At 47.5% G+C, this 104,469-nt stretch overlaps 4 protein-coding genes across 11 annotated transcripts in view; 2 read left to right on the forward strand and 2 right to left on the reverse strand.

The window, feature by feature from the left end:
- Positions 1 to 11,639: 11,639 nt before the first annotated feature.
- On the reverse strand, positions 11,640 to 21,830 carry MFAP3 (microfibril associated protein 3). 4 transcript variants are annotated; one of them, XR_013922836.1, is made up of 4 exons: positions 21,778 to 21,830; positions 17,016 to 17,477; positions 12,799 to 15,664; positions 12,347 to 12,359 (listed from the first exon to the last, which is right to left on the reverse strand). XR_013922836.1 is itself a non-coding variant. In XM_080353545.1 (3 exons), the coding sequence occupies exons 2-3, from the start codon at positions 17,293 to 17,295 to the stop codon at positions 14,919 to 14,921; spliced, it is 1,026 nt and encodes a 341-aa protein (XP_080209671.1). In that variant the 5' UTR covers positions 17,296 to 17,477; positions 21,778 to 21,830; the 3' UTR covers positions 11,640 to 14,918. The 4 variants fall into 4 exon arrangements, 3 of the variants coding, with proteins under 3 accessions (XP_080209671.1, XP_080209673.1, XP_080209672.1); XM_080353545.1 differs by having other exon boundaries at positions 11,640 to 15,664; XM_080353547.1 differs by lacking the exon at positions 21,778 to 21,830 and adding an exon at positions 21,012 to 21,646 and having other exon boundaries at positions 11,640 to 15,664.
- Positions 21,831 to 21,904: 74 nt separating this feature from the next.
- On the forward strand, positions 21,905 to 33,258 carry FAM114A2 (family with sequence similarity 114 member A2). 2 transcript variants are annotated; one of them, XM_080353118.1, is made up of 14 exons: positions 21,905 to 21,964; positions 23,117 to 23,328; positions 23,802 to 23,901; positions 24,367 to 24,462; positions 24,748 to 24,860; positions 25,814 to 25,948; positions 26,114 to 26,272; positions 27,759 to 27,882; positions 28,831 to 28,910; positions 29,610 to 29,738; positions 29,940 to 30,079; positions 30,838 to 30,910; positions 31,502 to 31,555; positions 32,270 to 33,258. In XM_080353118.1, exons 2-14 carry the CDS (start codon positions 23,119 to 23,121, stop codon positions 32,369 to 32,371), a joined length of 1,515 nt encoding a protein of 504 aa, XP_080209244.1. In that variant the 5' UTR covers positions 21,905 to 21,964; positions 23,117 to 23,118; the 3' UTR covers positions 32,372 to 33,258. The 2 variants fall into 2 exon arrangements, with proteins under 2 accessions (XP_080209244.1, XP_080209245.1); XM_080353119.1 differs by lacking the exon at positions 21,905 to 21,964 and adding an exon at positions 22,545 to 22,659.
- A 16,084-nt stretch (positions 33,259 to 49,342) lies between these two features.
- Positions 49,343 to 61,715, forward strand: LOC308045759 (LON peptidase N-terminal domain and RING finger protein 1-like; the record flags this gene model as incomplete). Its single annotated transcript, XM_080353251.1, has 12 exons — positions 49,343 to 49,733; positions 52,800 to 52,918; positions 53,546 to 53,668; positions 54,428 to 54,556; positions 55,282 to 55,411; positions 56,170 to 56,263; positions 57,910 to 58,024; positions 58,652 to 58,773; positions 59,172 to 59,330; positions 60,046 to 60,208; positions 60,300 to 60,446; positions 61,518 to 61,715. 12 exons carry the CDS (start codon positions 49,343 to 49,345, stop codon positions 61,713 to 61,715), a joined length of 1,890 nt encoding a protein of 629 aa, XP_080209377.1.
- A 33,593-nt stretch (positions 61,716 to 95,308) lies between these two features.
- Positions 95,309 to 104,469, reverse strand: part of GRIA1 (glutamate ionotropic receptor AMPA type subunit 1) — a gene marked incomplete at both ends in the record, with an annotated part of 120,991 nt that continues 111,830 nt past the window's right edge. For all 4 annotated transcript variants that reach the window (XM_080353600.1, XM_080353599.1, XM_080353597.1 and 1 more), the window contains 2 exons: positions 95,309 to 95,497; positions 97,628 to 97,762. In XM_080353600.1, the coding sequence (XP_080209726.1) occupies positions 95,309 to 95,497; positions 97,628 to 97,762 (324 nt within the window). The remainder of the gene's footprint in view (positions 95,498 to 97,627; positions 97,763 to 104,469) is intronic.

Here is a 104,469-nt window from a genome sequence, read left to right on the forward strand (position 1 = left end):
GCTCAGCTCACTTCAGTGCTATGGGCACGTTTGTTTAAATGTTTTGTTGTTTGTTTTTTTCCTGGTCTAAAGCTGATAAACAGCAATTGCGGCTCATCCTAGTGGCTTGTTTTTGGCTGCTCTGGGATGTGCCATTTCCAGGGCCCCAGGCGGAGCAGAGGGCTGAGGACAGACTCTGGCAATGCAGCTGGGGACAGTTTTATTTCCTTTTGAGCAATTCAGACTTCAGAGATTCTGTTCCCACTATGGCACTTTGCAATGATGAGCAGTAAACTCTTTGCCTCTGAGTTCATGTTTCACATCCTCATACGTGACTTAGATCCCAGCACCACGGACCGAGCCTTTGAAAGCACACAAACCTCCTCCTGCAGCATGCCCTTCAGCCAGAGACTTATTACTAGAAGATACTGAGAATGCCAAAACTTTGCAAGGCTTCGGAAAGTGATTAGACAAATTCTAGGAAGAAAAAAAAATCCATCAAGAGCTATTAAATACCAAGACAAGCTCTGGGACCCGTATGGGTAGACGCCAGGGAAGCGTCCCTCAAATCTGCCTGATGCCTCCTGCTCTCTCTATTACACCTGCTCTTGGCCAGGACCATCACTAGGATGCTGGGCTGAAGGGAACCTTGGTCTGACACAGACATGATGATCTTAGGCTCCATCTCCTCTATTTACAGGGCATTATTGCAGGGTCTCCATGCTGTGCAGGGCTCTCTTTGCCATTAACCTCTGGAGGTTTTTTTAAAATCAAGAGCTGATATCTGTCAGCATTGGAGCAGGATGGCAGGAGTATCTGGAGCACTGCAAAGAAGCATTTGGGATGAGGATCCATCATGGAGTCAAACAGGGGAAAGAAGGAGGTGGCTATTCAGACAAAAACTTGTTGAAAAGAGGAGCAAAGAGAGGCTGGAAGATATTTGTCTTGGTTTTCACAGCTGAGGCTGTTGTGCAAAAGTGACAAAGCCTGACAGGCCACGGGATACAGCCGGGGAGGGCTGTGCCATTGGGCTGGGGCTGCTTCAGAGTTTGATTCACCATCTCCTCCTTGCCCAGCTGGGAGATGCTGCTGGGTTTGGGCTGCCTGCCCCTGCCCGCCTCCCGGGAAGGGACATGTGGATGGGGAGAGGTGAGCACTCGGCTCCTGCCTCCTTGGGTGGTTTGGAGTTTTGATTTCAGTGTAGAGCTGCGTGTTAGGGCAGTATTTTATGCTTCCTGGTGTCAGCTGATAAACCTTTGATTTTCACTTCTGGGAATAATAGCATGGTAATGAATTATATTCACAAGAATAACTGTAATAGTCATAAAACTGCAAATAGAAGAAAACTGTAAATCAGTCACCCCCTTGTAATGTGCTTACTTCATGTGAATCACCCTCCCTGGGCAGATTATCAATTTTATTTGGCTTTTCCATCCTAAACTTTTATTAAGTGGGGTGCCTCATGCGTAAAGGTACTGAGCACAAGCCATATGTTCCAGGGATTTATCTGTTTATTTTGCCTGCCTTCCCCGCCTCTCCCCTCCTGCTCGCAGCTCTCCGGACCTGCAGATGGCTGACGTCGGACCATAAAAGGCACAAGTCCCCATTGTCACTTTACATTTATTATGCAAAAAAATAAGCTGCCGGATGATGCAGAGGCCTTCCTCTGTGCTGTGCAGAATTACCCAGACCCTGCGGCACGTTTAGACTTCCATGTAATTAAAATAGAAAGCCATTAGCATAGCTCCAGGGTAATCAGGGGGCCAGATCCTGGACCGCAGCGTGCCCTGGGCTGCAACACCAAGCTGTTGCTGCTCCCAGTTGACTGAACAATGCTCGCCAAGAGCCTTGAGGGTAAAGTGGGGCAGCCCGCAGGCACAGGGGTGTGAGGGCAGCCGGGGCAGCACTAGGGAAAGGACGGTGACAATTTACTTCTGCACTGCTGAGACCAAGCACAGATGGAGAACGTGGTTTTGAAGGCAGAGCTGAGGTGCCAGGTGCTGGGAAGTGTCTCTGTCACAGCGCTCACTGTGCTGTCACTGGGTCACGGAAGAAAGCACCCGCAGAGAAGGTCCTCTTAGCCCAAGCATCTTGCTAGATACAGCATGGTAACTTTTAGCAAAGCCCCTGTCTTTTCTCTTTTTGTTGGAGAATCATATTTAAAAAATCCCTTTTTGCTTGCCCTTTTCCATGTTTCCTTTCAGAAATCCACTGGTTGCAGTTGTGTTCCAGGGGTGCAAAGCTCATGTGAGAACAACGTTGAATCAAAGCTGATGTGAAAGGTGTCAGAGCAGCCAGATGAGCTCAGGGAAAGGTGCAAATTACACTCAGCAAAATGAAGCTGTTGGGTTCCATGACCTTTCCAAAGGCGAGCCGCAAACTGGAGTTTGCTTCAGCTGGATGGGAACTTGCCAGGGCCTGCATGGTATTTCATGGCTTTTAGAAACACCAGCTGCAATTTTCCATCATAACACAGCAAGGAAAAAGGGAAAAACCACAGACCATGTGATTTACGAGATGCTTCTCTTGGATATTTCCATCTGTGATCTGAAATTATCAAGTAATGTAGGAACCCCAAAGAGTTGCTCCAGCTGCTCCCACTGAGTGTGCTTTCACCATGACTTTTCATGCAAGTCCAGCTTCTCCTTCCCTGAGTCCAGCAGACTCCAGGGCTGGATCTGGTCACGGCTGCCTCCAGCAGGTTGGTTTTGTGGCTCGTGATGGACAATGCATTTTGGCCAGTTAATGACGGCTAATGGAGCTAAGCCCATCTGCACCTATTAGGGACTCTTGGCCAGTCTCCTTACAGCTTAGCAGGACCTGAAACACATCTGTTGAGTGAAGGATGTGCTGGAGATGAACCTTTTCTGCTTTTCAAGTAGCTCCTGGCGAGCTTCAGGCTGTTTCCTGAGTGACAGGGTCTTGGCAAGTGTTTCACGCGTGTGTGTGTTAGTGCAGATGCCATCCCCGAACGTATGTCCTCCCCACTGACCTTTAGAATCATAAAATAATTTCAGCTAGAAGAGATCCTCAGGATCATCGAGTCCAACCATAACCTAACCAAACACTAAACCATGTCCATAAGCACCTTGTCTAAACGCCTTTTAAACTCCTCCAGTGACTCCACCACTGCCCTGGGCAGCCTGTTCCAATGCCTGACAACCCCTTCCAGGAAGAATTTTTTCCTAGTATCCAATCTAAACCTCCCCTGACACAACTACTTACCTTACAAGTCCCCCCTGGCATTGCATATGTGAACATCACCCAGGTTTTCATTAGCACAGACTGCAGGATGAACAAAGAGGGCTCAGGGGATTTTGTTCATCTCTCCCATTCCTCCTTGTGTTGCTGGTGCTGAGGGCCTGGGCTTGGGCCAGTCTTGTAATGGGATTTCCCCAGTCTCCCTGGAGAAGATTGCCTTTGAGCCTCAAGATGTCTCAGCTCAGCAACACTTCAAAGACTGCTTCTGCATTCACCTGGGCTTTTCCAGATCTCCCGTTTGGTCCCAGCGAAGGAAAACCAGAGCCCACCAGCAGTGTGGCAATGGGAAGGCTCCAGCCCTGAGTGCAGCTCAAACTGGGACTGGCTTCAGCAGAGCTGAAAAATTTGGATTGCAGAGGTGACTGAGCTGGGGTGTGGGCGGAGGACCCGCACAGAGTGCAGTTATTGCTGTGACTCATGCAGGTGCTTCGCACAGCACCCAACACACAGTCTTATCCCACGCCTGTGCCATGGAAGAGGCTTGTTGGAGGAATAAACAACCACTGGAGCAGGGAGAACAGAGCCATGAGTATGGTGCACAAAGTGCTGGAGACACTGCAGCATCTGCTGGAGGTTTGGCCCAAGAGATGTTCCCCAGGGAGGGTCTTGCTTGCAGCCATCTCTATTTCCAGAGGCCCCAGAGGCTGGGGGAGCGCGGAGCAATGAGCAAAGTAGTAGAAAAGCCCTTGTGAGATCTCTGCAGAGTGTGTGACCTGCCCTCAATCCTCCAGGGAGAGCTATGGGAGTGGGATGCCCCTTGTGCTGTGTGGCAGTGCTGCAAGCAGGAGTAGAGCCGTATTTAGGAGGGGAAAGGGGGAACCACGTAGGAATTGTATTTTAAAGGCAAGTCCGGAGTTCAAAAGTAGCTGCAATTTTGAACAGAAATCTGCTCTTTGCAGCCAATTAGCAAGGCTGCAGAAGCAGCAGGAGTGTCTTGTGTTTTGACAGCGTCAAAAAGGCATGGAAACTAAACAGTGTGGATTGAACACACTATCCATGCAAGCTGTCGCTCCAACATCAGCTACCCAGCAATGACCGATCTGCTGGCAGCCCCAGCAGCACAGCAGGTCTTGGGGACCAGTGGGGTCCCAACCTGGCTGCCAGAGCCAGCATCCCTGCCTGGCCCTGCCTGCTGGCATCATGCCGACAGGAGAAACCCACACATTTTTGGTTAAGTCCAGCCAGAGTGATTTTGTACAGAAGGATCTGTGTTTACACCACACGATCTCCTATTTTTCATCTTGGGTTGAAGGTTTTCTTAGGTTGGAAGTTGGTTTGGGCTGGTGTGGCCAGCTTAGCAGGGATGCTCTGGCTGCCTGGTTCTGCTCCTTTGAACAGATGAGTTTGCAACTGTTTCATTCTCCCAGAAAAGTGAATTGATGTGTCTGGCTCCAAATCCATTTAGCAGACTTGGTCTTTGGAGAGTCAGGCAAACCTGGCACAGCACCCAGGGTACAGCTGAGGCAGGGCAGGAGGTGAGAGAGACCCTTCCCAAGGTGGGGGAACCCTCCCACACGAGGATGAGATTCCCTGTGCGCAGGACGGTGGTTGCTCCCTTGTCCTGAGGATGCAAGAAACTGGTTCTCAGGTGATTTCTCTCTTGACTAACAAACACTGAAAGACTCCATGTCTGGTGTCTGGGGCTCACACACAGACACGGAGTCCCTCTGGGACCTGCTCATATCAAGAGCCTCTTGGTGCAATTCCCTCATGGTTTCCTGTTGCAAAGAGGCTGATTTGATAGTACAGTGCAAGAGTGTCCACTGCGACGGGACTCCAGGGAACCCTTGTCCCAGTTAAGGTAAGACAAGGGTCTCCAGACGCTTGTCACATGTGGTATGGACAGAGGCAAGCAAGATCTGACCCCTCTTCTTTTTGGCAGTTGAGAAGAGTGGAGACTGTCCCTGGGTCACCTCCAGACCTTCTTGCCCCACTGATGAAACTTGTGTCCCCCTTCTGGGACACTTCCCAGACAGCAGTGAGTGACCAAGGCAGTGGCTTTGGGAATGGCGCTGAAAAGGCACCTCTGATCACTGTCAGAGCTGGGCTTGAGCTCTGCGGTCCCCACACCAGCCTGTGCCCAGCTGACACAGCCCTTGCTCCATCACGTCTCCACTCCCCGCTCCGTGATCAAATTAATGAGGAGCAGCAGCATCGGCAGATCACAAAGGCACAACGAGGAGGTGGCGGGGGAAGGTGGCAGTGGAGGGATGCTCTTGGTGAGTCACTGCCCCGCTCCCCGCTCCAGGAGAGGGTTTTCTGTTTTGGAGGTGAACGCTGGAAAGCAGCTCCCTCCTTTCCTCCCTCCTCCCCTTTCCTCCCTCTCCTCCTAAAGCCAAAAAAAAAGCTGTGACAGCTTGATTTAGGGCTGGATAATGAGGCAAATGTGAGGAGGATGGGTACAGTGGGAGCTTGTGCTTGCCAAATCGTTCGGCTTAATTGATCAAATATTTTTATGTGTCGTTTATTCCTTTAAGGCGACCGTGAGCCTCCTCTCCTTCTGCACTGAAATGAAAAGAGCAATGCTGGAAATCACCCAGGCTGAGCCCTGGTGTGACAGAGGGGGGTGGGTGCCTGCCGAGCGCCTCCTTGGCCACTGAGGACTTGCCTGGCTGCCTGCACTGCCCATGCTGCCTGCACTGCCCACGCTGCCTGCATTGCCCACACTGCCTGCACTGCCCACACTGCCTGCGCCAAGCCAAGGGTGGGTGAGCAGATTTGGCCCCTCCAGGGCCCCCCAGGGCATGCACTAGGCAGGAGCAGGACTGCACGCAGCATCCAGCTGGCAGGGCTTGTCCTGGAAGCCTGTCTGGAGCATGGGGGCAGCTGTGTGTGCCCATCCCTGGGCTATGTCCCCAAGCACCAGGGCAGCCTGCCACACGAGGACTGTCCCCCCTGTCAGTGGTGCAGAGGGAAACACTCAGTGACCCAAGACGGACACATAAGTAATTGCTAGGAAATGTTTCCCCCATGCAATTAGGTCGCTTTAGTCACTAGATCCCTCAGCCAGAGCTGGATCTGTTAATCTACAAAGAAAGAAGGACAAACCAAATGCTTTCTTTGTCAGCTTTTATCTCCCGCCCTGCTGCTGCAGTTTGCTGGTACCAGGGAATCACAACTAAACCGTGAAGCTTCAGAAGGCGGCTGGAAATCCTGGAGACATCTGAAATGAAATGCAGGGAAGAAGACAACCAGTGGAGGTGAATCAGCAGCTGGGGCTGAGTCTCCCAGCTCAAACTCACTGGAGAAAGACAACTGGCCTGTGTTCCTTGCTGCCAGTCCAGGAGGACTCTGTGGTTGAGGCATGTCAGGAAGAATTGCTGCTCTTTATGGTCACTAATGGTATTTGCAGCCCTGCATTTAAAGATGATGATAGAGGTAATCAAACTGTCAGGAACAAAGACAGATGGGGAGCTCACTGGAGCCGGCAAGGGATCCCCTGCTTTCAGTTAGCAGCTGTAATTTATATTCATTTGCACCTACGGGCTCAGAGCAAGGAGCAGGGCAGCAGTGCTTTACAGAAACACTGCAGGGAGGAGTACAACAGACACTGAATTTATCTGCCATTGAGCTTCTAGACCTGTTTATGCCTTCTTTAGACATCACCATGAAGTATCGCAGGGGTTATAAACTTTTCCCAGGAAATATTTTGATGAGCAGAAGTCCCTGATGGGAAAACAACCAGTCACTTAATTTCCCACAGCCGGATGCGTCGTGACAACCGGTGACTCCCCCTTTCCCTTCTTTCTCCTCCCACACAAGGTTTTGACAGGGTCCTGACAGCAGGCACCACAGTCCTTATGATCTATCCGAGCTGTGCAGCATATGGTTCTGTCACAAGTACAGGCTGCAACAGCAGTGGCGGGGATGAAAGATGGAGAGGGAGGGACAAGGGCTCCCCAGCTGCGCAGCCATTGACCTTGACCAGTGAGGTCCACAGCTCAGGTCGCTGATGGCTGCGGATCCCTGGCTGTAGATTGGAGACCTCTCTTGCTATTCTCCAAGCTCTTGCTGTGACATGGTTCTGTCATTCCTCCTTTCTTCTGTCTTCAGATGTTGTCTCTTTTCTCATCTTACCTTTGTACAGTGTCACGTTGACAGCAGGGACAGCTGGCAACCTTAGTTCTTTGTCACACAGAATCATTCAACACAGTGCTGTGTCTGTGCTGATACTGTATCCGTGCAACCTGTGCCTCGAGGATGGTGTTTGCTTTATTTCTGTGGATTAGAAACAAATAAAACAAAAACAAAACAAGACATTAAGAAAACAGCCTTACTGAGAAGAGTTCTAGCAGTTAATTAGCTTCAACATTGAAAGGGCCACTGCCCAGCAGCTAAAAATCATCATGTTTGAATGGTGAATTAAATCAGCCAAGCAATAAATCTGAGCAACAAACCAGTCCCTTTAGCTCAGAGGAGTTATCTTTCCTCAAAACACTGATAAATGGCTTTTTCTGAGAGCGCACAAGGTCATCAAATTAATAAAGCATTTCAAATAATGTATGGAAGTGAAGTGACACCCTGCTGCAAGAGATTTGCTGTTAAAGCCAACTCTCTATAACAGAGTGTGATGCATATAGGATTTCCAAAGTAAACCCATCCTCTAATTTAGGACAGTTGTCCAAATTCCTTCGTGTCTGTTCTGGTCCATTGTCCTTCTCCCTAGTCATTATTTAGGAGAGTTAAGCTCAAGCAAAACTCACAAAAGGGAAAAAAAAAAAAGAAAAACAAGAATTTGGGATTCTCCCATTGACCAGGCAAGATACTCAGATTATTTACCATGAAGGGAAGTGAAGACACCAAGGAGGGAAATTAAGTGAAATGCTGAAAAGCTCTTGAGATAATTGTGGGACATGCATGCAGCGGCTGCTTTGCATCCCGTACCGCATATATGTATGAAGCTGTTGCAAGAACTCTACACCCACAATACTGGATTTACTCATTTGACATGCTGTCTGCCAGCACTGATGTCAGGGACATTTGCATGACCCAGCACACTTACACAGCAAGAATGTCCAAAGCCCAAGAAACAACACTCAGACATCCAGGCAGGTAAAAAACAAAAGGAATTTGACTTTCAGTTAAATTCCGCAGGCCTAGCCTGAGCACAGAATGACCTCTTCAGACACACTAGGCACATAAAGCCAAGTATGGCTCTACCCAACTCCTGTCCTGCATGTTTGGGGTGGCCCTGACTTGGCCTGAGATGTAGCAGCAGTAGGCACAGATGGGATGAGATGGGCGATGAATTTAGAGATGCTTGGGAGCAGATATCAGGGAAAGCTTTCCAGTAGCTGGGGTAGTTTAGAAGGGAACAGATTGCCTGGGAGATGTGACATCTCTGCCAGCAGCTGTTTCTAAGATGGGACGTCCATCTGTGGCTGAGGGCAGCTCCTGGGTGGCCTCTCATGCTCCCTTCTAACCCAGGGCTCTTCTCAGTGCTCCAATCTTTAGAGGAAGAGAAAGTATCATGGGACATAGCTTTCACTTTCGTCTCCTGCAGCCAGCCCGTAACAGAGGCAGAGAGAAGGAAAGGCAATGGGAACTCCAGCAGCTATCTCTAACTTCTTTACTGGAAGTTTGTGTGACGGCTGCTTCTCCCTTAAATTTAAGGCTGAATACATCTCCGCACTTTCCACTGAAATGGCTTTCTGCAAGCTTGTATTACACTTGGAATAATTTAATATGAAATATATATTTAATAATATGATAGCACCAAGGGGCACTGAATCGGACAAAAGTAAGAAAAGCAGAGCTAGCAATAGCCTCTGCAATATTGTATCTACTGGGTACCCTTCTGCATGAAATCCTCGTCCAGACTTCATTTGTCTTTGATTTACTTAAAGTCTAAACCTCTTGAGACAGTCTCCGGTACGTTTATACACCCCGGTGTGCTGCCCTGCAAGCGCTATCACAACACAACACTCGTCATTCCAGCGGCGCTGCCTTGGGCACACGCCTGTGCCCTGGATGGTGGGTCTCCAAGGGGACGTGCTCTTCCAGCGTCTGACAATGTCCGCAGAACAAACGCGGCATCGCACACGCAATGGCAGCTCCAGCCTCTTTGCGGACTCATCGACATGCAGCAGGAACCCTGGGTACCATATGGAGCGTGGAGGCAGATGGGTGGACATATGTGTGATCTGTGTGCATCTCTGCTGACGGAAACGTCCCAGCTCAGGCATTAACACTCCAGTATATGGTTTGCATTTGGGGCGCGAGAGAATTTTTCTCCCATAAAATAAATAAAATACGTTCTGAGCATCTTGGGATGAAGCCATTCTAATCCTTTTACTCTTTCCAAAAGAAAATTATTCCATATTCAGGGCACTGTGCAAACAATTAATTAGCCTAATGAAAATGAAAGGCTTAATTGCTCAGTATTATTACAATCATTGGCAACCAGGCGTGACCAAAGAATAGGCACTGTCTTACCAGGGATAAAGTGCAGCTTTCCAGCTTTTGGGGCTTTTTTGATATTTGGACATCTATCAAAATGATTTTTTAAAAAATCTTTTTGCTGTGTTGGTGTAATTGTCCCTTCCACATGCAAAAAAGCTGGCAGTATTTGGAAACAGCTGAATGAGCTGCTATATAGTAAAGAAATGGAGAGGAGACTCAGCTGGTGTGGAATGACCTGGTTGTATGGGAGTCACTAAAGCTGTAACTTGCCTGAGTTGAATGACATGGTGGTGTCCCCAGCAGGAGACTTGACTCACGTGATGAGAGTGATACAACATTAAGAAAAATTGTAGTTTTTTAAGGAGTACACCTAAAATTAAAGTACAATGACCTTAGCGTAGCTCCCTTTTCAATGATCTGTTGGTATCCAAATGGAAAAATACTTTAAATTCATGCAGATTAATTCATTAATTGTGGATAGGATCATGAATGGTCAGGTTACAGGAGCTTTGAGAAACTTAGCATTCATGCATATCTCGTAACATGGAGATAGAAAGCAGATGCTGACCAAACATCGACCCAGCCTGAGGAGTATGTGTCAAAGAATTCTTCCTTTAAGCTACTGATTCTCATGGAAAAATCCTCAAAATTCAGCTTTGATTCTATTATCTGCTTTGTGCTGAGACTGGGCAACCAGAGACTATTCCTTCAAAGCAATGCAGGTGAAGTCTGCTCTCATTCACACTTGCACAGCACCACTGGCCATATTATATAGTGTTTCTCAGCAAGCTGATTTTTGGTGTTGGAGGGGTGGGGACTGCAGTTTAAACTCAATTGGGGGGCACTTGTACTGTGAGCTGCAGGACATGCCCATAGGGAAGACATCCATATCGTGCAGCATCATGCACTCACATGGGAAATGTTGCTTCCCAGTGTAACCAGTGGTGGGGGGCACTTGGGGGCCACTTGTACTCTGAGCTGCAGGACATGTCCATAGGGAAGACATCCATATCGTGCAGCATCACGCACTCACATGGGAAATGTTGCTTCCCAGTGTAACCAGTGGTGGTAAGTGCGTGCTCTGCTTAGGGAGGGGCTTGGGATCATCCCCAAGCGGAGTTTAATGCTCTGAATTGATTGCAAAGGGAGCAGGACCCCAAGCCTGGTCACCGAAATGAGGTGGGCTGGCCCCTCCCTCCCACTCTCAGTATCCTTAGCACAGCACCCCAGGGGATGCTATTCCCTCTTGGTGTAATTTAACAAACCACTGGCTAGCAAAGAGGAAGGGTTAAGTCAGACCTACATCTCCAGCCTTGGGAATGCAGAGCACGAGCATCCCACATGCTGCCCTCGGCACAGGAGTGGAAATTCCTTTATGCCACCTCAGCAACTCACTGCAAAAACAGCGGCACAGGCTTGGTCACTGGAAGGCTTCAGATACTGCACGTTTGTGCTGTGTTGCCTTTTAGGAGATAAGTTGTGTCCGAGTATACTGGGTTTTGAAGAGGATTAAAGAAAAAACCCAAAAGGTGATTACAATATAGAACAGTACAATCCCGTGAAAAAGGTATGAACAGAAAATGCAGGTTTGTGAGTGAAGGTCACTGCACTTCACAATCACCCTTTGGCTTGCACAAGTGAAATCAAGAACGCACGGGCCCTCCCGAAACCATTTCAAGTCTGTAACCAGTTGTTAAGACAGCTGGTAACAATTATTACAGATGGTGCTGAGGACTTTGAGATATAAAAAAATGACAGACCCAAAGATGTCATGGAAGGAAGGGTCTGTCACATGGCAGAACACCCCAACAACCTCGGTCAGGCTGGTAACAACATTCTGCTGAGTTGAATAGAGCTGCTGTTGAACTCCTGGTACACAGCTACTCATCACCCCTTAGGGACATAAAAGAAAACTCGAACAAACTGAGGGTTTTGTTTTTAATTTATTTTGCAAATCTACCAGTTCATTTTATGAAAGTATGAAATCCTATGTGGTTACATTAAACAGTTACATTACAATCCAGGTAATACAAATAACCACTACAAAGTTAGTTTTAGGTACTCTTGGATAACAAGGAGGTTTTGCATTATTTAAAACAAAAATAAGTCAAAAAGAAGAGATAAAACAGCCTGTGATTGTCAAAGAATGTAGCTTAAAGCAAGGAAACCACTGTAGACTCTCCTTGTCCTACAAAAAGTTAAGAGAGAAACACTGACTTTTACATAATCTTTCAATGTTAACGTTCAATTAGATGCATCAAGCAAATGTAAGTGCACACATCTGCTCCGGATAATAAGAACAGTTCACAAGTTGTTTGGAAACCAGCGTCAGGTTTCATTCTCTGGAAATTACATTTACTGCATAACATCACCACCATCCTTGCTTTCAGATGGATACAAATCCTGTAATATTGTTTGTAAAATACACTGGAGCTTCAAATCTGCTCTAATTAAATTCAGTGGGAGTAGGATCAGTTCCTATGTGTAGTAGGTACTCGCCATTTACTGAAATCCTTACAAAACAGCCTTCTCCTCAGGAATGAAATTAATTTAGCGAACAAAATCCTGTAATAATTCAGGGAAACTGAGCTTTGCTATACAGCAATTGACACCGCAACTGTGTTTCCAAGGACCTTTACGCATGGTCATTGTTTCCTCTCCACTGGCAATAGGACACACAGACACCAAGTAACTGTTCTTTGTGAGAACCTGGAGCTCTGTAAAGAAAGTAAAGTCAAAGAACAGATTGAGCTAATCTAGAAACTGCTCTCTTGACACCCATCTGACACACCTCTGGTGTCATTCTGCTGCCTGTAAGCTGCTACTTCTGATGAGACATCTGTCAATCTCGACTGCACAACTGCTTCTTAGGAAGCAATTAAACGGAGCTTTGATTTTGTAGCTGCATCTCCATGTTGTGCATGTAGTTCAGGGCAAAATGTCTAAGCTGCTACTACCATATATAATGCAACAGATCCACAGAAGCAGGGAGAGCTGTTTATGGGGAAAAAAGGCAGGTGCGGTTACAATCCTGATGGCCTGTGGCACAAAGGAGATTAAACCAGATCATTCTCTCTTTCAGCCTTCACCTCTTTCAACTAGGAAAACCAATATGGTGCAAACCCCCAAATCTCCATTTGTGCATGTGTCACAGACCTGAAGAGCTCACTGTAGTACAGAATTGAAGCCAGCAGCATCTCAGCAGGGCTTCTAAGAGAACTAGGCGTTTATCCGCAAGAGTATCTTTAAACACTGATCACCTCAAAAAACATAAAGAAACCAGACAGGTTACACAAAATGACACAAACTTTTCACCTGGACATAAAGCACCATCAAACATAGAAGTAAAAAAGAAGTTACTGTTGAGGGTCGTAGCTACTGTCTGTTCCTACACCAGGCTTTACTCCCTGAAGCAGATACAGTTTGCTACAGGCTTGGAAATGGTACCAAGCTGATGGGAAAGCAACAGTACCCAAAGCTGGGCCTGTTCTTCCTGACCAACACCACCCTTACCCTTAATTTGGCTGCATTTACTGGTGTATGACTGCAGAACTTTCCCCAGAATGCAGTTTAAAATGGTAATAGATGCTTCAGTTTCCCATTCTCAGACATGATACGATAAATATAATTTGGTCAGACCCTTTTTTACAAGCACACATTACAACAGACGGCCCACCCTGTTATTACCACTGTGCCTGCTTGTTTTCCATCTCTACTCATGTAAATGTAATGTCAAATCCTCTTAAGAATCCTGAGAAGCCGTCCAGAATCACTTGTTCAACTGACATTTCTGTAATAATAAGGAAAGAAAAAAGAGTTGTGGGAAATTAAATGGTGCTCCTGTTGCCAAGTTGTTAAAATTATATGGCAATATGCTTCCAGTAGTTGTAAGAAATTAATTTGTGAAGTGCTTACAAGCCTTACATCTACTAAATCTCAACAGGATGTAAAATGCTATTTAAGTGATACAACTTACATATGTTAAGGAGAAAAAAATATCAGCACCGAAGAGCGAAAAAAGAAACTAGATTCCCATCTGCACTGATTCCTCATGGCTGGATCTCCACGGCTGAGGGAGCCATGGGGAGATCCTCAGTGAGGTACCTACGTCCTGTACGTATGTCGGCACCTGTGCCGCTCCCTCCGCCACCGCTCCTCAGGAGAGATGGGGCAGGTTCAGCGGGTTCCTCTGCTCCTGCACACAGCGCTGGCAAACAGCTCAGCCAGCCCCTCCGCAACCCGCGCTCTCCTCACTGTGTTCTGAAAACGCCAGCCAGAGCAAAAGGAGTGTCACTGCTCTTCACCTCCTTTGTTATAACGCTGTTCCCAAAGAAGCGCCTGAGACACCCGATCTGCAGGTGAAATAATTTTTCAGTTATGCCACTATGTGATTACTGTCATTTTTTTCCTCACAACAATGTTAAATACAATATAAAACTTTGGATTTTCTATAGTGAATGAAATCAGCAAAGTCAAAAAGACAGACAGTGCCGGCAGTGCTGTTACTGCTCCATTCTGTAAGACAGCACCAGGGTAAGGCGCTTTGGCAATCAGCACCAAGTTCAAGCAACAAGCTTTGTCACAACTCTCTGCACACTTGGAGTACACACAAGTTTTCTGCAGATGCAGAGAAAACTGAGACTACCTGGTTGTTCTCTAAGCTGCTTTAAAACTACTACAAGTCATTTAATCCAGCAGCAGATCCTGGCACTATTCTTTTCCTCAGTACAGTACATTTTGATAGCAACATTGAAGCACATGACACAAAACAGATTTATTTGTTCAAGCTCACCATGGTTCCGATGGGCTACACGCACCAAGAGGCAATTCAAAAAGAGCACACCACTCAATTCATCAGGACAACAACACTGATTCAAAGGAATTCCAGCTCCACTTTGTGAAGGAAGAAAAGAGTTCACAAAGAAAAAGATCTTATTGCAAGTGGTACTGCTTGGCTTGGCCACTTCTAACACAGGTCAGAAGTATCAGAAGCTACCAAGGAGCCAAGAACAAAGAATTCCTGTTTCGTAAATATTTTAAGTATAGCAAGCCTGCTTTAAAAAGAAAAGCCACTGCACAATATTCCAAATGGTCTTCTCTAACAGACTGAACATCGTTAGATCAACACTGACAGAAAACATTTCAGTAACAGTTCTGGCACTTGGCAATTTAGAAAACTCTTGTGCATATGGGACTGAGGCAGGTTGTTTGCAGACCCTTTTCTCGCAGTATCCCAAGGTCACCTGTGCTTCCTTCACAACAGTGAACTGCCGGACTCAGCAGGCGCCTTCCTCAGAAGGTGCAAACTGGCAGCTGTCATGAGAAACAGTGTCAATGCTCTGCACTTCGGACTGCGGGTGAATGGACACCTGAACGGCGATCTCTTGACCTTGTTCATTCACGGACCCATCGTCTGAATCCCCGGCTGGTGAAATGCTGCGCTTGATCTCTGGGTTGACGGGGTATATCGCAGCTTGGGTACCACAGGCTTGGGGCTGTTTTTCCTCCACACCAACATCATCGGGATCATCAACGCGCACAGCCTCAAAGATCTCCTCCATGAAGGCCCTGCAGTTCAGGATCAGAGGCGGAAGGGGAATGCTCCTGGCGAGCTCTTCTATGTAGCGAGCGAACTCCATGGTTTTAAACTGAGTGACTTTGGCCAACTCGAGTGTTTTGGCAGATGTAATAATGGGGATCCGCTTGGCTATCTCAAAAGCCTTCTGAAGCTTCTCAGCCCCTTCCGTCCTGAAGAACTCATTGATGGCCTTCTCGGTTTTGCGGAGGTGACTGCTCATCATGCACAGGCGGGTTATGTTTAAAATGAGGGTGATAGCAAAGGCAATGAGGCACACGATCATGTAGTAGATACTCATGTCTCCCGAGGTGAAGATAACCCTAAGGGTGACTGTGTAATAAAAGGTGTCATTACGACCAACAGCTGCACACGTGTATCGCCCTCGGTCAGCAAACTTGACCTTTGTAATGTTAAGGGAATTATCAGCAATCCTCCACCGGCCACCTGCAGATTCAAAAGAAATAAAGTGAGCTAATGAAACAAAAATTACACATGCTGTTTGCTCCATCAACAGGAGACAGAGCGTGGAAGTAAGCAGTCCATGTTTAGCATCATACAAATAGTGCAGCAAGCATTGAAATTTCCTTTTTGGGCGTGTGAGACAGAAAGCCATAACACAGTCACCAGTTCTACTGCTTTATGGTAACTTATTCAGCTTGTTTGCTACTCTGGTTTCTCTCATCTGCAGTTTCTTATGTGCTTTTGGACTGCTAGCTCCTTCTGACAGCAAACCCAGTTCTTAACTAGTGCTTCTCACCTGCTGTGTAACGCTACATTGAAAGACTGTCCTCTATAAAGTCTGATTTTCCACACATTCGCAGTCAAAAGCCAAGTGACCCATGAAAAAGATCAGAGTCTGTAAATGGCTCCGCTGGCAAAAGAACCCAGGATTTTCTTAAGACAGTTTTCTGCTGAGCATGCAGTGCTGATACACAAAATCCATGTATAAAGAAATCAATAAAAGAAATGAGCTTTATACAGTATTTCCTATGCATTTATAAATTAGGGGGAAAACTGTTTTCATAACTCATTTTTCTAATTACTCTACTTTGAACTAATCTCCAAATGGCATTATAACTACTAAGAGGTTACTGAATACTTAAGGCAGAAAGATAGCCTCCGAGGAGATCCTATCAATTAGCTCAATGACCTTCATTAATACTAATAGGGTAGAGAAAACCACATGCATCTCTAAAATACATTATTTTTTGAAAATTAAAAACTACAGGGACAGAACTATAAGAGCCAATGGCTAGGAAAATATATTCTCACTGTATAAAAGGGTTAAGTAGCATGTATTTCACCACTGGCCATTACAAATTGCATTAGTTTCCACAGTCTCACTGGTGCGTAAACCAGAAAACAAATTTAATAAGTTACCTCATGCTTTAAAAAATCCTGTAACAAAATTAAAGCACTGACTACCAGCTGGAAAAAGTCACAAGTTGTGGAGAATTGTCTTTAAGTCATGTGTTTGGAAAAATATAATATAACCCAGAGCAATAACAAATAAAAATATCAGTTGCTATCTCATAGGATGCAGATTCATTTCTTCTGTATTGAATACTGTGATGCCTCTTGAATGGAATGATTCTGCAGGGCACCACAATGGGATGGATGGGCCAGGACAGAAGAATTCAGGTATAATTCACATGGGCTTTGTCTTGCTCTCTCCTTGTCTCCCAACTGTGACAATAGGAGGATAGGAAGAGAAAATGATAATAAAGTTCCAGAGGTTTTCAGACACTGTGTAAAAGGGGAATACCGAAGGACAAAAAACAGCAGGAAAGCTCACCTTCATCTTTCTGTTCAAGTAGGTGTCCTCTGGAGTTGTACCAGAGAATATATTCATGCTGGCTGATGTTCAGTTTACATTCAATTAAAATACTGGTCCCCTCTTTGGCTATGAGATCATGGTGTGCTGGAGAACTCAGTAAAGCCGGAGACACTGTATGAAGCGATGCATTGAAAGACTCAAAAGCAACTGTCCTGTTAGAAGCTACATTTTCCAACGTAAATCCAATTGAAAGATCAGCACTAACAGTCAAAATTAACAGGCAGTAGCTGAGCTTCATGGAAAGCTAGAGAAAATTCTTCTTTCATTTAATTTGGAGAAATGAGGTCATATGATATTAAGCTGTCTGCATTGCTCTGAGATAGTAGAAGAGGCTCTTGATTTGCTCAGTGATAGAAAACGTCTTGGATCCAAATGCACTTTCAAGACCATCAATATTAGAAGCGGAAACTGGAAATCCAACTGAAAGAAAAAAAAATTAAGTTTATTAATGCTAGTGAGCTTACGGTGTATTCGAGTTTCATTTCCAGTAAACAGATTTTGATTAGTGTAACATAAACTGTCAGCCGAGAGGTTCCAAATCAGAGCTTTGCTCAGAACACGGTTATGAAATGAGGGTAAGAAGGTATTAGCACAACCTTCAGTCCTCTAGATGTTCATCTTCCCATCCAAATACGTAATCCCAGGAACAATAATCATTAAGGGGAAAAGGGTTTTAAAAAAAAGAACAAATTGTTCAGACTACTCGAAACGCATAACTATCATTAGGGTCACAAAGTGGATTCTGCATTTGTTAACAGGGAAAAAGTGGTTTCTTAACAGAGGAAGAAAAGCAAGAAAGAGGAAATAATTTCTGCCTCCCTCTCCACCAGTATCAAAGTGCTCTTACGCCCTGGCTTTCTAAAGCCAGTCTTTCATTTAGCATCTAGAGAAAAAACAAAGCACAAACACATCTCCTTTTTAGCATTTATACATCTACTTACTTGATTTTAGAGTCACAGTCAGTGTTCTATGTCTAAACACTAAACAAGATTCTTATAATTCTCAGTAGTGGGACAAGTCTCCTGGCAGTTATCTACAGCCAGAGAGAGGAAGTCAGGACATGTATTTCTGAATATCAGGACACAGATGTCTAAACATCCTTCCTTTTTAGCAATCTCTCTTGCTGCTGCTGTATTTTCTAACTCTGCCTCTTTTTGTCTTGTTTGTTTTACGAGAAGCTCCTGCTGAAAATCTTTTACTTTATGGTGCTACATCTCAGTGGTTGTATCTTGTTTATTGTCTTCTCTACCCAAATGCCGCCCCATTTTTCACAGTAATTGGAAAAAAATGTTTTGTCTAGGGATAGAACTCACACTCTTCAAATAACGTTTGCAAAAGATATTTTAAGACAATAGGATTTTCCATTTTTAAAAGCCAAAATAAAACCAACTTGTAACAAAAATGAGATGACGTCGATAAGAGAAAATCTGTAATTGATTTTCCTGGAAGCTAGATTCAAGGAAATTTCTAATCAAATATGCATTCCCTGAAGTTCTGCTTCCCTCTAGACTGCTCCAGAGCCCTAAAAAACATATTACAAAGTATAGAAGCCACAAGCTACAATCCTATCTTAAAGAATATCACTCCATCCTGTTGACTGTGACTTCAAATTTACCATCTTATCTTCTGCCAATAACAAATGCTAGTAGAGTTGAATTTCATAAATATCACAATACAAAGGAATATATTTTCCTAATAAATAATGCAGATCCTTCTCATCCTTTCAGAATCTCTAGTTAACACTGCCTAAAGCAGACAGAAGTCTTATCACTTACAAAAAATAATTTACTATAAATAAATACAAGTGATTTGTACTAATTATCTTTTCAGCTGAGAAAAAATAAGTGTGTTCAGAATGGGAAAACTTGCTGATAACACACTACCGAGACCAGGTATTTTTTCAGTTAAAGATAATTTGCCAAAGATCAAACCAGATTTCAGACTTGACGTCAATGAGAAACATGTACCTGCCCCATTTCTGTTGCAGCTTTCCCGCACCTAAACAGTTACCAAAGCACCAAGGCCTCTTTCATTCCAGTTTTTCACCAGTTACACATTATGGAAAGCGCTACCGAGTCCTGCGGTGTCCGGAGATGAGCATCCCAGCCACATCGACTGTACGGGGCTGAGAAAACCCCAGGACTGATCAACAACTGATCTGTTTGACGAGTGGCTTTAGCCTCCCTCCTTTAGACCCTGAGCATTTTCTGAGGGTTTCAGAGCCTCCAGAAGGCTGCTGACAACTGACCTGCTTATTCTGGTAACCCTGTGCAGATCTCTTGCAGGCAGGCTGCAGGTTTTTAATGGTTTGTGGACCACTGAGAGTGGCGATAGCCAGGGTTGCCATTTGAGTGTCTGTCACGGCTTGTGTGAGCAAGCGGGGTGCTGTGGTCACAGATCTTCAACATGCATCACTCGACCACTTGGCTACTGTCTCTTAGGAATCCTGCTGCGCCTCACGGCTGCATCGGGACATCACTTCGCAGTGTTTGATGCTGTTACAGCTGATGAGAGCTCGGCAATGAAGCAAACCCTCATCTTCAGGATCGAATCAAACGCATAAAATAACCTCCAGTCTTCCAAAACAATAACCTCCCCATTAATAATGTTTCAGATTTATCAGAGAGTAATTCCAGTACCTCTGGTACTTTGCCTGTGTTATTATCATTTTAAATTATTAAATTTATATTATTAAATTTCCAAGTGTCTGTGACACTCCTGCTAAAATGACATTAGGAACCTCAGTCAATGATTTAACGCAAAAAATACTCAGCAACATTTTCCCTCATAAGAATAATTATCTTGAGTAATTGTATATGTTCTCCACCATATTTGCACTGAGCTTGCATAATGTATAAAACATTGGTGATGGGTCATTGAATTTTACTACTAAACTCTTCGAGGTCTGATTTATTAGAAATTGTTTGTCACATTTCACTTTTGGAAAAGCCATTATTGCTAAGCAGACAATGATCTCTCATTGCCAAGTGCAGGGAAAAATAAAATGATTTGTGAAATCCATATTCTTCAGCCATCATGCTTATGCAAAACAGCTGCTGGAGCTGATAAAGGATCCAAAAAGGATAAAGTGAGAGCAGTGCCAACATCACAATTCTTCCCAAGAGCATTAAGCTCAAGCAAGATGAAATGTGCAGAATAGAAACTGGCTATTTTACAACTGAACCTGAAGTTGAGCTCAACATATTTAACCTTTATTAAACGGTAAGTTGTAACAACAAATAGTGATGGAAACATAAAAATCCATGATGCATACACTTGTATGAGTCATCTTTGGCTCTTATCCTGAAAAAACGCCTGTCTGTTGAACTGAGAGCACTCTAAGTAGTCCCACTGAGGTCAATGGAAGTACTGATAGTGCTTAAAATTACACACATTTATAAGGCACAGCAAAATTGTGGCCCAAGAGGTTGCAAGTTATACGGCTTTACATTCTCTGCTCATAACATCATTTCATAGCTGGAGAAAAGTGAAGCAATAAACCGAGACACACCTGACAGACCACAGACTGACTGACTCCCACTTCTGGCACGTGATGTAGGAATGTATTTTAGCATTTACAACAAGCTAATGGGTAACAATGCACACTAAATATATCTGAATGCATCACTTTTGCACAGAGCACACCTTCCTACTCACAGCGTGGTTTCTTACAGAAAACAGGCTGCTGTGCCCATCCCGCGAGGCCCCTCTGACCCTTTCACAGAATCACAGAATGGTTGGGGTTGGAAGGGACCTCTGGAGATCATCCAGTCCAACCCACCTGCTAAAGCAGGTTCACCAGAGCAGATCACACAGGAAGGTGGCCAGGTGGGTTTGAATGTCTCTAGAGAAGGAGAATCCACAACCTGTTCTAGGGCTCCGGCACCTTCAAAGAAAAGAAGTTTCTCATTATATTCAGACGGAACCTCCCATGCTTCAGTCTGTGCCCATTACCTCTCATCCTATTCTTGGGCCCCACTGGAAGGAGTCCAGTCCATTCCTTTTCAAATCTGGGAGCGGCACATGGCAGAGCCCTGAAGACATTAACTGCCGGGAAGTTTGTGAAAATAGATGGAGCGGTCTGACAGATCATCACGGGTGTGCCCACAGGCCACAGGGAGGGTTCACCCTGTGCTGGGACCAGCGAAGGCTCCAGGGGCAACCCACAGCCCCAGAAGACAATATGAAGAGCAAATTGACAGGAGACCTGAGCAGATCTCACCACGTGTGGCTGACGTGGGGCTAACGTGACGTGGGGGTTTGCCCTGTGCGTGGGGGTTCGCGTTCCGCGTGGTCCCTTGGCTGACACGTGTCACGGGGCCGCCCACAAAGGGCACGGGATGGGGCGCCCACCAAACCCAGCCTCTTGCCCTCTGTCAGCTCCCGCCGCTCGGGCACAGCCCCCGCTGCACAGAACCCGCCCCGAGCGGCCCCGGCCCCACTCGCGCCCGCCCGTGGGGTGGCCCCGCTGCAGCTGCGGGCAGCACCGCGAACACCCCCCACGCTGCGGCCGAGGGAACTCCGACGTGACGTCACGCGGCATGACGTCACAGGGACCTGACGTCACGCCACTACAGCGCGCCATCACCCCCGGCAGCATTCCTTGTGCCCAAAAGCGAGGTACGGGACAGGGCCTGCGCGCCGCTGCGCCATTCCCCCCGACTCCGACGTGGCCAGGTCCAACCCGGCGCCGCCCCCGCGGTGTCCGTGCCGCTCTCACCGGGAGCGCCACCGCGCCGCTCCGCCGCCGCCAGCCCCGCCGCCCGGATGCGCTTCTCCGCGCGCTCTTCCGGGCCGAGACGCGCTTCCGGGGCCAGCCGGCGGGTGCCGCTCTGCGCCGCGTCTCTATGGTCACGGTCCGCCCGGTGTGGGGAGCGCGGAGCTGGCGGGGCGGCCCAGCCCGGCGGGTGAGGCGGAGGCGGCACCTCGAAGGGACCTCTGTGGGACGGAGGGTCCCACGGGGAGGGGGCTCTAGGGGGGCCCCCCGTGGGGCAGGCGGTACCGCGGGGTGGCTTTGGGCACCTGGAGGTGCTTCGATGGGGCAGAAATGCCGTGGGGCGGCTTTGGGGGGCCTGGGGGTGCCCTGTGGGTCAGGCAGCCCCATCGGGGGGTTATGGGACCCTGGGGGCGGCCCCAGGGCTGGGGGTGCCCCAGGGGGACGGGCCCGCTAGGGGGAATGACAGGGCCGGCCGGGCCCGGGGGTGCGGGGCTGATGGGGGTGGTCCCCAGCCCCTCACCCGGAGCTGCCCCCCTATAGCGCTGTTCTCCTGCCTTCAAAGCTGCCAGCATCCCACGGCCGGGGGAGCTGCCCTGGTGGTGCGGCTTCACACCAGGCGACGCCGGGGATGGAGGTCCCGGCCCAGCCGTGCCCCGCAGGTCCGTGCCCCGCAGGTCTGTGCCCCGCAGCTGGTGAAGTGCCGCCTGCAGGGCAGCGAAGCCTCTGTCCCGGTGCGCAGGCCGCAGCGTGGCAGCCCCGTTCGTGGGCACCGTCATCCCAACGCGCCATGTCAGGGCCGGGAGCTGCGGCAGCTGGAGTGTATTTCACCTCCAGGATGGTGGTAACGCCCTGGTGAAGCTCAGCCCTAAATACAGAAGGCAACAGGTTGCTGACTCCTTACCTGCTCAGCTTTGCTCAGCTATTCCCATAGCTTTTGCTCAGCTATTCCCATTTGTATCCAACCAGCCATCCCAAGCTATTTAATTTGGCTTTTCTTTTTAGTGAAGCAAGTAATGGATTGAATTATCTGAGGACCTTTTGTACTTTTTGTTTGCTCTTTGGAGTGAGCAACCTGTTTCTTTCCCGTGGAGAGGGTGTGTCAGATAAAGCCACATGTTTCTCTGGGACTTTAAACTTCCAAATGTGACATTTCTTCCAGTCAAGTGCAACTTGGTGTATACACTTGCTTAAAAATATAATCTGTTAATGTGGGTAGGTGCGGCAACATGAAAGGATTTCTGTCTTAGTTGTGTTTAATTATTTAAAACACAAATGTGATGCTTTTGAAACTAATGTCAAAATGTACAATTTTATCTGCTTTGCTTTCTGTGAATGTTTGTAGTCATGTCTGAGAAAGACAGCAGTGAAAATCTGAAAGAAGAAACCTCTTACGAAGATGGAAGTGAACAGAAAGCGGAGGAAGCTGCCTGCACTGAGAGTAATGAAGAGAGAGAGCAAGAGCTTGAGCCTATGCCTATGACTCGGAAAAGACCTGAGCCCAAACCCTCAAGCCAGTGTTCTGCCACAGAAAAGCCACCAGCTGAAACCCTCAAGGTATGTTCCTGTGCTGGCTCCAAATAACGTGATGTCACATTTCATGGCTTTGAGCACAGAATTCTGAGCACAAGCCCCGCTCCTTTACTGAAAATTCATGTTGCTGTTTATCTGAAAAGAAAATGCTGTACAAAAGTTACACATCACAGGCTGTTTGTGTTCCTCTTCTCACCATAATACTTGCATCAGTGTTGTGATTTGACAGGCCAACTCCAGTTTATATACTGAGCATTATGTCGTGGTGAGCAATATCCCTTTGGCCAGTGTGGCCCAGCTGTGCCCCCTCCCAGCTCCTGCACTGGGTAGAGCATGGGAAGCCAAAAAGTCCTTGACTAGCTAGCAACAACCAAAACATCAGTGTATTATCAACATTCTTCTCATACTTAATCCAAAACACAGTTACTAGAAAGAAAATTGACTGTATCCCAGCTAAAACTGGGAAAATCACTCTCTTTTGCTTTCCTTCATTACAGGTCTCAGATGCTCCTGCTCCAGTTCATACAGGCTGGGGCTACTGGGGAAGCTGGGGGAAATCTCTTCTGTCAACTGCGTCTGCTACTGTAGCTACTGTAGGTAAGGCTCTTTCTGGTATTTTATATATATTCCAACCATGCTTCATGCCTCAAGCAAGTGCTTTTGAGCTTTTTTCTGGAGAAGGGGATTTCTGTTATAGCAGCAATTATTGGAAAAATATCAAGAGAATTGTTCATGTAATAGGGAAAACTTGTACCAAAATGTACAGTGATATTAAGGAGATCTGCGCAGCCAAATTGCTTTCAAGTTTTTAAGATGTTTGCATGATTTTAGCCAGTATTTTTAACTGGTATTCAGCTGGTAATTACAACTTGATTAAAAAGCTGAGATAAAACGTGGGTTCATTACATTGCAAGCTGTGTAGCAGTAGGTTTTAGTGCAGGGTAAACTGTCTTGAGCAGGAGGAATCCAGAATAATAAAAAACCAATATGCGGCCCTAATCCTGATTTTGTTCCGATTTCTGTTGTATCTCATGGTTAAAGTAATACTGCTGTCTTCTCTAGGTCAAGGTATTTCAAATGTCATAGAAAAAGCAGAAACAACCCTTGGGATCCCCAGTCCTAGTGAAATCTCTTCAGAGACTAGAGATGCTACAAGAGGTCAGTTTTTACTGCATAAGAACAACATTGAAACATTTCTCATAATATAATCAACCCCAAAATAACATCACCTCAGTCGGCATCTTGCATATTGAGGTAGATATGTCTGTGCTAAAATAATACTCTATTACTTATTTCTGGTAGCTCTGAAAAGTAGGTAGGAAAATAATCCCGATTCCAGCCCTGCTCCTGGCTGACACTTGATGTTTGTTGATTTTCTCCACTGCAGCTGACAGGATCTTTTTCTGGGGAGTGAGGGAGTTAATTTTCTGCCTTCTGATGCAGGAAGCGAGAATCCTGGTGCTGGGAACACTGAGCCGGTTGATGATGTCAGTTCCTTTCCCATTGCTGGGGCTCTTGGAGTTCTGTCAACCATCTCCACTGCTGTCCAAAGCACAGTGAGTGAGTTGGGAATGCAGGAAAAAATATGAGTTTAAGAGAGCATTGAGGTTTTTGCCTTTCATCTGAAACATTTTCAAAGGAAACTTGTAATTTTGATTTTTGTGGGATGAATGGTGAGAAATTGCTTCAACCTTGAGACGGCCTGTATTCTGTGCCTTGCTTCTTGCTGGCACCGAATGTGTAAATTGTCTCGAATTTTGATAGTTTTGTATTGAGTGTTGATACATAATCAAAAAAAGATGAAGGCAGACTGTGTGGTGCGTGCATTCCTGTGTCACCTCTATATTCTATTATCTCTGCTCCCTTTAGAGTATTCAGGTAAATACAGGGTCAAACTCATTCCTGGAATATTTCCACTGATTTCCACAGAACTGTCTAGAGATGAAATCCATATTCCTCTTCAAAATTTTCTGTGAAATGAGCCCAAATTGCTTGGAAATCAGCTTGCTCCTGTGACTATGAGAAATGCACTTCAAGGGAACCCATTACCCTTAGAAACTGTGCTCTTGTGATCTGCTGTCTTGTCGATTTGCCCGTGAATCTGAAAGAGCTGCAAATAGAAAGCTTGCGCCTGCTTTTAAGGCTTAAACAAGAGTTAGCAACCAAAACCCACAGGTCTAGTGTTCTCTGATTGGAAGGATGAGAACTATATACTTCAGTCTGCTGAGAACCAGCTTGTTCACAAAACAGAAATGTATTTCCCAGCAGATTGCTCCAGCTGTCTGAGTGCTATGTTAAGCTGTTGGATGATAGTGTGCTGTGGCTCTTTCCATGTCCTTCTGCTCTCTGTGGTGATTAGGCTGGATTTTTAGGGTGACAAGAAACCAGTTTGGCCTTTATATGAGTGTCTGGCATAACACTGCTGATATAAATCCCCCAATTAATTTCTTTCAATTGTATAGTCATCTGTGAGTTTTATGTGCTGTCTGTGTCCAAATCTGATTCCTAGGGAAAAAGTGTTATTAGTGGAGGTCTGGATGCCTTGGAATTCATTGGGAAAAAGACAATGGATGTAATAGCTGAGGGAGACCCTGGATTCAAAAAAACAAAGGGCCTTATGAACAGGACCTCTACATTATCTCAGGTATGGCAGTTCCATATCAGCTCCTCATTGGTTTCTCTCATTTCTTTTCCCTTCTTTTACAGTCCTGTCATTAAGCAACCATTTTTACTATTGAACCAAAAGCCTTCTCCTCGCATATTCTGTATCTGCTGGTACTGACCTGAGTCCTCTGCTTTTCCTTTTCAGGTCTTACGAGAGGCAAAGGAGAAAGAAGAGCAGCAGACAGCTACTGAGGTTACCATGGCTACAGAGAAGAAAGCCCATTATGGGTTACTGTTTGATGAGTTTCAGGGTCTTTCGCATCTGGAGGCCTTAGAGATGCTTTCCAGAGAGAGTGAATCAAAGGTAATGGCCTTGAGCAATTCGCCTGCTATTTTGAGTTCAGCTGAACAGGGGAAAAATATTAGAAATATATTTATATGTAAAATCAAGTGCTCAGAACTTGCTATAAAACCATTGATTACACAACTTCACTTTAACCCCTGCATTATGATCTGATGTTTACCTTGGATGAGGGGATCAGGTGCACCCACAGTAAATTTGCAGATGACGTCAAGTTGGGTGGGAGTGCTGAGCTGCTGGAGGGTGGGAGGGCCATACAGAGGGATCTGGACCAGCTGGATTGTTTGGCTTAGGCCAGTTGTATGAGGTTTAACAAGGCCAAGTGCCGGGTCATGCACTTGGGTCACAACAACCCCAGGCAGCACTGACTGGCTTGGGGAAGAGTGACTGGAAAGCTGCTCGGTGGAAAAGGATCTGGGGGTGTTGGTGACAGTGGCTGAATATGAGCCAGCAGTGTGCCCAGGTGGCCAAAAGCATCCTGGCTGGTATCAGGATTAGGGCGGTGATTGTCCCACTGTATTTAGCCCTGGTGAGGCCCCACCTCAAATCCTGTGTTCAATTTTGGGCCCCTCACTACACAGAAGACCTTGAGGTGCTGTAGCAAGTTCAGGGGAGGGCGACAAAACTGGTGAGGGGCCTGGAGAACAAGTGTGATTGGGGACGGCTGAGGGACCTGGGGCGGTTCAGCCTGCAGAAAAGGAGGCTGAAGGGAGACCTTCTCACTACCTGCAACTGCCTGAAAGGAGGTTGTAGCATGAAGGGTGTTGGTCTCTTCTCCCAATTAGAAGAGACAGGTCAAGAGGAAGTGGCCTCAAATTGTGCCACGGGAAGTTTAGGTTGAATACCGGGAACAATTTCTTCATGGAAAGGGTTGTCAGGGATCGGAACAGGCTGCCCAGGGCAGTGGTTGAATCACCACCCCCAGAAGGGTTTAACAGATGTGTAGATGTGGCGCTGAGGAACACGGTTTAGAGGTAGACTTAGCAGTGTTAGCTTGATGGTTGGACTTGGTGATCTTAAAGGTCTTTTCCAACCTAAACAGTTCTATGATTATGTCCTGCCCTCAGCTCCTAGAGCCATTCTCTTTGCCCAGTTAGCCTCAGTTCTTGCATGTCTTCAACAACTTTTCACAAATTACTCTCTCCTCCTGCCCACTTGTTTGCTGCCTTGGTCTGGAGGAGAGTTTTGTAAGCACAGCAGAGAGTCTTGAGGCAGGGAGGAGGGCAGACCAGCGTGAAATTCCAGAAGTCTTTCACATTTTTTTTATGAAAGAAACTTTAATAACTCTTTAAGAATCCATTATTACCTAATGGGCTTCACAAATAGGTCTTTTCCCCTTTCCTTCTTCCTGTAGGAAAATACCACTTTCTTATGAACATCAGTCTGTAATGTTTTTACATGTGATGTAAAACAGTGCTGCATCTGCCATCCTATTTCTTTTTCTTGTTGGATTTATGATTCTGTCTTTGTCTGTGCTACCTCCAACCAGGTGAAATCGGTTCTAAATGCCCTCCATGGAGAAGAATTGGACACACTGAAGGAGGAAATGGAACAGCTCAAAGAAGCATTTTCCTTACCTGAATTCTTTGAAGAAGAAGAGGAAGAAAAGATGGGTAAGAGAGTCCCAGGTCCTGGCTGGAGAAGCTGGTTCTCAAAGAAATTCTCACTGTAGAGCCAACCAGCCCTTATTACTAGCAATGGGCACAATGCCAAAATTAAGTTATTCTTTAGCTGGATACTTAATCCTAAAGCTCTCTGTGGCCAGGAGCATGACAAGTAGCAATACCCTTTATCTCTGAAAAGCTGCTGTGCATTAATTCTGTAGCAGGAACGATTTCTTGCCAGAGCAGGATTAGAGTTGCTTGACTCCTGGGCAGTTCACACAGCTGACCTTGAGCCAAGATGCAAATTCAAAGAGATGCTGCGTTTCCTTGACCATGAGGGAAAAACCAAATAGAGTTGTCCAATCTGTGGGAAAGCAAAAAGCCTTTTTATTTATTTATTTTTTAAACCAGAGTTAGCAACACAGACCAAAAGACTTAGAGGTGCCTCCATATACCAGACCCATCTGATTCTTGAGGATTACACATATTTAAATGTAAATTTATTGCATTGCTTTTGCCTAAATGGCTCATCAGGAAGGGCTTACACACCTGCATGTGCTATCATTTAACATTTAATGTATCTTTTTGCACATGATGGATCTCCCAGCCTTCCCCCCACTGTGACCAACTGTCTTGCCGTATATATTAGGAGAACCACAGGCTTTAAGTGTTATTTCAGGTGGTGTGCAAGTTCGTGCATTTTTAAATGCTGCCTGTAAGAGAAAACCAAAAGGAATTATTTTAGCTACAAAAGTAAGATTGAGAAAGCAAAAGCCAACGTGGCACTGGTGTATCCACATTTTCTGAACTTACCATATACATTATATTTTAAAAGACCAGGTTTGATGCGCTCTTGCCTGAGGTGATGGTTCAAAAAGAAATAAAGGAAACAGTTGACAGACTTGTGCAGAACTGATTGTGCATTGAAGTGCTGCTTATTCCTTTCCTGTCCTTTAGGAGATGAGGAGTTCACAAAAGAAGTAACAGAATTGTTTTCAGAATTACGTATCTCCTCAAAGCCGGACAAACTGATCATGGTGAGTTATTTCCCGTCTTCTAAAAGCTGGAGAGATTCCTCACAGGAACTGCTGCTCAGTCCTGCTTTGCTTGTGAGAATATCAAAGGCATGAAAACAAGCTGTGCTTTAGATCCTTTGACAATGGTAGGGAAAAGCGATGGGCCTTTTCTTTTGACTTTATGGAGCAGAATCTTGTTCTGTAATGTCTTTGGCTCCACATCAGCAGACACCAGTGTGTCTTTGCCCTGTCACTGGGCAGTAGTGAGTGGTGGCAAAGATAATCAGGAGCAGTCAGCCTTCAGCCACCACAGTGAAAACAACCTATAGTCATGAACTGAAGTCCTCCTCTTGGTACAGAGCAGTTGCTATTACTGGGTTCAGAAGCTGTTATGAGGTAGAATTGCCTTCCTTGCCTTCCTTTCACTACCCTTCAGATCCACCAAGTGGCAGCAGCATTCTGCTGACAGCTTTTTAAAGCACCTCTGTTAGCCGTGGTCTTGCTGGGAAACTCCAGCACCCGCTGCTAGAGAAATAACTTCCCTTAACTACATCAGCGCAGCCAACCCTGGAGGCACTAGGACCATTTGTCCTGGTTCTCCTCGATAGGGCAGGAGTTGTAGCTGTTTCTTTGCTCTAGAGAGATCTAATACTCCATCTTCTGTGCTGTGCAGAGGAGTTTCATTCCAGTAGTTTAATACTATGGCATATCTTCATGCAGGTGAGGACATCTGCTCATGAATGGATAGCACGGTTCAACAGTAATCTTCCAAAAGAAGAAAAAGAAAGTGAAGAAAACCAAGAAGTAAAATCTGGAGATGGTGACCATGATGCTAAAAAATCAGTAGAGGTAACTGAGTAATGAAGGAAGAGAGTATCTGGCTGCTAAGTTAAGAGTTGTAACTCCCAGAGTTTATGGATTTCTATTTCTGTACAGATTCTGAGGTCTGAAAGGGCAGTGTAGTGATAGTAAATTGTGTGGTTCGCTTGTTTTAAATAATAAAAGCTGCTAGTTTTTGTGTGGTATAGGGAATCTTTTTAACTCTTGCAGGATATTCATGTGTTTGCCATAAGAAGCCTGGCTGAACTGACAGCATGTGCCATTGAAATGTTTCACAAAACCGCAGCTTTGTTTCTCCATGGTCAGAAACAAGAGGTGACGGCCACAGACAGAGCCAAGTCCCTTTCACAGTAAGTTCATCTCTTAGCAAATGTCTAGCAGATAATTACTGACATACTGATTAAACTGTCTGATAATTCTTTGCCAATCCATGGGATGCAAGGCTCTTGAATTCTGCTTTTATGTTTAGAGTTGCAATGGGTGACATCACTATCTTCCAGCAGGATTCAGCTGTCTCTTTCCTGATAGGAAAGAGGAAACCCTACTTGGAAACTTCTGCATAGCCAAGAAGAATGGTTGCCCTAAGCTTGTGCTAATTAGGAGATAAACATTTAAAATTTGGCAAGGCGGTTGTATAAAAATGATTGTTAATTACGTCTTTGTTAATCATTTAGTATGTTAGGAACGTGATATTGTAAAATTACTGCAACTAATTAGTAGATTGATCTTACCAATAACGCATAACACGAGATTTTTATTTTATGCTGGGAGTGTATGAAATATGCAATACTTTCTAACTCAGAAAATGACACTTTTCAGTAAAAAAAGCAAGTTAGCACAGTTCCCTAGTGAGTGGATGTGTCTGTCCTGAGTGCTGTTTCAGATGTTCTGCTTAAATTATTTCTTTTTCCATCTTTACTCTCCCTAATTTATTTAGGAAACTTCTGGATCTTTGTATACCGTGTATATGCTCTATATAAATTTGGGGTTAATTTAGCATTATATGCATGGAAAAAAAAGGCATTTGTGTTTTAGAGGAATGCTAGAAAAAAAAAGCTATTCTTGTAGAATGTATTTACTCCATGGTTTTCCCACTCTTCTTCCACAGAATGACGATTGTGCTGTGTAAAGAACTGTCAACTTTCTCTAAAGAGTTTACTACATGCTTAACGACTGCAGGGGTAAGAGTTACACTGTAGTTCTTAGGAATGAGATGTGACTAGTTGATTACAGCCTTGGGATCTTCACCACAAAGCTTTTTTTGTGTTTGCACATTTATATATGCAACATTTTTTGCCCTGTGAACTGATCTTCTAGGTCAGTGTTCTCCCAGCTGTGGCAGCTGAATGTACGCTGAGCTCCTGGAAACAAGGGAAAGAAACTGCATTCAGTGTGGCACAGGGTGGGGGTGGGAAGTGATGCTGACAGTACTGAGGAGACAGAAACAAATGAGGTTTGTGATCCTGCTGTGGATTTTCCAGAACACTCAGGTGTTATTGGAGATTAACATCATTTTCTCTGAATTCTCCAGTTATCCACAGTTCATTTGAAGATGGAATGCGTGTACTCATATACGACTTTCATTGTGCATGTGTGGATAACATTGTTCTTATTTTCATGCTCTGGGGCAGGTCGTCTGCAGCTTGTCACTTTGCTTTCCTATAGCCAAGGGCGACATGGCGATTTTAAACTTACTGAGGATTTAGCTTTATTTTGCTTGAAGAAATGTGATCAAATTTTTAATCAGGATAATATATGTCTGATCTCTGCAGGTCAAAGAGAAAGCAGATGTGCTTAATCCCTTAATCACTGGAGTGTTTCTAGAGGTCAGTTATACTAAAGTTAAAACTTTAAACTAATACTTCAAAAATACATATGCTGTTTTTTCAACTTTTTTATCCTTATGCAGGCAAAGTTCTCTAACCCATGGTCTAAGATGCTGCTTACCTATCTAATAACTTAAAAGTGTTAATAAATGTCTGTAGATTTGCGCAAGAGATGAGTTAGTGAAGAGTGAGGCTTATGTGGTCTGAGCTGACAGTCAGGATGGGTCAGAAGCCACATATTAAATTCAGCAGTCTGGATTTCTAGAATTTAAATGTTCAAAGTCAAACCTTAGACAAGCTCACAAATTAGCATGCAAGAATCCCAACACTTCCCAGCTGTTAAGTTGGTTTTCAATGCTTATAAACTACTGAGGTGTGGTAGGAAATGGGTGTTTCCTGTTGCTGTGTTCTTCCATTTGTGCTTCACTTTGAAATAAATTCTTCTCAGCCGTTATTGAAAACTGTCCTGCATTTGAATTGCACCTGATCTTGTTTGGTGGCTTTTAAGCCAGTTGCTTTTCTGCCTAATGGCACAAAGCTTCTCAAAAATGTAATATTTAATTGATTTCTAGAATGAAGCCTTAAAAAAATCCAACAAGCACTAGCCGTCTGTTTGTGTGCATTAATCAATGCTGTTTGAAATGAGTATGTGGTTAGTAAAGCTGATTGGTAGTGTAATTATTCATGTGTGTATCTTGATTTTTGTTTTCGTAGGCTTCGAACAGTGCTTCATATATCCAAGATGCCTTCCAGCTCTTGCTGCCTGTACTGCAGATCTCTCTTATTGAGGCTAGAATGGAACTATCACAGCAATAAAAATCCTTCTAATTAAGAACTTTTTGACCTTCCCACGTTGTAGTTTCCATGCTGGAGAATGATGTAATGGCTGTTATTAAAGAGAAAAAGATTAACTCTGATCGCTGCTGCTGCTGCAAGAACGATGATTAAATGCAGTCTGACAATGACAGCTCTTACAGCATGTTGTGAGATGTGATTAGCATAGTCCAGGCTGGTGGACAACGTGACAGACTTAAAGTGCAGATTGCTTCTCTGTTTTCATGGGCTGTCTGTACCTTTTCCCTGAGATCCCTCTGCTGTATATGTTAACAAGCTCTTTGGAGAAACTCTCTGGACTGTGAAGACAGTGCTGGAGAAGAGTAGCAGCTGGCTAGTTAAAGAGTTAGCTAAAATCATGGTGTGATTCTTTTAAGTCAGTGAGACATAATTAGGTTCCTGATAGCTCTGGGTTGGTGTTGAAGTGAATATTGGGTAGGAGGTGCGAGAAGAGGCAAATATTTATGATTATGAACCTTGCAGTTCCTAGGCTGGAAATAATAGAGCAGAGGGGATCCCTTATCGAGCTGCTGCTGCTGCTGAAGAGAAGCCCTGGGTTCCTGAAGATGCCTGCTAATGACTCAAGGATGTGGGATGGGGAATCTCACTGGGGTGCTGTTTCTCATTCTCTTGCGAAGTGCTTGCTTCAGCACGAGCTGAGAAAATGCTGATCTGGCCTTAAGAATGTGGGTACTTTCCTTTATAGCAATAAACAAGAACTGGCTAAAAGGGATTGAGTCCTGTTTGGGCAATTGAATGAGAGAATTTAGTGGGAGGACTCCCCTTTTTCAGTGCAGCTTGACATGTCAGCCACAGACTTTTCACAAACTCAGATACTGCTTTTCTCCTGTTTCTGTGTAAAAACACTATAATGCAATGCTCCTTCTTCTTGGAAGGTATATTAAAGTAGGGGGAGAGGAAGCAATTTGGTTCTGTTAGCGGGAGTCCTAATTTGTCTCAGAAGCGGCTCCACTTACAGTATCTGTTTCTTTGTGCTATGAAAGTTCTCTGCTTTGTTCCCTTTTGCAATTTCTCTCTTTTGAGCCTGCCCGTTGGGAGGGAGCAGCCTCTGTTGGAATCACAAGAGCCGAAAGGCACAGCTAAAATGGAACTTCAAGAAGTCCAGAATAGCTTAACCAGAGGTGACTGAGTGTCACACCTGCCTCTCTGCTTGCTCGTTGGTAACAATGACGCTCAAATCCCATTTTGAAAATCCTCTGGGTTTTAGCAGGTCTTGCACTTTTCTGCTGTACTGAAGGCTTAACGTTGCTCTGTTGCTGCAGTAGAGAAGTGTCTTTATTATTAGAATACCTTTTGGCTAATTCTCCTCTAATTTTATATATACGGAAAAAGCCTTGCCTTAGTCCTGGTTCAATTTATCAGATCTCCAAAGAGTCTTTTTTTTGCATATTAAACTGGACTTGAGTGTGTCTGGGGTAAAAAGAATCTGCACTACAATAAACTATATTTTTCCTTCTTTACGGTGGTAGTATTATTGAAGAAAGGATTTATTTTGATAACAATTTCAGTTAAGAGCTATCAAGATAGCAATGGGCACAAATGAGATGAGAAGAAAGAACTGTGAGTTTTTAATCCTCAGCCCTGATTGTGGTTGCAGCGCTGGGTGCTGCTCTGGGGCCGGGCCGGCTGGGGCTTTTCTCAGGGCAGGGACTGTCTCATAGCAAAGGGCTCTGAACCCAGGCTGGGGAGCGGGAGCTCCCACAGCCGAGCTCCCCATCCCTGCATTGGTGTAAAATGGCAGCTCTGCCTCTGCTGCAAAGCCTAAATTTACAGAAATGTCAGAAAAGAAGAAACAATGGGGTTTTATGAAGCAGCAACTGCTTTTCTTACAAATCAATTCTGCTGACCTACAGTGCTTTGTTGTAGTTTAATAATTAAAGGAAATGAGTTGGGTTTTTTTGTTTTTAAGATGCAGACAGTGATTCTTTCAGTCATGCACCCACCTGGATTTGGTTATAGCAGCCAATAATCAAATGTACACCAGCCTCATTTGTGTGCCGGTGCAAGGACTGCGGTAGATAGCCAGCAAAAACAATTCCACAGTTGCAAAATCTTCCTACCCAAAGGATTCATCAGAATTCAGCATCTGACTGTCTGGAGATCTTATTGTTCTGCTTTGCCTTGCTCGTGAACCTAATGAGAGCTGGCAGTAATTTGAGCACTTCTGGTAGTGTTTGGGGAGGTGAGAGGTGGCTGAGAATAGATAAGAGTGAAGATGCTGGCAGTGACTTGGAGGGGGAAAATGCCTTCCACAATTATTTTCTTTCCTTGGGAGAAATTCTGTTACTTGCAGCCATAAAACCTCCTTCCTGGCAGGTGCTGTGAAAAGGTTTAAAATATAAAAAAGGCTCAGTCCTCCTCATGGGTCACCCACAACACAAATTAAATGGCTTGACTCAGAGAACTCATGGCAGGAGGAGGAGAGCTCCAGCGTTTCTTTCTTACGTGAGTGCACTGGATTCTAAAGTAACAGCAGTGAATGATGTGATTTAAGCAGAGGTGGTATTCTGTAGCCAAAGGCTCGTTGGCACAGAAATTGAGGATGTAAGTGCCCAGTACTCTCCTAATGACTGTTTTCTGGGGGTTTCATTAGTCCCTCACAGCTCTGCTCTTTGGCAGCAGTGAGGAGGTGGCGGTGCGCTGGTGTTTCGGGTGCTGGCTGACAGGTGGCTTTCCCTCCTTTGAGGGCAGCTTTGTGCTGCTGCGGGGTGACAGCAGAGCCCGCCGGGGTTGTGGGCTGGCACCTAGAGGTGGCTGCAGCCGCCACTCTGCTGTCCTGCCAGGGGTGGCAGCCACCCCTCGTTGTAAGATGCTGATGGCTGCAGCCTGGCCCGATGGCCAGCGCCATCCCCGGGAGCCAGGTCCCAGTAGTGATGCTTTGTGTCCCTGTGTCCAGGGAGCGATGGTCCCCTGGGCTGCTCGAACTGGAGGATGCTGAAGGCTTAGGTATTGTGTGTCAGAGCACTGAGAGCCTGGCTGGGGCTGGCAGGGCGTGAGCAACAAGGTCACCAGCTGGGGCTGGCAGGGAGCACAATGAGGTCACCAGTTAAAAATAAGGCTGAGTGTGGTGTTTGTGGGGGAGGATCCTCCTAAAGCAGTGGCAGGAGCTGCTCAGAGGAGTAGGGGTGGATGCCAGCTGGTCCCAAAACTGAGCATCCTCCCCAGATCCCGTACTGTGCTCCCTGTGCACCTCTCCACCGAGCTCCCAGGCGGTACCCTGAGTTCCCCGCTGTGTCATCCCAAGGACGGGCAGGATCGCTGCCATCATTCACCCCCAGACTGAGCACTGGCTGCTGGGAATTCCCCAAATGATTTGTATGTGAGCTGAAGCATCTCTGTTAGAAAGCACTGCTGCTGTCAATTGTAGAATTTGCAGCAGCGGGGACTCTGCCACTGGTTTGGCTGAACTGCTCCAGTTTTTTTCCACCCTTGCTGTTAAAACCCCTCCCTTATTTCTGACCTCAGCCTGCCGAGGGGGCTCTTGCTCTGCATTGAGGCTGGTGCAGGCTCCTGTGAAGGAGGCCTGGGGCAGCCATGGCCAGGTTTTTGGGACAAGTGACTTCTGTACAGCTGCTTGCTCCCTGCACGAGTTACCCAGGGTTAGTCTTGCATGGTGGGAGGGGGCTCCATGTATGCTGCAATTATGGTAAATTAAAATAAAATTACTGTGGGAGCAATTTTATTGTGGAGTTGAAGGTTTTAAATGAGGCGAATCTCGTGGGAAGGGTAATACCTTTAATTAGGTGCAGAAAACAAATTAGCTTTCAGGTACACAAGCCCTCCTTGACATCATTGTTACTGTTATTATCCCATATTGGTGCTATTAGAAATGAGGGCATTGCATTAGAGGGAAAGCACATTATGCAAGTGTTTAGACCTGCTGGTAACTGCTCTCTGCTGACATGTGTTTGCTTAATGATATGTTGGAGTGAAAGCCAGCAGCAAGGACAAGAATCCGAGGGAGCTGGGAGTACTGAGCTCTGCCTGGTCTGGCCTTGCCTGGACTTCCTGGAGCTGCCCAACACCTCCCACCATGAGGAGAGCAAGGACCTGCTGGAGGTTCCTCTCGCCGTGGTTTCAAGGACACCGCCAAATCTCTTCTTTTCTACCCAAACAGGGTCCTGACCACAGCACATTCCCAGACTGATTTCCCAGTGCCCTGGCTGGTCCCTGTGGATGTCTGCAGCCTCCAGAGCTGCCCTGGCTTCTTTACAAAAAAGTCAGGAGGTCTTTCTGCTCCTGCCCATGCTGCAGGCAATGCCTCTTGCAGGTTTAAATGCAACTGGCCGTGTTCCCAGTGTCATGTGCTGTCCCTGGGGGGTGGCAGAGCCAGTTTTTCTGCTCTGACAGTGGGACTGGGGAGGAGACCGCAATGCTCAAATACCCAGATCCTCTGTTGCTGCCAACCAGGCATCAAGGCGGCCACTCACCTGTTTCAGCTCCAGGTAAGGCACTTCCCTGTGTCCCTCGTGTCATCGAGGGGATTTACAGACTCTCCTGATCAGTTTTCTGGGCTGGAAAAGCAGAGCAGGAGGGCAGGGTGAAGCAGAGGGTGCAGCAGGAGCATCCCTGGGACAACTGGTGCTCTGTGAGGTCTTGGGGATGGGAATCGGGCATCGTTCCTGAGCCTTGTGAGAAGGACTTCAGTCCCCTGGGTGAGATGGGAGTGGGCACAACCACCACGACCCATCATGTCTGGCAGGTAAGGCATCTAGGCTACCATACCTGGTGGGGTATGAATACAAAGGTGTGCTTTGCTAGCCACAGGTCTGATCCACGTGCACCTCGCGTGTTGCTCGGCTATCAAGAAAAAATTGGAGCTTGTCAGCGTGGACAACAGGGCTGGTCACTGGGTTTTGCTGGTTTGCTTGCCCAGGCTTTAGGTAACCAGAGCATCTGGGGCAGGGAGAGCTGCCCGCCTGGAATGGGGCTCTGAAAGAACAGGCAGAACTGGATCTGCTAGTCTGGGATGGGACGGGAAAAAGAGCCATCATCAGAGCCACCATCCAAGGTCTGAGCTGCACAGGGTGCTGGTTGACACCCCTGGACAGGAGCATGGCAGAGCCCCGGGTGCAGGGAAGCCCACCCCATGTCTTGGAAATCCGCTGGCTTGGTCCCCAGGGACAGGGTTACCAGTGCGGTGGGGAATTACAGGGTTGTCACCACCCATGGTGGCGTTTCTTAGCATGTGTTGAGGCAGCACTACCCTTTCCCAATCCTGCCTGCTGGGCTTTGATTGGGTTGCCCATCTCCTAGTGCAAAGCTTGACGTCCACCTCTGTGTACCTTGTGCCTTTCCTGTCTGCTTACCCCCACAGTGAAGGCGCAAGGCAGGGACATCCTCACAAATTTGGGACTGGGCACATGCCACAGTAATAATGGAGCAGCTTTGGTGTTCAGGACTTGGGGCATCAGCTACACCTTCTGCACCTTCCCACAATCTGCTTTTCTTTTGTTAACTTTTGATTATTTTTAATGATTTTAGATTAAAAGATAATTCTTTTCAATTAGCAGTTGCACTTCTTAATTACAGAAATGAATTAGATTACTGTTCATTATTAATGAGATTTTAACTTTGCACTGATTACGCCTTTTACCAACCACTTCCCTTACTTCTGCTCTCCCCTGATGCTGCCCCAAACCCCGCTGCTTCCCACTGCCCTGCAGCATCCCTGGGGTTTTCAAACCTGCTTAGAAAATACAAATCAATGATATGGGCTCAGAGGCTGCCACTGGCTCTTTTAAAAGCTCAAATACCAGCCAGATGATGTCATTTTTTTTGGCCATAAAAACATTAAAAGAAAGCATTAACGTCCTGCCTCCCTCCATCAGTGGCTGGAAGATAAACCCTTCCCTAATTACCTGCTGCAGTACGGACCCTGCTCTTCCCTGCGAGCAGAAGGGACCCCATCCCTCACCCCCACTGCCCTTCCTCTGCCCCGTTGTGCCATTTCTGTATGAGAGGGAGGGTTTGACCTGCCTGAGCTGTTTCATGGATTTGGGTTCTGCTATTTTGAAAGAAATTGCTCTTCTTTCTTCTCTCTTATCTGTCACCTTTCGAGCACCCGATCAATGCTGAGTTTTCTTGCTGTTGCCCTCGGCTTCTCTTCTGCTTGCTGCTGCCTCCACTTCCCTCCCTGCCATCCCCCTTTCTGCTGTGGATTCCTGAGAGTCCCAACGCCTGCTCTCTATTGATTCACTCTCAGGTAATTTGAAGTATTTCTGTAATTTTTCACCTCCTCACAGCAGAAGGGTGAAGGCATCCCTGCACATTTGCCCTGAGGTTTCTCTGTCTGCCTCCATCTCTGCACAAGGTCTGATTACTTTATTTATTTTATTTTATTATTAATTTAATTTTATTTTATTTTATTTTATTTTATTTATTTTTCTGGAGACCGCTACTACTTTAGCCCTTTACGTGCTGTTTAGTGTGTTAGGAGGTGCACAGGGCATCTTATCCCATGGAGAAGAAAAATCTGAATGGTGGGGTCCATGGAGATGTCTTCATCCTCACAAAGCTCACCTTACTCCATCCTCCAGTTGCTCCTTTAGGTCTCTTCTGTGTTGTAGGTTTGAGAGTCTCGTGCCCTAGAGCCCTTTGGCTGTGGTGAAATGTCGACAATCCTGAAATGTGAGTGTTTGGCGTGAACCTGGGGGACGTGCTGGGTTTGCGTGTTCTGGATGCTGCATGTGAGCAAAGAATCTCCCTCTGTGCCCTGCTGTAGGGTTTGGACGGGAAGATAAGGAGACAGAGGAGAAGGAGAAAGAAAAGGACAAGGAAGAAGAGAAGGAAGAAGAGAAGGAAGAAGAGAAGGAAGAAGAGAAGGAAAAGACTGGGGGAGAAAAAGAGAAGGACAAGAAGAAGAGGAAGAAGAAGGAAAAGGTAGGGGAATGATGGACTTTTCTGCAAAGCAATTGCCAGAGGATTTCCAGCCCTGAAGTCCCCAGCGTGGTGCTCAGGGTGAGCCCAGCACTTCCCAAACCTTCTGATACTGAGGGCTGTGCTGGGGACCCTCTGGACCAACTGTGCACTGTGTGTGGGGCACCCAGCACCCCAAGCACCCACTGCCCAGCACGTGGTGGGATGGGACCAGCTCCTGCCAGGAGGATCAGTGTCCCAGGAGAAGACAGGCAGCTTCACAGTAGGGCCACCTCTGCAGGTGGGCACAGCGTGGTGAGGACATGAACGATGCAGAGCTTCCAGGTTAGAGCTGAGCCCCATGAAGAAGGATGCTCGGCACAGGCGGAACGGGCAGCAGCCATGGTTTGTAGGTTGTTAGAAAGCACCAGCCCCAACTGATGGGCATCCTGGCTGTGAAGGGATGCTGTGTCTGACCCACAGCAACATCACACCTCTGGCAGATGGAGCTATGCTGTGCACAGCCTAGAAATTACAGTGTGTATGTTTTCCATTGAGAGATAGCTTTCTCTTTGCTCCCAATATTCCTAGTTAGTTCTCCCTCCTTCTTCTATTTCAACCCAGATGAGACACTGCTGTGGACAGCAATGCTGTCTGCACCACTCACATCCCGGAATCCTTGCTCTTGGCTCTGGAGATCTCTGCAGCGCCATGGGCACACATGGGTCCACAGCAGCTCTAGTGGTGCAGAGCCTGGCCTAAGACACCCACAAGGCCAGACATCTCGCTCACTCGATGATCTAGCTCAAACAGCAAATGGGGTGTCAGGATCCCTTGTGATGCTTGTCCTTCTCTCTTTGCCCCTGTAGAGAGTTGGGGAAGAGGACAAGAGGAGCAGCAGCAGCTCTGACAGCGACTCGGAGGAGGTAACACCACCAACAGCTCCTTGCTGGGACCTGGCTAGCCCAAGGGATTTGCACCTGCAAACCCCTGTGTGGGTGATGGTTGCAGGTGCTATTAAATTCCTACAGGTACCAGCTGACGGAAAACAAAACATGCAGCGCTTCCCTCACATGGCATCCCTTTTCTTTTTGTTCTTGCCCCAGGATCATAGCAGTGAAAAGAGCAATGAGAAGGAAGACAAAGATTAGCCTTTCCGTGCTGGAGTGGCAGCGCTTGTCCTGGGCATGCTGAGGAGGTGGGGATGCAAACGGCAGCACACATTGGAGGGGGCCTGGGCCACTTTTAGCTAAATAAAGGTGTTTTCAGGCTCCAAAGAGAAATGCTATTTATTCATCCATCCAGTCACGCTGCCTACCCTGTGCTATCTGTCTGTCCTGCAAAGGAAACAGCCAAGGAACAGCAATAGGTGAGGAGCCGGGATCTGGGTGAGCACAGGCAGGTTTTGTTCAAGACCGTGAAAGAGGCTGGATAGAAATCCAAGAGCTCTGGTCACTTGGCTTTGCACAGTCCCCCCAACATTAGGTAGTACCAATATCCTCCCTGTCCCTTCCATCCCACTTGCTATGGGGTGGAGCAGCCTGAGCCTGTGCTGAACTGTTACAAATGCTTGTGATTTCAAATTTATCAAAAACATATGAAAAGTGGATACGGGGCGGCGTAGGGGGAAGCAAAACCCCCTTCCTTTTGTGCAGTGAAGCCCCCAGCACAGAGATGCAGCCGGCAGCCTCCACCCCACCTCAGCCCTCCTGGGACTGGAACCGGTCGCAGCACCAGGAAAAAGTGGACAAAAAAATTGGGAAAAATGAGCTGGCACCGCCATCTACTGGGGATGGGACGTGTGACAGCGGGTCCCCGCGTTTCATAACAGCTCGGCTGTTTTGTAAGGGCTGGGGACAGGTCCAACATGGACCTGGGATGCGGAGATGGTGCCCAACACCTGCACCCACCACTGCTGCTGGCAGCATTAAGCCCAGCCTAAAAGTCGCACCGTCTATAAATACTTAAGCGCAAACTTGAGCACAAGCTCTCCCTGCCGCATCACTGCCTTGATTTGTTTTCCTTAAGGTTTTTTATTTTTAAGGGTATTTTCCTGAGTAATGCAGATTTCAGACAAACTCAAGTTTAAGAGTCAACACCGTGCAGGATTTTACTCAAAACCAGAGAATGTGGCTTTCAATGTTGTTTTTATGGAACAAATGCAGCCAGCTCTTGTATAATCAAAACAAACGTCAGGAAAGATGCTGAGGAATGTTGTCTTAATTATCCAGCACGAAGATTAAAGGGAAAACGCAAAGACAGGAAAAATGAACAACCCCAAAAGCTAAACTGGATTTTAATGTACTGGTTTGGCTTCAGCAGGGAAAGACCAAGTCTAAATAAGTGTCTTATTGCTGTGTGAACAAGGATGCCTTAATATAAAATAACCCCATGTAGAGTTATTTTCCATATTTTACACTCCCCTTAGTGCAAGTAGGCAGGACTGTTGTGCAAGATACAGCTTAGTTACAAACAGTACATGGAGATGTGGCATTTTGCAGTCCCCTTAGGCCATTCTCCCACAGGATGGGAAACTGTTGGAATAAATTCTGTGTCTGGACACGAAAAAGGAAGGCCCTGCCTTTGCTTTTTAACTTAAGGGTTGGAAACTTTTCAAGCATGCCGTGCCAGGCTCTGTTTTCTTAGGTCAAGCATGTCTGTAGATGCTCAGTTGGAGCGGAGAGTTGTTGCATCTCACTGGAGTGAGATTCTGCTTTTCAGCTGACGACAGAAATCTCACCTAATAAGATAAAAAGCCCTAAAATTGTTTTCTGCACCCAGCTCCAGAAGTGGGTGAAGCTCACAAGCAACTGTCTGCAGCTGACCCCACTAACATGTCCACACAGTTCCCAAATCCCAGCACTTTCATGTCCTTGGAGCCAGCGTTGGGTATATCCTGTGCCGCTGGGTGATGGCAAGCGCTTAGCCAGGCCAAGTTTTACTGTTTGCTGCTTGTGTTTTACAGTCTCTGCTTTGGGCTGCTGCGCTCTGTGCAAATATAATGTGAGCAGCCAGATTCCTGTGGCACAAGTGCAAAAAGCAAAACACGCCCCAGGACCAGCTGTGAGAACATCCAGGCGTCTCCTCCAGCAGCCGAGAGGTTCTGTCCTGCCTTTGGCACCTCGCCCTGCACGTAACTTGCTCCCCTCTGTGCCCCTGTGCTGCCTTGATTCAAACCGGTCAAGTTTCCGCAGAAAGCTGCAGGAGTGAAAACCGTTTCACATTATCTGGTGTCCTTAAGTACTTGTTTCATCTCAGCTGTGGTTTGAAGCCAAGCGATGTGAATGGGCCTAACAGCACAGGCATTCACACCAGCTGTGTGGATTAGGGCTCTACAAACACTTAGTGGAGGAGGCAAAAAGCAGGTGGAACATTTGGCTTTTGGGGATGCTGGGGCCCCTCAGCCACAGGGGCAATGCAGCCGCAGGGAGCTGGAGCAGCACAACCGGGGTGCGCTGGGATGAGCGTTTACCCACAGACGTGACAGCCAGCAGCTCCCCAAGTGCTGCTGGGCACAACGTCTGACTGCATCGGGGTGTTTAACCACCTCAGTTGCTTGAAATATCTGCACGGTTCAACTTGGGGCTCCTTGGAGCTGATGTGCCCTCAACTGGTCGGGAGAGGAGCGTGGGCTGCACTGTGCTGAACACCCATCGCATCAGGCTCTGGAGGGGTGGAGTAGGGAGACTAGCGAGAGAAACTGGCAGCGGTGGAGTTACTTAAGCAAGTCTTGTTTACACACATTTACTCCTCTTTATATAATGACGTTGGCTGGTCCTCAGGGAGCAGGAGGGGTTGTGCTGCCCTGCTCATGGCATCTGGGGACACCTGCAGGGACCGCGCGTGGCATACAGCCATCTGGTGCCTTGTAGCAGCAGAGATGCCAAGAGAGCTTAGGCACACGTAAAGAACTGATTTCCATACCATTTTATGCAGAGGTGCCCCCACATTAAGGCATTTTTCTGTGAACGTCAACAATTTCAGAACAGGAAGGTTAGGCATTTATTTTGTGATGAAAGTTTGCATCTTGCTGTGCTCAGTAAACCCTGGTGTTTTATTTTATAAAGTGTCCTGTAAGGGAAATGAGCCTCTCAAAGGTAGAGACAAAAAAGAAATCTTTCCTCTGTTCCCAAGTGACCTTCTTCATGGAAAAATTCAAGCCGCTTTTTTATTCCACTAAAAATGGAAACAGTTAGAAATCTTGACTTTCCCAGAAAAGCTGATTCCTGCAGCCCTTCTTACAATCTGCTAATCTCTGCAAAGCACCAGGCAGAGGTTTCCTATGAAATGACTCTTCTGCTTTTGCACTGAATAAAAAGAAAAGTTAAACCCCAAAAATACGTAAGTCTTGCAAGTGAAGGGTGTTTTGGAAGGTCTAGCAGAGCACTCACACTCAGTCCTCTGTGGGCTGTGTCCTTCTGCAGCTTGTCCCCTCATTCTGAAAATCCATAAATTAAGACTTTTTGCCTTGTTAACTAGCAGCTGAAAGTTATAGCTGAGCTTTATTCACTGAACATCTTGGGATTCATTTTCATAAAAACTGTTCAAAGGACACACAACTATCACAGCACCTGTCTCTCCCTTGCAAAGCTTTCCAGGACTTCTGCCTTAACTCTTTCAGAAGAGCAGATCAAGCTCTTTACTCCCCAAACCTTACCCCATTACATTCCTAAAATCCACATAGAAATGGTGCTAAGCTTCTTGCAAAGGAAAACCTATAATTTGCTCCAGCAGATCCACCGGGACAGGTTTCTGGGTGAAAGATCTTCCACCGAGTACTAACAACCTGACCTCTTTAAAAGCCATGACGTCCACATGTTATGAAAGGGTGAGCTGGCGACGGGGATGATGACTCAGTTACCCAACCACGATGCACCTGCCGTCCAAAGTGCAGCGAGAGGTGGAAGTGAAACAGCCCGTGGTGAGAAAAAAAAAGGGCACAGCCAGAAACACTTGTCCTCTCCCTGAGAAGAGAGCTCTGACCTGGCCACCGCTGCTGCAGCCAGCCAGGGAGCCTACAGGCAGCTCCTTATAGTTATGGTAGAGACACAGCCCTGCTCACCCTGCCTGAAATCCAGCCCAGTGCTTGTATTTAGTGCGTCACACCAGCTGGCTGTGGGGAAGAGGGGACGCTTCAAGGTGTTTTGTTCTCCTCCGTGGTCAGACATGGGTCTTAGGCGGAACTTAAGCCACTCACTGGCTTTGCAGAATGTCTTTTGCCCTCACGTAAGAAGGACACTGAATTACCATGCTGGTGCTGGTGGAGATGCTGGAATTGAAGGAATAAAGACTAGGGCAGGGCACAGGATGAGCAAGTGACACACAAAAGCTCATCCAGCAAAACATTTGTACAGAAGCCAACACCAAGAGCAGAAAGCGGGGGAAAGATCTGCAGCCCCCTGGCAGCAGAGTGCAGCCGGGGAGCACTCACCTGCAGCTCTTGGTGTGCACGGAGGGGATGCTCAGCTGCAGGACCTCCCAGCTTGTTCATGCTTGCCACGCACCCAGACAACAACTGCGAGGATGCAGCTCCCTGTGGACACCAACACCTTTGGAAGTGGTGGAGCTTGCTGCAATGTAAAGGTGATGTCTGCAGAAAGAGTCCTTATGGCTTTTCCTTCTCCAGTCACTCAGTTATGTTATCCATGCCCTTATGCACATTGCGATTAGACGGTGCTAAATGAGCCATATTGACTTTCAGCCCCTCTATAGGATCTCCTACAGACAGAGGATCATCAGCTACCCTTGAAACACCAATGAAACAATTGCAATGCATCAAGGCAAGCTTATAGCACCCTGCACCACAGACCATGGTCTTGTCACCCATCCAAGGGCTTCCCCCCAGATGACAGGGACAATTCTGACCTTGCTTTTAGCTGTACTCCCTTCTCAGGAGTATGTGACTTGTACCTGACTGCCCACGGAAAAGGATATCTCCATGCATTCATTTTATGTGAAACTTGCTTCCAAGACTGAGTGATAATGTTCTGCCAACCTCTTTGCCACGATGTTTGGTCCAAGAGAGTAAAATGAGTCAGATACAGATCTGGGCTCTCCCTCTGTGACTCTCCAGTTTCCAGGAGTTCAAGCATAAGCCCAGTTACATGAGCAATGAGGTAACGTTACATCGCAGCTCTGTGTCCTGGCAATCCATGTGACTGTCAACTCATTTCTCTGGGAATGACGATGCCACAGGCAAAGCCTGTATGACTCAGAAGGGAAAAGATGAAAGTTTTCTCTAATTCCCCAACCGTGTTTACATCTGATCCTCCTTACTAAGAGAGTCAGGGTCTCTCTGAGCAATCAAGCAGCAGAGTTGCAGGACCCAGGAACAACAACATGTAATTTAGATGATTGCTCCTTGCCTAACGCATAGTCAGCACAGTGCAGACCTCAGATACCAAACTGCTTGCCTCTGCATAAGAGAAAACCAGGCATGGAGCAGCTCCCCTTATTGCATACAAAGACCTGAAAGGAAAGATGCTTGTTATAAAAGACGAGCTGTGACTGCAGATGAAGGGTCCCACACCACCTGCTTCCACTTCCTTTTGCTTTACTTACCAGGAGAGGCTTTGAAACACATGTGGCAAATGGAGAAACCTGGTGGTTGAATAACATCCTGGATCTAGAAATAATATGATGCAAAGAAAGCAAAAATTCCAGGAAGCTGATGTGTTTGTTGACAGGCTGGGAGGGGTATGATGCAAATGTGTGTTATTTGCACATACTGAGGTGTAAAAATAATTCCTTGGCTCAAGTCTCAAGGCTTGCAGCCAAGCCAGGATCCAGGCAGAGTGCTGCTGAAAGGGTGCTGCAAGCCACAGGTTTTGCACAGCTGCTGAGGCTGGATTTGGCCTTGGCTCTTCATTTGATCACCCAAGCAGAAAAAAACAACGCGGGGGCTGATCCTGGGCAGGCTGCACTGGCTCTTGCACATCTGTGCCACATCAGCCCCGCATGGCCCTTGCTGATGACACCACTCCTCCTCCTCCTCCTCAGCTGGGATGCCCACGCTTTCATCCTTCCCATGCTTTTGAAACAGGGAAACTAGTTTTACCTCTGTGCAACAGGACTTTCAGGTCTGATGATGGCAGTGTAATTAGCTCAGGAGGAGGCTGGTAGGCAGAGCGGGGATAGCTGTGAGTAAAAGGGGTCAGGACATTCTCGGTCCATATTCCTGTTTTAGCAAGTGCCTCCAGTGCCTCTGCAGACACCCTAAGGAGCACACGGGTCTCTTCCCTCTGCACAGAAAAGGCACCACTGGGCAGGCACTGTCACCTCTGAGCCACTCCTTAATCCCTAGTGTGTCAAAATCAAATGCCAATGCTTGCAACAAATATTTCTGTTGGTGTGAAATCCCTGATCCCCATGTTACGCTGTCAACACTCTGGACCACATTAATGAGGCTGTACTCGAGCTGAAGCACAAGCTGCGCGTGTGGCTGGAAGCCAAGGAAGAGCTGTTTTGCCCTGCAGCAACACCTGGAACTCCTCACCCCGTGCTGACCTTGGGCTGTTTCCCACCTTTAAAGTAAAAATAAAAACAAACCAAAACAACCTATAAAATAAATCCTGTTGTGCTTTGCAAATAGCTCCTGAACATCATGTAATCTGTTCTGTGTTACGCAAAAAGGGAAGTCCTCATGTGGCCAGCAGAGTGGTTAACATTAAGCATTTAAAGCTTTTTTTTCCTCCCAGTTATGTACTGGGTCAGCACAAACACACTAGTGACAAGCAAAAGCATTTGGAGTTCAGAACCAGCTCAGCTCTGGATGGAATGAAGACAACAAATAGTCCTTGTGCTGGTGCTAACAAAGCCTGGTTTCCAACAGACTCACGAGTTGTGATTGATCAGTTTTTAACTGCATTATGCAAAGGCAGCAGAACGTACTTGCCACTTACAAGGCACTGGAGAGCCCAGACATGTGAGAATGGTCGTGGTGTGAATTAGGTGAGGAAAAGAACGAGGCAGGTCCCACGGAATAGCCCGGTGTCTCCTGGAGGAGCCGGCTGGGGTGATGGAAGAGTCTTACCTGACACCGGCTCCCCGTGGCCGAGGGCTGCTGCTCCCAAATCGAGCCACACAACCAGGTTATGGGAGCACTCTTCAAGCACATTGCTGTAAAATTGGCCATGGCAGCTAAAATCACCCTCATTTCACAGCCCAAGAGCCATGAACATGTCCTTTTTAAGGGGTGATCTGGAGCTAAGACTGGTGAGGACTCCCTGGTGGCAATCTTTAGTTTTAGTGAATAGCCAGGTTTTGGTGGGAAAACTGGACGTGGCGAGAACTAAATCACGAGATGAGAGTGTCTGGTGTGAATGAGCCTTGTCCATCTGAGAAATGCCCATGGGAGAACTGCTGGGGGAGGTGATGTGGTTCTGGGGGGGCAACCAAAGTCTGATCCTGTGGGTGGAAAATATGGAAAATAACCCGCATAGGGTAGAGTTCCAGACAGCCCCATGATGCTTCTAGGGTGATTGCTGTCCCTAATGCCACTCCCAGGAGGTGCTGGGGCTGTGCTGCTAAGCATTGCCTGAGATTTCTCCACTCCGAAGGGATCAAAACGGTAACGGAGCAAGCAGCAAAGCCTTCCAAGCTCACATAAAATACTTTGTTGTTGAGCTTTTAAAGTCACTCATGAGCCATTTAATGTAATCCCAGTAGATTTTGAAACAAAACCTGCTCCACAGCCCAAACCTCTGCCAGCCACTCCCTTAGTGGGGCATGTGTTTCACCAGTAAGCGCTCACATCCTACTGGTGATCTCCCTCCCTGAGCACCCCTTCCAGTGGGTGCACAGGTTTGGTTTGGCTTGGTTTTGGGGACAAACAAAAAAGCCCTTAGGGAATGTGCATCATCCTTACATAAAGGATCTACTAACCTCCAGAGTTGACAGATTAAGCTGTTTTTCTCAGCACCTGCTATGTAAGAACTGCTGGGTCCTGACTGTATGGCTGCCTGGTGGGGGGGATGCATTTCCCTTGGGACACAGAACCCATCCCGGGGGTCTGCGAGTGAGAAGGAGACCTTCTCCAAACAGGGTCTGAACTGGTCCAGTTTTGGATAAGTAAAGCATTTGGAGGAGATGCAGTTTCCCATCTACACTGGAAGGACATCCATTCTCTTCAAACATTCTAACATGACGAATCTGCATGGTGAGGTCTGCAAAGGGGCACTTGACGCACCCCAGTCTCACCAGCCTCAGTTGCTCTGGCGCATCACAACAGTCTGCACCCCAGCCCTGCTCTGGAGAACCTCAGCCAGCTCAGGGACCCCGTGCCCTACGCTGCTCCCAAGCACCCCAGGTCTCCAGTGCCCCAGAGCATCCCACCCTTCTGTTCCCATCCCAGAGCACCCTGTCTCCCCCAGTCCTTGTGCCCCAGCCCCTCTCCACAGCACCCCAGACACCCCAGGTAGTCAATGCCATAGGCTGGCTCCAAAGTGCCCTGGCCCCACTCTGTGGCACCCCAAAACATCTCCCAGCACTTTGCATCCTGGTCCCACTTCAGAGCACCCCAGATCCCCCTGGGAACCCAGCACCCCAGCTAGTCCAGAGAGCTCTCCTGCATGTTTGCATGGCTTCACGCTCGAGTGCCCCAACTTGTACCCCACACCACAGCTGCTCCCGAGCACCCCAACACCTTGCGCCCCGTTCCGGGGACCGGCACAGTAGCCCGCCCCCCCAAGCACCCCGTTCCCAACTCTACTCCACAACACCTTCCCCGCACCTGCGTCCCGCTTCGCGGCGGCCCCAGCGCCGCCGGCTCAGTTATGAAACGCGGCCGGGGCGGGGCGGGGCGGCGCAGCGCGGCGGCCAATGGTGGCACCGGCAGCTCCGCCACCGGCGGCTCCCGCCGGTTCGGCTCGGGGGGGTCTTGCCCAGGCGGGACGGAACGGGACGTGCCGGGAGGCGCAGCCCTGCGCCGGGCCGGGCTGTGCCGGGAGGGGCGGAGATGATGGGCTGAGCCGGGCGGAGCGGAGCGGGTCAATGCGCGGGGACCCGGCGGTGGCCGGAGTGTGCGGACACCACCAGCCCTAGGGGCAGCTCCCCTCGTCGGCTGCAACTGCTGCCATGAGCCGCGGGCCCCCCAGCCCGTCCTCCCCACCCCGGGGGGAGAGCCTCTCCCGGCAACCCCTCGGGCCCGGGAGCGGGGACTTGGACATGTTGCGCTGCCCCTCCTGCCTCCTCCTTCTCTGGAAGCCGGTGACCGTGTCCTGCGGTCACTCTTTCTGCAAGCCATGCCTTGGGGGGACCCTGCCCCCCCGCTGCCCGCTGTGCCAGGAGAGGTTGAAGCTGCTGGGCGTTGGGACGGCGAGGTGCAACGTGGTGCTCTGCGGCCTCCTGGAGAAATGCGTGGAGCGGGAGATCCGGCTGGCCTGGCTGGCGGCACATGTCCGGGACCGTCTCACCCGTGGGGATGCAGAGGAAGCGCTGAGGATGGCTCAGAAAGGGGTCGAATTGGGTAAGCACCGCCGGGCCCAAGGGGTGAGGATGCTGGGTGCGAGGGGCCAGTCCTGCAGCTGAGAAGGGGATGTGCTGCTGGGGAGGGCGGTACCAATGGAGGTCACTTTGTCCCAGCACCACAGTGCCCTCCAAGCTTGCACAGCCCAGAGCTGGGATAACTTGGAAACTGGTAGTGTTGGAAAGGCTGGTGGGGTTGGGGAGGGGGCACCCAGCTGCTGGGCATGTCTCCCATGGCTGCAGGTGTCCTAGGATGATGTGAGGGAGTGGGTGGCTAGGCAAGCCCCACTGCTCATCCAAGCTGCCAGGGCCATGGGCAGGGCAGGGCACATGGCCTGTGCCCCATCGGCCACATGCTTCTGGCGTTAGCAAGACGCTGGAGAGGAAAGACCCGCAAACAGTTTCTTGCATCTTACCACCCAGCAATATTTCATAGTCGGAGGAAGAGACTTGCCCGGGGGTGGCCATTATGTAAAGTGGTTGGGACTTTTCCAGTCGTGGACAGATGTGACCTTGCACCCAGAGCCTGGCGAGAATGCAGCCTTGGCCGGGCTCCTGCAGCAGCCCCACAGCACAGAGCAGGGTGTGCAACCCGCTCTGGCAAAACATTTGTCTGCAGAGTCAGGATCAAGCCCAGGGGTGAGGCTGTAAGTGGATTTCTTGAAAATTAATGCTTAAATAAAAGGGGTTATACAATGTGTCTGGAGCAGGGGGTTGGGACAGTGGAGTCAGAAGGTCCTTTCTCCAGCGGCGTTTCTATGACAGCAGTCAGCTCTCCTCCCGCGGCGCAGACACTTATTCATCACCTGCTGTGAGAAAAGTGCCAGAGGTTCAGGACACGCCTAGAACCAAAGGGCTGAGTGGGCTGGCCCATCCTGGTGCTGGCGGTAGGAAGCGGGTCCCTTTATGCAACTTCCCGAGGCAACAGTCGCATACCCTGCTCACCCGTCCTTCAATGCAAATGCATGTACACGGTTCTCTAGTACTGCTTTCCTTACTGCCAGGCTTTTGTCTGATTGGGTTATACAATTATCTATCTCTTTTCAAAAAGCCTCTGTGAGTATAAAGAGGAAAAGCAGCTCTGTCCTCGGTCTTTCCTGCACGCTCCATTCCCCAAAGGACAGGGGAAGTCCAGCTTAGGGCAACAAATGAGGAGATTGCAATCCCAGGTGCAGCTCCCATACACATGCACTTGCTAGTGCTGCTCAGGCTCAGCCACGTGGGTGATGCTTTCAGGATGTGTTTTCCAGCTCCGGCAGCCTGCAGAACACTTTCAGGGTGCTCAACTTCTTACGGGTCTCCCTTCACTTTCAAACATAGCCACTATGTGTTTACCCATGAGAACGTTTGGGATTTTTTTTTTTGTGGTTCAACATCGCATTGTGGGCCAGTTTGCAGTGCCCCATTCAGCCCAGCCCACTAAGCAGCTCTCTTTGCTTGGCAGAAAATGAATTGTCAACTTCTTATCTTCTGTTTTCCTAAGTGAACAAAAGAAACAAAAAAAGGCACTGGAAGGCGTAACACAGGAGGCCTCTCAACATGCCTGGAGCCAGGAGGCTGGGGAGCGCTATCAGTCACTCATCAGCCGCCGGGGCCGCCAGCTGGCTTATGTCCCCAGTGTCTAATGATATCATAGATCAAAAATAGCTGCAGCAGAGGAGAAATCGAGAATTAATTCATAGCCCCATTTTACACATCTTGTTTTCACCAAATCGGTTGCTTTATTGCGAGCCTGTGCAGTCGTTCGAATGGGTTTGCCCACATGGAAAATAAGCCTCTAGACTTTGTACCCATTTGTCCATCTCTATGTGTTGTTAGGGGCTGGAATATTTCATCTCTGGATGCATGCTTGCAGGATGGGATATGGACCAGTTCCCACATTTACCAATTTGAGCCCTAAGGTTCCTACTAACATTGTAAAATAAGCTCCAAGGGAGCTGCAGGTTTGGCCTCAGAGCCAGCATCCTGTTGGTGATGCTCAGCACTGGGGGCGGGACACAGGGCTGGGTGCATGGACCCGTTGCCTTAGCTGGAAAGCCGGCAGCGTGGTGGATGTAGGTCACCTCCGCGGCAAGCTGTGATATAACGGGGTGGATCTGGGAATCATCCACGGTTCAAACCCGCAAACATTACCACACCTGGTTACTCCATGAGCCTCACTGTGTGGGCTTTTGGGTGCTGTTCATTCATGCTTCCTGACAGCCCCTACCCCAATTCCCCTGCTGTCAGTGCTGGTAGAAAGGAGAGTATTTACAGGGTTTCTCTGAGGCAGGGGAGAAGAGGATCTCACTGCCTGTTATTTAGGAGCAGGCAGGAGCGTGCGGGGCACCCAGCACCATGATGCTTGAGATGTCACGGCCAGCAGCATCTGAGGGAACAGTGTCTCCCCCACCACAGAGATCCCATCAGTGACATCCCGCTGATGAGGAACTGGATGCTCAGTTCCCTTCCTCCACTTTGGGAAATTTCAACCTTCCCTCATACTTGAAAACCCTGGGTCTCGTGATGGGGGCAGCTTCTTGCACCCCCCCTGGCTCCTCCTCTGCCTTGGGAGAGCGGTGGCAGTGAGGTGGGTCCAGGAGGCTCCCTGGTGTTTTGGGACTGCAGGTCTCTGCAGCTGCAGGCTTGTTTGGTAACATGTTATTGTGGCTCTGCTGGATGAATCACATTGCGGAGCCTCCTGTGGCAAGAGCCCCCTTAGGAAATATGTGTATGGTACAGCCTTTTTGCTGCATCCCAAAAGGATGGATGAGAGCCCAGATCCCAGCGTGGCTGAGCCTCAAGGCAGTGGTGGAGCCCCTTGGCTGAGGCCATTGCAGACGAGATGGGGAAAAACAAAGGCAAGAGCCTCTAAGAGTTTAAAACTAGATATTTAGAGGAAATAGCTTCCTTGCAGAGACTTATGAGGCCAGTGACTCCTGCCCAAGAGAAGCACAGAATCTGGCTGTGCTCAGCACAAGGCAGCAGCACATAGGCTATTCCACTGCAGTGGCATCTCCCTGGCCCTATCCAGCCCTACTGTCTCACCATGGACTCATCACATAAGTGAAGGCCTTTCTCTTTGCAGCCCCAGACGCCAGCTCCCTGCGGCTGTGCCGGGCAGAGGCATTCGCAGCACTGGGACAGCACCAGTGGGCGCTGGAGGACCTGGATGCTGTGTGCAAGGCTGAGCCTGGAGAGCATGAGGTGAGCAGAGGGGATGGCCCATCGACTGGCTGTGCTTGGAGCCAAATCTTACTCTATGGGAGCAGTTTCCCCCTTTCCTGAATTCTCCTAACTGCTGGATTCGTCCTGCTCAGAAATACACTTGCGAAACCCATTAAGTTGCAAATCCAGGCTGCAAGCACTGCGTTGCAGGAACAGGAGAGCTCTGGCACCACATCCCTCCTTGCTCACATGGAGCCGTGCTGGTGTGTGGGATGGCAGCTGAGGGCTCGGGGAATTGTTGGCCAGAGGCTGAGCTGCCCTTAGTGAAATCAACCCTGGAGCTTGCTTTCTGCTTTGCAAAGCACTCATTGGCAAGAGTTTTTCAACTTCAAAGGCAGAAGCCCTTGACACCTTCTCTAGGTCTCTGTAGGGTTTGTTTGCTTGGCTTTTGCAACTGCTGCATTTTGGGAGAGTCCTGTTTTATGGCTCTGGGTGGACCTGTCTTTTTTAGGCAGGTCTGAGCATGGAAGAAATGACATGTCTGGATGCTTTGGCCTGGGATGGGAGGCTGCAGTCAGTTTCCCTTGGGGCTTGCATGGGAGCTGAAGGGACACATACTCAGCTGGTCACTGTCTCATAGTCACCACAGGTTTTTCTACTCTGCAGGGCTTTTTCAGGAAAGGGAAGGTGCTTCTGAAGATGGGACAGAGAGCTGAAGCCCTGATGGCATGGGAACACTGCCTGACACTCAGTCCCCATTTCCATCCTGCTCAGAGAGAGATGGAGAAGGTGCGTGGGATGTACCATGGTGGAGACTCATGTGCTTGCATCACACAGGGAGATGCTTTTGTCCTCTGAAAGACTTGTGTCCATCACGATTGTGCTGCTCTGGACAGCACGATCAAGTGAAGTCAGGTTGTGGTCTAAGAGCCTTCCCATCGCTCCAATGCAGGTTCACCCATGAACAAATCTCCACTTCCTCAGTCCATGTCTTCAAGTCTGAGGTTTTGCAGAGTTTAGATGCGGACATGGCATGAGGTGGGCTTTGAGGCAGCATCAGTAGTCACCCAAGGCAAAGCAACCAGCTGAAAGCTGCCACTGGAGAGTCAATGTCTTTTCTGTAGGTGATTTCACATCAGCACTCACCTGTGTACCAAAATCACTCACAATGGTGGGGCCTCCAGCAGTGTCCTCAGCATGGGGACTTCATGCCATGAATGGACACTTGCCCTCCAGGAGGGTAAGGGTGGGGGAATGGGGAATGACCTTGTACCCTCCACAGCTCACTCCCTTCCTGCTCTTCATGGGTGGTAGGGAACATGGGTCCCAGCCCTTAAAACACACAATTTTGTTTGCTAGCTCATGCTGCTTTCTTCCTTACGTGCTGGTATTTGTTTGCTAGAGAGCTCAGCCAGCGCTGAAACATGTAACCCTGATGTGCCATGCAGGGAGCATGAGGCTGCTTTGGGGAAAGGGAGAGCCTGTCAGCCTACCCACCTCCCTGCTTCCTTCTCCCCACACCACCTGAGCCCTGTTTTCTCCTTGCAGATCCTTGTAGAGGATGCTCCTCAGCCATGCACGGCTGCTGCACACCCAGATGTTGCTCACCAGGGCTCGACTGGTCCCCAGGTTGATGGAGGGAGCCCTGTGTTCCCATCCTCCTCCCCACAAGTTCAGGTAAGAGAGCCTGCAAAGATCCGAGGCTGCGGTGGGATTTACTGTCCCTGTGGGACATCCCAAATTGGGGTTTTCCAATGAGGGGAAAGGAGGTGTGATAAGGGGAGGTTGTGCAGGACCATAGCCATGTGCTCATGGTTGTGTGCTGGGAAGAGAAGGTGCAAGGAGTGGAGGGCGGGAGAGCAAAGACACCATCGGAGCTGATGCTGTGGAGACTGGGGAAAGAGAGGACGCTCCTTCTGCCTCCATTCATTTCCTAGGTTTATTCTGCAATACTTCTGGTGAGGTTTTAGACTCTGATAGGGTTTAAAACAACCAAGTCACGCTATATTCAGAGAAAATAAAAAAGTAGGTTTTAATTTTTTTTTCGTCCAAAAATGACATTTGAGAACAATTCAGACCATTAGCAGCTATTAAGGAAAGGTCATCTTTTGCTCTTTGCCTTTGAAAGGTTTAGGGAGAGGAGGAAATCAGAAAATATGGGCTTAGATACACCCAAATATCAGGTGGTACATCTGGACAGAGTAAACCAACGTTTTAAGCATGAGATGGGCCGGGATGTCTGTGAAGGCCACGTGTTCCTGCTGTCCCGCAGATGCAAGATGTTAATACACAGCAACGCACCAGGAAACCTCCTGGTGCCGTTGGGCTCGGTGAGGTGAATGAGGCTGTGTATTCAAACAGAGAAGAGGTTTTGTTCTCAATTTTGTCTTTGCTGTGTCTAGGATCAGGAGGGAGAGCCAGCGGATGGCAGAGGGGATGCTGAGCATGGCCAGGGGACAGCCACCCTTTCCCAGCCAGGACGACAGCAGGAACAAGACACTTCAGCAGAGAGGCAGGACCGGTGGTTGGTAGGTGAGCATCTACCAAAATCTCATCTCATGCAAAATACTTGCTTAAAATCCATTTTGGCACTGAAAACTTGGTGTTGGTGGCATTGTGTGCCAGCTCAGGGAGCAGACATCCCAGGGGCAGCTCTGACCAGCACATTCGCTGATTCTCACGCCTGTGAGGAGGATCTGATCTTCCTGTGTTGAGCTGGTGAACTTACACCAAACCTTCGGGTCTAGCTTGGTGAAAAGTTCTTGCTAAAGCCAGACATGGTTTGTTCCCTGTGTGGAGCCAGAGAGAGGCTTCCTTTGGTTCCCATGGGTTTTAGATCAGAACTTAAATTCCCTTGTGAGGGACACAGTGTGTCATGTGTTGGGGGCAGTGACACCTCCATTGACATTAATTCAATTAATGCTATGTATATGGGTTTCATAAAGCAGTGATGACGCCTTGTGGTAGGTCTCCAGAGACCTCCATCTGGGAGCTTCTTAGGCCACTTCACCTCTCGGTGCCTCAGTTTCCCTGCCTGCAAAAGGAGGTAGGGAGATACCACCTTCCTCTACCAAATACCATGAGACCCACAGGTGGAAAAGCAATGGATGAACATGGGTGGGTTAATAGAGGGGGTTTATGTCACATTTTCTAGCAGTTTTGTTTTAACCTTCAAAGCACTTTGCATAGCAATTAACGACTTACACCTCAGAATATGGTCAGAAAGCAAAGATTAATTTTCGGCATTGAAATGGGGCATCTTCTTCTCTTTCCTTCTTTTTTGCCACTAGATAACGAAGAGGAAACAGCAGCAGCAAAGGATACCCAGCCATCCCTTTGGGAGCTGCTGAGCATATCTGACTTGGAGTGCTCCCTCTGCATACGGTGAGTTCTCTGGCAGGAGAGCTTTTAGGATGAAGAGTTAGCACCTGCTGGGTTTTCTTTCCTGGTGTGGATCTTTCTTCACATCTTAATTGCACACTCAGTCCCCAGTACTGCTGAAACACAGGTTTTAGTAGAGATAAGAGAAGATAGGGGCATGCTTTGCCCTGCCAGGCTGTAAGAGCTCAAATCACCTTGTCTCAGGGCGCAGCATCGTTCGGTCTCTATCACTTGGGCCATCCGTGTTGAGGTGGGGATGTTCAGCAGGGTCAAAGACTGAAGGCAGTGGTTGCCCTTTGTAACTGCAGGCTGGAACATGAAGGTGTTGCCCCACGTAAATGCCATCTGTGATGGGGATATTGCAAATCCAGAGGGGAGCATTTCTGAGCTCTGTGCCTGCTGGAGGTGGAAAAGGGAACAGGGTAGTGCACATGTCCATCTGCTGACTCAGGGCTGGGGAAGGGCTGGGTGCTGCCAGAGGACAGGCAGAAACCAGGCCGTTTTTTCTGGTGTGTCTCAGGACCTCGAGCAGTTGTGCAAGTGGCTGCTGGCAGAGGGCTGGATGTTGCACCAGTGGACATGCAAGACGGTCAAGGTCTGTCACAGCAGCTTTCTCCAGGTCTGGGCATGGCCTGGGAGAATGACACAGGGGAGAAAGAGAGGTCAAGGCTGCATCTGATCTGAATTAGGTGAATTTAAGTCTCTTCTGAGAGCAGGGAAACATAGTGTTCCGGAGGAGTCAGGGCTCCGTGCTGAGCAGGGCTTTCCCAACACCTTCATTTCGTTTCTGATCCGGGAGCTACCTGTGAGCAATCTGAGTGCTTGCTGCCAGCTCTGCTTTTGGAGCAGAGGAGAAGGAGGCACTTTCCTGTCACTGCTTTTTGTGTGTCTGAGGAACCGCAGCCCTGCCAGGACCAAGAAGTGCCATGTGTGTACTGATGGGCTCCACGGGGACCCCACAGGGATGGGGAGCAGTGCTCTGGCCTGGGGCAGTTCTCATCTTACATCATTGTGAAAGTCCAATAGTCTGAGGCCAGACTTCTAATTAAAGGAATAAGTCAGTTAGGAACATTTATATATAACGAATAGGAGTAATGAACAAACCTTAGCCAATGCAGCTTTAGTGAAGGCAAGTTTCATAGCCATGGACTACTAGGGCTTGGAAGACACACTGTGAGATAACTTCCCATGACATCGCATCCCTGCAGCATCATTGTCTTCAGTGCAGAAGGCTGGTGAAGGCAGCAGATTTCTCTTGAAATGGTAGGAAGGAATGTAGGAAATGTCTTATTCCTGCTGGAAGCAAAATCTCTTGCTCTCATCAAGGTGATTAAAGGAAGATGCAGGTACAAGGCTGGGGATAACCAGAAGCTGCATCCATGGCTTTGTCCACCCTAACCTGCTTGACCCTTGCAGCACCAGCCTGGGCCTCTGCAAGTCCCCAAGGGCTTTGCGGGACCCCCTGCACCATGGGGCTGAGGTCAGCTGGGGTTTCCAAAGCAGGGTGCTGTGCCAGGCCTAGGGAACAGCAGTTTGAGGGCACCCAGCCCTGTGGACAGAGGCTCTGTGAAGTCTCTCTCAGCTGAGGTCACCTGCACTCCTTCCCCCATGTTGCTCTCTGCGGTCTGTTAACTTTAGTCCCTTTGCAGGATGTTCTTCGAGCCGGTGACAACGCCGTGTGGACACACCTTCTGCAAGGAGTGCCTCGAACGCTGCCTGGACCACCGGCCCAACTGTCCCCTCTGCAAACAGAGCCTGAGAGAGGTGAGGGCATGTGTCCCACGGGATGGAGCCCAGGGGACAGCTGGGTACTGTTGGCAGCATGCCCAGAGCTGGGGTGGGAAGGAGCGATGCTCTGATGTTAGCAGCTCCCTGGCACGGCGGTGTCACCTCCACTCACGTGGGAATAGCCAGACAGTTGATAATTAAGACTAAGAGATTCATTTCCACAAGATGCCACAGTGATTTAGTGAGATTGTAAACAGGACTGAGAGGTAGAGAGAGAGAAAGAAGTGAATGCTAATTACTTTTAGAAATGGAAATGGATGGAAAACCTGCTAGCCTGGAGATTTGATTTAATCTTTAATGAAAAGGAATTCGGATGAGACCGTGAGGGAAATTAGGTTGTCATACAAGGGCTGCATCACTGTCAGAGACAGGACACTGTGTTGGATGGACCCTGGGTCTGAGCAGCGTCTGGAGGTCTCAGTGGAGGTGACATCCCATCCTGTTAGATGGTTCAACATCCCTCAATAGGTTTTATCCCTGACTTTCTCTGATCTAAAATTACCCTCAGGTCCAATAAAAGTGAGCGTGATTTAGAGCCTGGCAGGGCCTCAGGGCTCCCCCGCTGCTCTTCTCCAACCTATTTCTGGGTCTAATTTCTTTCAGTACCTGAAGGACGGAAGCTACAGACCCACCGTGCTGCTGCAGGACATCATGCTGGCCACCTTCCCTGCACAGCTGGCCCAGCGCCGGGACCTGCACCAGGCAGAGATGGCAGAGCTCTCCAAGTAAGCGGGGACCTGCTCTGGTGTGTGTGTGTGTGCACGGGGGCTGGAAGGTGCTCCGAGGGGACTGTCCATACCACATACCATTGTTCTGACTTGGTTCTGCTCAATTGATGGCCGTCCCATTTTTAGGACCACGTCACAGCAGTGCCGGGTGGGTGCAGACATCCCCCATGGGGTACCTGGGGATAAGGAAGCATCTCTGCAAGGAGCTGTTTTGTGGGCAGAGTCTGTCCTTGGGCTCTTGGTGAGCCAAGTGGAAGCTTTGGTGTTGCTCCCCACTGCAGCATCACTTCCTGGGGTAAAGGACAAATCTGGTTGAGAGGATCAGCTGATGCGTTGCCCTTGGGATGGGATTTGCTCTGGGAGGTTTCATAGTGGTCTCTTCTCCTATCCCTCAGCCTGACCAACAACATCCCCATCTTTGTATGCACAATGTCCTTCCCTGGAATTGCCTGCCCTCTGCATGTCTTCGAACCTCGTTACCGCCTCATGATCCGGCGGTGCCAGGAGACCGGCACGAGGAGGTTCGGCATGTGTATATATGAGGACGGGAAAAGGTGAGCTCCTGGGTAAGGTGTCAGTGGCTCTTAAACCACTTAAAGCTGTCTTAAAAGAGCCACTTAAAGTGGCTCTTAAAGCTGTCTGGGAACAGCTTCTGGCTCAGGATATTTCTGAGCTGCGTAGTTCCCTGGCTGTGACCTACAGCTCCTCTTAGTGAGCAATTGAAAATTGCTGTATTTCTCATACTTTGTCCTTAATAAGCTATGAGGGGACATTGGGTAAATGGGCTTTTTTTTTGGTGCAGTGTGGCCATCCTTATGTTCCTGGTGGCACCTCCAGACCTCAGATGAGCTCAATGTTCAGGCTCCTAACCCAAGTGCTCTCTGAAATACCTGTATTTACATGACATATCCGCACCATGCTTTAGTCCTGTTCAAATGAAATGAGATAAATAACATCTTCTGGGCTTTGGGAGGATGTCTCTGCAAGGGATGGTATCTTCAGGACCAGTAGACATCAGGGCAGTATAAGGACCAGTTATTTTAGTATATGGCAAATCCAAGGGAGTGCAGGCAGTGTGCTCACTGTTCCCCACCCTCTTAGCAGCAAGTGGTAACTCAACAGTGCTGAGTGAATCTCTGAATTTGCCCCCTCCCAGCCAGCTCATTCCTGGGCCTTTTCCTCCTTGGAGATGGTGCCTTCAGGAGAAGCAGCTCTCCCACCACCCGTATCCCAGCTCAGCCCCTTTCTTCTCTCCCTGGCTCCCTCCAGTTTTGCTGACTATGGCTGCATGCTGGAGATCCGGCAGATCGAGCTGCTGGCGGACGGGAGGTCCTTGGTGGACACCATTGGCCAGCGGCGGTTCCGGGTGCTGAGCCGCGGACACAGGGACGGCTACAACACTGCAGACATCGAGTACCTGGAGGACAAGAAGGTAAGGGGCAGGGCCAAGGCAAAAGCCCTTGCTTGGGGTGGGACAGAGCTTTGCCATGAACACTTTCTGCATCCCTCTTCCTTCCATGCAGGTGGCCGGGGAGGAGCTGCAGGAGCTGCAGTGCCTGCACGAAAGTACCTACTGCTTGGCTCAGCGGTTCTGTGAGCATGGAGACCTTGCCTCCAGGCATGTTTTGATGCAGCATGGACCACTGCCGGAGAAGGAAGAGGACATCCAGGTAATGCCCTGTGGGAAGGGATGCTCTGAATAGAAAAGGTACCAAGAGAGCCCCTGAAGCTGCACCGTTCCTGCACTAACCACCCTGCTTGGCCACCCCCAAGATGAGCAAAGCAAACCCCGTGTTTCACTCCAATTACCAGTTATGTCACCTCTCACTGAGGGAGATGGTAGGGCTTGTTTGTTAAAGCTATTTAATGTTTAATTTTTAAACTGTTCTTGGAAACTGAGCACTGAGTTTTAAAAGCTTTCCCAGAGTCTTTTTCTGAATGGGAACCAAGAAACTGAACTATCAGGATTTGAAAACACTTGAGAAAAACAAACAAACAAATGGGCAAAGAAACAAATACCACAGCTCGGCAAGTCTGTGGTCTCCTTTCTTATTTTGTTCCTTTAAGACAGCCATACCTGACCAGGGCTGAGAAGCTAAGAAGGCAGGACCCAGTTTGCGTATTAAATTGCTGTAACAAAATCAGATGCTAGAGAAAAAAAAAATCCCCAAATTTAGCTTTCACTCTTTTAAGAAAGTGTTTCCTGTCTGGATTGTTACAAATATGCTCTTGCTGGCTTGTCCAAGGCTAAGGCTGTCGTGGGCAGCAGTCGCATCCGTGCTGTGCTCAAAATTACAAAATGACTCATCCTTCTTCAGCTGAATTGAGCATTTCCCTCTTAGTTTGGCTCAGGTTTTAAAAAAGCTGATTTACAAAAGCAGTGCCCAGCGGTTGTGCCTGCCTGGCCTGCACCTCACCTTTTGAGTGATGGTTTTCACAAAAAGCAATGCCTTACAAAAAAGGAAATGCACAAGATATTTCTTTGTGTCTTTTGTATAGACTTTTCCTGGTTAAATCTGTATCTGGAGACTCTCTGGGGAATGTTTGTCTGAAAATTAACATAGTTTATCCAGTAATTTTGAGCCTGGACAGACATAAGCGCTGTTCAGAGGAACACCTTAGCCAGAGCTGGCATTGCCATCCTGACAAAAGCAAAAGTTTCCCATCAGCGATGCTGCCCAAAGGCCACGTGTTCCCCTTGCAGCTCCTGACATGAGGATCTCTCCCTTTGTCCCATCCAGGCTTTGCCAGATGGCCCGACTTGGTGCTGGTGGCTCATCTCCATCCTGCCCCTTGACCCGTCCTACCAGCTGAACCTCTTCTCCAGCACGTCCCTGCGTGCCCGCCTCACCCAGCTGCAGCGCATCCTCACCTCCCTGCTGCAGCAGCCGCCCCCCGGCCACCCACTGCTCGAGTACAACCCCCGGGGTCGTGTCTGAGCCCCCCAGCCCCCGTGCTCTCTGCAGGGGAGACCCCACAACGCCTTGGGTTTCTCTGTGTGTTGCCTCATGGTTTTGCGTGTGGTTTGAGCCTCACCAAAAGTGGCCTCAGCGATGAGCTGGGCACCCTCTGCCTGACTCAATGGGGCCAGTGCTGCACCGGCAGTGACACCACACCATCCGCACCATCTCCGGGAGCTGCTCGGTGATGTGGCTGTGCTGTGCTGTGCCACCAAAGCGGGGACTGGGATGGAAAGCTGGGTTGTGTCTCAGGAACCAAAATCACTTGCTGAACTGGTTCGGTGCTAAGGAGGATTCTCCTTAGGGCAGTGGATCAAGTGCAAATATTGTCTCTTCCTTTTTGAAGGACAACTTAGGGTTTTTGGTAGATGGTCCTGCTCTGTGCAGCAGATTTTCATGCTTGGGAATGTGGCACTGGGAGGCAGAGAGGTCCTGGTGGCTTCCCCCAACCTCAGGAGCTGATGCCTATTCCAACAAGAAGAAAGGTTAAATTAATCTGAAACTCACGGCCCTGCTCCTAACCACCTCCATGGCCACGCAGCAAGGAGATGCTGCTCTCCAAGTGCTCCCGGGTCTGGATGTCTCCTTTCCCACCGCTCTACTTGGTGCTGTGCCATGTGTGCAGTGCCAAACTCGCCAGCAGCTTCCCCGTGCTGGAGGCTGCTGGCTGCTCTGCTGCCATGAAATGCTGTGGGAAGCAGGGAATTTGGCAGCATTGGTACTTTCCTCACACACAAAAAGTCTTCTGCTCCCAAGCCTGGCCAGGTTCAGGTTGCATGATCAGATCTGGGGGCTGGAAGGAGCTGATGGCGTGAGGGGGTTAAGCCTACGAGTGGTTTTGTGAGACTTTCTGCCCCTTGACTAGTGCAATTTTCCCATATTCAGTGTTTCTTGTGAACTTGCTGCATCCTCAGGAGAAAATCAGGATCTGAGCTGATGTCAGATCTTTGCACCTCAGACACAGAACAGTTCAGGATCCCCCCAAAAAGCACAGGATGAAGTCACAGGGAGCCAAACCTCAGGGGAGGAGGTAGGACCGGTGACGGAGGCTGTGAGCCGATGTTGGGGAGCAAGTGCCTACCTGTAAGTGCCTGGCAGCTGCTTGTCTCTAGATATAGGGAAACGAGCATCCCCCTGGACAGACCAGGCTTTCCTCCATGGAAAACCTGAACATTTGGATTTTTTTGTCTCTCATCCATAATTTCAGTGGCTTTGAGTTAAATTTTAGGAGTGACATCCACTTAGTTGTTGGATTAACATTGCTTCCAGAATTTTATCCATGCTTTTCCCAAAGGCTCTGCCACACATATAGGGGCTGTTGGATGTGTGGCGGGGAGAGAAAATCAGGCCGGGGCTGCAATGCTCCTTCTTGCATGTGTTGCTGGGCTGAGCCTGGGGCAGGGGGCTCTGGACACAGCTCTGGAGAGGTCCCTGCCCAGGGCCACCGCCTTTCCCTGTCCTGCTCTCCCCAGGAGTGAGAGGTTTCGGTCCCTCCTCTCGGCAAAGTGCCTCCCTGGAGCGACAGTCAGGGGAGGCTGGGGACTTTGGGGGTTTGCTCCCAGGGACCAGAGTGAGCACAGGGTGGCTGGGGACAGCTCAAAGCTGGATTTGCTCCTCTGCCTTTGACCCACATCCTCCCCCACTTTGCTGCTGTCTGTGGGGCACCATAACTCCCCCAAGGGGCTACGTCCTCAGGATGTCTGATCAGGGTGGGCAGGGGCAGGTGATGGAGGGATGCCTCGTGGTCCCATGGTGGGTGTGTGCTGGTGGCGCTGAAATTTGGGAAGTGCCTTTCTTTGCCACAAGGTCAATGCGAGCTCTCTCAATGACACCTCCACGCCACTCCTAGGCCCTCACCTGCACCCCAGGTTGCCAGTTCTCCAGGTGTGGGAGCTCCCTGGGCCACTGCAGGTCCCTCCAGGGAGGGGGTGGCATGGGGAGATGTAGGGGAGAGATGTGGCTCTGCCCCATGGCCACAGTGGGGGAGAGCTGGGGACCAGAGCAACAGCTGCCTGGCTGCTTTGGGAAAGGACTCCCAAATCAGTCCCATTTGCTTGGAATGCCTTTGGGGATTGTATTAGTATCTGTGCTCTTTGAATTAAATTATCTTCTGGTCATTGAAATAAAGACCTTTTTGTTGTTGTTTTGTTGCTGGTGCTTGACTTTTAGCAGCTCATTGATGGAAGTGCTTGGGTATGAGGAGGGAAGATGAGGATGTGTGAAGAGGTGGCACCCTGGCCTTCAGATAGCAAGTTAGATAGACGTGGTGAACGTAGTCCAGCAAAAGTGGCAATAAGGGAAAAAAAATAAGGTGGCTTTGCTCACAGAAAGCAAGTGTGTGAAATAAGGCAGGAGGAATTAGCTCCTGCCCATCACTGCAGCTAAAGGCTTTGGGGAAGGATGGGACCCAGGAGACTAGTATGGTAGGGATGCTGACTGGAGCGGGATAACCCTGGAGGGTGTCTGTCCCTCAGATGCTGTGAAGAACAACTGTTTCTGTCCCACCTTTGCAACTGTGGGCAGAGGACTGCAAGCCAGGAGCAGGTTTGTTTTTGGCAGCTGACATGAGAGATGAGTGATGATCGAGAGAGACATGTGCGGAGTCTAAAATGAGGGAGTGTCCTTGGATGCAGAGGGGATGGTCTTCAACCCCAAGCACAGGGATGTCCTGCTGGGACAGCTCTCACCTGTCTCTTGCTCCTGCCTCACCTCTTTCTTCTACTTCCCAAATGTGCCATCCAAAACCCAGGGCAGGAAGGGAACTTCCTCTGCCCATCTCTGGTTGGCACCACACCTGGAACCTGGAACAATGGTAGAAGAAAGATAACGTGTGTCTGTATGTCTGTGAGTCTGCAGCTGGCACTGCATCCCTTTGCCATGTTCCCCTGCTCCCACTAGATGTCAGGAAGAGGCTGAGTGTGGGTGAGGAGGAAGGCACAGCGGAGAAACGTGCAGCATGAGCTGCTGCCAGAGCCTTGGCCGTGATTTTCTCACCCCTAGCCCCAAAAGCAGCCCCACTCTCAGCCCTGGCCCTTCACAGCAAGTAGGGCTGGACTGCCGTGAGCAATCCATCAGCACAGAAGTGAAGACGGAGACTGGTCCAGTGCATCACTTGTGATGTCGTCCTCTTCCCAAGGTACGCGGGGTCTGTCCTGGGAGATCCTTTCTCCACTCTGACCAGAGAGGTCTTGTTTGCCCTCTTGGGACTGGAGCAGTTGGGGAGTGTCCTCATCCTCCTCTGGCCACTCTGCTGGTCATGGCCTCAGCTCAGAGGTGGGAGATGAGGCAACTTCTTGTCCCAGCACACAGCTGGGACATAATGGTGTCCCATGACCCTTTGCAAAAGCAGACATGGCATCTCACAGCCCCACTGGGACAATGAGTTTCTTTACTAAGTAGCTGGGATCTGGATAGGGGCAGCTCAGAGGGACCTGGTCACATCCACACTGCCACTTTCCCAACCCTGCCCCAAATGTCTACTTGGGCAAGGGAACCCCAGCATCCCCACCATCAGGTGGGACTGTGAGACAGATGTTGGGCTCATCACTGGCTCCCATCAAACCATCCTCTCCTGAGATGCACTTCCCTTCAAGATCCCTTTTGGCAGCTTTTTGGAGCCAGGCTGCTATGGCCTGACTCTGTCTGTGGGGGCACAGAGGAATCAGGGTGGCCGGGAGGGGCTCCTTCCCCATCTCTGAGGGCTCCTGCTATACATCTTCCACCATGAGCCTGTGGAGAGGCCAGATCTGGTCCTGCCTGGCACAGCTGAAGCTGGCAGCTCCAGGGACCTTCAGCCTCTCTGCCCCAGGTTCCATGGCAGCACACGTGGCAGCTTCACCCCCAGGTCAGCAGCCACATCCATGGGGAGGTGGTCCATCTTCGTATAGGCTTTCGAAGGCACTCGGGTTCAAGGAGAGACGAGCTGCCCAGCCACACCGCACAGGAGCTCTGGACCTTCGGCACCACTGTGCTTTGTGCTGCTCAGGTTTGTTTTCTCCCTGTGTTTTTCCATCTCTGTGTGAGCTCCTCCCCTGCACATCCCAACAGTACTCAGTAATGATTTCTGGCCTTTGTGTAACCCTTGTCATCAGAGCTTTTCAAACAAACTTCTCTATCTTTCTCTGGATTTTACAGGCAGGAACTGGGGGCGGGAAGAGGCAACATGTTGTCCAGGGTCACCCGACAAAGTCCCTGGTAGTCAGGGGACCACTCTCCAAATGGGTCCCTCTTCCCCCCTGCATCCAGCCCTCACCTCTGTGGATACTGAGATGTATCCTGCACCTGTGTTTCACATCTCTGGGCAGGTGTAAACCAGCACTGGCATTTCTCCCATCATCCCAAAACGCATTCTCCAGCTTTCCTGACCTCCTTGTCAACAGCACCATTTCCTCCCCTCCTATTCAGCACCTTCAGCTTGAGACATAGGTGACAACTTCCCTCACCTAATAGTGTGGGCAAGCAATTATCTAAAGAGGCAAGTAATTAATAAAACAGGTGTCAGACAGCACCTCGTCTTTCTTTAACAAATGGTGCATTTCCAAATTAATTAGACCAGCTGGTACTTGAGATAGTGGAAAATCAACATGAGATTGTTTGAGCTGAAATCTTCCTCTCTAGCAAGACTGCACTCACACTGGAAGAAGAGTACAGTACATATTAAGGTTAATGAAGGTGGGAAGAAAAGGAAGAAAACCAGCACCTAATTGTTTTCCATCCTTTAGCAATACCAGCTGGTGTAATGAAGAATAGGTTGCATTGTTCCTGCTTTTTTTTTTTTAAAAAAAAAAAAAAAGAAAGCAATGAAGACAGATGTGCCATCTCTTTCAAGAAAACTCACCCACAGGATGTATTCAAAGATGGAAAATGACAAGTGATGAAGAAAACAACTCAAAGCCACTGCTGGAGCTTTCAAGTAGGACCTGCCCATCTCCTTGAAGAAACGGCCCATTGCTTCTTCTGGCGAGGCTGTACCTGGTGTGAAATCAGTCTCTGTCCTGTACAGAGCAGAGCAGGGTGATTGCAGACATGCACTGAAGACAACCCAGAGCAGAGATCAAGTAGCATTTTGGGGGTCCCTCACTAGCACGTCCCCAAGTTGTGCTGTGCAGAGGCGCCGTGCAAAGCCAAACACTGATTCAAGTAGGAGCAGGAAACCTTGGAAGATCCAACAGGTAGAGCTGTCTCAGTGTGACCAGGGGTCATTTAGACCTTTAGGAAACAGATTTACTGTGATGGACTCTTCCTATGGGCTTTATAAAACCCATTTGGGCCCATCACACCAATGATGCTGCCAAGCTGCAGCTGGGGAGCCCTGGATTTGGGGCAGCTGCACAGGGCTGCCTCCCAGCTCTCCCACACTGCCTGATCCAGGACTAGCTTTCAGCCCCTAGGAAGCACCTGGAGGAAGAATTAATCCCACGCAGTGTGTGACTGTCCCCAGTCTCACGACAGTTGATTTCTCCCTGTTGTTTTCTGGTTTCACAAAACTGTTTCAGCCCAGGCAAAATATTTACAGGACCGATTAAACATTGAGGAAATGAGAAACGTCTTAAAAGCGTGTAACTTATATAAATACAGCATTATTAAAATAAAATGTGACTTTTAGCAAGGATAGCTCTATCAGCTGTGCTGTGTTTACCTTAATTGTTTTCCTCCATTAATTACAGTTTGAGAGGGGGGCTTGTGCAAATTGAAATAAATTAGTCGAATTTGTTTAGAGTTTTGTGTGGCTGGCTTATGGGGATTGCAATTAAGCCAGTATGTTTGTGGTATTAAATTACATTGCCTAGATCTGTTCCTCCCTTTTCAAGCTCTAGGAACGTGAAAAGACAGGTGTCAGTGACAATTAGAAGGTAAGCAGGCAGCATGAGCAATGGTTATTTAGCTTATCTGCCTCAAGAATTCCACTTCTTGCAAGTATTAAGGCGCTCATCCCTTAATAAATGCAGCCCAGCTTTGTGCAATGAAAGATAAAGGGGAGATGGTGGAGTGGAGACCAGGGCGCATCTCAGCTCTGCCCTGGCAGTGGAAACAGCGATGTGGGTGGGAGTTTAGTCTGATTCTCCAGGAAAATTAGGCTTTGTGACTCAGCAACCTTGCGTGCGTCCTTGCTGGTTCCCACTAGCAGCTGCCCAGTACCACCCACATTTGACACAGGGGAAGAAGCTTCCAGATATATTGAGGTCCTGACAAGGTCTGTGAAAATAGGCAATGAAACATAAGAGAAGAAGAGAAGAGAGGAGAAGAAGAAAAGAGAATTACATCTGCCAATGGGGAGAAGGTGGTGCTCATGCCTTATTAGAGACCAGAGAATCTACACCACAATCTTTTTCCAGATAAGTATTCAAGAGAAAACCTGGCTTCACTGGTGCTGTGCATGAGCCAGTCTGCTCTGCTCTCATACCAAACGAGCCAGAGGAGTGGGCTGTGTGGAAATTTGGCCCAAGACCCTTTTGCCTCATGGAGAAGCACAGCCAAATTTCGGGAGGGACTTCCACACGAAATAAGGAGAAAAATGCAGTTTCCTCCCTAGAGAAAAAAGAATTTTTGGATGAGAAAGAAGAGAAAAAAATCCAAATTTCAGTCTTCGGAGCTGCACTGCCCACCCAAGATGTCTCCTGGAGGATGATGCTTGCAGCGCTGGCTGGGGCAATGGCTCCAGGCAGGAGGTGAGGAGGGTGCACCAGAGCTATGGGGGTATGCGGAGACCCAGGGAACCTGCTATTCAGAGACATGGCCAGGGTGTAAGGCACTTGATTCCCTCTTTTCTGCCTTGTGGCTCATTTATCAAACCACAGAGGGTTCAAAACCCAGCTCCTGTCACTTTTCTGCAAATCCTTGTCCCTCCCCTGCTGCCCTGAACCACCCTCAGTCCAGCAGACTTGTTGCTGGCTGTATGTAACTAGTAAAAAAACCATTCTTGTGCCCCAAGAGAAGCAGATTCCTGTAGGAAGCCCTCATTGGCATTGCTGTGCAGAACAGCCCTATACCATCCTCACCTCCTCCCGCTGCTCTGGACACTGCTGGGAGGGCAGAAGGATGGCAGCCTCCTCTGGGACAGCAAATATGGGGTGGGCAGGGATGCCCCGGACAAGCAGTGTCTGGCAGTTGTGAACTTCTTCATCTGGCCATTGCCTGTGACCGAATGATATATGGAGTGGCTGGGCTGCAATAGGATTTCTACCCAGAATATTGGCTGGATGATAAAGGAGTCTGTCTGCAGTGATAATTGCACCATAAATAGCACTGGGTTCGGCAGTGACGAGTGAGGCATTAAAACTTCTCACCCTTTGGATTCCTCCCACTTCCTTCCATCTTCCTGACTGCTAACAAGCTGGAAGAATAGCTCTTTGGTTTTCACCAGCCACAAGAGGTTTATTGCGTTCAGATGCAGCTGGGCACCTTCCTCTCCATAAATCTTCATAGTGAAAAAAGAGACGGGGAAAAAAACCCCAAAAAACCAGCTAAATAGGGTGATTACTGAAAAGCAGCAGGTAAGGCTGTGTCGTGGAGCTGCATCTGTCCCTCTTCATTCTCTCTGCTGTAAGGACACCACCATCCTGCTCCCTCCTCCAGACTTTCCCTGGCTCTTCTGGTGCTCTCGTGGGGGTAACCATGCGCTTTACTCCACTGATGGAAACCGAAAACCTGCCAGCTAGCCCCAAACACTGAAAAATTAGGAGCTCAAACTGGGCAGTGCTGTAAATGTCAAGACTGGAAAGGCATATAATTAATATGAAGAGATTGGAAGCCTTCTCTGGCTTCTTCCTTTTTGAGCATGCAGAAAGCATGTGGACCCTTGTCTTTTCTTCCCAAAGAAAAGCTGGGAAATGGATCTGACTCCAGTGGCACATTAACCTGCTCTTGAACTCCAAAAGATACCTTAAAAACAGGAGTTTTAACCTTAAAAACTCTTTCATTAGGGTTTCTCACGTCACACTGAAATCCACCTGAATTCTGTTCTCTGGGCAGATTTATTCACTCTTCATGACCAACCACCAGGTACTTGGGGAGTGTGGTATACATTGAAAACATACCCAGGACTGAATGGGAGCATCTCCTCATCAAATTTTATTCATAGGTCAGTGAATTGCTGCAGCAGCTCTTCTTTTTCTTATATGCAGTGCCCTGTTTTGCTGAAAATAGCTAAAAAAAAAAAATGAACCGCATAGTGCAAATCCTCTTTACAGCCCTTGCAAATTCCTGGCCAAAAATTAAACCTGAAGAAGTCTGGCTTGATGTACCTCAAATGCTGGGAAAAATTTCATTCTTGCGTCTTAGGTCCCAGCTCAGACTGAAGGGCTATAACATCCCACGGTGAACAGCCCTGAGTGAAGGGAAATGCTCTGTCCTGCTCCCAGCGGGTTGGAAAACTTATTTATTTCACAGAGACAGGATGTGACCTGTCTGCTTCTGGGAAATGGCTTGAGCTGTCCTCATCCCTCTGGCCAGCTCTGCCGCAAGGTCACAGCCCCTTGGCCGGTGCCCCTGGCTGCACATTCTGCAGCACAGAGATGCCATGGACGGTGCGGCTGGAGCGGGTTTTCCCAGCAAGGGATGCAGGCGGTGCCGTTAGGCTGATGCACACTCCTGGCTTTAGCTGGCATGTGCTGTCAGAGCTCTTGAGCAGTGGGATGAAAATCTGCGCTGGCGGAGCATCCTCTGCTGACAGTCACCCCCAGCACCACTGTCAGGATACCGCTCCCCGCTCTGCCCATCGCAGGCTCCTTTGGAGCAGAGATCCCTGGGGATCCTGCCGGAGCTGGTTACCAGGCTGTCTCTATCACCACTCCTGACATCACTCAGACACACTGTTATCAGTATTGGTTTTCTAGGAAGATGATTACATTTATTTTATTTTTTAGAATTTTGAAAGATTGAGAACAGGGAAAATTGTTTTCCTTCCCGGGTATTTTATCAAGCTTGCATGAATAACTGCAGTAGGGAGAAGGCAAGTTTTATTCTGAAATGGGAAAAAGGATGCTTAGAAAGTAATTTTTAAAGGCATTGAATAAAGCTGGGGGAAATCCATCCCCAGCGCTCATGTTGCATCAGTACCCTTCTCATGGACGGCCGGGCAGCTCTGTGTGTCACACTGACACGTAAGAAGAGCAGTTCTCTCCTTTCTGTGTGCATTTCAATGAAGGCTGCTAAGCAGGCACAAGCTTTTCAGCTCCTATATAAATCCATAAGCTCCCCCAAACCTTCCTCTTCTGCACACGCAACAAATCCAAAGGCCAAATATAGAGCATGATTTTTCTTCCTTTTATTTTTTTACCATTCTAGAGTGTTTGAAGAAAAACTATTTACCCTGTTTAAGCTTAGGATTTGCAAGTTTAAAGCTTTCACAGTTCCAGGTGCACCCAAAAAGATAAGGGAGCTAGGAGGTGCACTGCTGTGCTTAAAAATAAATAAATAAGGTGAGATTAATTCAAAGCTATTTCCTAATTCTCAGTGTTTCTCTATTATCTACTGCTGTTATTATATTTACCTCCTTTAAGCTGACATGGAATAGCATGAAACCCTCAAAACTACAAAAGCGATGACCATCCTTCGGCTCGACGTTTTCTTCTTGTTTTTCTTCCTTTTTCTCTTTGTGATGCAGCAGCAGAAGCGAGAGCAGAGATTTCGCAGCTCGGTGGGCGGGAGGTCCCCGTTAATGAACACCACAGCAGAGGAGCGGGCGAGTGGGAAGGGCAGGAGGGAGGCAGTTTGGGGAGGTGTAACAACAATTTGATGAAGCTGGACACCTCAAAACTTGGGACCAGGGAGGCAATGACTGTGCAGAAGAGAGTGGTGTGTTCCCCTGCACCAGCTGCTGCAATGGGGCTGCTCCTCTGCCCATGCCGAAAGCTGCGGCACAGGCAGTGCGGCACGAGATGTGCTGAGCACCAGATCCCCCTTGGAGGTTGTTACTGGGATTCCTGGCAGGAGATGAAAACCTGACTTGATAAACCAGATCTCAGTGTATACTTGGCTGGACACAGGGTGAGGGAAAGAACCAACCCAGGCTTTAAAAATATAATGAGATGGAAGAAACAGCTTGGAAGTTGAGGGATCTGTGCTGTGCATGACTCAGTGGAAAGAGACGAGTCAGGGCTTTGTGGGACAAGCTTTGGGAGAGGGAGGCCAGGGCCAAGATGAGATTAATTAAAAAGAAAGAGCTGCCCAGACATGGCTATTCTTGGCTATTCTATTAGAAGGGAGATTACTGCTTATGGTTTCTCAAAATGAGCTTTGAGGCAATTAAACAGGCTGTAACAATGGGTCCCCTCCCTGCTCAGAGGCGCTGCTTCATTCAGCACATCTGGCACAGGGGTGGATTTATGAGGATGTATGCTCCAGGTATGGAGAACCATGATATCCTCATGGGAGCTGTGCTGTCCCCCCATCAATGAGAAACTGCCTCCCCCAAGCTCTGTGCCCTGCTTCTGCTGGCCTGTGCCCTGGCAGTGGCTCTGCTTGTACCAGCTGAACAGGCAGCTCTGCCTCCTTCTGCCTGCTCCAGGCTGCACTGGGAAGTCCTGTCCATGCGAGGGTGGTGAGGTGAGGAGCTGGCACACAGCATCCTGCCACTGGAAGCCCGGATCACTGCTGAAGACATAAGGCTGCTGCACCCACACACCTGCACTTGGGTGGGCATAGCGAATACAGCCAATTCTTGGCAAAAAAGAAAAAAAAAAACCACCAAAACTAAACAACAACAACAAAACAACCAGGCCCACACAATATTTCTGTAGCTGTAACAGATGAAATCTGTGGTTTGGAGCTGAAATAAGCTGTCGATGTTTGTCTCTGGGAGTTAAAGATTTATGGAAATGGTAGCTGGGTTTTAGTCCAGGTCAAGAAAAACATCCCTTCTGAAAGTTTTTTTTTCCTTGCCTTTATTTTTGAAATTTGTTCACTGCATTTTATCTTGTCAGATTTCTCTCTCTCCAAAGCTCAATACCACCCACAGCACTGAGTGCTGCTGATCTCTGGCTCTCAGTCAAATTCTCTTCCCTTCAGGGAGATGGAAACTAATCAATGAGGTATATTAAACAATATGAAAACCGCAATGATTTAACATTTCCCATGAAGGTCAGAGTCCCCCGGCAGCTCCACAGTAACACTGAGCTGAAGGTGGCACTGGGAGACGACATATCTCAGAGATAAGCTCTCATTCCTCTGTTTTCTGCAGGAAATGTTTTCTTACATGAATGGAAAGATCCTGCTGATGAGCAAGCTCAGGCTGGCCAGGCTCCTGAGCTTGTGCTAGACCAAGATTAGTTTTTCCAGGTGCTCATGGGGAGACTGGGATGTCTCAACCATGGGTTTGCAGCTGTGAGTTCACAGGGGACAACAATGTGGCACATGGTTGCTTCAGTGCCTTTGCCCTGCCTGAGAGTCTCTGGAGTTTTGCTGGGAACAGGGTGACACTTTTGGGTGGCCCCAGGGATGATCAGCAAAGACTTTGGGATCCTTGAGTTGACTAAGTGTAACTCATCTGTGTAAGAGCCCTCTACCTCCAGATGCCTGAGGCTGGGGGGGGAAAGCTCATTGGATTTTTGAACCCAGATTTAACCTTGGGTTCAGGTCTTGATTTGGCACCTTACCTTCCTTCCTATGGGCGAGAGGCACTGGGATGGAAGGAGGGCTCTCAGGACACACTGCTCAAGAGAGGGTGCAGAATGCAGCCCAGCCCATGGGATCAGGTGTACCTATTGATCATAGAAAAAAAGAATAGAAATATAAATTCTGAAGTTATGTCTACATCTCCATTGTTTTTCTCTCTACAATTCATGGTCCTGTTTCTGCGTCAGCAATGAGAATTTTAAAGAATCCCCAGATGGAGATTAAATTTCTGGTTTGGCACTTATTTTTTTGAGCAATACTGAAAGTCACTTGTCACTGGGGTCAGGACTTCTGCCTCTGTATAAGGAGGATGATGGCACTTAACTTTCACTTCTACAGCTATTAATATGAAGTGGTTGATAGTGTTTAAGCACCAGTGTCAGCTAAGAGACTTCCCTAAGCGAGTCGCGTAATCAGTGGATCCTTGTTTCTGTTCTAATAGCAAACCTGGTTAAAATCTAACTCATTTCGAGCATCACTGGCAGGGCTGAAAAGATGCAGATGCAGTGGTTCAATCTAGAGTGCTCTAGATTATTTTGCATTTAAGTTTGAACAAGGGTTTGTTAAATAAACCTCATAGCAATTAGCATCAGTGAGAGAAAGAGAGGAGCGGAAAGGCCCTTGAACAATGTCAAGCTGCAGCAATGCAGAGGCCAGTGGATGGAAGCTCAAGGAGCCAGGATGCTTTGGAGACTGCTGTGAGCCATTGCATTTTGCATTCCAATTATTTTTCTCAAGTGCATAGTTAACTGACAGTAGTTGGTCCCCATTGAGTTTCTTGACAAGCAATTTATTGTTAGAAAGGATGAAAATCAGCAGGTGCTAATTCCATCACAACCTCCTTTCTCATCCCAAATCCTCCCATCTTCTTCATTTGCTCCTCTTAATAAGATTTAGTATGTTGCTACTGCACCTGGTTGCACACCACGGTTATGAATTTAATGTGTAAAGTTAAATGTAAACAGGATTAAAAAAACTCAGTAATTATAAAACACTTGAAAGCATTCTCCCTCCCCCACTTTATTTGCAGATTCTTCATTCTGCCTGTCTTGTACATCCAGCTATTGCAATAATTTCTTGGGGGTAGTTTAAGTCACTCCAGACATTCCAGCCAAAAAGGAGCATTAATATCTTCAGTAAAAGTGGCAGGAGAAAATGGCAAGTGTTTGCCTTTATTCAATGGGAATGGGAGAAGGAGTGAAAGCAGGCTTCGTTAATCTACATTCAAAAATGTCAGGTGAAGTTTTGTCTCCTTAGAACCAAGGACAAATATTTCTTAATAATTCTGTGACTTCAGAAAAAGACAAACCCCACACATTTAAGTGCTTTTACCTGAGCAGAATTTGACTGTCAACCTGCACTCCTCGATAACGTGCTGTTGTAATGTGGGAATTTTTCTTTTGAAGGCTTTCAGATTCAGCAGAGATATTTAATGGTTCATCTCATTTGGAGCAATACCAGTTTTGGTGAATGAAAGTATTGGGAGGATCATCCCCTTAGATCCCTCCCCAGCATCTGGCGATAAAGATAGATTTTCCATTGGGTGCTCTGATCCTCCTTAGTGCTGCTAAACAATGGTAACTGAAATATTGTACACTGGTGGAAACATCTGTCATCAGACTATCACAGCCTGTGAAGGCAACTCAAGTTGTTTGACCCACTGACCTCCTGTGGGAATGGTGGTTTCTGAAGACAACACACTTTCTTCTTCAGTTTCTGTCAGAAGAAAAGAGAGATTTAGAAACAACACAATTAGATGGAATTGGGGGGATATTAAGGAAAATCCAGATCCACCTTTGGGCTGCAGAAGTTAACAGGGATGCTGCTTAAGGATGCTCCTTAGTGGATGCAGAAAATTCATTTTGACAGCGGGCTGGAGCAGAAGGTTGATTCACTGTGTGTGCTCACACTGGCCAAAGCACCCTGCAGAGCCTGCCCTGCACTCCTGCTGCACACAGGGCTCTGGTATTTTGGGGTTTGTGTAGCTGTATTTCAAAGCCTTCTAGGACAAGCAAGAAGAGCTTCAAGCTTGCTTTAACAATACAGGTAAGTGACAAGAACTCAAAGTTCTGGCTGGTGGGAGGAACAGCTCTGTTTGAAGGTGCCCGGTGGCTGCTGCCAGATCAGCACTGGGTGCAGCATCCCCTGGGATGCTCCAGCAGCAGCTCCCACCCTGCCACCACCTCCCATCACCTTAGCACACGTCCACCAGCCACCGCAGCAGCCATGGGCTGGCTTGCAGGAAAGCAAGGAGCTGGCTCAGCCAAGCCAAGAGCTGCTGAAAGGCACAGCATAGCAGCATCACCGTTTCGTTTTCTAATTTGTCTGAAATCTCAGCGGGCTGACACCTTCTAATTTGCTGTTTGTTGCTGCTCTCCTAGAAGTCCAGCTGATCGCTCTGTTGGTGCCAGCAGATCAATCTCACAGAAACAGACTTATTTTTCTTCTAGTCTTGAAGAGGTTAGTTTTCCAAATGTCTGTGCTTACCTGCTGAGCTGAGCAAGATTGCTCTCTCTTGTCCGTGCTGCTCTCACATGCTGCCAAGCACAGGCTCAGCCTAGGGCAGGGCTGGAAGAGAGTCTTGAGCCTGGCCCAAAGGTTCAATTTTTATATATGTGGTGGTACTGCTGGGAGAGCAGCAAGGGAGAAGCACACACACAAAAAAGTCCATTGTGCTATTTTCAATGCCATTAGCTTTGTAGTTGTATTACATTGAGTTTGGCTGGCCAAGATGTGGTGTGAGAGGGACACAGGATGGGCTTACCCAGAGCATCCAGGGAAGAACACATTGCAGCCCAGCACTGCAGTGGTGGCACTATCCTACCTCTCACCCTGGGGGAACTTTTAGGACCTTCAAATCTAAAGCCTTGCAAAATCCAACTCCCTGGGAGTATGTGCATATTGCAGCCTGTGCATACCTTGCAAAAGGAACTCATCTGCCAAAATCCAGCTCTGCCACTGTCCCTCTCACTGAGCACAAGCCACATACTACCATTCTCTTTTCCACTGCTGCAGTTCCATACTGGACAGCTGGAGCACTTGTAGCACCCTGCTCTGTCCTTGGGGAGCAGGAGCTGCTCCAGCTGCATGCATTCGTGATGTCTGGTGGCACCTCTGTAGGGCACAGAATGCATTTGCCATGTAAGGTGTCATCTGGCCTTTGTGGGAACATCTGTTGGAGAGAACCAAGTGACCTTCTGCAGCCCAGTCACCTGCCAGAAAAGGGCTCAAATGCTGCAAGAGGCAGTGGGAGGTGGGCAGGGAGCAGCCCCTGCTCATCCCCTTCCTTTTCTCAGCATCCACACCAACTCCAGTGTATTACTAATTCAGCAAAGCTTTGCTTCTTTTATCTTAAGAACAGTTAGGGAAGAAATATCCTGGAAACCCAAGAAAAAAATTCTCATAAAGGAAGAGCACTTAATTTAGTACTATTTTAAAAACAAGTCATTATTTCCTCAACATCAGAATTTGCTGAAAGCACTCCAAGTTCTGTTTCGCGAATGCCGTAGAACAAAATAATTGTGCAATTAGTAATGCATCTCACACTTTGTGAAATGAAAGATTTTTTTTTACTTTCAACAAGTACAAAATGTAACATTTTGCTTTTCCATGGTGGGAAAGCGCTGGTCATTCCTTCCCCCTCCTCCCTATTTTAAGTGCATTGCAGTATGTAATTAATAAAGATAATAATAGATATCCTCCACGAAGCAGGAGGAGAGAGATGTGAATGGCACAGGCACAAAGTGGATAGCTTGGGATTGCCAGAGCAGCCAGCAGCTTCCAAATATTAATTATAGCTCTCTGAGGAGGAGCTGTGTCCTCTCCAGCCCTTTCCAACCCACCGCTCCCAGGCATTGCCAAAGTGGGGCCATTCCCCCAGGGTCAACCAGCAGAGCCGTGGCCAAGCTGGGATGGGAGTCCAGCTGCTGTCAGCTCAGGGCTTGTGCACACAGCCATAAGCTCCTAATCGCATGAGAAGGATGCTGTTAATTCAGTGACTGGAGTGATGTTTCTGTATCCCTAGCGTCCCTGTGCTCAGCACTCACAAGGGACTACTAGCCCAAGCACATTAACAAATGCCCCCTCGACGCTGGCCTTGCCCATGGGAAAGGCTCTGCCATAACTTGCCTCTCCTGTAGTTAGGGAGACAAACAAAACTGTTGCCTGGGCAATAGCATCCTCCCACCCTGCTAGATAAACAGCTTTCCCCTTTTCTTCAGCTTGCAGCACACTGAACCTGCTGCTGTGATGGGAAGCACTACAAAACCCTTTTTTTTTTAAAAAAAGATCCTCCCTGGCAGCATCCCTCTCTCCCAGCTGCTGAACCACTGTGGGATGGGAGAGGCAGTGGGATGGCTGGGGAAATTGTGGTGTGGACATCCATGCATGTGGGATGCAGGAGCATCACCTGGCAGAGCTATGCCTCGATGAGAGCACGCCACCACCACTGCCCAAACCCCGTGAGCGATGAGGGTCCAGGGGCACTATGAGCAGCAGTGGGCAGGAGAGCAAGGCAGGGCAGGAGCTGGGCACACCTGTGTACGAGCTGCACCGGCATAGAGAGGCGCAAGCTCCCACGCAGACCCCACACCAAGGGTTGTGCTCCTACCAGGGAAGCGAGTCCAAGCACAGTGCCTGCTGGTCTCAGCCCTCCATCATTCCTGGTGCAGGTCCAGACATGTTGACCTTTAGCTACAGATCAGTGCTCTGCAAGAAAATTGACTTAATTATACATCTTTAAATCGCCTACCATACCCAGTCCAACTCTGAGAAGGCCAGTGGGAATTTAATTCTGGAGATGCATCTCTGTCTTATGGGTTCCTGAGGCATCTCTGGAGCCATCCTTCATCCCTCTCTCTTGCACCCTCAGGCTCCGCTGAGCCTGGATGCTCCGTCAGCTGTTTCCGGCGTGCTGGTGGTGTTTCGGAGGCAGGTCAGGGAGGGCAGCCTGGCAGGGGTGTCAGCAGGGGCTTTGTGGTGCATGCTAATGAAATGGGACCTAGCAGAAAATGGAGCCAGTAGGAATGGGCAAGTGGGAGCCAAGAGCAGCTTATCACTCCTCCACAGAAAGGGACTCTTGCAGAGACAGGGGCTGCTACATAAGTAAATAAGGCAAACATCAAACACCTCTACTTCCTGCAGTCCCTGGCCTGTGTGCCTGCCCAGGGCTTCCAGTTGTGTTTCTCCCTCAGCAGCTGATTAACAGAACGGCTGCTCTGATGTAGGATGCTACAGGCAGACGGCAGTGGCTGGGGGTGCTGAGATTGCTTTTTGCCCAAAACTGAATTGCCTTGGAAATTAAATGCTGCTGGAGTCACAGAAGAACCAGAATCCTGGAGGCAGAAGCATGGCCTATCGATGTGATAAAAGGCCCATGAACTATTTTTCCCTGATAAGAAAAGATTTGTGCCGAGAGAGGGCTGGAGGTCAGGAGACCTGAGGTGCTTGGACCATGCTGGGTTTGAAGCCAAAGGCAATGACAGTGTAGGACATGGTGTAACTGGTGCTGAGCATCCCCTTGTGCCTGCTAATGTGGACTGCCAAGTAACTGCTGAAATCACAAAGCCAGAACAAAATCTCTCCCTAAAATGGTCCTTTTTTGGCATAGGGAGGGTCCAGGCCACCCAGTGACAGCCACCAAGCAGTCAGGGACACTCCTGGCTTGGTCCTCTCTGGGTGAGCTGCTGCTGCAGGGCAGTTTGCTGGGGAGCACTGGGAATGGGGGTCACAAATAGGGTGCAAGGGCATGGGATTAGACGGCAAGGGGGGAGTGCTCTGTGCTGCCCTGTGTGGGCTCCTCTCCTGGGCTTTGTCCCCAGTGCAACGCTGGTGGTTGGGACCACCCCTCCTAACTCTTGTGCTGGGCAAAAGCCAAGCTGCATCACACAGTCTCCTGGTTTGGTCTTGTCTTCTAGGAAACTTTTGTTGGCTCCACAGATTTTGTTTCAGGCCTGATGTGAAGCTTCACTGCAATCCAATCAAACCAATAGTCCCTGAGTGGCCATTCCTTTTCTGGAAAACCCACTTCCAGTGGTGTTATCACTTCAGCAGACTCAGAGGAGAAACCTTATGAGGCACCTGAGGATTTTCATGCTAATGAGTGCCAGTACATAATCAGTTCCTCACCACCTGTGTTTCACCTGCCTGTGCACAAAATCAGTGATTTCTCTTGTAAGGACTCCTTCATTTCCTATCTTTTACCATCCTGGAAGTACCAGATAATAAAGAAGTGGAAAGAAAAAAGAAAGATTTTTGCCCCAGATTAAGAGATAAGTCATAAAAACAACAGAAATACTTTATGCCTTTCTTCCAAGGGGTTTGTGCTACTTCTGAGATGAACCATAAGAGAATGGGAATGAAGACCATAATCTCCATTGTACAACTGACCAGAAATACCAGGTGATTGAGAGCTCAGAAAACCTGTTCAAGGTTTCAGAAGGAGCTGGAAGGACCAAGGTATCTTGAGAGGTTCCCACCTGATTACAGAAAAGTTGAACACCTGGTTAGTGCATCTCCTTCCCGCAGCCAAGCTTCAGCAGTGATAAAATCCACCTGTTTCTCCTCATCCATAAAAAACCCCAAACCTTTTCTCCAGAAAGACAATCCTAGCAGTGGTTGTTATCAATGGGTAATAACGGGGATGAATTTAACCTGATGATAAATTTATGTCTAAGATGGTTTCCCAGAAGGTTTGCAGAGGAGTAGGCAACCTGCTCCATGGTCTTGCTTGATATCTACCTGCTTGCTGTTATCCAGAACATTTTGCCTCTTCAGATCAGCAACAACAACAAAAACAGTCACAGAACTGTACTTGGAGGGTAAATACTATTCTGAGTGACTCTGTGTAACAATGCATGCCTAGTGCTGCCTGGTTGGACTGACCTTCATTGCACCTCCCTCCCCATGCCATCTCCTCCAAAGCAAGCTGAGCTTATCAGTCTCCTTCTAATGATGCTCATTCTCTCCTCAGTTTCTGGAAGGAGAGTAAAAACAGAGGGCCATCTTTTGTCTTTCAGTCTCTTTAAGTCTTGATGCTCCTATTTCTTTCCTTTCCTTGCCTCCTCTCCTACCCCTGCATGCCATCACCCTTTGATGAGCCGCACTTATTAAAGACTGAAGGGGATTTGTCACGTGTCGCTTTTAAAGGTCCAGGGGCAGGAAGCTTTAATTGCTGGATTTTTCACAGAGGGTGTTAAAATTTATTAAAGTCAGTTTCTCTGATTTCCCTTTAATGAGATGACGACTGTGTGTAGGAGATAACATTAGGTTCAGTTGGTGGGAAACTCAGAGAGAGGTTTTAAGTAGTCAGATCAAGAAAGAAAAAAAAGAAACCCAAACCTGTGCTAGATCTCACGTCTTAAGGACTGTATTTGCAACTTAATTTAAAGGTAAGAAAGAGGGATCATTCTTCAAACATTATAGCATAGCCAGTGATCTCCTTTTTAAAGGGCTTTCCTTGGGTGGGCTTTAAGGGTTGTTTGATTTTCAAGGCACTTTTGGCATTTCAGCAACTGTTTCTCCAGGAGCATGGCCACCCCTGTGAAAACAAAGACGGGATGAACAACTACTTGGGGTTCACCCATCCCTTGAGGAAATGCATTAAATGCTCCTGCTTGTGCTCTGTTTTACCCAGGTGTTGGATACTCCCCCTGGCAGCACCAAGATATTGGAGGGAGCAGTGGGTCAAAAGCCCATGTTCACAAGTCCTAGCAGCACAAGCTGGTGCCCCCCAAATATATGTAACCCCACTGACAGTGCATAACCAGCTGGAAGTGGGACAACAGGAGTATAGGTGAAAAGAAAAGCCCTTTCAAATCAGGACAGCCTGAGAATATTGAAGCCATCAAGAAAAAAAGCCTGAACATTTTTCCTTCGCCACCCTGGCTGCTCTCCTCCCTCAGCTTCATTTTCCCCCTCCTTCTTTTACTTGGTGCTACCTTCACACTGGATTTTGTTGCCCTACTTTTGTCCAGCCTCCTCCTAGACATAAGATAAACGCTCTTTTCAATTAACAAGACTTGATTGCTGAAAGCAATAGGAGGCAGTTCATTTAGAGCCAGCAAATTAATTGAAACCTAAATGTACATAGTCAGTGTATTGCTGGGAGAGCAATTATCCCAATCGTTTGGCCCTTGCCACGTCTGCGGCACCATGGCTGAGCTGTGTGAGCAGGAGGAGCTTGTGTTGCTGCCATCGCTTCTGAAGTTCCTCTCTCAGCTGCTTTTAGCCCACTTTCATCTCAAAAGAGAAAGCTCTCTATGGCTGTTACTGTAAATTAGAATGAGAGGATGTGTCCTGGGATTTTTGGCACTGATGAGACCCAAAGTTCCTTTCTAAACAAGTGGCCAGACCTGATGAGATCTTCCTTACCCTCCGCCTCCTCAGGGAGGGCTTTTGCTGCTGTGTGAATACAGAATCACCAGCCATTGGGATCTCCTGCTTTTACAGAGCTAACCAGAAAAGCTCTTTACAGACACATGGTGGGATCTGGGACCTCGGCATTTTTTTTTTCTTTTTTCCCTAAAATATATTTACACTTGATAGAGAGGAGGAAGGCAGAGAACTCAGCCAGTGAAAGAAATATCCCATCATAAGAAATATCTTCCACAGCTTTTAAGGCCCAAATGCTTTTGGCCCTGCTGTTGCCCAGCAGTCACTGATTGCCAAGAGAACACTGTGGCTTCTGTACCACCAGGTCCCTCATGAAATGGGCTTGTCCCCTTGCATCACCCGGAGGGACACACCTCCCCATCCATATAGCGTCAGGGAAAAACCTCAAGATATCCTCTCTGCTAAAATGGGTGGAAATGGCAAAATCCCAGAAATTGTCCAAACACTGACCTGAGCTGTTGAGGAGCACTCAGGTCACCAAAGTCTTCCAGAGTAACCTGCACTTTGCACATCTCCTTCATTGCCCACGGCAAAGGACTACTCAGGGCTTCATGACCATGGCAAGGGGTCCATTTGGGATGGACAGCACCTGGACCCTTGGAAAGTCAGATATGAGCAGCAAGGAGGCATCACTTTACTCCATGGAGTCATTCCCATCCTCCTTGCTGTCACCTCACAGCTCTTCAGAAAGTCCTCACTAAAAACCTACTGCTCCACAATTTACATATCAGGGCACTGTAGGAAACAACCCACTCTTTAACACACAGTCAACCTGCAAGTGGTAAAAAGGAGTAATTATGAGCCAGTCTCTACCAGAGAGATGATAAGCCCACCAAACAAAATCATGTTTTCCCTGCTACACCTTACTGCTTCTGAGCCAACTGGCACAAAGATGCTGCTGCTTTATTCCTATACAAATCATGCTTTTAAGCCTTCCCTCCCTGTCTCCTTGCCAAGCGTAGGAGGACTCCCACGTGTCGGCTCAGTAGTATTTCCGAGGCAGGCTGTTCTCAGCGCAGCACTTCTCAAAGCCAGCAAACCTGGTGCTCGTACGCATTTTCTCTCACCTTTGAGAGATGCTGACGGAGGCTGGAGCGATGCCCCAGTTATATAGCCAGTACCTCTGAAGGGAGCCAGCACGTTCGCAGGGAGCAGCCGAAGCTTATTAAATCAGCAAAGTAACACCTACGGAGCGTCGCGGTGCTTCCCGCTCCCTGGGCAGGGTGCTCACAGCCTTGCTGCGCCTTGTAAACCAGCTGGTTGGGGATGAGCTCCATCACAGCTCATTATGGGGTACTCATTATGCACCAGCTTCTGGTTTATCATCCTCCCCTCTCTCACTTTCTCCAGTCTACCAGCTCAATGTATTCTTGGCCTCTTCTCTATCGTGCTTTCCTGCCTGTTTAAAGTCCAGGACATTTCCCAGGCAGGTTGAAAAAGTTTTTGGAGAGAGAATTTGCAGCTGACTAGCCCAGGGAAGGGAGATTCCTCTTGCCCTTGGCAACTCCATGGCCCAGTAACCTCATGAGTAGGATTACAAACCCCTGGGACACCACAGAGAGGACATTTCATAGATAGAGGCTGTTCAGCTGACAGTGGCCACCGCACTACTGGTAGGCAGAAACAAAAATGAGGCTGGACTGGAAAGGATTTCCTGCACCATTGAATTCCCAGTTATGCCATTTTCTGGTCAGCTTTCTCAATGTTGGCTGGCCAGGATTGTGCATAACATTTTTGATATCACCAAAGATTTCTCCCAGCTGGAGTTCTCTTGCTGTGACCTTTGAATATGTGGGTTTGATTATTTTTTTTCTCTTTCATTTTTTTTTTTTAATGGCTGTAGAATGTTTTTTCCATTGGTGGCAAAAACTGCAGCTATCAGCACGTGTACAGAGATCTTCATCTGCTCTTTTCAGCACTAGGTAGTCTTGCAGTCAGCCCCTCAATCATGACATTGAACCACTGCCTTTCATCCTGTCTTTCTACCTCCTAAATTTGAAGTCTTTCAATTCATCATGTGAATTAACTGTGGTTCCAAGATAAATCCTTCAGATAATCTATATATGTACCTTTCCTTCCACCCAGTTATGCTTTGCAGTACAACTCATTATGTTCTCTTTAGATGTCTCACTTTGACAACTCTTCTTTTATAGTCCTCATTTTAGCTAATGAGCTTCCCCGCAAAATCAAATGGTTTTGTGAAGACAATTTACTTTAGACCTACCACACCTTCCTCACTTAAAAATACAAGCACCTTCAGGAGCAAAACAGACAAATAAACCAAATCAGAGCAGTCTGCCATGATCTATCTTTGGGAAAGCAAACAGGCCTTTTTCTCTTGTTTGCAGACTGCTTGTGAAAGTTTGGTTAGTTGTTCCTGGCTTGGAGATAGGCTATGTTTGCTCTTCCTGGCACATAACACTACCTGGTACACTATAGTTACCAAAAAGTATTTCCTAGCCTGAAAAGTAGTTGGCTTTGCTCACTTGAGGGCATGCATTTCTGAGTCTTGCCCTGTGCTCAGCATAAAGACTCCTTTGCTGTGCCCTGATTCCCTCTTACTGTTCACATAATTCCCCCTCTTTGCACCAGTCTCCTATGAAGCCACAGACACATTATTCAGCAGTTTTCAGCATCTCTCTTGACCCTTTTTAATCTCCATCCCGTTTTTCCTGCTCAGCAGCCTCCTGTCTCTTTCAACAGCTGAAGAATTTCCTGCCATCAAAAGGATTAACCATTAGCACCACAGCTAGGGATATGGAAGCTTTCTGTCCTACATGCCTGCTTGGAGACCAACTCAGCAGCCAAGGCATTGCAGAGTTTCCCCTCCTACCTGTGGTATTAAAAGCAAGCAAGTGCCTTTTCTCCCATCTCCTCCATAGGTCCAAGAGAGGATACAGGTGATGATTGATTACAGAAGCCATCCTGCATTCCAGCAGCAAAACAACTGCTTTATCATTTCCTCAATATCAGCCATACCTCACCCCACTCTCCCAGTAAAACCCTCCCAGCACATCTTTATAGCTCCTGGTAATCACCCAGTTCCTCCCAGTCGGGCCCAGCTTTGCAGCTGATAGCTGGGGGTGGGGTTAACCCTTTCTCCACCAACCTCCAGACAGACATTTACACCCCAGGGTGCAGCACAGGTGTGGTTCACTGTGTGGCATCCCAAATGGGAGATGGGAGGTAGCTGCAACCCTGGAAGCCACTGCCATAAATTCCCAAAGACTCATAAGCAAGTTTTATGCTTTAACAACCCTCTCTGAGACCCCAGCAGACATCTGCCAGACTTCAGCAAGACATCAAATATCTCCATCTAATCTGCAATATATTTTGACAGGATCCTGATGCAGCAACATGATCGCAGTGTGGTCAGCTCTTAGGTTTCATTTGAAGAAGTGTTTCACTCTGGTGTAAGAAAAATCTACCCACCCCTCACAGACTATATGCCACATTTTATTATATTTGTTGATTATCCAAAAAGCACTAAGAGAGCTTGAACATTCTTCCCAGTGATGCCCGGATCCCTTTTACAATAATTGGCATAGAAAGGTCTGCAAAGTCCCTTTCTGAAAAAACTGAGGCACAGAAAATTCCCATGGGATCCATTTCAGCTTGGGCTAACTGGCCACAAAGGGGTTAACTTATATCTCCCTTTGAGCATTCAATGAGTGCAGCCTGAATAGTTTCACCTGTTTCCTTTGGAAAGAACAATTAGCAGCACCACAGGTGTCCCTCTTATCTTGCCTTATGGATTGTCATACTAAAGGGAATTGATAGTGAGCATATAAAGGTCCTGACATTTCTTTCTCTGAAGAACTTCTCTTTGTGTTCACCTTTGATTTTTATGGGGACTGATGCTTTATTTTTAAATGGCACACAGATGCATATGTGTGCAAACACCCATGCACACGATGCTCACTTTGAACATGTCAGTTGCTGCCTTTTAAAAGATCAAGGCTTTCTTTAAAAGGCCTTATGACATTTGATTGTTTCCAAGTATCTCCCGAATATCACCCAACCAAAAAGTACATCAGCAGATAAGAGTATGTACAATTCACTATAAATCAACTGCTTCCTTAGAGGATGAAAGTTTTTCCCAAGTCTTTGCAGTATCTTTTCCTACTCCTCAGCTCAAACAGGACTCTGGATTGTGATGGTTACTGGCAAACAGACTTAACCACAGAAATGGGGAAGAAAATCACAATAGCCTTTAACCGGTCTTTCCCTATGTTTATTAGATTGAAATTAGAAATGCTGATGACCATTGTCAGTTAAAAACCCTGAAAAACAGAGAACATGGAAACCACCTCTGTGGCAAGTAAACAGCCATGGGGTCCTCTAACCTTTTTGGAAGACCATCAGGACAGGATGGTGTTGGTGTCCCACAGCATTGCTGAACTGGGGGGCAGAAGGGTCCTATGGGCCACTGAGCCCCATTTCATCCCCTCCTGGACTCCGTAGCACAAACTGTTGCCATTCACAATAGGTGTCCCTCCAACCCTGATGGAGTAGCAGTATTAAACACCAGCCAGGTAGGCTGGCAGCAGAGTCTTGCGGGTTTTTTTTGTGATAGATGCTTTATGTATATAAATATAAATATGTATCTATATTTATCTGCCTGCATCACCCTTGCCTGTATGAGGAGGGCAGATAGGGGCTGGAGGTGCCTCGTATTTCATGAAAATGAAATATGGATAAAATGTGCTGACTGGTAGGGATTTTATCTCTCTTATAACAAAACAAAACAACAAACAACCAAACAAAAACCAAACAACAAAACCAAACACAAAATAAACAACAAAACACACACACAAAAGCCTCCCCAAACCTAAGTTATCAGATGCTTTATTCAGAAAACTTTCTGGAAATCTCAGTTATTGTCTGACCAGTAGTTGTGTTCCATTTGGAGCTGGCCCTTGCTTGTCAATGGTACCTTCAGAAAGGTTTTAATCCTGCCCGTCTGCTCTGCCTGTGGGCTTGTGCCTCTGTGCTGTGGCTTCCCAGCCACAATCCTTACCCAGCTCCATGGAGGAGAGGCAGCAAGAGGCCATTATATTTTCATAGCAATAGTATTCAGCACTTAGGCAGGTGTTAGAGAGCTCAGCTGAGCTAAGTGTGTCTCCTGCCCATGATTGCCAGCAAACATAGGGCTCTCAGGTTCTCTCTGGAGCCTCGGTTGCTCCTGCACTTGTTCACAGCTGCCATGCATTTGGCATATGGTGGCTGCGACCTCCTCCCCTTTCCTATGTGGACTCCAGGCTAGTGGGGACATCAGCTGATATCACCCTCGAGCTGAACTGAGTTAGTCTGTGAGGTTACAGGTGTGAGTAACCTGTGACAGGTAAAGGCTCAGAGTAAATTCACCCATCTCCACAGCAAGGATGGCGGTGAGCATGTGGACTGGTAGCACTGTGGTCTGGGGGGTGTTGGTGAGGTGCATCACCTTTGGGACTGGCCACAGGAGCTGGGAAATGCCCTGCCAGGGCAGCGGCCACCGTGGTGAGGTCTGGGCTGGGAAATACTGCTGCAGTCACTCCATGAGACAAGCATGTGGCCACAGGATCCCGTGTCCCAGCTGCAGAGCACTGAGCTACAGCAACCTGATTACCAGGGGGGCTTGAGCATTAGCAGATTTGTCAATCCCTACCATGGTGATGCTGATTGGGGTCTGATGGGTTGCTGGTACCACTTATGCTTGTGGCTCTGCTGTGGGGTGAAGATGGGAGTGGTAACCCATGGCTGCTCATCTTGGGATTTAGCTCTTTGGTTCAAGTTCAAGCCCACCAGTGATGGTGGTTTCCCCTGAAGGTGGTGGCTTTGTGGAGAAGTGCAGTGGGTGGTCTGTAGTGCTATGGTGCTGGGAAAAGGGACGTGCCACCTTCCATGCTGCTGCAGCTGTGGGTCCCTCACACTGCCCTCCTGGTGCCTCGGTGTTAGTGGAGAGAGCTGGACTGGCCCTGGAAGGAACTGAAATGCCTTTGTTTTTGTTATTTTGGTTTACTTTTGTCTTTTGGTTAGTTTTGTTTGGAAAGTTGTCCCAAACCACTGCAGCTAGCAGCTGCTGGAGTCTGTGAAAGGGCATTGACCACACTGGGACCACCAGTTTCCAATCCCGAGCATGGTTGCTCTGGTCTAACCGGGTTGAGATGCAACCAGCCCAGCTGGGACTCCATGCGCTCCAGCATCCATAGACTGCTCTGGTAGTGCCGACTCCTTGCTAAAGAGATCTAGGTTCATAATGGCTTAAACCGCTGCAGTACATCCCCAGGGCTCAGCTGCCAGAGCAGAGGATCTTCTTGCTCATTTTTTGTGGGTGCTTTTGTTAAACATGATGTGCAATGAGCTGAGCGAGGGCTCAGCAGCGTGCACAGGGATGATGGACAGGGAGGAGGGAAGAGGGGGCGGGATGGCGATAGCCCCCAGAAAACAGTGCCATTTCTCCAAACCCTATGGATCACTTTGTAGTGACACTTATAGATGAGGAGCATTTTCTTTAACAAATATGAATCTAATGGATTAGGTCTGATCTAATTATGCATTCTGCATTAAGTTGATGCTCCCACTGTCTACGGCTGCTAGCATAATTAAACTTAATGTACTTTTAATGATGTCTTCTTAACTCATGCATTCATATATGATTAGAATCAAACAGGATGAGCTGTCATGAGTCCAGGAGAGCTCTTTCAGCAGCTCCTGATGGGACTCATGTTGAAATATTAATAATGCAGATTTCAAGGTTAGCAACATTGGTTTTGAAGTGGGGAAAGCTTGTCACACAGTTTGAGCTAATCTGAGGCAACAAAACGGCTCCCCTTTCAAGTTCAGCCTCTTCCTGTCTTGCTTATGTGCAATTCCCCTGGGAGCAGGAAATTTAAGTTTTACTTGGTAAAGATGTTGTTAGTAAGTGAACTGCACTCTGGGCAGCAGACAGCAAAGGAGCTGGGACGATAACTGTGGCACCTTTCGGCGGTTGCTAGGTGCTCTGTCCTGGCATGCTCAGTCTTCACTCCTCTTCCCCCTTCCTGCTACTTTTCTGAAAATTGGGAGCAGTTCGTTCTAGGGTCTGGCAATCAGAACTCTACTTTTGTCTCTGCTCTTATTTGGTCAAGCAAAATCAGGCTGTGTTCCCCCTCCCAGCCTCTGAAGGCTTTGCCCATAACCTCCTCAGTGCAAGGAATGTGCTCACCATAGCTGTGCAACACCTTGTGTGATGGGGCCTGGTCAAACTTTGGCATTCCTGCCCTGGATCCAGAGTCCTACACAAAGCAGGTAACAATACCGCAATGAAATGGCTATTTTTTTGTCCTCCTTTTTCTGTTTTTATGGATTTTTTTTAATCAGCTCATGGCCTGGCAGACAGGTTTTCTTTGGAGTTCCTGAGAGCGACTTGCGAAATCGTCTGAAATCCTTCCAAAGGGAAAGCATTGATTTATTACACTGTAATACTGATGTGAACAACACCATGTACCTTTCATCTGAAAAATCGGAACTTATAAAACACGACATGCCATTAATTTTGATGCCAGCTTGAACAGAGGAGGAATTACTGCCACAGAAATCCAGAGAGCATGTTAAACCAGCCCTACAGAACCAGTAATGAACATACTTTGTGGCTGTTACATTATACCTTGTTGATCCTTAGGAACGAAAAGGTACCTTGACAGCTAATTTGGGCCATCAAAGGCATCTCTTAATATCTGTGTATGCATATATGTGAGTGTATGCATTGTATTTAGTGCTTGAGAAAGGGATGTGCAAACATAAGCTAGTTAAACTTCTCAATATCCCTTCTAGGGGTGAGGATTATTGCATTTCCCTGCTCTAGAGACAGCTCTCCTCTTGCACATATTCAGCAGATGAGTTCACTTGGGTACCAGCTCGGTGGTGATGATGCCCAGCACCTTCCCCTCTCCATCCTTGAGGCAGGTCTACCTCCTGGCAGCCAGACAGTGATGCCTCCTCAGGATAAGTGTGCACCAGCAACAGCGAGATTAATCTAAGTGCTCTGGAAACAGCCAGGTCATCTGAGCACTTCGCAAGATTGTGGGTTTGTATAACACCCCATTTGCAGAAAGGCTCCTTGCTGCCTGAGTAGAGCATGATGAGTTATGGGATCACTTCTGTCCAGTTCAGAGCTGGATTCACATCTCTGCCTCCATCTCAAAGGAAGGTGAATTCATTTGCTTTCTCACGCTATATGATGATACAGACTTATCTGCAGTAAGACAACCGTGATGTACACACCCAGAGACTACTTCAGGCTTTGGAGAGAAGTAGCTGGCAGTGCTGAGAGTGGGACTGACATACAGATGGAGAGAGAGAGAGATGGACAGAAGGGAAATGGGAGGTGATGCTACAGGTCAGGGCTGAGTGGAGAATTGCACAGTGGGAACTGTCAGGATGTCGGTGGAGAGCTCATTTTGGAGCTGCCCCTCCATGCCTAGGAGGCCCTTTTCCAGGCCCTTGCACACTAAATTCATCCCTCTTACACACTCAGACCATCAAGATCAAGTGCCTGGAAAAGAACGGAACAGCTCCATGCAAGAAGGAAGCTGGGAAGGGGTGTCATATTTGTAATGATGCTCAAGCAACATGAAGCCCAAGCAGGTTTGTCTGGCACTGTCGGGCATCTTCTGAGTTGGGGTTTGCATGTAGATTTTGCCCCAAAAGCTCTGCCCTTCTGTGGGCTGGTGGGCAGCTGTGCCTGGCACAGTGACATCACTGTATTCCTGATAGTTAACTAACTGGGTAGCAGAGCTGCAAGAGCAGTAAGCTGCCAAGACACAAACCCAGCACTGGTGGCTGACAAATTGATTTGTCCCCATAGGTAGCATGAAGGCAACTAGAGAATCTAAGTTTAAGGGACATCAGCAGCTACAAAAGCCATCAGAGAACAGGCCATGCAGGTCTCCAAAATGTATTTGGGGATAATCTAGTACCTTTGCTGGTAGGAAGGGCCTGAACCCATCTCCTCTAGCCTCCAACGTGGTAATTCAGAGTAAACTCCACTAAGCCCCAATCTGTGTTGTTATTTCTCATGCCATGTCAGTGAAGAGTACCAGCAGTGTCTTAAGGATACCACATACCACTGTGATGGGTCATCTAAGCTCTGACATGTGCCTCTGTGGTAGACCAACATGTTAGAAACGTGCACAAAAATGTTCTTCTGGGGACCCAGTGCCATGGATGACTGATCATGTCATTGAAAACAGATCATGAGCCTGTGTTCACAGTGAAAACTTTCCCAGGTGTCCTGAAACTTTGGATGGAGATATGTGACTGACTCGCTGGAGCTGAACAGGTTAGTGGTACCCATGAGGTTACAGCAAACATTAATATGCCCCTGTTCTGTGCCTTCACTGAGCTTAGATGAATTTCTCTTTGCATTTGATGGCAGCTAGACACATGGACAAATGAGTCCAGTCAAATCTTTTTGCAGCATCCCAACTTTGTGTCTTGATGCCAGGGTTATCATCCCATAGCAAAGGGATGGACTGGGTGATACATCTGTTCCTCACTTTCTGCACTTAAAGATTTGGTGCTTTTTTTTGCTTCAGCAACTGCTGAAGATAATTTTGGATTCTTGCTGGAGACTTTCTTACAAGGAATATTTGCTTTTGCTGCTAGGAGGGAATTGCCAAGATATAAAGGAACATTTATTGTGCATTTCCGCAACCTCACTGGGAACAGAGTGAGCCACTGAGCGTTTTGTGACAGGATCCAGCCCACAGTACAGTACTGGATGGCTAAGCAATTGTGGAAGACCAAAATGGGCTGATCCAACATGGCGTGTCCATGGGAAACCTCTCCTTCAGGCCCTGTTGATTGGGAGTCTTGTGCTTTGAAGCCTGAGGGTTCACAGCCCCTTTCAAAACATGTTAATTCTGCCTCTTGCTGACCCTGTCTTTAAAACTTATCAGTGGGTAAAAGAAACCCTTGTGAATATTGGATGCCTTGAATCTATAACCATGTCCCTGTGGAGTGAGCTGGGATGCCTGGTCTAAGGCACTTCTGTGCCCAGCCGATAATTGAGAACGACGATACGGAGAAGGGAAACTCTTCCACATCTGTGACACCATGTGCTACGTAGGAGCACAACATTAATGATTATAGTTAACCCCAGCAACTGTCAGCATCTGCATAAATATCCAAGGTCCTTTAAATCCTACTCTCTTTTCCCCTTCAACAGACGTTTGGATGAGGAATTTACCAGGTTAGTTTTGTGAAAACTGACTGAGAAACATCTTAAATGTCCAAGCCTCTGAAACAGCATGGGAGCTCCTAGGAAAGCTGATCCTGGTGAGGATTTTTGGACCAGTGCTGGTTCTGAATTCTCTCTGAGCTGACCATGTCTTCCCTCTCTGTAAAAACAAGCTAATATCCTCTAATAGTCTTCCTCAAAAAATAACCCCACAAAACTCCAAACAAAGCAAAAAATTGAGCCCAATTAATATTTACTTTCCTGACTCTTGGGTAAATATTAGATAGATTCCTAATTTCAACCTGAAGTAGTTTATTTGGCTGCTGTTCATAAGTCAGACACAGCAATAATCAAGGAAAGCTTGTTTGATTCAGGTTGGGTAATATTGCCTGAGGGGTAACATCATTTTCATTTCCACACATCCAGCACTGGCACAAAACGGCATGGACAGGTATGAAAAATGGATCATGGATCCTTGGTGTTAAAATTCCAGTTGATAGTTTCATTTTTGTGTAAATAATAATTACCAATTAAAATGTTGCTTGAAAAAATAGAAAGTGAAAATAAAAACACTGTTGCATTTGACAAAGTAAAATCCTTTGCAGTACTGCCAAAATAAAGAAAAAACAAAAGAGAGTTAAAACAAATATAGCTGTTAAATAAAAGATCCAGATACCAAAGAGCAAAATTTAATGAAAGCCAAAACTGTTAAGTATGGACTCCTGTTGAGAAAAAATGTCAATGTCTTTAAGAGTTTTACCATTACTCTATTTTTAAGAAAAGTGTAGTAAAAATACATATTACAAGTTAACATTTTCCACGCTTCTGTCCTATTTTTTTTTTTTTTTTAAACCCCTCCACTGATCAAAAGCCTTTGAAAACTGCAGGTCACATCTTCACATCACAGGCGGCCAGTCCTAGCACAGACGTGCTGCTTCTCACGAGACCATCTAACTGCCCGGTCAGCCTCCCCATGACCTGCTGCCATGTGGTCCTGTATCAGCAGCTTCCACCGCAGCACTCAGCAAGGTCCGGGACATGGTAAGAGCTGGGTCAGGAGATGCATCTGAGGGCATGGAAACAGGCTAACTTGTGAGATGCCTCCACTGTGCTAGCGCTTGCACAAAACTGAAGTTAAAATTAAGAAAAAGAGGATTAAAAATAATGGTAACCAATACAAAGGGACCCAAAGAGGTGTTTGGAGTGGCTGATAACAGAGTTCATGTTTCGCGATGAGAGATGAAGATCACAAGGGTTTCCAGTAGTGGAGAGAGGACAACATATTGGCACAAGACATGCTGTGCCTGAGCGTAGGACCTTGACTTTGACTTGCTGGTCTCCCAAGTGTTGCATGACAAACGGGTAAACAGAATAGATACTTCAGACCAGGCTGGTGTTAAAGGTGGTAAACGTATTGCTCTGCACGTTCGTATGCTAATAGATACCGATAGTCAGGCAGCTTCCAGCCGTACCTATGGACAGCTGCTCAGACAGGCCCTCCTCATAGACCTGTGCCAGTCATTTGCCTGCATCACTTCACCTGCCTCCCTTCTTTTCCTGCTTCTCTCTAGCTATGCTGTGGATTAAAAAAAAAAAAAAAAAGAAAAAAGAAAAGAGAAAAAGCAGCTGAGAACACTCTAAGAGCAGCTCAGTCCCCGAAACAGATATTTGCTGGGTTTTGTCAGAAGCTTTGAACTTTATTTGCCATCAGTGATGGACCTGTGAGATAGGACAAGGCTCAGTGGGTTCACTGTGGTCCCTGCCCCACAGAGCTTTTATCTCTCCAAATGCTCTACTGGGAATCCTTCACTTCTGGGGAGGTGTCACAGGCCCACCAGGGTGGGAAGCATTTGTCTGTTCATGCCAGTGATTCACACAACAAACCTTTAGTGAAGTTCTGGAAAACCATCCTTGCCTCTTCTATCTCCATGCCTCTGGTTGGACTCCCAGCTGCCTCCCTGACAATGCAGGTTTCTGCAAAACCAAGTTTGGGGTCATCAACCTGCTCTTCTGGCTTGTGGATGCTTCCCCCTCCCTAGGGGTACATGAGTGGGAATCTGCTACTTTTGGCTTTGTACTCAGGCCACGACTTGACAGGAAAGCTTAGTTTGACCAGCCCTGATGCTGTTGGATGTCATGGACGCTTGAATGAAGGTCTTGTTGGGTCTCCTCCTTGGTTTGCTTCAGCAGTTCCTTCCAGGAAGCCATTCTGGCCAACTATCTACAAAACATCTCTCTTAATTAGAAAACCAGCCATAAAGGGATTTCAGAGCAAAAAGGCAGGGATATTCCCATTGCAGCCCATGACTTCTAGCATGTTTTACTGGTTAATGGGCAGCCATCTACAACTGGATGTCTTGAGATGGTCTATTCCCAGCTTATGGTGGTTCCCATATGTGACCACCACAAAGAGAACACACACAGACGCTAAGCAATGAAGAAATGGTTCACAATTGCTTATAAGCCGCCAATAACCTAGGCAGGAGAGTCGCATGTAAGAGGAACGCAGCATTTACTTTCTCTCTTCCATAAACTACAGCTGACTATGATCTTAGACCAACCATCTCTTCTAGTTTGCTGCACATGACGCCCTCCAGTCCGGGCACTTGATTCTTCTCTTGAGCCACCACTCATCTCTAGAAAAATTATCACTTTGTCCTCAGGTTACCTGGGGTTTCCAAATTCACTCATCACTTTGGCCCATGTTTTTGTTCAGGTTCTTTCTCACATCAAGTTCTTCCTGTTGCAGGGAGAGCCGTTTTCAGCTATGTCTGCCTTGTCGCAGTAACTCCACAGCCTGAGTTCACAACATAACAACAGAAGGCAGAATCATGAAGGACAAAATGGGTCAATGCTGATGCCCTGCAAGGAGTTCAACTTGCCATTTATAGGATTTTCTTTTTTGCTGTTAGTAGCTCAGACATTATGGTTTGCATCCCAAACTAAACCAGATTGAAGGACTGAGCAGGGAAGGGAGAAAGGGTTGATGTTACCCTGACACCACAGGAATTAGTAAGAAAAAATATATATATTGCACACACTAAGACTTATTAACAACCAAGTTAAAACAAAATGGCATAGTCCTCATTAGTGTTCCAGTGGTTCTTTGATCAGGGATGGTTTGTGAGTCTCTTAAATCCCATTACACTCTCTTTATTGCAGTACAGACCTGTTTCTGTTCTCCTGCCAGTTGATCTGTTTGCAAATAAAAAGGGAAATAGATTTGATTTCCTCAAGAAGATCCATCCGATTGTCCCTTCTGTCATGGTCATTTGTCTTGTTTGTGTTGGGTTTGGTTTTGGCTCTGGAGGGGGTAGAGTAGGGCTGCCCTTGCTCTCACCCAGGCAATGGGTCAAAAGGCCAATTATAATCCCGTAGCTCCCAGGGACATGCCAGTGCTGTGGCTCATGCACGGGATTGTCTGCATGGATTTGGGGAAATCGTGGCTGACCACACGTCCATTTTCTCCACTGCCTCCTGCTGCAGCCGGCCTGGGAAGGGTTGATGTCCGTATGGCTTCGTTGATTGATTGCTGTGGGATTAAACAAAAACCCTTTTAGGAAGGACGGGGGGGTCTCCCCCTGTCCTTAGGAATGTTGGAGAAATTACAATATAAAGCAGTGTTGTCTTTCTGTCACTGTCCCCTCCCTCCCCGTCTCCATTCAGACTCTCACTTTCTGCATGTCCCTACTGTACCTGCTCTGTTAATTCACACCTCTTTTACATTCAAAATCAAATGTTTCAGCAGTATTTTGGGGTATAAAGCATACATTTCATATGAAAAACTATTCAAACTCTACAACATAAGAACAGTCATCCTGGATCTGAGCAGAGGTACTATACACACTTCCTCCATAGATATGCTATTACTATTCCAGTACTGCTATGTATGGTGGACTCTGACTCACTGTAAGCATATGTTTGACTTTCCAATGTGAAAAGTTGAGCATTTGCCTATGTTTTTGTCTACAGAGATGACTGAGGTAACCAGGAAATGCAAACCTAGTTCAGGAAAGCAAATCTCATCTTCCTGTTCCAGATACCATCCAGAACATTTGCTTTAAGAGATCTAAGGAAACCATCAATTTAGACCAATTAAACTAACAGATGAAGTCAGTTTTGTTTCTTTGCATTTAAATCTATCTCTAAGGGGACCATCATCCTTATGGACTGGGCAGCCACTGAAGGGGGGAGCCAGCGAAAGGGACAAACTTAGACCAGATGTTAACATTGGGAGCAACAACACCTTCCCATAGTGGCTGGTTTTACAATGCTGGGAGCACTGCAAACTAACAGTGACATGAATGAGAGGGTCATTTCAAATAACACAGGAAAGCTATATCAGTGCAGAATCTCCTTAAGACTAAACCCACAGAGCTATAGCATTCTGACTCTGTTTCGCAGTGTATTTGTGACATACCTAGCTTTACAGTATAGACAGCAATTAGAATTTTTTTATATTGAGGGACATTCGTTGCTCACATTATGTTACCCCTGTGCTCAATGTTCCTCTCATTGCCTGTGGAATTTTCTGAACCTCAATGGGAAAAGAGCTGTTGTACATTTTCAGTGAATTAGAAATGTTATTATTGCTGACAAAACATTAAGCATGTTGTGAAATGGTACTATAAAACCCAGAGAAATGATCACTTATATTTCTGTTGATTCTGGATAAGTTTCAGTGCTCAGGGAAGTGAAAATCTCTCTAAATGTTATGAAGTTCACTGCATACTTCATGTACTCATACTGACTTCCATGCTCATGGGAGAGGTCAAGATGAGGAAGATAAGGAATGTGTTACTCTGACAGCACAGACTCCGCTGCGACCTTGTACACAATGGTTTCTGTATAAGCGATTGCCTCTGCGAGTCATCTGAGTCAAGATGTACTTGTTCCACCCATGCTGCATTACATGTGTATCCCCAAGGCTCTCAAATCTAATCCACTCTTGACATGACACTGTGAAATTTAACCACACAAGGATTTAGGGCTGAAACAAATCTCCTGTGTCACAGGAAGTACATTTCTGCAAGACCATAACAGGGTGGAGAAAAAAGACCCCAAACATTACAGGAGACATTAGAGGCCAGTTTCTCTCTAAGGGGACCATAATTCTGAATATGGAGACCCACTCATCTGTTCCAGGGCAACAATGCTCTGAGCATATATCACTGTTGCCAACCTGCAGATAGTGCCAGCAGGGTGCCAGCAAAGGGAACAATAGGATCTGATTCATTACTGCACTATTCCAGTTTTATCTTGCTATTAATTGCTTGGGTTTGGGGATTTTTTCATACTGCAATAATGGCTGTATCACACCAAGCCAAGCACACTTCATCCATGCTGCACATGCATTGCCATGGTCTGCTTTGGTAATTTTAAGGAAAGGCAACGTGTTCTTATTACTATTTGTGCTACAATTTTTCTCTATTATCTGGATTTTGAACTAGCATTATGCCACGTCTGATCTTGCATCAGCTGCCCACTATGCCCCACTTGACCCTCTTTTAGCTTTCTCTGATGCTCCTATTCCTTTCTAGCAAGTTAAGTGACACAGTCACTTCATTATCCCTATGTCTTGGCTTTCCACCCATGGTCTGGGCTGCATCCGTCTCTGAAGGCAGCTTGGGAGCCGGGGTGGGATCAGAGAGAAGGTGTGAAAGGCCGGAAAATGGGTTTCCACCTTCATCCGCTTTGATTCACTTCTGGACTTGTAACAAAACTCAATTAAGGCAACCAGCATGGCTAGTCCGAGCCCACCGATGAGGATATAGAAAACCCCGGCCACATTGCTGAGACTCAGCGCGCTCGTCTTGTCCTAGAAGAGAAAGGAGAAGGGAGGGAGGGAAGGGCATGTGGGAGGGAGAACAACAAAATTAATATGAGATTGTTCTGGGAGGGATGCTGCACAATATAGCAATGTTGGCATTACATCATCTTCCTCTTTCAATGAACAGGTGACATTACTAAGAGCATTTTCAATTTTTAATTCAGTGGCTAGTAAATCTAATGTTTCCCTCACACAAACAAATAAACATTTCTTCGGCAATGTGATTCTTTGTAAAGGTTTGGGATCTCCGTTTTTCAATCAGCTAACTTAAATGCTTATTTTACCCAAAATGCCTACTGTAAATTATTGATTAAAGGAGAAGAAAAAAAAGTTGTTTGCCTCAGTGACATTTGCTTGTCCCTGATGTCTTGCCTGAAATAACCTGTTCTCTTGGAAATGCTCATTCCTTCATTCCTAGATTGTTTCCCCCGCAAATTCTGTTGCTGAGCAACACATCGAAATGGCTGGGTTTTTTTTCCCTTTTTTTTTTTCTTTTCCTCTTCAATACTGAGGTTGAAGTGACACCTGAGCTATCCTCAGAAACTCATTTGATTTCTGTGTAATAAGGCAGTTATTTCATATGCAATCAATACCCCTTGATGCATGTCTAAGCTAATTATTTAGTTGGCAATAAATAGGGCTATTAACAGACCGCAACTCACAGTCAGCAGCGACATTCTGATTTTACAATTGCCAAATGAATCGTCATGGCTCTCTGGGGAAGAGACGAGTCTCAGAAAGACTCATTTCACTGCTAGGGAAATGAGTCCCCACATCTAACCCCATTGTCACTCAGTGCAGCTCTCAAAACCTTCTTCTCCATGCCCAGCAGGTGGAGTTGGGGTGTTGGGATAATCTGGGCAGCAGCAAGACCCAGAAGCTTGGCTCAGCTCTGTGTACCAGGCTCCTGATTTTAGGACAGGCTCTCCCTACAGTGCAACCAGACAGAGGTTGCGTGCTCCGTGCTTGCTGCTACTCTGCAATGTTGGCTTGATGCCTATTTGCCGGTACAGATTCCCCAGGGCAGGTCCAACAGGTCAGTGCAAATCTGTTGGAGCAACCAAGGTCTGACCAGCATTGACAGCCCTGCTCCCTGGATGTGGGAGGAAAATTGCATATGGATCATTTGAGCCACACAGTTAGAGAATAATATTTATGCCTGTAGAAGTGTCTGCATTTGGGAATGAAGCCTCTGTGCAGTTCTTGGTGCTCCCTCCTACTCCATGGACATGTGGACCGGTGGGTGGCACAGCTTGTTCCTTGCCCTTGTAGGACAATTGATTCGCTTGCTTTGCTTGGCAGGTTTTTCAATAAGCAACCCACAGTTTTCAGGAAGGGCAAGGATTCAGGAAGCAGAAAACTCTACTGGAGCAAAAGGGTGCAAAGCTGATTACCAAGGTGAGCACGGAAGGTTTTGATTCAAGAGCAGTCTGCCTGACACTGGCACTGTCTTTCAGACCAGTGCATTTTACAAAAGGATTCTGTCTTTGGCGGTATTAGGGTTTGATGGCAAATAAAATTAACTCATAATGCATGAAATCACTTCAGTTTTCAAAATTAAGAAAAGCTCCTGTAACACATTATTTTTTTCCTACTGCTCTTTCACCTGGGCCCATGGCCCATTTGAGCTGCAAAGATCCTCCGCTGGAGCTCTCGCCACGGGCTCCACTGCCACAGGGAGCAACTTTCTATCCTGAACCTTCTGCTGAAAGATGCTCAGGTTTCGTTAGGAGTCGGCCCTGCAGAGTTTTGGTCGCCAGAAGCTCCACAAGTGATTGCATTTTCCATGCTTTGCTGACTGATGTCACTGTCAAGAGATCGCTGCTGTCACCACATGTTTTACACTGCTGCAGATGTGATGGTCACCACTGGTGTCCAGGTTTGGTTTCTCTCTTGTATAACTTTCACATGGTCAGTTTGTAACCTTATCAATGTTTCCCGTGTGCTCTCTGTAATGAGAGATTACTGCAAATTTCTTCTTGATTTCTGCAGTTTCCATATTGGAAGGATTACTTATCTGGTCTTTTATAATCTGCCTTCATGCATTTTTCCCCCCAGGCTTGACTGTATGTTTGATCAGACATCTCTTCTCTGCAGATTACTGGGTATACTTTTAAGCACCAGCTGAAAAAACGTAGGGAATTTTTTAGTGAAGATTTAGAAAAGCTGAGCAGCTACTCTGAGAAAACTGGATTACAACATATCCGGTACTTTGCCTCTTCAAAGTCAGTCTGAAGGGTCTGCACCAGCTTCAAGGAGGGACAAAGACACTAGAGATGGGCTGCCCTCCTTGACATCCTAATATTTTAGCCTGGCTCCTTAATTAAAAGTGTCTGATTAGCACATGCTCTGCACTCAGAGAGAAGGATGGGACAGAGAAGGAGGTGGAACAGCCTATTTGTCTGTCTTACTAATAACTTTCAGCCCATAGTTTCACCTTGATTTGAGTGGAGATCTCCAAGATACCAGGAACCTCCAAGCTTTGTGAAACAGAATGATGCTTTACAGAAGAGAAAACCTATTAATGCTCTCACTTAAACATATCAGCACAATCCATACTAGGCACCAGAGACACCACATGGGTCTTTGACTTGCAACCACAGATCCTTAGGAAACCCGCCTTCCTTGGCTCTGCCAGGCATGGGAATACATAAATTTCAAGTTTTATTTGCCATGATATTCTTGTATTTCCATCTGCAGTTTGAGGGTCATGGTCCAACAGGGCACCTTCTCAGCTGGCTGCAATGGCAGAGCAGCCTGGTAGCCAGGAAAGGCTGCTGGGTCTTAATTTCTACTTCCCTCCTGATGCCAGCAGCATCGGTAAGAGAGAGGAGATGACCCAAAGCAGTTTCCTGCACCACTATTCCATACAATTAATTTCAGAGCTGTTTTATTTTTCTTGCATTTACTTTCCCATAGCATTATTATTATTGCTATTATTATTATTACTACTACTACTACTATTATTATTGGGATAATTTGGGTGAACTGAATGTTGTTTCACCCGGAAGGTGAAGGAAAGCATAGTGAGTCACAGTGGCGGGCGAACCTGCCCGGAGGCAGAGAGCAACCAGAGTTTCATCCCTGCCACCATAACAAGGTTTCTCCCAATAGGCCAAAGTCACCAGCAGCTTCAGCAGAACACAAGGAACATGGGACCATGGGGCACAGCTGGTGACCCAGCCTGTTATCATGAGCCAGGCTAAGGGGAGTTGCTCCTGTGGTGCCGCTTGACTTTTTGCTCATCCTCTCCTTTTTCTTTTTGTTTCCCTCCCACTCCCAGCATGACACACTGAGACATTCTCTGGGCAGGAGTGGCATCTCATTGCTCCCATCGGCTGCAGAAGCATGTGAAGGGAACTCTGCATGCCCCATCGAGGCTCTGCCTGCTGTTTCTGTATGTGCTTCTGCCCTAATAATGCTAATAAGTCCCAAATAATGCTAACTGCTTGAAAGGATTCCTCTCTGCTTGGTCTCGGTGACACCAGATGCTCTCCCGTGGAGTTGCCCATCACTGAACCAGCTTGTTAGTGGGAGTGTAAATGTCACCGCTTGTCTCCCGCAGCGGCAGAGTGCTGACGTGGGGGGAAGATTGGCAAGTGAAAAGAGAAAGAAAAACCCATCTTTCTGAAAGCCCAGCCTTGTTGCTGCAGCAACCAGGCACCTTCCCGTCTGTTCCTCTCAAATGTGGCACTGTGTCCGTCATCCTCTTTGTCATTATATATCCTCCTTGGCTGAAAAGCATTAAGGCCAAATATGCATGGTTTCCCCAAAGGGCCAGTTCTTTTACCCTCCATGACCAGAGCCCTTTGGCACCACAGGTTGATGGCATCTCAAGTTGTTGCAGTCTCCGTAGAAGATGACCTGTCCTTAGAGCAGGTAGCAGCTCCAACAGTTGAGCTTTTACACCAAATGCTGGGTTGACTTTATTGGGATAAGGCCTGAAGCTGAATGATGGAGGACATAGCACTGATCATTGACTGGGCACTGCTGTGGATCTGCCAGGGGATGGGTAAGAGCACACAGATGGCTGGCTCTGGGCACAAAGCTGCCCAGCATGAAAAGACATCTTTGATTGGAGAACCAGCCAATTCTCTGCAAAGGCAGGGCAAAGGAGTAACAGGATTTGTTCCCTATTTTTTCTTTTTTTTTTTTAAACATAAGCAGAATTCTTGCAACTGGAGAAGAGGATTGGGAGATCCCTGTGGCTTTGATGAAAGTCCTTTAATTATATGAAGTGATCTGGCTGCCCTAGCAAGCAGGTTGCACCTTGCCATCCTGGTCTCGACCAAAAACTTCCTTTCCACCATTGCATTGCAAAAGCTCTTGGGAAGCAGAGAATCACACCCAACTGCCCTGACATTTAGTGTCTACTTTTGTCATTATCCTCCAACAACTCAGGCTTCAAGCCTACAGCACATTCCATAGCCTGCAAAAAAAAGTTGTCCATCCGATGCATGTTGGTAAAATAGGGTTCTTCTAGGGAACCACCTAGTTATAGTGTGTCTTAATCTCTTCTGGGCTTACTTCTGCTGTGGTATGTAGAGGGGGAGAGCAGCAAGGCTGGGAGACAGGACCAGGAACTGGTGGATGGTTTCTAGCTATGTGAAGTGCTGCAGGTGCATATGCATGGAGAAACCTTGAACCTGTAGGAAGAGGTGGCTGCGAGGGTTTACGGGGTGGAGAAAAGCAGCAGGGACATTGCTCGTGGTGTAGGACCCTGCCTGGGATTTCCCACTGTCTGGCAATGCAGCTGGGGCTGTGGGGGCCCTGGATCAACAACTCTGGAGTACAGCTGCCCAGCACCTCCTGGGATGGCATAACACATTCAAATATTCAGCAAAGTAGGAACGTTTGCCTCTGGAGTTTTAGTTCAGATTCACTGATGTATCTACTGTTTCTTTACAGGGATTTCTCTGGATAAAAAGCTAGGTGGACAAGAGAGAGGTAAACATTAAAAATAGGATGCACGGAAGTTAGCTACAGGCATGGAACGTAATCTGGGGCCAATGAACGTAAGCCTGGTAAGCACCAGAGGTTTTATTTGGCTCTGTCTAGAAACCTTAGATACAAAAGTTACATCCAGGGAGCCCCTCACCCCTCTTCATTAATCCTTCTGAAAGTTGTCTAACTGCAAACTAAGCTAAGCTCGACAACAGAGAGAATTGGGAAGGCTTTGTCATGCCTGTAGGTGGAAAGATATGAAATGTCCTCCAACCTCTCAAGCTTTGCTTTGAACCTTGGATGTCAGAAGAGAGGTGTGTTGTCCAGCTCATGCCCCCAAAGCACAGGTGGGTTTTGTTCCCACCGTGGGCAGGACGGGGGAAGCTGTGCTGGGTGCTCAGCCCTGGCACTGAAGGCACCACAGGGAACAGGGAGAACCTGCTCATGTCTTGTTTGCGGTAGGTGCAAAAGAGCCCAAGAAGCAAAAACCAGGTGGGTATGTTTGTCTGGCTGCATTCATTACAATGAGTGAGCAATGTAATTCCTTAGTCTTTCTGTAGGTGGGAGAGGGGCTCTGGTGATGGGAAGGCTGGTTTCTCTTACTGCTGTTTCACATTACAGCGCTATTGCAGACGTGGTGTAGACGCTGAGCAGGGAACAGAGATGTGACCCTTTCATTTAACAGTTGAGACTGATCACTGATTTCTTCCACTCATATTCAAAGTTTACATGGCTTTAAGGCTTGTGCCTACTGATTTCACACATGGAGTTTCAAGCAGCTCTCATGACTTTAGGATCCAATCTCATTTATTCACATGTGATTCACATGTGTGTGATTGTGTTTTTCAAGCACATGCAAATAACATGTGATCAATATTGAGGTCATACGATCCACATAAACCCATGTGTCCCAAACCTTCTGTTTCTGTCCCTATTGGTTTTCTTATTGTGTGGAATCTAATTATTTTTTTTCCCACCAGAATAGTGATAAGGCACAGTATTGTAGGGTGCTTTTTTTCAATCTAAATTGATTTCACATCCATTTCCTTATGGGCATTTTATCAGCTATGGGGTTTCTCTAGCACTGATGCATGCAGGCTTGTGGTGAAGGTATTGTGGAAGCTGTGTCATGGCTTCAGTTTCCCAGCAGAAGTAATTACTTTTCATTCATATGGTGACTGATGCTCAGTTGGTTACCTTGGAAAATACATGCACTATACAAGTCAATTAGATTTTTGCCTGAGGGGGACCAATACCATTTTGTATAGCATGGCTTATAGAAGGGTTACTCTTGGATATCTACAATGCTGCAGAGAAGAGCAGAATTTGATTTTAAATAGCAGTCCCAAAATGCTTTACAATATGATAAAGCTGTTAATGAGATTCAGACAATTAGTCCAGGTGGAAAAAAAAATATGATAAACTACCAAAAACGGTTTGTAGAATTTTTTCCCTTCTTATTAAATTTGAATATCTTTACTACTTTAAAATCCAACCCACTCCATCTGGTTCTGGAAGTGGGTTGAACATAGAAATTAAAAAAATATTATATTTTTCTTTCTAATTTTCAGTTGGGGAACCCTCCACTGGCATTTGAGAGCAAAACCAAACCTGGGCAATTGTGAAGGTCTTGCTGCGGCTCTTGGTTTAAGGTGCCAGGGCTGAGCAGCAGCTTTTATTGTGTCAACTCTGAACAAAAACATTCATGAAAATATTCAAGGTCTCCACTGCTCTTTCCCTAATGTCCCATA

Source organism: Nesoenas mayeri (assembly GCF_963082525.1).
Source record: "Nesoenas mayeri genome assembly, chromosome: 14".
NCBI lineage: Eukaryota > Metazoa > Chordata > Aves > Columbiformes > Columbidae > Nesoenas > Nesoenas mayeri.

Bases quoted from the DNA above. Each gene is read 5' to 3' on its own strand.
- FAM114A2 (XM_080353118.1), top strand. From the start codon at position 23,119: ATGTCTGAGAAAGACAGCAGTGAAAATCTGAAAGAAGAAACCTCTTAC. The intron at 24,463-24,747 runs GTCAGTTTTTAC...CTTCTGATGCAG, and splicing joins GACTAGAGATGCTACAAGAG to GAAGCGAGAATCCTGGTGCT. The intron at 28,911-29,609 runs GTGAGTTATTTC...ATCTTCATGCAG, and splicing joins AGCCGGACAAACTGATCATG to GTGAGGACATCTGCTCATGA.
- MFAP3 (XM_080353545.1), bottom strand. From the start codon at position 17,295: ATGAAGCTCAGCTACTGCCTGTTAATTTTGACTGTTAGTGCTGATCTT. The intron at 15,665-17,015 runs GTGAGCTTTCCT...TTGAATCTGCAG, and splicing joins ACTTGAACAGAAAGATGAAG to GTGGCCGGTGGAGGATTGCT.